This window comes from Oryctolagus cuniculus, chromosome 18, assembly GCF_964237555.1.
Source record: "Oryctolagus cuniculus chromosome 18, mOryCun1.1, whole genome shotgun sequence".
NCBI lineage: Eukaryota > Metazoa > Chordata > Mammalia > Lagomorpha > Leporidae > Oryctolagus > Oryctolagus cuniculus.
In genome coordinates this window covers 50,329,134-50,467,882 of record NC_091449.1, presented here as the reverse complement: position 1 = coordinate 50,467,882, position 138,749 = coordinate 50,329,134, and the positions used below count along the sequence as shown (strand labels likewise).

Below are 138,749 nucleotides of genomic sequence, written 5' to 3'. Positions count from 1 at the left end.
CTAGCAAGGCCCTGGGCACTTAAGAGGCCAAGAGGTCAGCCTCGGCCGGCTCCCTGCCTCAGCCCATCCCTCTGCCTTGGCTCTGCTCATGCAGCAACGCCCCTGGTATCATGTCTTCCCTTGGTGACCCTCATCTGCTGCGGGCTCCATGAGGCTGGGCATCCTCTGGGAGAGGGGATTTAGTCCTCGCCCTCGTCCTGCCTCTCCTGGTGTGCGCTCACACTCTCCCGGCCTCCTGCCCCCACTCCCACGTGTGAGGGTCAGCTCTTGCCACCAAGTGAGCAGGCACCAGAACTACCCCCTGCCTCTCCCTGCCTGCCACATCTGTGACAGATTCTGCCCCGTGTCTCAGCCTCCCTCAGCTCCTGCCAGTGGAGCTCATCTGTAATGCCCCGCCCCCTCCATCCCACCACCCACACAACACAGTGACTGACAACCCTCTGGGGGAGGGCTTATTGTCCCAGCTTAGAGAGAGACTGTGTGGAGGACTAGAATGTATCGCTTCAGCCTGCACAATAGTGAGATCGCTTGGTGCCAGCTGCCCACCACAGAGAACCCAGGCTACCTGCTCTGGCTACTGTAGCCACCTCCCTCAGCCCTGACGGCCAGGTCCTTCCTCATTTCCCTTCACCATTCGGCCAGGCAGAGTGGTGTCACTATGTCCCGGGCACCTCTGAGCCTTTGCTGATGCTGTTCCCCAAGCCTGGCGTGCCCTTCCCCTCCCTCCACTTCTCCCAAGACTCAAATATTCCCTTGTCCACTCCAATGCCAGAGTGTCCCAAGGTAGTTCCTTCTTCCGGGTATCCCAGTGAGCAAGGCATACCCGCACTCCTGACCTTAACTAACATCCCTGCGCTGCGAAAACGCGGCTTTCGGACGGTCGGCCAACGGCGGGCACCGGGAGGGAGAGCGGAGCGGCACTTATTCTGGGTAACACGGAGGGGTGCGCAGATTGCGTCGCCCAGTCCTCCTGTCTCCCTCCTCTCTAACTTGCTTCATGTTAACCTCATTTCCCCGAGACCAGCCCTGTGCGTGCAAGGCGTGCGGAGCGGAGAGCCAGCAGCGCTCACAGCTCTAAGGTGAACCCCGAAGTTAAGGCAGGGGTCAGAGGCCAGATGCTTCCCAAGGCACCAGGCGGCGAGACGTGAAGCTGGCTCCCGCCCTCCCCCCACTCCCCATCCCCACCTGCTGCACCCTCCGGCTCTTCTGCTAGGCAGCCGGAGGTCGTGGGAAACAGCGGGCGCCTTTGCGCATGTGCGACCGCCCAGCTGCCCTTACCTCCCCAGCGCCCAGCGCCCAGCGCCGGAGCCGCCGAGTCCTGCGGCGGGGCGGGGCGGGGCTCACAGACCACCTTCGTGGCGGCTGCGGGTGGTGAGGCTGGTTCCGCCCAATCTGTTTCCCTTCCCGCCCCCAGCCGGGAGGAGCGGGGCTCCGAGTCGGGTCCGCTACGGGCGGCCCCGCTCACGGGTCGGGCCTCGGCGGGGCGGGAGATGACGGTGCAGAAAGGGCCGGGCGGGGTGGGGGTGGGAGCAACAGCTGCGACGGGGGCGGGACGGCCGGGGCTGCCGGGAATGGCGGGGGGCGGGGGCGTCCTTGCCCAGCACCTGGAGCCGGGCTCCGCTTGCCCGCGGGGCTCCCCGGGAGATGAGCTGGGGAGGAGGCAGTTGGGCCCGCACCCCACGTAGCCAGCGCCCACGCTGGGCCTGCCAGTTGTCAGTGCGCTTCACAGCTCTCCTCTCATCGACCTCCCTCCTCTCTGCTTGTCCCAGACGAGGCTCAGAGAAGGGGACCGACCGACTCGTGGTCACAGAGCGCTGCATCGCTGGGCAGGGTGCGTCCCAGAGGTTGCAGGGGCCACGCGTGAGCCCTGGATCCCGGCCTAAGTAAGAGGGTTGGCCCCCTCCCCGCTTCCCAAGTACCATGACTCTCTGGAGATTCTTCCATTAAAGCCCTAGCACCTGGACGCTTTTACGAATGCAAAGTTCCCCTTCCATCACCAGGACACCTGTGCTCCCTCCCTGGTCGACGGAGAAAAGAGAGCAGAAACACAGAAAAAAATGCAATTTATGTGCAGGGCTCATCAGGGTGCTGGAGAGAGGCCGCGGAGTCAAGGAGAGGGGGTTCACTCACCCCCCGCCAGGGGGCGCCAGGAAGCCGAGAGGGGGTGTGCCGCTGTGGACTGGTCCCTCAGCCAGCCCGGCTTCATTTGCTTGCAGGTTTCAAGGGGAAGGACTGGCCCCGGGGCCCAGGTAGGAGGCCCTGCTCTCAGGGGTGCTGTAAATGGTTAAAGCCCCAGGCAAGCCGAGAGCTGGGCCTCCCAAGGCCGCCTGGACATCCAGCAGGAGCGGGGCCCCCAGCGTAGGGTCCTTCCCTAGGAAGAGTGGGTTTGTGCTCAGCAGCCAGGAAAGGTTGCCCTTCCCACCACTCAGTGAGGATGAAACATTCCTAACCTCCTCCTCTCCTGCCATGGTGAGGGGGTGGCTGGACCAAGCCGGGGGGCTTCCCTGCAGAACACCCCCCCCCCCCCATCATGGTAACTTGCTCAGTCATGGCCTCCCTCAGGTCCTGAGTCACCACATTACCTGGGCCTGGAGAACTTAATCCCTTTACTGCCAGCTCACTCTCACCCCTCTCTGGAACCAACGGCTGCATCTGCAAGAGAGAACCCCAGGAAGTAGCTGGGCAGGGAGCCAGTGGCTGAGGGGGAGAGCTGGGGACCCCCAGCCCCGGGCAGGCCTCTGCCAATATGGCTTTGGCCCACAAAAAAGCACGGACCAAAGGGTGAGAGTCCACAACCCCAGACCCCTACCATCCCCTCCCTCATCTTACCAGGGACAGCTCCATGTCTAAGTCCATCAAGGTCCATTCTCTGCCTTGGAGGCTGGGGCCCAGCACCTGGGGAGCACGCCAGGTTAGTGGTGCCCTCCCCGTACTGCCCAGACAGCTGGGCCCTGGGGGTTCTCCTGCCCGTGCCCCAGCCAAAGGGGTACTCACATCCAGGGGTCCTGCAGGCTCCACACCTTCAGGAGGGGCCCTGAGCAGCATTGGAGGCAGCAGACTCTCTGGGCTCCTGTCCCCCCTCTCCAGGCCCAGAGGCCCCCTGTGCACAGAGAATCGCTATTGCCCTGCAGTGCCCACCCCCTATTAGGTTCCTAAGGAATGAAATTCCCCAACATCTAGAAAATGCTACGCTGCCCCTCCCCCCACCAGAGGGCTTCCCACCTGGGACCTGAGGTTTGGGCTGTGGAGCTGGGGGCTTGGGAGGCATCTCCTCCCCACACCAGTGTCAGTACCAATGGTTCTTAAACTATCGTGTATTTTACAGTGATTTCAGTGAACTCGTTTACATGCAGATTTCTGGGTCCTACCACAGAGACGCTGAGTGACCTGCCTGGGAGTTCCTGCTGTGAACCCTGACGCTGGTGCTCCAGGGAGCACTCTGGGTGGAATCAGGTCAGTATCTGAGATCCCACTGCCCACTCTCCCCCTCCGCCATGAAGGGCCAGACCCAGCCGGGCAGCTGGGCCTGCCTGACTAGTGCTGCTCCACCTGCAGAGGTGGCCGCCAGTCAAGAATGGGCTCTGCTCACCTGTCGGGAACCTCCCTGGGACCCCTTGGTTCAGGCTGTTGGGCATTCCTGGGCCCTTCTGGGCTGAAGCTCCCTTTCCCTTCCAGGATGGCCTGCACCACAGCCACAGGCAGCGGTGGGGGGGCTGTCACGCAGAAGTCACACTCGTTTGGGGCCAGGGCCAGCCCGGCCTCGCCATCCCCCCCTGGACTGGCCGGCTCTTCTTTGAGCAGTGCCAGGCCCTTCTCCCTGCACGGAGAAAAGCTTCAACCAGACCCTGGCACTGACCTCTCCCCCACCCTCACAGCCACCTGGGCTGCCAGGCCCTCCCCTTCCAAGCTCCCCCCAGCCCAGGGCAGCCCCGAGCCCCTTACCTCGTGCCACCACTGGGGGGAGACAGCCTGGGCCCTTCAGGGGATGGGGAGTCTTCTGGGATGTCAGAGATGATGGGGCCCCTGGCCCTGTGAGTGCTGAGACCCAGGGTAGTCTCTGGGAGGGGCTGTAAGGAGAAGAATAGACCCAGCCCTTGACCTCCAGCCACAGGGAGAGCCAGAGGCTAACCAGAGCCCACCTGGACCATGTCTAAGGGAAAATGTTTGAGGAGGGCCGCTCAGGCCATGCTGGGGAGCCCAGGTCAGGTTGGGGGTGAAGCCTGGCCTCCATCTTCTCTTTTGGGAGTGGGGGGAAGGGAAAGGCTCTCCATCCACCCCACTGGGCCCTAGGGGAGGGGAGAAGAGAACCTACCGACTGGATAAAGTAGGGGTCCTGCAGGAGGGCACCAGCAAGGGGGCAGGTGTTGAACTTGGCGGGTGTCGGGCAGGAGCTCCCCTCATCCAGCATCAGGGACCTGTGCAGGGTGACCGGGCACAGGCAGGGGTGGGCAGGTCAGCTCCCCTGTGCCTCAGCCTGCACTTCCCTCCCTCCCTCCCTCAGGCCCCAGCAGCCAAGTCAGCAGAGCTGAGGCCTGTTGCCAGGGCATCAGTCACATGCTGGAGGTGGAAGGGGCTCCCCCCCAGAGATGGGGGCCCTTTGGGGGTGGAGAGGGGAGGGAGGGAGTGTGGTCTGAGCCCCTGGCCCTCTGCTGCTAGCATACTTCAAGGGGAGGGGAAGGGGCTGCCGGGGGGAGAATTTTGGGGATACCATCCTGGGCATCTGGGAGTGGGGGGCCTTGGTGGTGGAGCTGGGGGGAGTTTCGGTAGAAGGGGGTGTTCCAGCAGGGAGCCTGGGGGGGTCCTGAAGTAGGTGGTGTGTCCCAGCATCCCTGGCCCACTCACTCACAGCTTTCTCTTGGCTCCTGCATTGCTGGGCCCTGCCTGAAGTGGCCCAAAGAGGCACTGGATCAGCTGAAGAGAAAGCAAAGGGTTAATTCATACCTCACCCACCCCTACCCTAGCAAGAACTCAGGTGGGCTCGGGTGGGATAACTCAGGTACTGGGGTTCTGGCAGGAGGGGAGAGTGTCCAGGGGGCGGAGGGAGAAGCGAGATGGGGGCGGGGAGGAACACCTTGCCGATGACCCGGTGCTGCTGACCGTGGCTCTGCCGCAGTGTCACCACCTCCCGCCATAAGATCTCGTTCTGCCTGGGGAAGGGGTGCGAGAGTGCTGAGGCCTCTGCGAGTTCGCCAAGTCACCCCTCTCACCCCCCCCCCCAAATGGCGAGGCTAGCACCCGAGGGACCACCCAAGGTGATGGTTCATTCCACGGAGACCTGAGCTCCATAGTTCGGCCTTTCGTCAGGATGGAGACACCAACGCCCAAGAAAGTAAGGGGCTGTCCAGAAACCCCCGGCGACCAGGATCCTCTCACCCAGAACCCCCGCCCAGCCTTCGTGTCCCCCGCACTGCCTGAGCTCCCGCAGCCGCGCCTCCGTGCTCTCCTGCACTCCCCGCAAAGCCTGCACCTCGCCCAGCAGCCGGCCCAGGTCCTCGGGGCGCCAGCGGCTGTCGTCGCAGCGCAGCGCGGGCACCTGCGGGCAGAAGCACCAGTGTGTGTGTGGGGGGAGGGTGGCATTGAACAGGGTGGACGGCTCCAGATCCCCGCCTCGGGTCTGCAGGTTTCCACCGGCCGCCCCCACCTTGCGTCGTACGCGCTCCAGGAGCTGCTCGCGGCCGCGCATGAAACTCGGATGCTGGAACTCGACGTGGTCGCGCTCTGGCCTGAGCAGGCCACCCTGCTCGATGCTCACCACCTTGCGAAAACCGTCTGCGAAGTGGGGCGGGGGGGCGTGAGTCAGCCCATGTCCCGCACCGGGGCACCCACCCCGCCCCCGCCCCTGCCCCCGGCCCCTGCCCCGGCCCCTGCCCCTGCCCCTGCCCTAGGCACTCACACATGTTGAGTTGGCGCACAAAGCTCGCCATGTTGCTGTGCTTGAAATACTGGGGCAACACTTCCTTGGCGAAGCGGCTCTGGTCGCTTACAAGAAAACTGGTCCCGCTCTACCGAGAATGCCCCCCGCCCACCGTGCGGGTGAAGAGGCGCGGTGAGCTGGCGCCCTCCGGCCCCAGGCCCGCGCTCTGACCAGGGCGCCCACTCACAGTCACCCTAGGATCTGGGTTTGCAGCTCAGGGGACAGAGGATAGAGTCAGGCCAGAACCAGCTCTGAGGCCTAGGCTGGGGGACCCCAGTGAGTCCCGGCTCCCAGCCCGACCCAACCTCTGCTCAGCTCTCAGGAGGAGCAAAGGTGGACCCGGGTTCCCCCCCGACAAGTCTTCCACCCGCAATGTGATCCCGAGCCGAAAGCAGAGCCGGCCCTTCCCTTCTCCTGGCCTGTTTCCCGGTTTGTCGAATGGGGTGGGCTGAGAAACAAAGGATCTCCAAGAGGTCCTGACCCTTCCTAAACCCCAGAGGAAGCTGCCTCACCCCATCGCTCACACCCCCTTCTGGACGGCGGGATCGAGGGGCCCGCAGCCCAAGCCCAGGAGGGGGCTGGGTGGGCCTGGGTGTTCACTGACTTGGAGGGACCCCGGGGACCACTGGGGGAATCCAGGGGCCCCAGCCCTCACCGGGCTCCAGCGGATCAGGTGGTCGGTGCCGGGGTCGCCCACCAGCGCCCATAGCTTGCCGAGAAAGGCAGGCACGGGGCTGGGGCCTGGCTCCGTGGGCAGAGCGGCTGGCGCTTCCTGCATGGCGCAGTCTCGGCCCCGCTCAGCGCTGGGGCCGGCCGCTGCGGGCTTGTCAAAGCCGCGAAAGTGCTGCGTTTGCCTCCTGCCCCGCCCTACTCCGCCCCCAGGCGCCGGGTCAGGCGGGGGCCACGTGCGAACCCGCGGGGCGGGGCTCGGACAGCGGCTGTCACTCGCAGACAGAAGGGCTGGCGGGACCCCGAGGTGTGCCCCCGGGGAGGGAGACCTGGGTTCGAGTCTCACCCTTCACCTTCCCTCTGTGCCCCTCCTTAGTTCCTTGGGAGAAGTGGCCCGTGGGCGGCCCAGCCTGCGGGGGAACGTCCTAAAAGGCGATGTCCGTGGGCTCAAGGAAGCCCATGGCAGGGTGAGCAGATACGGTGCGGGACGGGGACTCCAGCCTCCCTTCTGGTCCCCGGGGCATTGCCATTCCAGAGATGCGTTTCCAGGGACCGACCGGGAGTCTCGACCCCTCCCACCTCTGCCGGGCCCTGCCCACCCCCCTCGGAGCTCGCCCGCCGGCCATTCACAGGACGCAGCGTGACTGCAGGATCTGTTTATTTCACTCTCAGCCTGGAGGCCCGGCCCCTGCCGAGGCCCTCCCTCCCCCCACGCCTGGGCGCAGAGGGATGGGATGGACGAGCCCAGTAGGAGCCCAGGACAGCGGCAATCGGCCAGGGTTGAGAGCGCGGAGTGGGCTCAGAGCACCAGGGACTGGGTGCCATCCCACAGGCCCCAATCCCCTGAGGGTCAGCAGGAAACAGAATTCCGAAGGAAAGGGTTAGCAACTGGGGTGCGCCCGGGCATCCCCAGCCGGCGTCCCTGAAGGCTTCTGTCTGCGGGCGCGCGCGGGGGGGGGGGTGCCCCATCACGCCACAAGCGTGGGCCGCCAGGGGTGTGGCTCGCGCTTCAGTTTGAGGGTGTAGCTGCGCAGGCGCGGGCAGTGCGCGCGGAAGGCATCCAGCACGGAGGGTCTCACCACGCAGAAGCAGTGCGCCTCGCACAGGTCCGCGCAGCGCGCCGCCAGCTCCTCCAGCGCTTCGTCCAGCGCCGCCGAGGCGGCGGCGCGCACCTCCAGCTCGCGCAGGGTTTTCGCGTAGTGGCGCGCGGCAAAGCGCACGGGGCCTGCGGTGTCGCCCGAGAGGTTGAGGCGCAGCGCGGCCACGGGCACTGATGGCTGCAGGATGCGCGTGACGCTCTCCTCAGGCAGCGCCGGCTCCAGCTCCAGCTCCACGGCCAGCCCGGGGTGGCGCCGGCGCACGGCAGCCCAGACTTCATCGGGCAGCGGGGATGCGCGTGCATCCTCAGGGCACTCGCATCGCAGGGCGAGGAGCACGAAAGGCGCGCGGTTGGGAGCAGCTAGCGCTTCGAGGGCGGCGCGTGACAGACTGGCCAGGTGCAGCCCGAGGGCGCGCAGGCGCGGGCAGGCCTCCAGCAGCTCCAGCACCGAGCTGGGCCCCACGCTGCCTACCAGTGTACGGTTGTCCAAGAAAAGGCTGCGGAGCTCGGGACAGCCGTGCGCCGCCTGCAGCACCAGCCCGTCGTCTAGCGTGAAGGGCAAGCCGCGCAGGTCGAGGTGGTGTAGCTCGCGGGCGGCCCCGCAGACGGCGTGCACGGCGCCCAGGACGTCGCGGCCAGCGTCGAAGAGCGGTTTCTCGCCGTGACACTTCAGGCACAAGCTTCTCAGTCCGGGGGCACGGCCCGCCAGCGCCGTCAGCAGCTCTATGGCTGCTGAGCGGCTCGGCTTCCTGGAGGGCTCGAAGTCCAGCCGCAGATCGTGAACGTGGTCCAGGCAGGCGAACACATAGGAGCGCAGCATGCCTTCCAGCTCCCAGTGGCAGCTTGGGTTAAAGCGGTGCAGAGGGGGAGTCGGTGACGTCCCCGCGATCAGGGGAGCAGCCTCTGTCTTACCCCTCAGCTGCCATCCCCGCGTCTACCCACTAATTGCACACACCTGCGTCTGACTGCACCCGGCCACCTGCCCCAAGACAGCCGCCGACGGTAGGAGGGAACTCCCATCCCATCCCTTTAGAAGACTTCGGGGACGTCTTCGGCAGGTTGAAACCCTAGCACGGAGAGCCAAGGATATTTTAGGAACCGGCTTTCTCGGCTGTCTCTAAGTAGGCGAGGCCTCCAGACTCCTGGGTTCAATTCCTGCCTCTGCCAGTTCCTCGCCTCCTGTTCTGGGGGAAGTGTCTGTCCATCTGCCTTAGAATTCTGTCTGGGCAGTGGAGAGCACGATACTGCCTAGCTAGCACACCAGGTTTCTGTAGGATTGAATGAGTTCGTATTAAGGCCCTGAGAACAAGGGTTGGTTCAGGACAGGAGTTCAAGACATGCTATCGTGTGCTTTAACATGGGCGACCACTGCATCCCTCCCCCCCACCGGCAGCTGCCGGAGGCTCACCTGATGTTTGTGTGGTGCCACATGGAGCTGCAGGTGGCGGCAGCGGCCCAGGCTCTGCAGACGTGGGCGGCAGCGGCACGGTCCCTTAGCGGCAGGTGGCGGAAGATGAGGGCCAGCACCTCCTCCGGCAGCTGTTCTTTGGGTTCGGCCATCCTGCACCTCGAGGTGTGTGTGGGTTCCTCTGCTCCCTGCGACAGCTCTGGGGGCCCGGAGAGAGGGGGGGCAGATGTCCCTGGGCTCAGGAAATCACAATGTTGAGGGAATACTGGAGCCTGGTGGAGTGCTTGTGGCCCAGGGGGCTGCTACAGGATAAAGACTTTCAAGACAGCAATGGCAGAGCCTGGGTATTAAGCCACGCCTGGGGTCCCACCTGACTGTACAGGACTCATGCTCCTGCAGTTGGGCTCTGAACGCCAGTCTCTGGTTCTCCTTTATTCCCTCACTTGTTGAACAAACCCATGACAATTATGACCTACGTGGGAAGTTGCACAAGTCTTTCCCTGGGAGGGTAGAGGGCATCTGCTGGGGCCCTGGCTCGGCTACACCACCCCATGCCCCTGCTCAGACTGATCCAGGAACGCTGCTTGGGCCAGGGAGTCACTGAGCTCGAGGCATCAGAATCACCTAGAGGTGGGCTCACAATGCAAACTCCACCGCTCCACCTCTGGGAGGGGGAAGGCCCAGGAACTTGAATTTCAACAAGCCCTGGGTGACATTACAGGTTCCCAGTTGAGAAACCCCTGTTCTGTCCCCGCTGGTTACTAGAGAGTGGCTACAGGGTTAATAAGGCGGGAGCATCAGCGAAGACCTTTTAATTGTCAGGGACCAGGAGCCAATCCGGAAGCGGGGTTGCAACAGCTGGATCCGCTCAGGGAGGGGAGGTTTCTGTCCCGCTCCGCCTCGCCGGGGAGGTGTCGGGGGTGCTTCCTCGGGCCGGCCCGGGGAGATGAGGCTCGAGCCCAGAGGGGCGCGGGAAGGTTTGCGTACACACCTGTCACACCGTTGGCCAGTTAATTTTCTCACCTCTTTGAAGCTAGCCTTCTCTCCTGAAATTTGTGCCACAGGCACCCTGGGGCTTCAGATTCCTGGGGCCGTGGCAGGGAGTAGCAGAAATGGGAAAGTATCAGGCCAGATCCCCCGTCGGATCCCCAGGGGGCGCCCTCTCGTCGATCCCTCTTTTTCCACGCGGAGGACAACTGACACTTTCCACGTTGGGCCCTCTGGACTGCCTCTGAGTCCCGCCACCCCCCAAAGTCCCCTCCCACGGGCGACTCTTGCTTCCTTCTAAGCTCGGGCTCCGGCGTCTTACCTGCTCAGCGGACCAGACGGGCTCTGCCCAGGGGTAGGGGACTGGCCGCAGAGGGCGGCGGGGCGGGAAGGAGCCGCAGGCAGCCGGGAGGGCGGGGCGCGCGGGCGGACGGGGCGGCCCGGCCTGGGGCACCGCCCCGGCGCCTCGGCGCACACCCGGAAGCGGCGCGAGTGGAGCCGAGCTTGGCTGGCGTGGGCGGTCGGGCCCCGCCGAGGCAGCCAGGTTAGTGCTGAGGGTGTGGGGGGCTCGCTGGTGCGGGAGGGGCGCAAGCAGAGCGTGGCGCGGTACGCGTGTGTCCCGCCGCTGCCACGGCAAGCTGCGCGGCCAGTCTCCGTGGGGGGCAGGGGAGGGGCACGGAACTTGACTCGGTTGGGTTCTTTGTCCCAACTAAGGGCTTTGGAGGGGCAGTCGGGCATATAGGTGGGAGGGTCGCGGGTGGCGGGCCTGGTTCTGAACAGTTCCGTGAGCCGAGACCCCCTTGCGGGAGAAACCCCCGCGGGAGGGTGACCTTGCGGGGCCGGGAGCGGAGCTGCGGGGGAGCGGGCGCGCGCACCAGGCAGCGGGCGTCGAGGCTTTTGGCGCCTGGACCGGTCTGCAGGCCGCTGCGGCCACGCAGCCAGAGGCGGGGCTGCCTATGGACCCCTAGGTGTTAGTGGGGCCCTGTGTGCCGCGCTGGTCCCTGATAGGGGCAGTGTTCCTGGTTGGCGTCCGCGTGTCCCATGGACCGTTCTCCGGACTCAGCTGGGAGCCTCAGCCCGGCCCCAAGAGGGGCGGAGCCCGCGTGGGTGGGGTGCGGGGCTTCCCGAGGAGGGCCTGGAGGCCAGGGCCTCCCGCCTCTCCTCCACTCCCTTAACTGACCCCACACATTCCCATCTGCCCAGTGCTGGTGCGCGGGAGGGAGCACACCCCCATCTCCAGGTTCCCAGCGGCTGCACCCCACCCCGCAGGCCTGATGGGCAGACTCTGGGCCCCCTCGGTCCCTGCCCCTATCCCGGGGGCTGTGTCCACAGGGTCTGGAGGGTGGCTCCAGCTCGGCCCCGCCTTCCCTCTCAACTCCTTGGCTGGCTTCCTTCCACCGTCCGCCCCGTTTGTGGTCTCCTGGTTGTTGGTTAGTTTAGAAAGACACTTTTATTTGCTGTGTTTAATACAAAGGAAACATGTCTATTTTCTATAAGGTAGAAAATTGCTAAATACAAAGAACATTTAACATCCAGCCCAACCCCACCCTTGCCCCAGTCCTGCTGCGATAAACACAGTGCTGGCTTCCTGTGAACTTCCAGACGTTTTTGGATGAATACATAGTGTTTTACGTGAGAAGGTTGGTGGTGGGGAGGGTCTCCCCAAGGTGTGCCCCCTACGTTAGACCCAGGGTAGGGCCTTCACCGGGCATCACTTCCTTTGCCAGGGTCTGGCCGAGGCAGAGGGGGCCCAGCCAGTGACGGCCCCAGCCTTGGCGCTCAGGATTCTAACTCCCTCTCAACAGTGTCCCGGGCGGGGGTCTTGGGGTCCTCCTGGCACCCCACCCCCAGGGGCCAGGTGGGGCCACCATCTGTCTGGTGCAGAGCCTCTCTTGGCCATATGCATATGTAAATATTGTAAAGCAGTGACTGAGAGGGCAACATGGGGGGTGTCTGTAGCTCCTGTGTCTTGGAAAAGTGATGGGGAGAGGAAGAGACCAGGCGTTCCCCCCTTGCTGCCTCCCGGGACGGCCACTGGAGGCCGCTGTGCGGAAGCTCAGTGGTTCCCTGGCTGGGCCCCTGTGCGCACCCTGGTCTAGGGCGAGGCTTTTGACAGGAGGTGGATGGGGGGGGGGGGATGCGGGGGCCCTGGTTCTCTGTGCACATGGAAGGAATCTCTACTGGAACCGTGTGAGTTGATGACACAGGAGCTTTATAGCAAAAAGGGATGATGGAGCTCGCGTAGCTGAGAAGCCGCGAGCGCAGTGGCTGCAGGGACAGCTGGCCCCGGAGCACAGTGAGGTGAGGAAAAGGCGCGCCCCTTTCCCCTGGGTTCCACGGGAGCTGCAGGATGCGTTCCAATTGGCCCAGCCTGAGCCCTGTTTCCAGCCCCGGCTCATCATTGCCGGAACCTGGAGCCAGCAGTCCCGTGGTGTGAAAGGGGCTGGGACGTCCTCCCGGCAGTCGGACGTGCGTGGATGCAGGTGGCCCCGCGAAGCGCAGCCTGAGGGGGGTTAAGTGCAGGTCTCGAGGGAAGGCCCCGGGGGCTCGCGTGCAAGCCGAACGCAAGGCCAGGCCGTGGGTCTGGTTCGCTTTGAGGCCTGGGCATTGTCCGGAGTGAAGATGTCTCCTGTCCATTATGGTGAGAGCCACACTGGCCAGTGGGGCAGTGAGAATGGCTCTGTGCTCGTGTCACCGTGGCCCTGGGTGCTTTCTCTGACAAGGCAGCGTAGGCACAGTCCCTGCTATGAGGCTGGGCTGGGCGTAGGGGGCTGTGGGCTGAGCCGGAGGCCCAGGCCTGGCAGGTGGTGAACTTCACCCCTCAAGTACACCAGCTGGCCAGGGCTGCTGTGGGGGCCAGCTGGACCACACGGGACAGGAGAGTTGTCTTCTGGGCTGGAGGTGATCTGGACTTTTGTCTACCTCTCCAGGGGGCAAGATGGCAGCAGGGCCAAATGGGTGCCAAGAGTGGGTGGGCAGCGCCTACCTGTTTGTGGAATCCTCGCTGGACACGGTGGTCCTGTCGGACATCTACGCACAGCCCCAGCAGAAGGTGGCGGTGTACAGGGCTCTGAGAACTGCCTTAGCAGGTGCGTGGGTGGGCAGGCACGCAGAAGGAAAGGGGGCCCGGGGTTGGGGCCCAGGCTAGGGTCCCACTGCCTCTCCTTGATGGGCCTGCGCTTATCCTTTTTAGGGAAAAGCTTTGATGATGATGATGGGGTGGGGGTGGGGGGCTACGACCCCTGGCTGCCTAGGCTTGGTCTTTTCTGTGTCTGGCATGTGTATCCTTGGGGTGCAGGCGCGTGCGTCTGAGCACCACCTACCTATTTGTAGGCTAACTTCCTGCTGTGTGATGCCTGCCCACGCCAGCCGGCTCACTCCTTTCTACTAATTGCCCCCCCCCTCTCTTTCTCTTTTCCTCTCACTGCAGCACTTCTTGCCCAAGACCCCTCCCAAGTGCCTACCGTTTCGAGTCCCCCTTTTCCATCTCAGAGCAGAGACCTGAGGTCAGTTGGGGGATCTGACCTGCAGCCCCAGAGTGGCAAGAGCCCCTCTTCCAGGCCAACAGGAGCCGCACGTGGTGGAGGCGGAAGAGCAGAAACTGTTTTCCGCCTCCAGATCTGCCCCTAAGTAGGCTTGGCCGCCCAGGGCACGCATGCCTGTGCTGTGGGGCCGAGCCCCTCTCTTCTTAGGTGGGGCGTTAGGCATAGGCGCTGCGTGACACCGCTCTGGCTTGGAGTGCTCTCTGCGATAGGTCCTGGCTTCTTTCTAAGCTGCTCTTTGCGTCTGTGTTTTGGTTGCCATTTGGGTACCCTGGGGTCATCCTGCACCCCAGCCAGGTCCCAGGATGGGGACGGGTGTCTGGCCATGGGTTTTGCCCTTCCTCCGGCCGTTTGGCGACCGCCATGCGCCTGACTGCCCGCCTCTGCAGAGAGCGGCGGGAGCCCAGACGTGGTGCAAATGCTCAAGATCCATCGCAGCGACCCGCAGCTGGTCGTGCAGCTGCGTTTCTGCGGGCGCCAACGCTGCGGCCGCTTCCTCCACGCCTACCGCGAGGGGGCGCTGCGCGTCGCTCTGCAGAAGCGCTTGGCGGCGGCGCTCCTGCGGCACTCGTTGCCCCTGCGGCTGGAGCTGCGCGCGGGCTCAGAGCTGCTGGACGCTTGGCTGACGGATGAGGAGCGCTGTTTGAGCTGCATCTTAGCTCAGAAGGTGCGGCCGGGCTGCGGTCAGGCTTGGGGGCGGTGGGAGCGGGCTTCGTCTTGAGACCACCACTGATGGCGCCCTCCCTCCCCTAGCCCGACCGGCTCCGGGATGAGGAGCTCGCGGAGCTGGAGGATGCGCTCCGGAACCTGACGTGCAGCCCCGAGGGTCAGGGTGGCGGCGTGGAGGTTGCGCTGGCCCCTTCGCAGCCTCTGGTTCCCTCTCCGTCGGAAGAGAAGCCGTCTCCGCCGGCACCTGTCCACACTTTTCTGTTCCAGGGTCAGCCCGTAGGTGAGGCGCGAGTGCAGAGGCAGGGTTGCCAAGGGCACGGAGCTGGGCGAGGGGCGAGGACTGGGCCGGGCGTCGCTGGGAGGGTACGGGGTTCCCGCTCGCATCTCCTTCCTCCTGCTCTCCGCAGTGAACCGGCCGCTGAGCCTGCAGGACCAGCAGACGTTCGCGCGTTCCGTGGGCCTCAAGTGGCGCAAGGTGGGGCGCTCGCTGCAGCGCGGCTGCCGGGCGCTGCGCGACCCCGTGCTGGACTCGCTGGCCTACGAGTACGAGCGCGACGGGCTGTACGAGCAGGCCTTCCAGCTGCTGCAGCGCTTCGTGCAGGCCGAGGGCCGCCGCGCCACGCTGCAGCGCCTGGTCGAGGCGCTGGAGGAGAACGAGCTCACCAGCCTGGCAGAGGACCTGCTGGGCCTGAATTAGGCCCAGCCCCGGAAGAAGGGGCGGCCGGCCGGCTGGCTTCCCGGCCGGGGTCTGGAGCCCCTGGATGACCGTCCGGGCCCTTCTGCTGCTACCGCTGACCCCCTGTCCATCCGCGGGACGCTGCGATCGGCTTAAACTGCTTTCCTCTCAGCTGCAGCTGCCGGGGCAGAGCTGACTGCCTTTCCCAGGAGCCAAGTTCGCTGGGGGCGCTCCTTTGGGGATCCTACCCCAGAGCTGGGATAGAGCTGGGGGTGCGCCTTTGGGGACCCTACCCCAGAGCTGGGGGGAGTGGCGCTGAGGTCGGCTTCTCCCTCTCCCACCCCGGAAGAGAGGCTCCCAGCACGAAGCACCTGGGTGTTGCAGAAGCACCGGTCTCGCCTGCCTGCAGCACACACTCAGGGTGGGACCTGGATGCTGAGCCACGGTAATAAAGTGTAAGGACAAAACCAGGCGTTGTGGAAACACCAAGGAGGGCGCTGGGCTTCCTGGAAGACACAAGTGTGCATAGGGGTGGCAGGGAGTGAGGGCAGGGCTCTGGTCTTGGCCAAGGTGAGAGGGAGGGACCAGGAGGTTTAGAATGGCTGGCTCAGGGGTGGGTGGACTTGCTGAGACCTGTCGGGCAGGTGGACAGCACGGGGTCTCGTGAGCCCTTTGATGGAGTTTGGGTTGTATAATGAGGCTGATGGGACGCCTCTGGGAGGCAGGGCCATGGGGGATGGTGGCCCAGGGTGGGGCACAGCAAGGATGCAGGAAAGCGGTCAGAAAGCAAGGGCTATTAGGAGGGAGAGCAGCAGGCCCTGGCCCTGGGTGCGCCGTGGGGTGACAGAGGACCTGGAGATTTCTGCCGCTAGCTGCTGGGCTGGAGGCTCGGGGGGGGGGGGGGGACGCTTGCTCTGTGTGGACCTGCTAGGCATGTGGCCCTGCAGGACTGCCGAGGAGGGCGTGGGAGGGCAGCTGGATGAGGGGTCAAGGGTAAAGACTGGGAGCGTGGGCGGGGTGGCCACAGGGACTAGGCATGGGATGGACATTTGGCAGAGCAGGTAAGATGCCTTCACTCCCCTGGAGTTCCTGGGTTTGGGTCCCAGCTCCCAATTTCAACTCCTCCCTCCCTCCCTCCCTCTCCCCCTCCCTCCCTCCCTCCCTCCCCCTTCCTTCCTTCCTTTTTCTGTCTGTCCTTTCTTTCAAGATTTATTTGAAAGGCAGAATGACAGCAAAGCAGAGAGGGCACAAGGGAAGTATCTTGATGTTCCATCCACTGGTTCACTCCCCAAATGGCTGCAGCGCTCTGGACTGGGCCAGGCCGAAGCCAGGATCCAGGAGTTCCATGAGTCTCCCAGCCGAGTGCAGGGGCCCCAGGACTTGGGCCATCTTCCACGGCTTTCCCAGGCGCGTTCACAGGGAGCTGGATTGGAAGTGGAGCAGCTGGGACTCACACTGGTGCTCATATGGGATGCCGGCGTCAGAGGCAGTGACTTAACCTGCTGTGCCTCAACCCAGCTTCTCACGCAGACCCTGGGAGGCAGCAGGTGATGGCTGAAGCAGCTGGGTCCTTGCCACACCCATGGGAGACCCAGATTGAGCTCCAGGCTCTTGGCTTCAGCCTGGCTCATCCCCCACTGTTGTATTTGGGGAGTCAGCCAGTGGGTGGCAGATAGAGATTTCTGTCTCTTTGCCTCTTAAATATTGAAAGAAAGGGACCAGCCCAGAGGAAGGAGGAGAACCAGGGGATCTGGAAGCCGGGGAAGTCCTCCACAGGGGCACCGGATGCTGCAGATCAGTCAAGGCTGAGGAGCAGCCACTGGGCTTGGTGACAGGGAGGTTACTGGGGGGAGGGTGGGGCAACCTGAAGCCCTAGCACTGGAGGGGGAGGGGGGCACAGGGGAAAGAGAGTGGATGGCTCTGGATGGGTTTGCTTCTCAAGGGAGAATTGTGTGGGAAGGAGTCATCAAGGGTGGTGCCGAGTAGCCTTGCTGGCCCCAGCAGCTTGACTCGGGGTGGTGGTGTTGGTGTCCTGGGCTCCAGCACATGGGCAGGGACCCAGAGACCCCGAGTTCCAGGGAGAGCTGTAGCAGAGCTAGGCAAGGACTCGGCTCTCAATCTCGGGGGCATCCTCTGGCCTTCTGGGGCCCTGAGCAAACCTCTGCTCCTCGGCCTACTCCAGAAGTTTGCCCAAGTTCTGCCACCCCTGCCGGCCCTATCGGGCATGCAAGAGTGCAGGCACGGCGCTTTCCACCCATGGGAGGCTATGCTGGGGACCAGGGCCTCCACGTACATTATTGGTTCGTAGTTCCTGGGAGACAGGCTCAAGCGCTTGCCTGTGAAATTGGAACAGACACAGTCGGCCCCCTGTTCAGGGTCCAGTGGGTGGATGAGGAGGCAGGGAAGGACAAAGGACAGACCCCTGCTCTGAATTCCGTAAGTCGTGGGGGCAGCACTTGTTCCTGCTGTGACCCTGGGCGCTGCGGGGAAGCCGTCCGTGTCTCCATCTGGAGGAGCAGTGAGAGCTGGAAAGCCCGGGCGCGTTTACGGGGTGCGGGACGGCAGAGCCAGGACTAGGGAGGCAGCCCTGGGTCCCAGAGGCCGTTGACGGGCCCATCCGGGTGGAACCAGGGCTGCAGAGGAGAGGCGCACGGACCGGCAGGGCAGGATGATGGGAGGGTGGATGGATGCCCAGGACCTGGCCCCCGACCCCGACCCCCTCCGCAGACTAGGAGACATTCCTGGCCAAGCCGCTGCCAGGCAGATCTGGGGGCTGAGCCAGCGGCGACACCCGCCTTCCCCGCGAGTCCCCCCTCGGAGACGGCGCTGGCGCCCGGGGCGGGGCTGAGCGGCAGATGTCCGGGCGCGCACCGCTGGAGGGTCACGTGGCACGGTCCCGGCCCCCTTTCCTGCCAACGCTGCATTTGGCCCAGGCCCCGTCCATGGCCGCCCTTGGGACCTTGTGCTGAGCCCCTGAGGCCCCGGCGTCCGCGCCGCTCCCGAGGGCCGAGCGTGAGTGCCGGGATCCTAGGAACCGACGTTGGGGGTCTGGGAGGTGGCAGGGAGTTCGGTCTCTGTGTGGGGGTAGTGGGAAGGGATGGAGACGAAGCCCATCTGCCCGGCCTTGGGACACCATCCCTGGCCGGAGCTGAGCAGGCTGGAGTTGGCCACAAGGGGTCACTTCTCGTCCCTTCAGGCTTCCCACCCCGGCGGGTGCGTCAGGGCCGGGAGGAGGAGGCGGCGGACGACCCGAGTGGAATGAACGGCCGGTAGCGAGACCCCCGGGGCGTGGCCTCCTGCGTCCCCCCCCCACCTCCCCCGAAGGCGGGGCTGGGGGCCCTGCCGGCAGCCACCGCCTCGCGGACATGCGGTGGCGGCGGCGGCTGCGCCTCCGCCGGGACGCGTTGCTCACGCTGCTGCTCGGCGCCACGCTGGGCCTCCTGCTCTACGCTCAGCAGGATGGCCCGGCCCTGACGACGACGACGAGCGCGCCGCGGGCGCCAGGCAGGGCGGCGTCAAGGGCCACTCTGGGGCCCCGCGCGTTCCAGGCGGCAGACCCAGACACGGACGCAGCCCCGCCGGCCTATGAGGGGGACACGCCGCCGCCACCCACGGCCACGGGACCCTTTGATTTCGGCCGCTACTTGCGCGCCAAGGACCAGCGGCGCTTTCCGCTGCTCATTAACCAGCCGCACAAGTGCCGGGGAGAGGGCGCCCCCGGGGGCCCACCCGACCTGCTCATAGCCGTCAAGTCCGTGGCGGCCGACTTCGAACGGCGTCAAGCCGTGCGCCAGACGTGGGGCGCTGAGGGGCGCGTGCGGGGGACGCTCGTGCGCCGTGTGTTCTTGCTGGGCGTACCCAGGGGCGCAGGCGCGGAGGGGGCGGGCACGCAGACGCACTGGCACGCTCTGCTCCACGCCGAGAGCCGGGCGTATGCGGACATCCTGCTCTGGGCCTTTGATGACACTTTCTTCAATCTAACGCTCAAGGAGATCCACTTTCTGTCCTGGGCCTCGGCCTTCTGCCCCGACGTGCGCTTTGTTTTTAAGGGTGACGCCGATGTGTTCGTGCACGTGGGGAACCTGCTGGAGTTCCTGGCGACACGGGATCCAGGGCAGGACCTGCTTGCGGGTGACGTGATTGTGCAAGCGCGGCCAATCCGCGTGCGGGCCAGCAAGTACTACATCCCTGAGGCGGTGTACGGCCTGGCCGCGTACCCGGCCTACGCAGGTGGCGGCGGCTTTGTGCTTTCGGGGGCCACTTTGCGTCGTCTAGCTGGCGCCTGCGCACAGGTTGAGCTCTTCCCCATCGACGACGTCTTCCTGGGCATGTGCCTGCAGCGTCTGCGGCTCACCCCCGAGCCGCACCCTGCTTTCCGCACCTTCGGCATCCCCCAGCCTTCGGCGGCGCCCCATCTCCGCACCTTCGACCCCTGCTTTTACCGCGAGCTGGTGGTAGTGCATGGGCTCTCCGCCGCCGATATCTGGCTTATGTGGCACCTGCTGCACGGGCCACACGGGCCGGCCTGCGCGCGCCCACAGCCTGCTGCTGCGGGCCCGTTCCAGTGGGACTCTTAGCAGGCCCAGGAGAGAGCGTGAAGGGATCTGCTGGGCAGACGACCGTGGTCCTTGTGCTTCCTCCACACAGCAGAAGGGAGTTTGGATTTGGCTCCTGCTGGCTCACACCAAAGAGAGCAGTCTAGAACCAGTGTTGAGACTCACTTCCCTGCGGTAGCCTGAGCTGAGGTGGCGGCGGTCTATCTTGTGCCCTACAGGTCCTAGAGCAGTGGGTGTTTGTGGCCCTCCTAGCAGCAGATGGGTGTGTGTCAGGTAGGGGCGGCAGGGCTCGCGGAATCCTGCACTCCCTGGCTTCGCACACAGGGGAATGCAGGCGCAGGCAGGCCTCCTTCCTCAAGCCAGCCCCCGTGGGAGGGTGAGGGCAACCTGGCAGGCCTTTCTGCTCCCCACCTGTCCCTCCAAATTGGGTTCCCAGCCCTGTCCAGCTCTTTGGGAGTTTCTGAACATAAGGTCTGGCTGTGACATGCAGGGTGGGGCCCCAGACAGGGACAACTGAGTGTTGGTTCCTCCTAAAGTCTCCCCAGCTCACACAGCCACACAACTGCACCAGCCTCTTACTGGAGCCCCCTGCCCCCCCATCCTCAGAAACAAACCAACCAGCCAACACCCCTGCTTATTTTGGTAGAAACATCCCAGCAACAGCACATGGCAGGCCGCTGCTGAGAGCACAGGTGCTTTATTGGAGAGGGGATGCGGGCAGGGATGAGGAAGGGTCCCCACTCCAGGACGGGCACAGTCCTGGCTGCTCCTGACAGTGGGGTATGCAGGAATCACTGGCCAGGCCACAGTCCAAATGGGAAGACACCAGTCATGGGAGCGCCACACAAGCTTGGCTGTAGGCCAAGGAACCACCTAGGAGCTTGGGGCAGGTCCCCTGCACATTCTTCACTGAACTATACAGGATGAGGCTGTACATGAGTTAATTACAAAAGTCATATTTACAAAAAAATCTGTACACACATTTGAAAAACTCACAAAATTGTCATCTATGTATCACAAGTTGCTAGACCAAAATATTAAAAATGGGATAAAATTATACATTTCTCTTCTCAATTCTTTTCAAAAGGATTAATATTTTTAAAGCACATCTATGCTGCTTTCTGTTAGCAAGATCCATGATGAGACCGAGCAGCCCAGCCTGCCGTGGGCGCCCAGAGCCCATGAGCCCTGGGCCTGGCTAGGGGACAGTGCCCACTGTCGGGGCAGGGGGCCGGCCCGCAGTGCAGAGCAGAATGCTGAGACAACAGAAGGAAGATGTCTTTGGCTAAAACTTTGGCATTAAATAAAAGAGGCAAACAGGATGGAAACATGCACCCCTGCCAGCCAGGCTGGGGCAGAGTGGAGGCATAGGCGACCTTGAGAGCTGGCTCAAGAGGAGTGAGAGCCAGGCCTGGGCACAGAGCTAGGCAGTAGAAAGCTGTGTTTCAACCAGTTGGCTGTGCCTACTGGGCCTGGCAGGGAGAGCGTGCAAGAAAGGAACAGGGAGGGGGGGTGGGCCACTTTGGCCACAACCAGCTCATCAAGTAACTAAAGTGGATGTAGTGCAAACGTTGCAACCGAGTACAATGGACACACACCACCTGCCTGACTTACGGGTCACGTGGCAATGTGGGGCCAAAGGCAGGACCCTGTCCTCAGCCACAGAAAGAGCCCCAAGTTTTCCCAATGTGTGTGGGACAGGTGTTGACACATCCTGCCTCCTTGCGCATTAGTCAAGAGCTCCTGGGTCCAGGTATCAAGGCTCAAAGTTTGTGCTTCTCTTTGCAGTCTGTGTCCCCTGCCGGTGCCAGCAGGCTGAGGACGCACAGAGGCAAATCTGGACTCCTCACCCCACGCAGAACACCCAGACCAAGCCCCCTCCCTTCAACACTGGCAAAGCGTCCAAGAAAACCCACAGTGTGGCACACAGAGGCCTGCTGAGCAGGATGCGATGCGCATTTCCACGGGGCAGAGAGGCATGGGGTTGACGTCCCTAGGGGAGCTCCGCTGTTCTCAGGTGGGCACCAGGCCTGGGGGGGCCATACAGGGTCACTGAGGCAATGTGGTTGTTCTGCATGACCTGGTTGAGAGAAGGCCAGTGAAGCAAGGGGCACAGGTAGAGGGACAGAGGCAGATCCCATGCACAGAGGTTGGAAGCTGTGTGAGCAGCCCACCTGCACACCGAGGCTGGGCTTCCTGACCCTTCCACCTAGGGGCCACTCTGCCCACGGACTTGCCTATTCCTCATGGGGTACACAGCCTTCGCCATAGGAAATGCAAAGGGCCCACTGAAGGTATGGCACCCAGAGGGAAAACACGGGCAGCCCACTTTCCCCATGTCTGCAGGGTCTTCCGAGCCGCCACCTCCCATCGTGACAGGGCTGGGCCTCGCTTGTCCCGCGGTTCCCTTCCCTGCTATGCTACACTAAAGGAATCCCTGTTGCCTCTTGTTGGACACAGGGTAGGCCACGTGCTCAGCAGACATGGTTGCTGGGGAAAGAGTAATCTGCCCAGCATAGCAAGTGGGTTCTCCTCCGCGTCCCTCAATTGCTTGTCTGCCTCTGCCTTGACCACCACCCCCAGCAGCTTATTTCCAGGCCTCTGGGCTTACCTCAAAGATCATACGCTGAAGGCCGAAGCAGAATGTGGAGCCAAATGGGTTGGTGTTGTTTGGAGAGGAGGACCTGAGGCCAGAAAAGCCAAAGTTAGAGGGGAAGATGGAGGCTGAGGCCAAGCAGGAAGGGCAACCAGTCCCTTTTGGTCAGAAGCAACTTCTCACTCACCTGTGCAGGACAACAGGCTTCTCCACAGGGTGACCCAGGAGCTCCTGGATGTTGTCCCACTACAGGAGAGACAAGAGGCACAGGGCGTTAGCCAGGACCTGAACATGCCTACAAGCATGGACTGACCCAGAGGACATGGCCTCAGACTGCCCACCTCATCCTCAGGCTGTGCCAGTAGGGAAACAGGTGCTCACCTTGCTGTAGGTTGTACACGTTTCTGTCTGATCATCTGCATTTTCTGAAAAGAGCACATAGGGTGAGTTGGTGACAGGCCCAACCCCAGGTCTGACCCCGGCCACCTGCTGCACAAGAGGTTGAGTATGTAGAGTACACACAGCCCATTTTGGAGCTCTAGGGTGGAAAGGCTGGATGGGTGAAGGGAAGTCATGTGTGAGCCACACCAACCGGCAGTGACCAAAATGCACTAGGTATGGGCAGCAAGCACTGCACAGTTCCCTTCAGAGGCCAGCAAGCCCATCCATGATCCTAGGAAAGGCCCTTGAGGGCCTCCAGATAATGCAATTTCCAGACAAGGAGGCCATCCCAGGAGCTGAGGCTATGACAGAAGCAGGTAGGTAAAGGCTCTGCAAACCGGACCACTGCCAGCCTCTCTGCATGGTTCCTTTCACTTCTGGAGTGGGAAACTGACTCAGAGGCCCCTTACCCTGAGGGCAATCACTACTCACCTTTCTTTATGGCTAGTGGGATCTTGAACTCACAGCGGTGATAGCTAGAGAAAAGGCAGAGAGGTAAAGGCAGGGCCTCCTGGGAGACCTGACCATTCCTGCATCCCAACCCAGTCCTGGCCCTGGGCTCCTGACAGTGGCAAGATTCAGGCACTGAAGTGAAACAGAAAAAGGTATAGCCCTGGAGTCTGAATCACTTTGGAAAAAGCATCAAGGTTTCCTTACCTATTTCCCCATTTGGAGAATGAGCAAAAATGGACAGACTGGACGTTATGCGAGGAACACAGAGAGCAGTCACTTCCATGCATTAGTGGGAATTCAGGTATAAACACCTTAGTAAGCACACAGAGCACAGGCTCCCTTTCAGATCAGTGTACTCACATGTTAAAATTATAATGTCCAGGGTAATTGGTGTGCAGGACAAACTTCTTCACTTTGTGTGTATTTGCATCAAACAGGATGTCCTGGGATAGAAAAGAAGGTGCTCAGGCAGGGAATGTTACTGAAGCAGGGCAGGGACCCAACCCTCTAGGCCTGGCAGGCACAGGGCCCACGACGGCCACTGCTTGGGATGGAAACATGTAAGGGAAAGCATTCCCGCCAGCCCCTCCTGTGGGAGTCAGCAAGCCCTGGAAATGGAATTCCAGCCTGACCTCTCTAAAGACTCTAACCTAGATTTGATGTTGTCCACTGAACACTTTCTCAGCTTCATATTCTGCCTGCTGTTCAGGCCTGTGAATCCAGGGTTACCTCTGACTCTGCCCTGGTACCAGCAGACAAATAAGGGCAAGAATCTGCCAGTTCTCTCCATCTTGCCTGCTGTCAGTTGTCACTGGCTCTTGAACTCAGGCCCACCTTTAACAGCACCATTCCCTACTGCCACCACCCTACCCCAGGAGTTTATGATCCCACAGTGGGTCCTCAACTACTCCTGGCTCGTGCTTGGTCTCTCCCACACAGGCAGACCCTGTCTCTCTCTGATCCACCCTTTGCTGCCTCAGGACTTTAGAACCTAGAAGGCTCAAAGGTTAGATGACCTATATTCTAGGCCAGCCCTGTGATATTTCCTGCTGGTGCTGACACAACCATTTCGCATACATGATTCTACCCACCAGCACTGAGAGTGACAGCCAGTTCCACCCAGCACCCTGGGTCCACAGTAATGCCCCTGGGCAGTCCTCTAAAAACAGCCTGGGCTTTTGCAGACTCCAATGCTTTACTAAAAGGGAAATCCTCACAACATCTTAACCTGAGTGATTTCTACAGCCTCCATATCTTCCCTCAGAAAAGAAATCGCAACAACAGGGAACCTGTGTTTCTCAGCAATGCGGGCAGCAGGAAAGGTTACTTCAGGGAACCAGAGCCAATGCAAAACACACTGGGCAAAGCCATCACTCTAGTTTCCCCGATGCCCCAGAACAGTTATAGCTGCATGTGTACACTCGGGTCTACAAAGATATCCCTTGTCCAGCAGAAATTAAAGCTCCAACTTACCACTCCGAGAGTGAAATAGTTAAAAAAGTAGTCATTGCACTTAGATGGAACTTGCTTATGAGGGGAAGGAGAATGAATTTTCATCTGTTGGGAAAAATAACAATAAATTAAAGTCCAACCCCTTAGTACAGTTCTTGACTCAGTAAGTTATCTGAGAACTTGAAGCTGCGAAAAAGAATGTGCACACCAGCTTCCATGGACTATAGACTGGGCCTGGTCTCCAAGCAAAGGCAGCCACAACAGATGGGGACAGAGGCCGGGCGATTTGACCAAGAGGGGTCAGAAAAGAATTCTCAATTACTTCACCATCAACTTTAAGAACAGATTTTAAGGGAAAATAGCAATGGTTTACATTTACTCAATGCTAAATTATTGTTGATTAGGAAAAACACACACACACAACCTATTTGTTCTGTAGACACATTTCCCCTACCTTGTCTTCAGATTTATAGAAAACCTTGTGTGGAGAGCCGAGCATGCTAAGAACATCTTGGCAGGAATCACCAAAATATACTGAACGTTCAAATACCCGCATCTTGGCATCTGCCAACAGGCCGGGCCCACAACCTGTGGAGAACAAGGGAGAGGTGGTTCTGCTCAGGGCTGGAGACCCTGCAGCCCAAGGCTTTGGGGACTGCAGAGAGGATACTGGTTGCTTGCTGTATTATCATTTCTTTTTCTTTTTTCTTTTTTTTTTTTTTTTTGTTAAAGATTTATTTATTTTATTTGAAAGTTAGAGTTACACAGAGAGAGGAGAGGCAGAGAGGGAGAGGGAGAGGTCTTCCATCAAATGGTTCACTCCCCAATTGGCAGCAACAGCTGGAGCTGTGCCGATCTGAAGCCAGGAGCCAGGAGCTTCTTCCAGGTCTCCCACATGGGTGCAGGGGCCCAAGGACTTGTGCCATCTTCTACTGCTTTCCCAGGCCACAGCAGAGAGCTGGATCAGAAGAGGAGCAGCTGAGACTAGAACCGGCACCCATGTAGGATGCTGGCACTTCAGGCCAGGGTGTTAACCTGCTATGCCACAGCGCCAGCCCCGCATTATCATTTCTGACTGAGGGACAAGACTGCATCAAGCAGAAATACCAGGTCACTAGGGCTTAAGCCTGCAGGAGATGACTACCTACTAAAAACTCTCAGACACACACTCAATCCCCACAAATGACATGGAGCTCTGGAGACTACACTCTCTCATTATGTCTTGTCTTATTGACTGTCATGGACTAGTGACATTGTGAGAGGTGGAGCAAAAATGTAGTTTAGTTTGGAGCTTATGGTGTGGCAGAGTAGACCCCAATTTGGTCATCACACCATGATAGGATCAGCAGTAACAGATGCTATGGAAGTTGTGTGGTAAGACAGAAAGACTTGTGTTAAGAGGTACTAACTGGAAACTGAACCTACAAGATCGCTCTACAATGGAGCCGAGAGTGAGACATGCCATCAGCTCACTCCCTAATTCTACACAAGCTCCTGGAAGAGCCTCTCAACTCAGGTGAGAGACAACCAGGAAAGAGAAGATGCAGAAAACCTTCCGACTTGCCAAAAGTTTATGCTTTGAGAAAAATCTTTAAGGCTTAACCTGCTATGCCACAATGCCTACCTCTTCCACACCACATTCTTAACAGTTAAGAATCAATGTTCAGAGGTGGCATTGTGGCACAGTGGGTTAAGCTGCCACCTACAACACCAACATCCTGTGTGATCAAGGGGTTCAGGCTGTAACTGCTCTACTTCCAATCCAGCTCCCTGCTAATGGCCTGGGAAGAGCAGTGGAAGATGGTCTAAGTTGTTGGGCCCCTAGACCCACGTGGGAGACCCAGATGAAGTTCCTGTCTCTGGTCTTCAGCCTGGCCCAGAGCTGGCCATTGCGGCCATCTGGGAAGTGAACCAGCAGATGGAAGATCTCCTTTGTAGTTCTGTCTTTTAAACAAATCAAATCTTTTGTTTTTGTTTGTTTTTTTATTTTTATTTGCAGGCAGAGTTAGTGTGAGAGAGAGACAGAGAGAAAGGTCTTCCATCCGTTGGTTCACCCTCCAGATGGCTGCTACAGCTGGCGTGCTGCGCCGATCCAAAGCCAGGAGCCAGGTGCTTCCTCCTGGTCTCCAATGGGGTGCAGGGCCCAAGCACTTGGGCCATCCTCCACTGCCTTCCCAGCCACAGCAGAGAGCTGGAATGGAAGAGGAACAACTGGAACAGAATCCGGCTCCCCAACAGGGACTAGAACCCAGAGTGCTGGCACTGTAGGCGGAGGCTTTCTTAGCCTAGTGAACCATGGTGCCGGCCTAACAAATCAAATCTTAAAAAACAAAAACCAAAACCAAAAAAATGGGACCAGGGCTGTGGTGTAGTAGGCTAAGCACCAATTCATGTCCTGGCTGCTCCTCTTCCAATCCAGTTCTCTGCTTATGGCCTGGAAAAGGAGTGGAAGATGGCCCAAGTGCTTGGGCCCCTGCACCCATATAGAAGACCAGGAAGAGGCTCCTGGCTTCAGATCAGCTCAGCCCCAGCCACTGTGGCCATTTGAGGAGTGATCCAGCAGATGGAAGACCTCTCTCTCTGTTTTTGCCTTTTTTTATCTGTAACTCTGCCTCTCAAATAAATAAATCTTAAAAAAAAAAAAAAAAAAAAAAAGACTTTAACCATAAATACTAGCATCACTTTTCTTTTACCAATGATCTGGCAATGGACTGAATGTTTATATTCATCTAAAATTCGCAAGTTTAAATCTTTTTTAAAAATAATTTGTTTGAAAGGCAGTGACACACAGGTGGTCTTTCCTCTGCTGTTAACTCCCCAATGCCTGCATCAGTTGAGGCTGAGCCAGGCTAAAGCCAAGACCAGGAACTCCACTCAGGTTTCCCACCTGGGTAGAAGGGAGCCAAATACTTGGGCCATCTTAAGCTGCCTTCCCAGGTGCATTAGCAGGAAGCCTGATCAGAAGTGGAGTAGCTGAGACTTGAACCAACATTCCAATATGGGATGTGGGTGTCCTTTAGTGGTAGTTTAATTTGCTGTACCAAATGTATTGAAATCTTAACCCCCAAGCTGATACTATTAGGAGGCAGGGCCATTGGAATGATCAGCTCAAGAAAAGGATCTTTGCCTTTTAAATAAAGAAATACTTTGGCGCTGGTGCTATGGCGTAGTGGGTTAAAGCCCCGGCCTGCAGCGCCGGCATCCCATATAGGCACTGGTTCGAGTCGTGGCTGCTCCACTTCTGATCCAGCTCTCTGCTGTGACCTGGGAAGGCAGTAGAAGATGGCCCAACTCCTTGGGCCCCTGCACCCGCATGGGAGACCCAGAAGAAGTTCCTGGCTCCTGGCTTCAGATCAGCTTAGCTCTGGCCATTGCAGCTATTTGGGGAGTGAACCAGTGGATGGAAGACTGACTTCTCTCTCTGGCTCTACGTCTCTATGTGACTCTTTCAAATAAATAAATCTTTAAAAATAAATAAATAAATAAATAATTTAAAAGAAATCAAAGCGAAGCTGGCGCTGCAGCTCAATAGGCTAATCCTCTGCCTGTGGCACCCGCACACCGGATTCTAGTCCCGATTAGGGCACTGGATTCTGTCCCGGTTGCTCTTCTTCCAGGCCAGCTCTCTGCTATGGCCTGGGAGTGCAGTGGAGGATGGCCCAAGTCCTTGGGCCCTGCACCCCATGGGAGACCAGGAGAAGCACCTGGCTCCTGGCTTCGGATCAGTGCGGTGCGCCAGCCATAGCGCGCCGACCGCGGCGGCCATTAGAGGGTGAACCAACGGCAAAAGGAAGACCTTTCTCGGCCGGCGCCGCGGCTCACTAGGCTAATCCTCCGCCTAGCGGCGCCGGCACACCGGGTTCTAGTCCCGGTAGGGGCGCCGGATTCTGTCCCGGTTGCCCCTCTTCCAGGCCGGCCCTCTGCTGTGGCCAGGGAGTGCAGTGGAGGATGGCCCAGGTGCTTGGGCCCTGCACCCTATGGGAGACCAGGAAAAGCACCTGGCTCCTGGCTCCTGCCATCGGATCAGCGCGGTGCACCGGCCGCAGCGCGCCAACCGCGGCGGCCATTGGAGGGTGAACCAACGGCAAGGGAGAACCTTTCTCTCTGTCTCTCTCTCTCACTGTCCACTCTGCCTGTCAAAAAAAAAAAATAAAAAATAAAAAAAAGAAAAGAAATCAAAGCAAAAAAAGAGCGGAGATTATGACTGGGATTAGTGATCTTAGAAAAGAGACCCCAGGAGCTAAGTAGCTCCTTTCACCAAATGAAGACAAATGAATTAAAAAGCAGACCCTTGGGGCTAGGGTTGTGGCATAGTGGGTAAAGCTGCCTCCTACTACGCCAGCATCTCATATGGGCACTGATTTGTACCACAACTGGTTTACTTCCAATCCAGCTGCCTGCTAGTGGTCTTGGAAAATCAGTGGAAGATGGGCCAAGTGTTTGGGTTCCCTGCACCCATCTGGGATACCTGGATGAAGCTCCCGGCTTTGGTCTGGCTCAGCCCTGGCCATTGAAACCACTTAGGGAGTGAACCAGCAGATGAAGATTTCTCTGCCTTTATCTCTCCTTCTCTCTCTGTAACTCTTTTTTCTTTCTTTCTTTCTTTTTTTTTTTAACAGGCAGAGTGGACAGGGAGAGAGAAAAGGTCTTCCTTTGCCGTTGGTTCACCCTCCAATGGCCGCCGCGTTTGGCGCGCTGCGGCCAGCGCACCGCGCTGATCCGAAGCCAGGAGCCAGGTGCTTCTCCTGGTCTCCCATGGGGTGCAGGGCCCAAGCACTTGGGCCATCCTCCACTGCACTCCCGGGCCACAGCAGAGAGCTGGCCTGGAAGAGGGGCAACCAGGACAGAATCCGGCGCCCCGACTGGGACTAGAACCTGGTGTGCCGGCACCGCAAGGCGGAGGATTAGCCTCTTGAGCCGCGGCGCCGCCCTTCTGTAACTCTTTTAAATAAATAAACCAATCTTAAAAAAAAAAAAAGGCCAGATATTGAATCTCTCAGTGTCTTAATCTTGGATTTTTTACTCTGTACAACTGCAGTAAATTTCTATTTATAAGTTACACAGTTTATGGTCTTCTGTTGTAGATGTTTGAATGGACTAAGATATATCTCTAAGCACACAGAATTTCATGAAGTCTCAAAATGGTTAAATGGGAATTTACCTACCTTAATGTCAGTAACTGACCTGCAGCAAGTAGACGAAGTCGTAAGCCTGAGGGTCCAGTTCCATCTCGAAGAACATCTACACTCTCAGCATAAACATTGCCCAGGAAACAGCTCAGGGGCATCACAGGAGCCCTGGGGTAGTAAACATACAATGAGCAGAAGCTTGGTTCTCCCTCCCAGGGAACCCATGGCTTCAGCAACAAACTCACGTTCCTTACACTTACTTGGTATCCTGTAGGCTGTTTCCACTGTAGATGTACATTCGTTTTACAGTTGCTCCATGGGGTATTTGGAGAGAAGCTAGACCATGGGCAAAATTGGGCTGTAAGCACAGACAAGAGGTATTTTGCAGGTCATGTGACTCAGGGCCTGGTCCTCCCTAGCCTCATGGTCTTGAAGAACCGGTCAGGTCAAAGCCACAGTCAGACCTGGCTCTGGTTCAATAAATTCACCCCAAACATCTTTAGCTCATCTTTAGTTTACTTAGTTTTTCTTTTCTTCATCAGTAGAAAATATAGGAATGCTTCCTTAGTGACACATAAGCCTTTAAAAAGCTATGTTGTTGCCTAGGGATGAACGAAATGTTTGCTAAAAGCTATAGGTAACTGAAAATCCAGCAGACAAAACTTCTAAATTCTTGGCCACTGAGAAGACCACAGTGATTAGGAGCTCTACAGTGAGACATGACTGGAGTTTCCTCTGAGAAATGAGCCCAGTAAGTGGGAAGAACTTTCTTCCTGAAAATGCCAGGTAGGCCCTGTTCTTCCTGTTGTGTCTACTCTACCACTTTTGGGCCCTTAAAGAGCTCAAATACAAGGAAACAAATAAACAAAGGCCTGCCTATCCCGTTCCTCTTCCCTTGCCATGGCACTGTCTTCTGACCCGCACCAGGAGACAGAAGGGCTGACCTCATACTTGGGAGCCTCAGTCCAGGAGTCTAACTGAAAAGAAAAAGACAGTCCTCTGAAGTTGAGGTGGAAGAGCTGCTCAGCGGAGTTGTACACTGTGGAGCAGGGGAGAAGAACACAATACAGCTGATGAGTTTCTGAAATCGCTAACATAAACCAGTCTGACAAATAGCAACATATTACTTGGGTCCACTAACTTACTAGGTCAAAAACCAGTAAGTTTTTACTTACTAACTAGTTCAGTTTTTACTGAACTAACTTACTAGGTCAAAAACAAGAAGCTTTCCTTCACTTCCTAGTACCAACACCAAGATCCTACAAGGGTCCAGCTGAAGGGAATGGAGTGGGATGCTGCCACCTGCTGAGTTTATTGCTATGGGCTGCTACTGGTATCCAGGGGAGCAAAGGAACTTGACTTACCTCCAGGATGGGTTGCGCCGAAAGACTGGTCAATCTGCTCAATGGTAGGAGCTATGGCCTGAGAATTGAAATGCACTCCACTGCAAAACAAAATATACAGAGAGGTCTCCCATCTGCTGGTTCACTCCCCAGAAGCCTGTAACAGCCTGGGTTGGGTGAGGCTAAAGCCAGGCAGGAATCAAGAACTCAATCTGGGTCTCTTGTGGTGGCAAGGATCCAAGTACCCAAGCCACCCATCATCTGCTGCCTCCCAGGATGCACATTTAACCAAGAAATTAGAATAGGGAGTGGAGCTAGGAATCAAAATCAGGCACTCCATATGGGATGCCTGTGTCCTGAGCAAGGTCTTACAGCTACGCCAGACGCCAGCCCCTAATTAAAGAACTTAAGAGAATAAGGTCAGATGAAGGGCAGTTACTGTGAAGCTGATACAGAGTCAGTCCTCTGGGGCTTCTAAAGACACTACTAACTCTGAACAAAAAGAGAGAGAAGAAAGCCAGACCTTGAGATGTGGTAGTGCCAGTATGACCAGAAGTAACTAGAGCCCACAGGAGCTACTACACATTTGCTTGTCCACCCATCTATCAACAAAAGCTGCTAAGTCTGCCTCAGAATCCAATCTTCTCCATAACCTCGTGAAATGAAAGGGATCTCTGTTAAGATTATTCTAGATGCTTGCATACTGTCTTACATTATTAGCAGGGGCTCAAAATTCCTGGATTATACAGGTCATTCCCATTTTCATTCTAAAGTAGATTTTGGTTCTAAAATGATGGTCTCTTTGTTATTCTCTTTAGCATAGGCTTTGGCGTCAGACTTAAGTGATCTGATCCTTTGTTGCTTTTAAACATTTTTGAAAAAAGCTGCCAGGGAAGCCATGCAAAAGAGGGTGCCTGACTCAGATGTCTGTGACATCACCTCTGAACTGAGGTCCTGCTGTGTTGAAGGTTAAATCAGAAGACACATATGTGAAGTATTTAACACACAGAGGTTCTTCATAAGTTTACTTCTCTTCCCCCAGGAAACTGAGCAGGCTTGGAGGTTGCCTCAGGAATTCATGGCTTTAATTCCTGCACTGCTGTACATGGGGATCCTTTACTAATTTAATGAAGGTGGTAGATAAGGTCTGTCTGTACCAAGCATATACCAGTGGGCGAAAAAACTCACCAATATTTTAATTTTACTTTCGTTAAGTCATATACTTCAATCACCTAAAAAAAAGTTTAAAAGTTGTTAATGATATGAGTTTGATGACTGAAAAAACTGAAAACATGTTTATGGCATAAACAGTACAAAGCACATTATCTTTTATTCTCATTTTAAAATTAAGGGGAAAACACATACCATAACTCCGCTCCCCTTCTCTCTTCCAGTGGATTGCTCATGGGTCAAGGTCCTTGTATCTAGTCCACAGCTGAGTCACACTGGGGCACACCCCACCCCACAGGACAGCAACATCTTCCACAGAAACAAATGTATGCAGCCTCTTAAGGCTATATGCATTGAACACTGAGCCCATTCCTTCTACTCCATACTTTGCTGCATTATAAAAACTCAAATCCAGTTATTCCAAAAACAGCTTATTTTGAAGTTTATTTTGTTTACAAAACAAAAAGTATTGGCTCAGGGCAAGCGTGAGTATTTGGTCATATCCCTAAGACAGATGAAATGGCTGAACAATCTGATGAGCCTCAAGACTCTTGTGAAGGTTTTTTTTTTTAAACAATTCTCTCCTCTCTTCCATTTCCTTTTCACCCCATCTACATCTTTCCCAGGCATATATATATCACCCAGATTTCTTAAAGATTTATTTATTTGAATGGCAGAGTTACAGAGACGTGGGGAGGGAGACAGATCGATTGATCTTCCATCCACTGGTTTATTCACAAAAGGCTGCAATGGCCAGGGCTGGGCCAAGCTGAAGCCAAGAGCCTAAACCCTTGGGCCATCTGCTGCTGCTTTCCTAGGCAAATAGCATGGAGCTGGATTGGAAGTGGAGCAGCCAAAACTTGAACCAGAGCTCATATGGGATGCTGGCATTGTAGGTGGCAGCTTAATCTACTATGCCACAATGCAGCCCTGAAGTTTTGCATTTTAGTATGTTCAGCCTCAGATGAAATATCAAGACACATATATACAACTCAATATTAGCTATAGAAAAGGATGAAATCTTGTCGTCTGCAACAATATGGATGCAACTGGAAGTCATTAGGCTAAGTGAAATAAGCCAATCACAGAAAAACAAGTACCACGTGATCTCACTCATATGTGGAGACTAAAAAAGGGTTACCATATAAAAGTTGAAACTATAATGGTGATTATCATTTTATAGAGGCTGGGGAGGAAAAAGGAAAAAGGTTGAGGCCGGTGCCACGGCTCACTAGGCTAATCCTCTGCCTGCAGTGCTGGCACACCGGGTTCTAGCCCCGGTCAAGCGCCAGATTCTGTCCCGGTTGCTCCTCTTCCAGGCCAGCTCTCTGCTGTGGGCCGGGAGTGCAGTGGAGGATGGCCCAAGTCTCTGGGCCCTGCACCCGCATGGGAGACCAGGAGAAGCACCTGGCTCCTGGCTTCGGATCAGCACAGTGTGCTGGCCGTAGCACACCGGCTGCAGCAGCCATTGGGGGGTGAACCAACGGAAAAAGGAAGACCTTTCTCTTTGTCCACTCTGCCTGTCAAAAAAAAAAAAAAAAAAAAAAAGGGAAAGGTTGATTAATGGTACTAAGTTATAGATAGGAGTAAAAAGTCCTGGGGTTCACTGTACAATAAGGTAACTGTACATACTGGGCTGGCACTGTGGCACAGTGGGTTAATGCCCTGGCCTGAAGCGCCAGCATCCCACATGGATGCTGGTTCTAGTCCTGGCTGCTCCACTTCCCATCCAGCTCTCTGCTATAGCCTAGGAAAGCAGGAGAAGATGGCCAAAGTCCTTGGGCCCCTGCACCCGTGTGGGAAACCCGGCAAAAGCTCCTGGCTTCGGATCAGCGCAGCTCCGTCCGTTGTGGTCATTTGGGGAGTGAACCAGCAGATGGAAGACCTCTCTCTTTCTCTCCTCTGTGTAACTCTTTCTTGTGTGTGTGTGTGTGTGTGTTTTTTGACAGGCAGAGTGGACAGTGAGAGAGAAAGACAGAGAGAGAAAGGTCTTCCTTTGCCGTTGGTTCACCCTCCAATGGCCGCCGCTGCAGCCAGCACACCGCGCTGATCCGATGGCAGGAGCCAGGATCCAGGTGCTTCCAGGTGCTTTTTCCTGGTCTCCCATGGGGTGCAGGGCCCAAGCACCTGGGCCATCCTCCACTGCACTCCCTGGCCATAGCAGAGAGCTGGCCTGGAAGAGGGGCAACCGGGACAGAATCCGGCGCCCCAACCGGGACTAGAACCCGGTATGCTGGCGCCACAAGGTGGAGGATTAGCCTATTGAGCCACGGCGCCGGCTCTTCTTTCAAATAAATAAATAAATCTTAAAAAAAATGTACATATTAATGTACTGTATATTTCTCTCAACTAGTGTTGTGGCACAGGGGGTTGAAAGGCAGCCTGCAATACTGGTACCACATGAGTGCTAATTTGAATTCCAGAAGCTCTACCTCCAATCTAACTCCCTGGGAATGTGCCTGGGAAAGCAGTGGGAGATGCTCCAAGTCCTTGAGCCCCAGTAACCCACATGGGAGATCTGGATGGAGTTCTAGGCTCCTGGCTTTGGCCAGGCCTACCCCCAGCCAATGTGGCCATTAAAGGAGTGAACCAGCAGATGGAGTAACTCTCTGTGTGTATATCTCTTCCCCTCTCTGTAGCTGTGCCTTTCAAATAAATAAATACACTCTGAAAAAAAAAATACAATAGAAAGTAAGATTTTGAAAGTGTTCTTCATAAAGAACTGTTAAATGTTTAAGGAAATACTTTTGGGTCAGAGACCCTGTGCCTAACTTTTTAGAAACCTAACACTGAACCAACTTGGAAACCTTTTGATTGTTATGCAACCATTTTAAGCCCACTTGCTGGAAATTACTGCTCCCTCTGCTGGGCTGGCACAGCACTTGAGTGAACCTTTTCTTCCATAGCTGTTTATACTCGCACTGGTCTAAGTTACACTCCTTGAGCTCTGACTCATCAGCTTGCATAGGGGAGGTACTCAACGAATGCCGGGCACATCTTCTTGGTCTGAGTCTAGTTAAGGGCAATATGAAGCTTGAAAGCACGAAAACAGGTAGAGGAGGAGCTGTGTAAGGAGGGGCAGAACAGCTCTTACTCCAGGGGACAATAAGTGTCCCCTTCAGAGTGCCTGAGTGCTGCAGTTTACTGTGCCAGGCTGGTGCATCATTTCACTGGCACAGAGCTTCTATCTTCAGCCAGAGTCCTACTTGTAGCAACTGTTTCCCTGACTGTTAATCCTACAGCTCACATTGGGCCAATGATCCCAGGAAAACTTTCTGCCACCCACCCTATGGGAGCAGGTCTCCAGGATGTTCTTCTTTATCACTGTCATCCACCAGTCAACAGTTTTTTACGTATATACATACATACATGTGTGTGTGTGTGTGTGTGTGTATATATATATATATATATATATTTCAACCTTGCCTGCCCAATAGGAAAAAAGTAGACCACAGCTAATCACAGGGTGTAGGGCATCACTTGTGGCAAGGGACTCAGAGTGCTGGCCATCTTGGAGCCCTTCGTGTCACTAGCAGAATCAACAAATGATTTTGGCCCTTGGAACTTGCTTTCCCACAAGCAGCTGAGAAGTCTAAAGCCTATGAATTTCCATCTCTGGGCGACAGAAACCCCTGATTTCCCCAGGAGAGGAGTCATGGAAAAGTCAGGTGATTATAAAGCTTCTGACTTGGAAAGCCTCATCCCATAGGCCTCTGAGGCTTGAGGCAGGGGGTGGAGAGCCAATTACAGGAGACAATATAAAAGAGAGATTCTGAAGCCGCTGAACAGAGGGCAGGCAGCCAGGTCAGGGCACCACTGGTGCTAAACAAGAACACCTGGGTGATTATTTTCTCACAGTTTCTAGAGGCTCAGGCAGGACCCAAGCCTTTCCTTCAGAGGGATTCCACCAAAGGTTCTATTTTTCCACTTTTCCCACCCAGAGGTATTTTCCTTTATATTTCTGCGTATTATTTTCTTTTTTAAATTTTATTTATTTATTTATTTATTGACAGGCAGAGTGGACAGTGAGAGAGAGAGAGAGACAGAGAGAAAGGTCTTTCTTTTTCTGTTGGTTCACCCCCCAATGGCTGCTGCGGCCGGCGCACCTTGCTGATCCGAAGCCAGGAGCCAGGTGCTTCTCCTGGTCTCCCCATGCAGGTGCAGGGCCCAAGCACTTGGGCCATCCTCCACTGCCTTCCCGGGCCACAGCAGAGAGCTGGACTGGAAGAGGAGCAACCGGGACAGAATCCGGTGCTCCGACCAGGACTAGAACCGGTGTGCCAGCGCTGCAGGCAGAGGATTAGCCTAGTGAGCCGTGGCACCGGCCCTGCATATCATTTTCTTCATCTTTTCTTATTTACTTACTAAAAAGCACATGTGAAACACTCAGCCTCATGCCTAGCAGATACTGAGAGCTCCCTAAACATATGCCATGATGCTGTCTTGCTATCTTTTTTTTTTTCCCCATTTAGGTTACTTCCAGCTTTTCATTACTATGAATTGCCTTGTTACAAACATTTGTCAATACCACCTTTCCCTCAATCTTTTTGAGTTATGTTTCTTAAAATAGACTTTCATCAAGTTAAAGGTAAAAGACTATTTGGGATTTTTAAAAAATTACGTTTATTTTCATTTATTTGAAAGGCAAAGAAAAAGACTGACAGACAGACAGATGGAGACAGAAATGTCCCATTAGCTGGTTTACTCCCCAAGCAGCTGCCATACTCCAGGCTGGACCAGATTGAAACCAGGAGCCAGGAACTAAATCCAGGTCTCCCATGTTGGTTGGCATGAGCCATGACTAGCTACTTCTGGGGTATAAATTAGCAGGAAATTGGAATGGAGCATGGAGCTAGGACTCGAGCCCAGGCACTCCAATACAGGCATCCCAAACAGTGGCGTAACTATTCACCAAAGCCTGCCCCTCAAATAACTATTTGTAAAGGTGTTACTATGTTAGTAGGGTAATTTTCCCCTAATCTATAATAGTCACATTGAAGTTCATCCTTTGCCCTTTGACAGTGTAAAATTTCTGGCCACTGGTGACAGGCTAGAAGAAGGAATTCTCATAGAGTATGCTGATTCTCTTTCCATGTGCTGTTTTACTCCTCTGCAGTTCACTTGTGGTAGGATGATGAGAATTGGGAAGTACCTAACTCTTTTGGAAATGCTATTCTACCCAACCAAAATAATGGCTCTGGTATGCTACTGCCTGGAGTGCACATTCAACCTTGTGACTCTGAGGCATGAATTGCTTGTCACATGAGTATCCTGTGATGCCTGCGCACATGTAAATAGTGTATTAAAAACATCCTGGGCTCAACAGGTGTTAGCAAATTGCATTTGAATGCCAATTAAGACAACCCTACATACCAGCATGCTTGTTTACAATTCTTCAAGTAGATTAAAATATCAACTCATTGCTAGGGATGTTAACCCCAAGACCCAGCATTCTTTTTTTTTTTTTTTTTTTTTTTGCAGGCAGAGTGGACAATGAGAGAGAGAGAGACCGAGAGAAAGGTCTTCCTTTGCCGTTGGTTCACCCTCCAATGGCTGCCGCGGCCGGTGCACTGCGGCCGGCGCAGCGCGCTGATCCGATAGCAGGAGCCAGGAGCCAGGTGCTTTTCCTGGTCTCCCATGGGGTGCAGGGCCCAAGCACCTGGGCCATCCTCCACTGCACTCCCTGGCCACAGCAGAGGGCTGGCCTGGAAGAGGGGCAACCGGGACAGAATTCGGCACCCCGACCAGGACTAGAACCCGGTGTGCCGGCACCGCTAGGCGGAGGATTAGCCTAGTGAGCCGCGGTGCCGGCCCAAGACCCAGCATTCTAAGAACAGTTTCCATTTTTATCCTCCAAGTCACACCAACACAAGAATGAAGTTAAAGAAAACAGATATATAAAACCTGACTATAGTTGTTTGGTCCAATTCTACAACTAGGTCCCACATTTTTAGTATGTTTTTAAATACAGCCTCAGGGCAAACTATGTCAAATACTGAACTCCTCTTAATTTTCCTATTCAACATAAAAGCATGTTTCCATAGCATGTTCCACATATCTTAACACTCTTTTCCTCCAGAGCCCAGAACAGCAGCCCTTCCTAGCCTCTTTTTAATTTTATTTTTAAAGATTTACTTATTTGAAAGGCAGAGTTACAGAGAGAGGGAGAGAGAGCGAGCTTCTATTTGATGGATCACTTCCTAGACGGCCTCTGTGGCCGGGACAGACCAGGCTGAAGCCAGGAGCTTCATTCAGGTCTCCCATGTGGGTGGCAAAATCCTAAGCACTTGGGCCATCTTTCACTGCTTTTCCCAGGCCATTAGCAGGTAGGTGGATCAAAGTGGAACAGCTGGGACCCGAACCAGTGCCCATACGGAATACTAGCATCACAGGCAGTGCCTTTACCCACTATGTCACAACACTGGCACTGTTTTCCTAGACTCTTTCCAACAACCCCAACCCACTTTTTAGAGGAACATGCAGATTTTCAGTCCCTTACATTGTGATGGTCTCCAAACCAAAGATGACCACATCTACTTACGAGTTTATGAAACATCTCACAATGACAGCACATAATAACCAGAAAAACTGGCTCAGCTGGAGATGAGACTTTAGTTGTCCTTTATAGTTACCTTAAGTCTTTGATTGAAAGCATCAAACAGTAGTTTGATCCCATCCTGAGTCAGGTTAAGAATGAGGTCGTGGCTTAAAGGAGACTGCAAAACAAAAATAAAACACAGAATGATCGACTGATTTATTCACCAGCATCTACTAAAAGCCTTACAGTACAAATGCAATGCACAGAGAATACCTAATGATGGGCAGTCCCTCTCTCCCCCAACAAATGAAGTTTGGAAGCCAAAAACAAAACAAAACAAAACAAAACAAAACAAAACAAAACAAAACAACTGCTGCAATGTGTCTTCTACTTCCAGCTTGCAGCTTCTGCTTCATGATACTGGCTAAAGAGGGCCTGTCTTTTCCAGGCTTCATTATAAATACCTGGGTAAAAGGGACAAAACTTATGAGTATATAGACCATTTTCTTTTGAGGCTCCAGGGTCCATATATTTAAGTTTGCTGCCATCAAAGATACAGAGCAGTCAGCAAGGAATACAGGTCATGTGAAAAGCCCATAATCTGAACTCAGCAGATACTGCTTACATATGTCAGCTGAACCTACATTGATTCACCTAAGTTCTTTGTATTATCTACAGGGAACACAATTTAGTCATTAAATGCTTTAGGCTCAATTCTAGAACAAAAAGAAATACTTTTTTGATATGATTATACATGAGATAGCACACTTATTCCTTTCTTCACTAGCTTCACCTCCTTACCCCCATTAGGGAATGTGCTTCTTTCTAAAAAGCCTAGCCTAAGACCTAAAGGGTCAGATTTCTACATTTTCTGCTTCTGAGTCCTGGGGAAACGGAATAGCAGCATAGAGCTGTGAACCCCTGGTAACTTTAGATGACTCTCAAAACGTCTCTGAGTAATTAAAAATGCATCTTAATGAAGAATGGGATGGGAGAGGGAGTAGGAGATGGGAGGGTTTGCGGGTGGGAGGCTGGTTATGGGGGGAGCTACTATAATCCAAAAGTTGTACTTTTGAAATTTATATATATTAAATAAAAGTTAAAAAAAAAAAACAAAACTTCTCCTAGCTCTAGTTTCTTCACAGGAATACCTTCATCCCTTTCCTTCAGGGTTCTCAGGACAGAGATAGTGGGTCAAAATGCACCAAGGACAATAGCAGGTACACAGCACTTGTGGCTGTCCCATCAGCAATCAGTTCAAGGGCTGAATGTCTGAAGACTCCACAGTGCTGACCCAGTCTGCCCAGTAGTAGGAAAAAAAAAAAAACCAAAAAGCAAAAAAAGGCTGGCGCCGCAGCTCAGCCGCAGCTCAATAGACTAATCCTCCGCCTTGCAGCGCCGGCACACCGGGTTCTAGTCCTGGTCGGGGTGCCAGATTCTGTCCTGGTTGCCCCTCTTCCAGTCCAGCTCTCTGCTGTGGCCTGGGAGTGCAGTGGAGGATGGCCCAAGTCCTTGGGCCCTGCACCCCATGGGAGACCAGGAGAAGCACCTGGTTCCTGGCTTCGGATCAGCACCGGCTGCGGCGGCCATTGGGGGGGTGAACCAATGGAAAAGGAAGACATTTATCTCTGTCTCTCTCTCTCACTGTCTACTCTGCCTGTCAAAACACACACACACACAAACCAAAAAATCAACATCCAAAACTCCACAGAGTTCCTCATAAGATTTAGAGAAGTTTCTTTATAGAGCTTCTTAAGGCAGACCAGTAAATGATGGAGGTATGGCTGTCAGAGACAGAGATCTGGGCTTTAATGCCAGATGCCATTGCTAGTATGGGCATCACTGGGGGAAATTCTCTCCAAAGAGCCTTCCAGGATTAGCTCAGAATGTCTGCCCCTTCTACACCATTATCTTCCCAAGGTAGCGAGAACAGGTTGTACCATCAAGATTGGTAAAAACTAGAAGGAAGTTAAAAATTTTCCAGTAGGTCTATAAGAATGTCTGAACCATTAGGTCTCAAGCAAGATAACAGAACAATGAACCCTCACACTGGGTTATTTATTCTCAACCTAGAACACAAAGTTCTACTTTGGAGAGGCTTATTCCATGGAAGCAAGCAAGATGAGGCAACATTTTAGTTCTTTCAGATTCTTGCTTAGAGGATGACTGCTGGAGGATCTCAATTTTTCTATACTCTCCCATGATCTGATCATGTTTTTTCTTAGTACTGTTATAATCCAGGATAAACTAAAAATTTTCAAAAGCAATCAAACCATTCTCCAATCAATTTGTTTTATACTTTACATCTCTAGAACCAAAGCACAGGTACACATGTATGATTTGATATTTAAGCAAGCCCCTTTGGTAACCCAGCCTGTCCTCCATAACAAACAGTTCGCTAACCCATCTGTTACTAGTTGAAGCAAACTGACCAATCAGAAAAGGAAGAAGCAGGCAGGCAGAAGCAGAAAGGATATCAGAGCTCTGAAAGACCACCTCCTTTAGATCCTTGCCAAAAAGATTATCCTATGTAGCAGGAAACTACATATTTTATAGAAGAATTAGACTGGTCAATAATTTGTAACAAGTTGTGCAACCAAGAAATGGGAAGAGTAGAGGTCTGGTGGCCCAGTGGGTTAAGTCACAGCTTGGGATGCCTGCATCCAGTATCAGAGTGCTGTTTCTAGTCCTAGCTAACCTGTGCTTCTGCTCCACCTTCTTGCTAATGAACCTGGGAGGCAGCGGATATTGGCCTCGTACGTGGGTTCCTGCTACACACGGGAGGGACCCCATGAAGTACCTGGTTCCTGGCTCAGTGTGACTCAGCCCCAGCTGTTGTGGATATTTGGGAAGTGAACTAGAAGACAGAAGATCTTCTCTGTCTCTCCCTCTCCATCACGCTGCCTTATAAATATATAAACATTTTTTTGGGCTGGCACTGTGGCTCAATAGGCTAATCCTCTGCCTGCAGCGCCGGCACACCGGGTTCTAGTCCCGGTCAGGGCGCCGGATTCTGTCCCGGTTGCCCCTCTTCCAGGCCAGCTCTCTGCTATGGCCCGGGAGTGCAGTGGAGGATGGCCCAAGTCCTTGGGCCCTGCACCTGCATGGGAGACCAGGAAAAGCACCTGGCTCCTGGCTTCGGATCAGTGCGATGCGCCGGCCGCAGCGTGCCGGCCGCGGCGGCCCTTGGAGGGTGAACCAACGGCAAAAAGAAGACCTTTCTCTCTGTCTCTCTCTCACTGTCCACTCTGCCTGTCAAAAAAAAAAAAAAAAAAATATATATATATATATATAAAAACATTTTTAAAAAGGATCTTCAAATAAATAAAATAAGTAGACTCAAAAAACAATGCATGTTAATTGATTATAGTTGCTTAGAAGATACTGGGGAAAATTAGCTTAATGCTCACACTATTTGGACCCAAATATCTAAATGACAGACAACAAATATAGTGATATAAGAAATAAATTTCAGTGTTACAAATTGGTTAAGAAAGTTTAAAGTCTATTTTTTTTTCTTAAAATTATTTAAGAGGCAGAGTGAGGGACAGAGAGATAGGTCTTCCATCCACTGGTTCACTCCCCAATGGTCACAATAGTGGAGCTGGGCCACACTGAAGCCAGGAGCTTCTTCTGGGTCTCCCATGTGAGTGTAGGGGCCCAAGAACTTGGGCCATCTTCCACTGCTTTCCCATGCCATTAGCTAGCAGGGAGCTGGATTGGAAGTGGGGCAGCTGGAACTCGAACCAGCACCCATATGGGATGCCAGCACTGTAGGCGGCAGCTTTACCCGCTACGCCATAGCACCAGCTCCATAAAGCTTATTTTCTAATTTATACATTCCTGGGGTATCTAAATCTGATTTACATGAAATGGATCGGACTAGCTCAAACTCAAGAAGCAAGCCTTTTTCCTCTGTGTGTTAAGGGAAAAAGCAACCATCCACCCTTCACTTTATAAATAAGAAACCACTTTGTACTGTGGTTCAAGGAACTCTGCACACTCCTTGCAGTCTCTTGTTCTGGGGTAAGCACCCCATGTGAACACCTAAGCACCTGCATGGAGACAAAGCATTCCCTTTCTCAGAAAGATCCCTCACTACACTGGCACAAGCATACAGTACTGCAAAATGTAATTTCTGAGTATAGTTAATGGGTCCAACTCTGACTCTGCTGTAAGCCAAATCTGGGAGCTTCACAGAAGGGTTACCCACCTGTAATCTGCAACATTCTTCTTGTCAAAAATAAACTGTCAGTTACTTTAGGATTGGAAATTAACTGGAACACATGGCACTGAAACCATCAACCCATTACTCAAAGAGCCTAAGTCCACTGGGGACATCCTTTAGCCTGTATAGGCTCAAAAGTATCCCTTGAGGTTTGTGAAACATAGGGGATCACAAAAGCTGCTCCACATGGCAACCAGTCTGTGTCCTTCAGTAGAGGGGAGACTGCTCTTTGGGAAACATACAGGGACAGGCTATATCTGCTTCCTTTCAAGTCTGGTATGCTCTGCTAGCTAGAAATCTGCACTACAGTGATCCTTATTAAAAAAAAAAAAAACAAAAACTGGCCGGCACCGTGGCTCACTAGGCTAATCCTCCGCCTTGCGGCGCCAGCACACTGGGTTCTAGTCCCGGTTGGGGTGCCGGATTCTGTCCCGGTTGCCCCTCTTCCAGGCCAGCTCTCTGCTGTGGCCAGGGAGTGCAGTGGAGGATGGCCCAAGTGCTTGGGCCCTGTACCCCATGGGAGACCAGGAGAAGTACCTGGCTCCTGCCTTCGGATCAGCGTGGTGCGCCGGCCGCAGCGCGCCAGCTGCGGCGGCCATTGGAGGGTGAACCAACGGCAAAGGAAGACCTTTCTCTCTGTCTCTCTCTTTCTCTGTCCACTCTGCTGTCAAAAAAACAAACAAACAAAACAAAACAAAACAAAAACAAACAAAAAAAACCAACAACTTATTTGAAAGACAGAATTGACACAAAGATCTCAACACTCAACAGATCTTCCATCTACTGGCTCACTCCCCAAATACCTGCACCAGCCAGGGTTGAGCCTAGGTGAAGCCAGGAACTCCATCTAGGTCTCCCATGTGGACAGCATGGGTCCATGTACTCAAGCCATCATCTGCTGCTTTCCCAGATACATCAGCAGAAAGGTGAATCAGACACAGAGCCCTTGTCACAAGACAATGCCTGCCCCTACAATAACCCTGAACACAAACTAACCAGCAAAGCAGAAAAGACCGTTTTAAACATGAAAGTGATGGCAAGCACTCTAGAAGACCAGGTGACTCCAGAAAAGTCTCTAAGGGCCAGTAGGTACATCAACCAGACAAAACAGGTTCCATTTTTACTATTTTTCCAAACCTAGCAGCACTAGATAATCAAGACCAAAAGTTACATCACCTTTGCAGACAACTTACTGATTAGGGATGTTACTTTAAGAAACTGCCACCACTCACCTGCTCACTGTAGAGAACCTGGACATTTTTGATGATGCGACAGTGCTTCTGAAGAATGGCTACTGCCTGAGCCAGAGGCATTCCTGAAATAAAGCAAGAATACCTGTGTGATTACTTAGACTACCCATTTACTGACATTTACCACTGTGCTGGGCATTAATCCCTAAAGGAAAGGAGGGTGCTACTAAACGTCTATAGACATATGAGTAAATAAAAGCTCAGTAAAGGGGCCAGTGCTGCCTCGTAGTAGGCTAAGCCTCTGCCTGTGGCGCCGGCATCCATATGGGCACCGGTTTGTGTCCTGGCTGCTCTTCTTCCAATCTAGCTCTCTGCTGTGGCCTGGGGAAGCAGTAGAAGATGGCCCAAGTCCTTGGGACCCTGCACCCATGTGGGAGACCCAAAGAAAGCTCCTGGCTCCTGGCTTCAGACCGGCACAGCTCCAGCTATTGTGGCCATTTGGGGAGTGAACCAGTGAATGGAAGACTTCTCTGTTTCTCTCTCTGTAACTCTATCATTCAAATAAATAAATAAATAAATAAATAAATAAAATTCTAAGAGCTAGAATGAAGTTAAGCAGCAAAGCACTAAGGGACTAGTCAGATTGCAAAGCAGAGGCAGTGAATTTATTAAAGATTCCTGGAAATAAGAACTTCCACACTGATCCCAGGACTGTGGACACCAAGGTTCTAGTCCTCACTCTGCCATAGATTACCTATGACCTGGGACCAGTCCTTTCTTTTCCTCTGCAGCATTATATGTCTCCATATCGCTCAAATGTGGGTCTGAGAGAGCACATGACTTGTACAGGGCCGTTTAAAAAACTTTAAAATTGAGATAGATAGCAGCTTAAACTGTTGCTTGGGATGCCTGCATCCCCTATCAGAATGCCTGGGACCAATTCCCACCTCTGCTTTCTGCTAATCCATTATCTGGGAGGCAGCTCATGATGGCTCAAGCACTTGGGGCCCTGTCACACACATGGGAGACCCTGGCTCCTGGCTTCAGCCTGACCCAGTCTTGGGTGTTGTGGGCAGCTGGGAGGTAAGCCAGTAGATGTAAAATACCCCCTCCTTTTCTCTCTCAGCCTTTAAAATAAATAAAAATCAAAGACTTTTAATTTTTAAAAAGTTTAAAATCAGACATCTACTGGAATCAACTTGTTTTACCAAGGATTTAAACAGGATTCCTACTTTAAATTCCACAGAAATTTAACCCTTAACACTGGGGTTTTCAACTCATGGCCCATTATAAGCAGATCTACATATGTCTCTAGTTTAATTTGGATCCCAATGACATCTCAAACATTAAAAAAAAAAAAGTTTGTTTACAGAGTCCATTATAAACAGGAAACATACACAGAAACAAGTCCCTGACAACCCAAAAACAAAGACTCACTGTTTCAAGAGTACAAGGAGGGTATCCGATCCATACCACTGTGTGGGTCCCCAACACCCTCTGTGCTGATTACTTAGTGGATGCTGAATAAATATTTATTCAATTGAACTGAAGGACTGTGGAGTGGATAAGAGAAAGGGAGAAGAGGAACCATCCTATCACCCCAGGGCAACATGGTCAACATCAGCCGACCTCCAGATCAAGAGGATAAGATGTGCAGAAAAGAGCTTAAAAACGAAGAATCAGAAAGTTAAAACTCATGGCCTATCCACATTTAAACAATCTAATCCCACCCTCATTTGAAAGACTATTCTTTAGTTTTAAAAATTTAGACTTAAAAATTTAGCCAGGAACTCCATCTGGGTCTCCCATGTGAGTAACAGAGGCCCAAATGAGCCCTCATCTGTTGCCTTGCAGGATGCATTGGCAGGAATGTGGATCAAAGCAGCTGGAAATGGAACTATGCAAATGGATACGCTATGTGACATCCCTGGTGGCGGCTTGACCCTCTGTGCCACAGCACCTGCCTTCCCATTTTCAGCTCGATAAAGTTTAAGGGAATCACAAGGCTGACTTATGATCTTAAATAAAGTCATTTATAGCACAAGGCCTGGCACAACAGTAAAGGTTAAAAAATGTTTCCTAAGAATATGAACTAGTGGGACTGGTGCTATGGCACAGTAGGTTAATCTTCTGCCTGCGGCGCCTGGCATCCCATATAGGTGCTGGTTCTAGTCCCGGCTGCTCCTCTTCCAATCCAGCTACCTGCTATAGCCTGGAAAGCAGTAGAAGATGGCCCATGTCCTTGGGTCCCTGCACCCATGTGGGAGATCCAGAAGAAACTCCTGGCTCCCAGCCTCGGATTGGCCCAGGTCCAGCCACAGCAGCCATTTGGGGAGAGACCCAGCAGATGGAAGATCTGTCTCTTCCTTTCTCTGTGTGTAACTCTACCTCTCAAATAAATAAATAAATAAAATATTTTTTTAAAAAAATGAACTAGTTGGATACATCACTCAGCCTTGTAATTCCTGAAATGGAGGAAAATCTAGGTGGTCTTTCTCAAGAGGAACAAACACATCCACCAGAAGACGGATAAGCTCAGTTAGTTATGTGCCATGAAAGGAAAGGCCACACAGTTTTTCTGATCCATGTGGTACAAACTAGTTTCTTCTTCTGAGAGGGTTCTTTCCCACTTAACCACATAAAAGTCCTGGTCTCAGCATCTTTAGATCCTGAGTCACCCAGAGAAAACACACTCAAGGGAGACAAAAAGCAGCCATAGTGACCACTCATCACACAGCTACTGGTAAAGGAAGGCTACAGAAGGCCTTTAAAGGGAATCAGCTTTCAGTGGCAAAGAAGGGGGAGCACTGTTCTCTGCTCCAACAGAATGATCAGCCTTCTTTTTTTTTTTTTTTTTTTTTTTTTGACAGGCAGAGTGGACAGTGAGAGAGAGAGACAGAGAGAAAGGTCTTCCTTTTGCCGTTGGTTCACCCTCCAATGGCCGCCGCGGCCGGCGCGCTGCAGCCGGCGCACCGCGCTGATCCGATGGCAGGAGCCAGGAGCCAGGTGCTTATCCTGGTCTCCCATGGGGTGCAGGGCCCAAGCACCTGGGCCATCCTCCACTGCACTCCCTGGCCACAGCAGAGGGCTGGCCTGGAAGAGGGGCAACCGGGACAGAATCCGGTGCCCTGACCGAGACTAGAACCCGGTGTGCCGGCGCCGCTAGGCGGAGGATTAGCCTAGTGAGCCGCGGCGCCGGCTATGATCAGCCTTCTAAATCGAACAAATTTATGCCCTACATACCTCATCATTCGCTGGCTTATAACCTTGAAATGGCTTCCATTGCAGGGGAATAAGACCCAAATACTGGGGCTGGTGCTCTGGCGGCTTAAGCCACCATCTGCTGCACTGGCATCCCATTTGGGTACCAGTTCGAGTCCTGGCTGCTCCACTTCTGATCTGGCTCCCTGCTAAAGTGCCTGGGAAAGCAGAGGAAGCTGGCCCAAGTCCTTGGGCCTGTGCACCCATGGATGAAACTCCTGGCTCCTGGCTTTGGCCTGGCTCAGCCCTGGCTGTTGTGGCATTTGGGGAGTGAACCAGCAGATGGAAGACTTTTCTAACTCTCCCTCTCCCTCTTTGTAACTCTTTCAAATAAATAAATCTTGGCTCCAAATATTCTCAACCATTTCCATTTCCATTTTTCTTTCCATATTTCATTCACCATGCCTCCCCTTTGTTACTTTGTCAAGCTCTTTCCCACTGTAGGTCTTTGCACTAACACTTGCTGCTGCTGCTGGAATGTTCTTCCCACAGATGGTTCGTTCTCATACTTCAGGTCATGGCTCACACCTCATTTCCGTGACTGCCTTGTCTACTACAGCCTCTCAGCCCATTTACTTAACTGTTAGTTTTCCCCGTACCCTGTAGAGGGCAGGGACCTTGTCTGTCTCATTCATCACTATACCCTCAGCACCCAATCACCATGCAAGGCATACTTGTAGGTAGTCTTGTAATCTGTGAATCAAAGCAATCAAGTAGAGCACACAGGTCCTGTATATCCCAGTGACCATCTTCTCCCTCCAAGGACTCCATCATCTCTCACCAATACTCTCTCCTACTGTTCCTCTAAGGGATAGGTCTCTACCATAAGCTGTATTTCTTCAGTTCATCCCTCATTAAACCAACCAGCCAATGTGTTTTCTGTAGACATCTAAGGGTAAATAAAAGTCCACAGATTAAACAGTGATCATCTTCTCTGCATTCTAGTTCTTACTTAATTCTTCCAATATCCACCAAGTCTCTCAGGCCAAAGACCTCTAGATTCCTCTTCCCCATCTCTCCAAATCTAGTCTCCAAACTCTTCCTCCTAAAACAATGTCCACAACAGACTTCACTATAGCATGCTCTTTCCCACTGAACCCAGACACTCCTTGACAGTGTACCATTCAGCTACAACCCAACAGAACTGGGACTCTGGGAAACTCATCCTTCTTCCACCAGTTCATCATGCTCTAATTATAATACCAAATGGTTTATAGTTCCCTGAATACACCATTTATCCTTCCCACTGGAAGATTTATGAGTCCAATGGGTTGAACAGAAAGTCTTCCCTGAACCCCCAACTCAGGTCCAGTCCCTTTCCCTCTTCACAACGCCCTATTCATCCCCTTATCCATTATAACAAAGAACTATTTCTTTAATCCCTCCCTATGACTAGTCTAAGTTCTTCAAGACCATTTCTTATTAAATTTCTAATGTTTGTGAGCAGAGTTCTTGGAGATAAATAAGACTTTTGACAGAGTGAGCCTTCAGTTTCTTAGACGGTAACCTCAGAAGAGTCTATTTTCCAATGTTTGGCCATTTTCAAGACTAATTTCAAAAACAAATTGAGAGCTACGCTTCCACATCAATTCATTCTGCAAGTCTCATTCCATAAATTATTTCAAATTTGCACTGCCTTCACTGCACCACTGGTCAAACCATGAGTGACATTCCCAGACACTCTGCTTAGTCTTGGTTTTCTTGTAGCTGGCAGTTCCCTAATCTCCCAACATTTCACAAAGGCCAGGAAGGCAGCCAAGAAGCTGGATGCAGCTTCCCATTGTGATGCCAGAAAGATGACTGCAAGGGCAGACACATCTGAGTTTGTACAGGTTCTAATAAGAAGCCTGGTGACAGCAGAGCATCTCCTCAAAAAACAAAGTGGGAAGCAGGAAATTCGTATTCAGCAACCTGTTCATCATCTCCATGTTTCTGAGCCTGTTCCTCACCTGCCAGATGGAGATAACAATACCTATCTTACAGGGTTGTGGTGACAAGAGGTGACAACAGTCTGGTTCTCTGGCTTAGGAATACAATTCTAAGGCACAGATTTACTTCCTAGCCTAGCCCTACCTAACTTACCCAAATGCAGTTTGGATATGTTGCGGGTGAGGGAAGAAACTTTTTTTTTTTTTTTAAGTCTGGGGAAGTTAAATGACCACTTCAGGTGAACATCATTTTAAAATGTACATTTTAAGAACCATAGGAATAAGCCCCCTTTACGAGCTTTCCCCAAAGTTCAATTCTGAACCTAATGTACAGAGATGCTCTTTTGTTTCTGGCTGCTACTTAAATTTTTTTGAGCTATTTCATATATATATATATATATATATATATATTTTTTTTTTTTTTTTGACAGGCAGAGTGGACAGTGAGAGAGAGAGAGAGAGAGAGAGAAAGGTCTTCCTTTGCCGTTGGTTCATTCTCCAATGGCCGCCACAGCCGGCACGCTGCGGCCAGCGCACCGCGCTGATCCGCTGGCAGGAGCCAGGTGCTTCTCCTGGTCTCCCATGGGGTGCAGGGCCCAAGCACCTGGGCCATCCTCCACTGCACTCCCTGGCCACAGCAGAGAGCTGGCCTGGAAGAGGGGCAACTGGGATAGAATCTGGCACCCTGACCGGGACTAGAACCCGGTGTGCCAGCGCCGCAAGGCAGAGGATTTGCCTAGTGAGCCGGGGCGCCGGCAATCATATATGTTTGAGAGAAAGCGCAAAAGACCTCCCATTCACTAGTTCACCCCTCAAAGGCCCACAGCGAATGTGGCCAAGACCTGGAAACTTGGGTGGGTAGGAGGCCAATTACTTGAGCCATCCATCATTCCTGCCTTCTAGGGTCTGCATTAGCAAGGAAGCTGGAGTCAGAAGCCAGAGCTGGGGCTGGCACTGTGGCACAGCAGATACAGCTTATGCCCGTGATGCCAGCATTCCATATGAGCTGCAGTTCAAGTCCCAGCTGCTCTACTTCTGATCCAATTTCTAGCTAATGGCCTAGAAGAAGTAGCAGAGAATGGCCCAAGTACTTGGTCCTCTGCCACCCACTCAGGAGACTTGGATGGGGAAACTCCTAGCTCCTGGTTTTGGCCTGGTCCAGTCTCAGCCGTTGCAGCCATTTGGAGAGTGAACCAGAGGATGGAAGATCACTCTCTCCTTCTCTATCTCTGCCTTTCAGATAAATAAGTAAGTCTTCAACTTGCGGTGTTTCTTGGAAAAAGATATTTATTAAAAAAAATAACAGTTGACAGAAGACTCAGTTTCCTGGAAATCCTGACCTCAACTGATAACCTTGTCACTTACTCCAGTTTTGTTTTGTTTGTTTGTTTGTTTTTTAAAGATTTATATATTTTATTTGAAAGGCAGAGTTACAGAGAGGCAGAGAGGTCTTTCGTCTCCTGGTTCACTCAACAAATGGCTGCAATGGCTGGAGCTGGGCCCATCTGAAGCCAGGAACCGGGAGCTTCTTCCAGCTCTCCCACGTGGGTGCAGGGGCCCAAGGACTTGGGCCATCTTCTGCTGCTTTCCCAGACCACAGCAGAGTTGGATTGGAAGTGGAACAACCAGGACATGAACAGGTGCCTACATGGGATGCCAGCACTGCAGGAGGTGGCTTTACCTGCTATGCCACAGCTCCAGTCCCCTTGCACTTACTTCTGACCAATGACTCTGAATGTCTGTATCACAAAGATCCATAATCTAGTCACAGTGATGCCGGTGAGTAAGGAAGAGATAAAGAGCTAAGGACTGCCAACAACCAAGCCATGCCCACCTCCTACATCACATCATCCTCCATGAAAATTAAACACGGCTAACAACTCAGCACACCCACTGCTCATCATACAGCTAAACCTCACTTTCCATCATACTTCAGACGCCATGACACCTTCCTGGAGACCACCTCTGTGCAACAGACTCACTCCAATTCCTGCCTCCTTTGGATCTCCTTTAATCAGGCCCTGCCCTGAGCACCACCCCTATCCTATAAGAGGATGACCCCAGCCTGGGTGGGGGCAATTTCCTCTCTTACAGTTGCCTGCACTCACACCTGGGTGTATGCTATCCCTTTGTCTTTCAATAAATCCTGCTTTTCTGCTCTATGACTCAGGGTTGTATTCTCACAAGAACCTGGACTAACTCTAGCTGGGGCAGGGGGTGGGGAGCAGGAGGAATCCCTCCGAGCCCAGCTAGGGCTCTTGATCTCCACAGCATAATTTGGGGACCCCATCCCCACAACAATAACAACTAAAATTCTGGGAAGAATTCTGCAATGAGTGATTTAAGTTATGAGAGAAGACAGCACCCCCGCCTCCCCCAGTAAGGAGGCTCATGGCCACAAAGCACCAGCAGGGCCTACCAGCGATCTATATTGCCTGGTTTCTCCAATATGCTATCTTTGCAGCCAGCTGTTTTCCAAAGATGTAAGAACAAGCTATAATTCAATGGAGCAGTGACTCAGTCCAGTAGCCCACACTAGAGTGACAAAAGTTCAGGCCTGCACAAACAAGCAGCGCCAGCGCCTGTTCCCCACCCCCTTTTCTTAGTGCTGCAACATCAAAGTAAACACACTGGGTTACTGAGTGCAATCTTCCTTGTACACACAAAGGTGGTGACGCTGGGAATGGCACGGGGTGGTGGGAGAAAGCCGTGCCAACAAACCCCAAAACAACCACATTTTCTAAGAACTCTACCTTACTCTCCCCTAAATGCAATTTCCTTCAACCTTTAACTCTCACAGCTGAGTTCTGGGTTTGGGATTACGCCACCCCACAGGCTACATTTCAAAAGAGAAGGAAACAAGTTAGAAGTTGCTTTAACACACACACACACACGCACACACACACTCAACTGCCTTGACCAGATGTCCAAGTCCGGATTTTTCCAAAAATAGGAAATCCCCCTCGCAGAAAAGGAGACAGATACAGACCATCGAGGTCACGAGGGGTCAGTCACTTCTTGGCTGTTACTTTAGCAAATGAGAATGGGAATGACATTAGTACCGATACACAGGCAGACACAGGCTTACTAGAGACGACTGCATTCAAAAGAGCAGGACTAACCTTAGGTTCAGGGCGTACGAGCTACTACTGTCATTATTATTACCACCGTCCCACCAACCCTGGAAGGGCCCCGCTGAGGCCAGAGGCCGGCGGAGCGACTGCCTGGCCGATCGGGTCGGCAGGAGCGGGTATCCAGCGCCCGGAGCACAAAAAAGCGGAGGGGACTACGGAGGCGAGGAGCCACGGGTGCAGGGGAGGGCAGGGTCCAGAGAGCAGCAAGGACCAGCGAATGACGTCCTGAGAGGACCCCACACTCACCCAGCGTGAATTCCCATTGCTCATTCCCCAGAGAGCGTTCAGGCACCACCTCCAGGTCCAGCATCGATTCGGCTCGCCGGGCCCGGGCGGCCTCCCCGCGGCGGCGCAGACGGGACTGGAGCTGAGGAGACAAAGCAGCAGCTGACGCGCCGCTCCCGCCGGCCCGAGGCTACCTTGCTCTCCTCCTTGTTCCTGTCCGGCGGCTGAGGCCCCTGCCCGGCACCACACCTCAACTTACCTCACTTCACCGGCAGCAGCCGCAGCGGCGGGAGCAGCGGCGGCCGGAGGAGCAACTGCAGCAAAAGTGGCGTGCTGGGCCGTAAAGTGCTGCGGGGGGCGGGGCGAGGGCGGGATTGCCATCACGGGGAGGAGCCTAAGGCGGAGTCGCATACGCGCCCACTCTGGATAAAGGCGGGTTTGACAGTCGCGGCAAAGGCTGCCACAGGACCGTATCATCCGACAGGGAGGGCGCTTTAGGAGCGAGGAGCCCCAGACTTCGTGAGTCCCCACACATGCACACCACCGTATGCACGTTTCACACGTCTACTCGAAGAAGGGTGCGCCACCCAACAACGCACACACATACCACGACTCTGCAACGCTGTCACTCGTGTCCCGCTTGCATGCCCTGCGTGAGGCCCAAGGCCCCACGGCCCGCAGTCGGGGCCGGGACGGGCGCTGCCTGCTGCTGGCTTCCTCGTCCAGCGGTGACTCCTTCCCCATCCAGTCGCCGCTGAAGCAGGAGCCAAGAAGAAAGCGAGTGGGGCGTGCTCTCGCGTGGTGTGAGTGTGGCGAGACTGGGAGGCACGGTCGAGGAGTCTGCACAGAATGTGGAAAGCCCGGAGCTGAAGCTTTGGCTTTTCTGCCAAGACCAAACCTCGGGTGCTCTCTGTGCCCTGTTTCTTTTCTTTTCCTTTCTTTTTTTTTTTTTTTTTTTTTTTTGACAGGCAGAGTGGACAGTGAGAGAGAGAGACAGAGAGAAAGGTCTTCCTTTTGCCATTGGTTCACCCTCCAATGGCCACCGCGGCCGGTGCGCTGCAGCCGGCACACCGCGCTGATCCGATGGCAGGAGCCAGGTGCTTCTCCTGGTCTCCAATGCGGGTGCAGGGCCATAGTACCTGGGCCATCCTCCACTGCACTCCCTGGCCACAGCAGAGAGCTGGCCTGGAAGAGGGGCAACCGGGATAGAATCTGGCACCCTGACCGGGACTAGAACCCGGTGTGCCGGCGCCGCAAGGTGGAGGATTAGCCTAGTGAGCCGCGGCGCCGGCCGTGTGCCCTGTTTCTAAGGCGATGGGCTTCACCAGCAAGTTCTGCCTGAGATTTGGCCCATGCTCTGGAGCACCCCAAAACTAAAAGGCAACCCAGGCCCCTTCCGATGCCAAGCCTCAGGGAGCAGTTTCTAGATCTTCACAGAAAACCTGAGACATGAGACTACACTTCACTCCTCAGGTCAAAGAGACCCAGAGAGATCAAAGACCTTGTCCTGTTGTGGGGATGGGAACCCCAAATTATGTTGTAGGCATCGACAGCCATTGGGAAGACCCCCCAGGTCTCTTCCAGGTTCTGGTCTTCCCGTGTGTAGGAATACAACCAGGGACATAGTACACAGATGGGCATGCAGGCAACCTGAAGAGAGAATTGCAACCATCCAGGGGGCGGCATCCTTTTATAGAGTAGAGGTTGTCCTCTGGGCAGGGCCTTGTCGAAGATCCAAAGGAGGCAGGATTTGGGGTGGAGCTTCGGTGCACAAGGCGGTCTCCAGGAAGGTGTCATGGTGTCTGGAGCATGATGGAAAAAAAAAAAAAAAAAAAAAGAGGCTTAGCTGCACGATGCAGAAGTGTGCACAGTGTGACACTTTTCTGTAAAACAAAAAGAAACGTTCACCATACCAAAAAGAGAGGACATTTCTGGAAAGACAAAATTGTCAATACCTAACACGGGCACAGGAATCAAGAGGACATTTATCCTTACCCTGGCAGGTGTTAACGATGTAACTTGAGGGCTACCAGTGCGACACAGCAAGGCAAGCCGCCTCCTGCAATGCCAGCATCCCGTGTGGGAGTGCCTGATTGAGTCCTGGCTGCACTGCTTCCCATCAAGCTGCTAGCATTAGCAGCTCGGGAAAGCATCAGAGGATGGCCCAAGTATTTGGGGCCCTGCTACCCATGTGGAAGACCTGGATGGATTGCATGGCTTCAGCCTGGCTCAGCTCTGGTCATTATGGACATTTGGGGAGTGGACCAGCAGATGGAAACTCTCTCTCCTCCTCTCTCTGTCACCCTCCCCTTCAAATAAATCAATCATGTAAAATGCACGTAGGTTGTGCAAAGATGAAGTCTTGAGTTACAACTCAAAGGCAAAACAGGAAAAGATGTGTCTAGGAAAGGTTAGGTGGGCAACTGGCCTAGACAAGTTTGGGAAGGCGCCTGGGGAAAAGTCCTAAGGATGGTGAGGAGTTATTTTAGTCAGTTAAGTGTCTGAATTGAATTGAAATCCAAGCAGACTGGGAATGGTTCTCCTGTCTAGAAAACATTTGGGAAGGTCTTATTTCAGGTGGAGAAAGGCATGGGACGTGTGTGTGTGTGTGTCCTGAAATGGGAGTGGGTAGGCCCATGGGGTTATGGGAGAGCCAAGACAAAGAAAAAGTAGCATCACTCTGGATGACAAAATTAAAAGACACTGCAGTTTGGATAACCTACAAATATGAAGAACAAGGTTGGGGAAGCCCCTAAGAAACTTCCTGCCAGGATAACAGGCAAATCGGTTTCTTTGAACACTGTCAACAACACAAGTTTATCTCACATAAGTGTGATCCACCCAAGTTTTTTGTCAGGGGTGAGGGCAGCTTTGAGAAGGTGGCACTAGGAGGTCATAACCTGGAGCCCAATACACTGGGTAGAAGCAGGAGGCACCTTGGGAGTGGGCCAAATTGGGAGATCCGTCAGCCACGGCCACCCCCAGAGGGGATGTTCAGAAATACTGAAGGGCTGCTTTCTCGAAGGACGTGTAGTTACGGCCCCAGTCCAAGCCTCGGATCAGGGAACAGAGGTTAGGCTCATGGACTGAGAATTAGTGCCCCCCCCCCCAAGATTTATTTATTTATTTGAAAGAGCTACACGGAGAGGGCAAGACTTTTTTTTTTTTTTTAAGATTTATAAATTTATTTTAAAGGCAGAGTTACAGAAAGGCAGAGAGACAGAAGTCTTCCATCCACTGGTTCACTCCCCAGTGGCTGCAATGGCCAGAGTTGGGCCAATCTGAAACTAGGAGCAGAAGCTTCTTCCAAGTCCCCCATGTGGGTGCAGGGGCCCAAGCACTTGAGCCATCTTCTACTGCCTTCCCAGGCCATAGCAGAGAGCTGGATTGGAACAGCTGGGCCTCAAACTGGCACCCACATGGGATGGCAGCAGCTTTACCTGCTACCCCACAGGGCTGGCCTCGACAGAGAGATCTTCCATCTGCTGGTTCACTCCCCAGATGGCCGCAAAAGCTGTCTGTGCCAGGCTGAAGCCAGGAACCAGGAGCTTCTTTCAGGACTCCCACGTGGGTGGCAGGTGCCCAAGGAATTGGGCCACCTTCTGCTGCTTTCCCATGTACATTAGCAGGGAGCTGGACTGGAAGTGCAGCAGCTGGGACTCAAACCAGCAACTTACATGGGATGCCAGTGTCACAAGCTATGCCACAGCACCAGAACCTGGGCTGAGAATCTGAATCCCAGTTCTGCCTCTTATTAGCTCTGTACTTTAGGCAAATTACTTAACTTCTTCATGTATTACTCTCTTCATCTTTAAAATCAGAGTCAAGAACACATAGAGGCCAGTGTTGTGTCAAAAGAGGGTGGTCACCACTTGCAACGCTTAGCATCCTATTTGGGAGTGCTGGTTTGAATCCTAGCTGTGTAGCTGCCCATCCAGGTTCCTGCTAACGTACCTGGGAAGAAAGTGGCCTGGCCCAGCCCTGGCTGTTGCAGCCATTTGGGGAATGAACCAGTGGACTGAAGCACTGTCTGTCAATCTGCCTTTAAAATAAATAGTAAAAAGGGAAAAGGAAAAAAAAAAAAAAAAAAAAAAAAAAAGGATTCCCTCCCCCCGCCCCCAAAGATGGTATGGGGCAGGCATGATCATGCAGTGGTTAAGACCCTACTTCTGGCCAGTGCCGCAGCTCAATAGGCTAATCCTCCGCCTGCAGCGCCGGCACACCGGGTTCTAGTCCCAGTCGGGGCGCCAGATTCTGTCCCAGTTGCCCCCCTTACAGGCCAGCTCTCTGCTGTGGCCCGGGAGTGCAGTGGAGGATGGCCCAAGTGCTTGGGCCCTGCACCCACATGGGAGACCAGAAGCACTTGGCTCCTGGCTTCGGATCAGCGCGATGCGCCGGCCGCAGCGTGCTGGCCATGGTGGCCATTGGAGGGTGAACCAACGGCAAAAAGAAGACCTTTCTCTCTCTCTCTCTGCCCACTCTGTCAAAAACAAAACAAAACAAAAAAACCCTACTTCTGGTGTCTGCATCCATATCTGAGTGCCTGGGCTGGAGTCCTACTAAGCTTCCAATTCAGCTTCTTGCTAATGTGTACCCTCAGAGGCAGCAAATGATGGCTCAAGTACTTGGATCCCTGCCACCCACATGGGAGACCTGGATAGAGTTCATGGCTCCTGGCTTTGGTCTTTCCCAGACTTGGTTGTTGTGAGCATTTGGGGAGTGAACCAGTGGGTGGAAGATCTCTGCCTTCCAAAAAATAAAAATAAAGAACTTTTGAAAAATAAATAGAAGCAGTTTTCAGGCTGGGGACCTGGATGGGTGCTGGTGTGGTCCAGTAAAGGGGATGAAGGAAACTTCGCTGAAGGTTGAGGTGTTACCTGAGGTGGCTATCCCAGAAGTCCGTGTCTCTTCATGCAAGAATTTCAGACTTGAGAGACTGGCAGCAGGCATGCTAGTGAAGTGTAATGAAGAGAATGCACCTGAGAGCCCAGTGTGGAGTTTTTATGATTGTGTGTCCACCATTTCTCTTCCCTGCTGCCTCTTCTGGGATATTGCTGGGTGGAGGACAATCTGGTCATGGAATTTCTGAAATTCTTCCTGGGACTTTCATCAGCACGGTGTTACTGGACCTAACAGCTCCCCTGGCATTAGAGCAAGAAAGATTCCCCTAAGCTGCACCTCCTCCCTCCCGTAGGAGAGGGCTGGGACCAACCTAACCAAGGTTATTGGATCTGGGCAAGACTTTTTTTTTTTTTTTTTTTTTTTTTTTAAGATTTTTTTGTTTATTTGAAAGAGTTACAGAGGTAGAGACAGAGGGAAAGAGAGGTCTTCTATCTGCTGGTTCACTCCCCAAATGGCTGCAACAGCTGGAGCTGAGCCAATCCAAAGCCAGGAGCCAGGAGCTTCTTCTGGGTCTCCCATGTGGATGCAGGGGTCCTAGCACTTGGGCCATCCGCCACTGCTTTCCCTAGGCGCATTAGCAGGGAGCTGGATCGAAGTAGAGCAGCCAGGACTTGAACCGGCACCCCTATGGGATGCTGGCGCTGCAGGCAGGGGCTTTAACTCACTGCACCACAGCGCCGGACCCTAGGAAAGACTTTTGGTACAAAAGTACTGGTCGGCTTCCAAGGTTTGCTGCTAAGTGTCTTCCCTTATTCAACCACAAAAATGCCCATTTCGGTTCCATAGCCTCTCTCACACACACTCAGGGTAACATCTACTTTGCTACCTAACAGAAGGAGGCCAAAACTCACACATGAGAACCTGGAAGGCAGGAAATGAAACAAGCCTGACATTATAGGTGAAGAACGTGGGAAAAAAGGGGGTCTAAATATCATAGTTACTGTTGATGGCTCTTGTCAAGACAGAAAAGCAGTTGGAAAGCAGAAAAAAAAAAAAAGTAAATGCATCTAGCACATCATTGGTCACATCATGTGGTCAAGTGTCATGGCAACAGTGGACTGGGAAACCCAATCATCTTGAAGGCCCTCAAACAGCCGCCCTGACATTTCTCGACTGCATTCAACCCTTCTCTGGATGAAGTGCTTCCTGTCCCGTTCTACCACTATAAATGGGTGATGGAGAGGGGACACAACCACAGGTCCCAGAAAACTAGCTCTGTATCTGACCAGCTGGGACTTTTAGGTTGTCTCTCACAATAAGTGTATTTTCTTCAGGGAAGGAGAATGAAATAAAATATTCATAATAGAAAGAGTGGCCTGTGGCAATCATTAAAGCTATGTACAAATATTCTCCCTCGTGGGCAAAAGGCAGGATTGCAGTTCCCAGCCCAGCTTGAGTTGGTAGTGGCTGTAACTTGACTGGTCCAATGAAAACAAGTTTTCCATGTCCATTTCAGTTTCCAAAGTCAGTGCCCCTTCATTAAGTATCTTCTCTCTTACTTATCACAACTACTGGCAATGTTCCAGGTCTGCTTTGCTAGTCTAGATCAACCTTGGATGGGTAGTCAGCATGCAATCAATAAATTTTTTGGAGTTTAAAACCAACACAACTAGCCTATCCTGACTGAAAAGGGAAAGTTGAAACTACATCTCCTGTACTTTTACTTTTTCCTCAACTCTGAAATGTTTCATGCCCAGGTGGCTACTCTTAATCTTCCTACTGGGTTATCTTGTGATGAAATTTCTGCTTCCAATCTCATTCTTTCCAATTAACCAAAAATAGGTTAATTGGAAAGAATTGGTTACTTGGTTGTTTCTTAAGCACCCTCTCCACCAAGCTCACAACCACTCAATAGCTTCCTGTCCATTCTTGGAAATGGCCCAAATGTTTTCTTTAAAAGACTTATTTTGTGGGGCTGGCACTGTGGCATAACAGGTAAAGCTGCCACCTGCTGGCATACCATATGGGTGCTGGTTCGAGTCCTGGCTGCTCCACTTCCAATCCAGCTCTCTGCTATGGCCTGAGAAAGCAACAGAAGATGGCCCAAGTCCTTGGGCCCCTGCACCTACGTGGGAGACCCGGAAGAAGCTCCTGGCTTCGGATTGGTGTGGCAGTTGCAGCCAACTGGGGAGTGAGATTTATTTTGGAAGAGTTTGAATGAATGAATGAGAATTACTATCTTCCATCTGCTGGGCCAGGCCAAAGTCAGGAGCTTCATCCAGGTCTCTGATGTGGGTGGTGGGGGACCAAACACTCGGATGCAATGGTCAGGGCTGGGCCAGGCTGAACCCAAGGAGCCTGGAACTTCGTCTGATTCTCTCGTGGAGGATTCAGGGGCGGGGCCCCAGCATTTGGGCCATTTTCCGCTGTTTTTTTTCCAGGCTATTAGCAGGGAGTTGGATCAGAAGTGAAGCAGCTGGGACACGAACCAGAACTCATATGGGATACCAGTGTCACAAGAGGCAGCATTACTATGCCTCAACACTGGACCCCTAAATGTTTACCATGGCTGGGAAAGCCATTCCAACACTGCGGACTCTCATTCGGGCCTTTTCCACATTCCAGTCATACTCAGCTGCCCTATTTCTCAAACTATGCCAACTAATACCTTTGTTGCCTTCTCTAGCTGGTATAACATCTCCTTACTGTGGTCACCCCAAGCAGGAGGTGGTGTAACAGCCAGTACTTCTAGTAGATCTTAAGATTTCTTACTAATTTTGGAAGGTTTTGGGCTACACTGTTGGTTCCCTGAGGTCAGGGACCATGTTTATTTTGGGCACTAGATATACAGCTCTTCTCCTAAACAACACTATGGCATAAATATCAAACATTTTTTTTGGACACGCAGAGTTAGACAGTGAGTGAGTGAGAGAGAGAGAGGGAGGGAGAGAGAGAGAGTATTCCTTCTGTTGGTTCACCCCCCAAATGGCCACTACAGCTGGCGCTGCGCCAATCTGAAGCCAGGAGCCAGGTGCTTCCTCCTGGTCTCCCATGCAGGTGCAGGGCCCAAGGACTTGGGCCATCCTCCACTGCCTTCCCGGACCACAGCAGAGAGCTGGACAGAAGAGGAGCAACTGGGACAGAATCCAGCGCCCCAACCGGGACTAGAACCCGGGGTGCTGGCGCCACAGGTGGAGAATTAGCCAAGTGAGCTATGGAGCCGGCCTAAATAATCAAACTTAAAAAAAATTTTTTTAACAGAAGATTGGGACAGGCATTTGATATAACAGTTATTTGATGTAAAAGATATGGCTTGTAATATGCCTAATGTACACACTGGGAGGCAGCAGGTGATGGCTAAAGTACTTGGGTCCCTGCCACCTATGTGAAACCAGACTGAGGTCCTGGCTGCTCATTTTGGCCTGGACCAGCCTTAGCTGTTCTGGGCATTTGGAGTGAACCAGTGGATGTGAAATCTGAATGGTTGTTTTTCAAACACATAAAATGAATAAATATAAATTAAAACAGCCTGAACATTTTCCATTTAAACATTATTTTTTGGGGCCACTGCCTGCAGTACTGGCATCCCATATAGGGGCTGGTTCGAGTCCCGTCTGCTCCACTTCCGCTCCAGCTATCTGCTATCTCTAAAGCAGTAGAGGATGGCCCAAGTCCTTGAGCCACTGCACCTAAGTGGGAAATCTGGAAGAAGCTCCTGGCTCCTGATCGACCTAGCTCTAGCTGTTGCGGCCGTTTGGGGAGTGAACCAGCAGATGGACAACTTCTTTGCCTCTGCCTCTCTGTAACTCTTTCATATAAATAAATAAATCTTTGAAAAAAAAAATCTGAAGTGAAATGTTGTCCTCCAGCATTTTTTTTTTTTAAGATTTATTTTATTTACTTGACAGGCAGAGTTACAGAGAGAGGTAGAGACAGATAGAGAGGTCTTCCATCTGCTGGTTCACTCCCCAGATGGCAGCAATAGCCAGAGCTGTGCTGATCCGAAGCCAGGAGCCAGAAGCTTCTCTCCGGTCTCCCACGCCAGTGCAGTGTTGCAAGGACTTGGGCCATCTTCCACTGCTATCCCAGGCCATAGCAGAGAGCTGGGTTGGAAGAAGAGCAGCCAGGACTAGAGCCGGCACCCATATGGGATGGGTTAACCCACTGTGCCACAGCTGCTGGCCCCATCCAGCAAGGTTTTAAGAGAAAGATAGGGGCTTGTTTTGTGGTGTAGGGGGTTAAACTGTAGCTTGTGACATCATCACCCCATATTAGAATGCTGGCTGCCTCACTTCCAATCCAAGCCAGTTTTTTCCAATGCACCTGGGACTGCAGAAGATGACCCAGACATTTGCGTGTTACACATGTGGGAGACCAAACGGAGTCCTGGTTGTTGTGGATAGCTGGAGAGTGAACCAGCTGATGTAACTTCTCTGTTGTTCTGCCTTTCAAAAAGATACATTTTTTTAAGAAATACATTTAAATAACTTCAATTTTAAAATTAAAATAAAAAAATTAGTTGCTAGGTTTTACTAGTCACATTTCCTGTGTTCAGTAGCCTCACAGCTATGTTGGACAGCATAGACGTAGGCTATCTTCTGTAATCAAAGATTTCCCTCTGCCTCTTGTTAAGGTCTATTATGACTTTAACTCTAGGTCGCTCTGTTGTAACCAAAGGCTGAGTTGACTAATAGAGTGACTTACCTGTTTTGGGTTATACCATATTTAAAAGGATTAAACTCATTTCCTAGACCCCATTCTGTACCTAGTTTTTTAGCTTTGGAACATTTTTGAAATGTCATACATGTATACAGATAGTGATGCAAAAAAAGACATGATGTAATCTAGGGGAAATCACGACTTGAAATTTGCCTAAACACATCTTACCTTTAAAGAATGTTTGGGGGGCTGGCGCTGTGGCATAGGTTAAGCCCCCGCCTCTGGTGCCAGCATCCCATATGGGTGCTGGTCCATGTCCTAGCTGCTTCTCTTCTGATCCAGCTCTCTGCTTATATCCTGGGAAAGCAGTGGAAGATGGCCCAAGTGCTTGGCCCCTGCACCTGTGTGGGAGACCTGGAAGCAGCTCCTGGCTCCTGGCTTTGGATTGGCTCAGCTCTGGCTGTTGCAGCCATTTGGGGAGTGAACCAGCGGACGGAAGACCTCTGTGTCTCTCCCTCTAACTCTACCTCTCAAATAAATCTTTAAAAAAATGTTTGGAAGATTAAAACATCAAAACTGTAAACGCTTGAGATTTTAAACACACACATATTATGGATTAAGCTTAAGGAATATATAAAGTAAATGGCTACTTTACTAGTGTTGAAAAAACATCAGAACAATTTATAAGAATGACTGATATTATCACCAGCACAATAAAAATAAGGAAAATATCTTCCTTGAAAGATATGAATTTGTGTGTATAATTTGAAAAAATTCTCCCTGCCCGAACCCCTCTCAAAGTCACTGGGAAATTACTAGACCTTGTGATGCCTGTTTAAAAGTGAAGGTATGGGGGGGGCCAGCACCGCGGCTCAATAGGTTAATCCTCCGCCTGCGGCGCCGGCACTCCGGGTTCTAGTCCTGGTCAGGGCGCCAGATTCTGTCCTGGTTGCTCCTCTTCCTGTCCAGCTCTCTGCTGTGGCCCAGGAATGCAGAGGAGGATGGCCCAAGTCCTTGGGTCCTGCACCCGCATGAGACCAGGAGAAGAACCTGGTTTCTGGCTTCGGATCAGCATGGTGCGCCGGCCGCATCGGCCATTGGGGGGTGAACCAAGGGAAAAGGAAGACCTTTCTCTCTGTCTCTCTCTCTCTCACTGTCCACTCTGTCAAACTAAACTAAACTAAACTAAACTAAAAAATAAAGTGAAGGTATGGGGGGTTGGTGCTGTGGTACAGCGGGTTGGCGTCCTGGCCTGAAGCACCGGCATCTCATATGGGTGCTGGTTTGAGACCCAGCTGCTTCACTTCCGATCCAGCTCTCTGCTATGGTCTGGGAAAGCAGTAGAAGATGGCCCAAGTCCTTGGGGCCCTGCACCTGCATGGGAGACCCGGAGGAAGCTCCTGGCTCCTGGCTTCGGGTTGGCACAGCTCCAGCCATTGCGGCCAACTGGGAAGTGAACCATCAGATGGAGGACCTCTCTCTCTCTGCCTCTCCTTCTCTCTCTGTGTAATTCTGACTTTAAAATAAAATAAATAAATCTTTAAAAAAAAGTGAAAGTGAAGGTGTGGGGTAGATCCCTGGTGCAGCAGTGAAGACCTGTTGGGATGCTCATGTCCCATATCAGAGTGCCTGGGTTTGAGTCTCAGATCTGCTCCTGATGCCAGTTTCCTGCCCATGTGTACCCTGGGAGGCAGATGATACCTCTGATAATTAGGTTTCTGCCATGCACATGGATTGAGTTCCTGGCTCCTGGGTTTCCCCCTGTGCTGTGTGCTGGCTATATGAGCATTTGGGGAGTGAGCCAGCAGATGAAGAGCTGTTTCAAATAAAATGAAAATAAAACTTTAAAATTTAAAGTAAAGGTATTTGGAATGAACAGAAATGACCACTAGATGCCACTGTTGTTGCTTTTCAAAAAAAAAAAAAAAAAAAAAAAAGTTCGTTTATTTATTTACTTGAGAACCACAGCCAGACAGAGCCAGAGTTCTCATCTGCTGATTCACTCTCCCAAATGCCCAGAATAGTGCTCTAGCCAGCTGGGGCTAAAGCCAGGAGCTGGGATTTCAATCCAGGTCTCCCAAATGGGTGGCAAGAACCCAATTATCTGAGCCATCACCACCAGTACACACACACACACACACACACACACCCCGCTCTACAACAGCAGGAAGCTACAAACAAGAGCCAGAGCACAGAGTTGAACCCAGGCACTCCAATATGGGCTGTAGGTATCATAACCACTAGGACAAAGGCCCACCACTGCTTTTTTTTTTTTTTTTTTTTAAATAAGGTAAAAAAACAAATCACACAGAAGTTCAGAAGCAACAAATTAACTTCCATCTCATAACTGACATTAGAACAGAAATTGTCGGATTATATCAATAAAGAGCCAAGACAATGTTTTCACTACACGGAAGTTTATTGTGAAAGTAAATTAGAACATACAAACACACAGTATGGCTAATGGTGGCAAAAGCAATCTGGTAGCTTAAGGCAAGTTTTTAATGGAGATGAATTTAGAAAAGATGATGCAATGGTGTAATTTTGTTTAAATATAGATTATGAGGCCGGCGCCGCGGCTCACTAGGCTAATCCTCCACCTAGCGGCGCCGGCACACCGGGTTCTAGTCCCGGTCGGGGCGCCGGATTCTGTCCCAGTTGCCCCTCTTCCAGGCCAGCCCTCTGCTGTGGCCAGGGAGTGCAGTGGAGGATGGCCCAGGTGCTTGGGCCCTGCACCCCATGGGAGACCAGGAAAAGCACCTGGCTCCTGGCTCCTGCCATCGGATCAGCGCGGTGCGCCGGCCGCAGCGCGCCGGCCGCGGCAGCCATTGGAGGGTGAACCAACGGCAAAGGAAGACCTTTCTCTCTGTCTCTCTCTCTCACTGTCCACTCTGCCTGTCAAAAAAAAAAAAAAAAAAAAAAAAAAAAAAAAAAATATAGATTATGAAAAAATATCAAATTGCATCAATAACTTAATAAAGTAGTTTCCAAAGCCTGCAGTATTGGGAGAAAAAGGGCTCATGATCTTAATGCCAGCATTAAGACAGACAGAAGCAGCACAGCACTACTAAATGACAGGAAAAATTCTGTATTTACAGAAGGATGGCAACAAGAACATTTAATAACATTTGATCGTATTTACTGGTGGACTAAAAGTCCTTGGCTAGAAGCAACAGAGAAAAATGTATCATCATGTTATTTAAAAAAATTAAGTGCAGAAGTCAAAAACCAAGGAGCTTTGTGATAAAGTAACCTTAAAACACCACTGTAAGGATCACTTAAAAAGGCGATTCCCTCAGGGGAAGTTAGGGCACTGAGTGTGTAAACATGTGAGCTGAACAACACCAAATACCAACCAAATTCATTCATAGTACTTACACAAAACCAGCATGGTCTTTTATGATGCATTATTGTTTATAACAATTTAAACACTCGTTACCATGCATGACTTCAAATATAAAACAAATATCTTTATTCTGAGATACAGGATATCTGTTAATGAATTATTAAGTACTATATACAATGAAAGCCACACCTCCCTCATTAATCAAGTATATTTATATGCTTCTTAAATGCAATGAATGACCTTACTCAGACTTCAGTTCATTTTCTGAATTCACTGTGTCAGCTTTTCACTCTTTAAAATAATGCCATTCTATTATGATAAAATACATTTTTGAAAAACTTCAGAAATGTAGTAACATTTAATGAATGTGACAAAGAAAAGTATTTGTAAGGAGGTACCAAATGACTTAGCACTTTTTTCCAGTCTTGCTTTTAAAATAAAAGTTGCACTCAATTTGACAGTGAGCCTATTTAAAAAATATTCTTAGACTAATTCATCTCAAAAGGTACTATTAATAGTCCTTTTGCAAAATACCATACATATAACTGAATGCTTTTTCCAGAATAATTATTGGAAGAAAATGTATCTTCTGCACAGATGAACATTTTCTCTCTAAGACTAATCTCTTATCACCCAGCATTGTTTTTACAAAAGCATGCAATATAAAATACACATAAAAGCAGCTATCTTAAACATTATTTTAATACAATATTACCTTTGTAGCTGATTCATCACTGTCTCCAGTTTAATATGCTGTTACATACATGAAGAAGCTCCAGTATCCCTTTTCTGATTGACTTTTTAAAAAAATCCCTGAATAAAACAGAAGTCAGCTGGTGACCTCTTTAGGCATTTCAGTAGGATATTATCATCTATAGAGAGTACCTCCATCCAAACTCATGAATACAGAACAGAATCTAAAACAGATCCAGGGCAGATTAGAGAGTAAAAACCAATTTAAAATTTTTTATGTTTAAAAAGGAAAAGAAACGGTGCTAATCATTAGCATTTAAAAGGATACTGCAACTTTAACCACTGTAAACTTCGTGTTAGAAGGCTGTGGCAGACAGCTCTATGCTACTAGGTTTTTAGCTTGTAAATAATGCAAACATATCAGCAGTTTAAAAATGCTATAGACTATAAAGTACAAAAGGAAATGGGAAAAACAAAATAAAAACCCCCAACAATGCCTATCTAAATGAAGCTGTATAACAAACACACCTAAAAGTACAAAAAAAAAAAAAAAAAAAAAAAAATTAGAGCAACTGATTAGGGAAGAAACCCCTCTGACATAACTTTTACTTTCTCGACTTGTTCTTAAATGACATAAACTTTTAAATTAAATGCAGGAAAACAGAGCTTCACAAATGTTCAGTTTCAATTCACTAAAGTAATGCCAACAAGATAAGCTTGCATAGAAAAAAATATCAAATTATTACTGGCTACATGCTTAAAAAACTAGAAATGCAGTTTTAATCATAGTGCAAAACCATGGCAGTTTGTGATGTCTGTTACTGCCTAAGGTTGAGAAACAGACCGTAGTACCTCCAGTTATCACAGTTTCTGGTCTTTTGATCAATTATTTCTACCAACTAGAAGCAATGTGTATGTAAAGATGGGCAGCATGTCCACCGTGCTACCATTAACGAAGTTTAAGGTCATCACCACCACCTAAATTGGAACCAGGACTAGGGTCTTGTTGTCTTCTTGCCTGCAATGACAAAATCGTAATTTGGGATCAGAAAGTGTCTTGAAAATCAAAACACTAAATATACATAAAACACGAAACACAGAGCAGCACACAAGAAAAGTTCACACTAAAATCATTTCCACCAGTATATTTGCATGTAACAGGCAACAGAAAATTAAAGTATGACATATTTTGCTAAAGTTTCCTTAAAAATAAAAAATTATTTTATACTTAAAACAGCATTATCATCAATATTTACTATGTAAAGAACTAAAAAGTTACATTTGCAGTTTTAGAACTAGAGAATTTAATACATTAGTTTATCACCTTAGGAGCAGCTTTTTGTAACAGTAAACTTAAAAAAAATCTTTTTAATGTATTTGAAATGCAGAGAAAAATAGAATGTGGGAAAAAAACCACATACACACAGAGAGAAAGAAAGACTGATCTTCTATCCTCTGGCTAACTTCCAATTTGTTCCAATAGCTGAGGCTAGGACAGGCTGAGTTGGGAGCGAGGAACTTGACCTAGGTCTTTTGGCATCATATGGGTGGCACCAACCCAAGCACTTGAGCCAGTTGTCTTCCAGGTGTGCACTGGCAGGCAGCTGGGATTCAAAGTGGAGTTGGGATTCAAATCTAGACACTGATACAGGATGTGGTATCCCAAGTGACATCTTTACTGGGTACCAACAAGATGCTATTCTTCGCACTTTCCATGAAAGAATTTATTTCATACCTTCCAACATGCCAAGTCATAGATGCCATTTTTTATCACTATTTCACAAATAAGAGAAATACATAGTCTACTAACTACATGACTGAAAAATACAGTAATGAATTCCATCTCTGCCAATTGTGTTCTAACTAGAAGTCTCTAACTCAAGAAATAAAATCAAGAATTACCATGGATAAATATTGTCTCATAAGTAAAAGCAGAAACACAGAACTTATGTATTTATAATATCCAGAAATATCTTTATAACAGTTAAGAGGTTTGACAATCTTGAACACTAAAGAATAAATATTCCTATTTAAACTATCTATGGTAAGTTAATTAATAGGGAACACCTACCAACTACATGTCATGCATGATACTTTGTGAATAGTTTTTTTAATAACAGTGCCCCCTTTTTTATAGAAAGCTTTTATTTAATAAATATAAATTTCAAAAGTACAACTTTTGGATTATAGCGGTTCTTTCCCCCATATCCACCCTCCCACCCCCAAACTATCCCACCTCCTACTCCCTCTCCCATCCCATTCTTCATTAAGACTCATTTTTAATTATCTTTATATATAGAAGATCAACTCTATACTAAGTAAAGATTTTAACAGTTTTCACCCACACAGACATACAAAGTATAAAGTACTGTTTGAAGACTAGTTTCACCATTAATTCTCATAGTACACACATTAAGAACAGAGCTACATGGGGAGCAAGTATGCAGTGACTCCTGTTGTTGATTTAACTGACACTCTTATTTATGTTGTCAGTGACACCCGAGGCTCTTGTCATGAGCTGCCAAGGCTATGGAAGCCTCTTGAGTTCACAAACTCTGACCTTATTTAGACAGGGCCAACAGTGCCCCTCTGGCTCAGGTACATCCTCCTTATGTCTCTTTACAAATTTTAGTGTGTTTTTTCTGTAAGTTTTCTTTGGTGTCTCCAAATGCTGAAGCATAAACATCTGTTTGCACCCAGAACATAGCTCCTCCAGCAACAGCTTTCCTATGTTAGACAATGATAATTTCATTTAACCAGTTATTTAGGTAAAAAGCCTTGAAGTCACCCTTTTAACATCTCTTTCTTCCACACCCAACAGCAAAGCAAATTGTAATGGCAGCCATTTAGGGAGTAATCAGTGGATGAGATTCTCTCTCTCTCTCTCTCCAACTCTGCCTTTCAAATAAATAGATTTTTTTTAAAAAAGATCTGAGGATGGGGTCGGTGCTGTGGTGTAGTGAGTAAAGCTGCCACCTGCAGTGCCAGCATCCCATGTGGCCATCAGTTCAAGTCCTGGCTGCTCCACTTCCGATCCACCTCTCTGCTATGGCCTGGGAAAGCAGCATAAGATGGCCCAAGTCCTTGGGCCCCTGCACTCACGTAGGAGACCTGGAAGAAGCTCCTGGCACCTGGCTTCGGATTGGCACAGCTCTGGCCGTTGCGGCCAATTGGGGAGTGATCCAGCGGATGGAAGACCTCTCTCTGCCTCTCCTTCTTTCTCTGTATATCTCTGCCTTTCAAATAAATAAATAAATCTTTTTTTTTTTTTTTTTTTTTTTTTGACAGGCAGAGTTAGAGAGAGAGAGACAGAGAAAGGTCTTCCTTCCATTGGTTCACCCCACAAGTAGGCTGCTACGGCCAGTGCGCTGCACCGATCTGAAGCCAGGAGCCAGGTGCTTCCTCCTAGTCTCCCATGTGGGTGCAGGGCCCAAGCACTTGGGCCATCCTCCACGGCCTTCCCGGGCCACAGCAGAGAGCTGGACTGGAAGAGGAGCAACTGGGACAGAATCCAGCACCCCAACCAGGACTAGAACCACGGTGCCGGCGTCGCAGGCGGAGAATGAACCTAGTGAGCCACAGCGCTGGCCTAAATAAATAAATCTTAAAAAAAAAAAAAAAATCTAAAGAAATTATTAGAGAAAGAGCATCCTTGACCTTCAAAAAACCCCTCAAGTTCTATGAAAGAAAGTTTGCCCAAAAGCTTCAACCTCGTCACCACTTCGTAAGTCAGTTGTATTAAACAAAAATGGTAGCTGCCTTACTTACTTTCAAACAAAATCCAACAATCTTTTTTATAAATTTTTAAGATATTTCTTTAGCAGAGTTTTTAAGTATTTGTGTTAGCAGGCAACACTCTGACTGCATTTTAGCATATTCCTTTACATTCAATAGTCAGGTTAAAGTTATGCTGCATGTCACAGACTGTAAGAGCTATGGAATGCATATACATCAGAAAGATAATTTATGTCTCACATACAATCAATGCTAAGTGTAGTGTAAGAACAGATCAATTCTGTAGAATCAGAGATAGGAATAAAAGCATCTGGTTTCAGTCAAGGAAGGTTAGAAAGGGGCTGAGCAATGAAGAAACCCTGAGAAAAATCAATCTTAATTATTTATTTATGAATCACTACTAACATACCAATAATACTTTGTGAAAAGAACATTTTGGTTTTCTTGGGAGAAGAGTACTTTTTAGGTTATCTTAAGAGCAATGGGACAAACAGGTGACAAAGTCACCAATAGCTAGGGTTCTCTCCCCAAGTCATGGCTATGCAGAAAAGCCATGGGTTTATTTATTTAAAATATTGTATGTTTTGTCAAAGCATGGAGAGCAGGAGTAAACTCATTTTGCTATTTGTGCCTTTAGTTTCTGTGTACATTGTAAAGGAGGACCCAGAAAGAAGTGAGGGAAGACGCTGGGAGAGAAGTCAAAAGTGGAACGAGAAACAAGGAGGGGATGAGGGATGTGTGGTGAGTACTGAATGACAGCAGAAGGGGCAGGATGAAAGACTGGAGACCGGCGGGACGCTTAATGCTAGAAATGAAGCTGTATCGGCTGTCATGGGAAGGAGGCAAACACAGACAAGGATTTAGGTTCAGTGAAAGAGCTTCCACAGCACAGGACTTCAACAGCTGGATGAGCTGCCCCGAGAAGCAGTGCTTCCTACTGTGGCGGTTTTCTAATGGAAGCTGGATGTTTTGGAAGGAATTCCTTAATGGCAATAAGCTAGACTAGGTAGTGGCAAATAAACTCCGAATTCCACCATCCTAAATGCATCAGATCTGTAATTTCTAGTTTCTTCCTCCTCAGTCAATCCACAAGTCCCTCGCCTTGATTCTAGCCTTTTATTAACAGCTATTCCAGAAAAGGGTTTTAATATAAAGCAGATGTCAGTGAGCCTGACTTCAGAACACAAATCTGTTTTTAATAATTATAATTAATTTAGACACTATTACAGGCCTCGTACTACCCGCTGCTCCTGCTTTCTTTCACTATAACACCATCCAGACATTTGGCAATTCCAGTTTCTAGAAGGCAGTTAGGAGATGACTCCAAATGAAAGCAAATAACGTTCACCAGTGACTGCAGTCTGTCAGCTTCTTCAGGGCTGGGCAGAAATGGAAGGACAGGGTATCTGAAAGAAGGAAACTTCTTGATTGAGCTCCATTTTTTTATTACCCAGATCATCAAAACAATTGCTGAAGACTCTTCATGGGAAAATGCCCCATTGATTAAGAATGGCTGGGGCCAGAGCTGTGGCATAGTGGGCTAAGCCTCTGCCTGTAGTGCCAGCATCCCATATGGGTGCCAGTTCTAGTCCTGACTCTCCTCTTCTGATCTAGCTCTCTGCTATGGCTTGGGAAAGCAATGGAAGATGGCCCAAATACTTGGGCCCCTGCACCTGTGTGGGAGGCCCAGAAGTTGTTCCTGGCTCCTGGCTTTGGATCGGCTCAGCTCTGGCCTCTGTAGTCATTTGGGGAGTAAATCAGTGAATGGAAGACCTTTCTCTCTGGCTGTAACTCTACCTCTCAAATAAATGAATTGGCGCCCATATGGGATGCCACTGCTTCAGACCAGGGTGTTAACCTGCTGCGCCACAGTGCCAACCTGAGAATTACAGAATTTTAAGAAGATTTATTTGCAGCTGGTGCAGTGTTGTAGTGAGTAAAGCTGCCTGAAGTGCCAGCATCCCATATGGGCACCAGTTCTAGTCCCAGCTGCTCACTTCCAACCCAGCTCCCTGTTAATGCACCTAGGAAAGCAGCAGAGGACGGCCCAAGTATTTGGGTCCCTGCACCCGGAAGAAGCTCTAGGCTCCTGGTTTCAGATTGGCCCAGCTGGCCATCTGGAGAGTGAACCAGCGGATGGAGACCTTTCTCTCTCTGCCTCTGTTAACTCTGCCTTTCAAATAATCAATCTCAAAAAAACTAAAATAATGTCAAGAAGATTGTAAAGAACAAAATTATGTCTTTTAAAAAAAAGATGTATTTATTTGAAAAGGACAGTGATTGCAGGGAGGAGAGAATGTGAAGGGAGAGAAGGAGAGAAAGAGATCTTCCATCAAGTGGTTCACTCCCCAAACGGCCACAGGAGCTGGAACTCCATCCTGGTCTCCCACGTGGGTGGCAGGGGCCCAAGGACTTGGGCCATCTTCTACTGCTTTCCCTGGCACATGAGCAGGGAGCTGGATTGGAAGTGAAGCAGGTGGGACTTGAACCTGCACTGACATGTGGTATCAACATCACAGGCAGTGGCTTAACTTGCTGTGCCACAATGCTGGCCCCAGATGACAGAATTTTAAAGTGAAGTACTTCAGAGATCTGGCTCAACTCTCACTGTACTGATGGGCCTGAGACTAAGAAGGTCACATGGTGCCTGGAGGCAGAGATCAGAATTCTGGGAAAGATGAACTTTTAACTTCCAATTCAAGTTAGCCTCCCTAATCATTGCTGTTTTTCCCTATAGTTAAGGTTGGAGGAGACACAAAACAGAAATTTCAAGTCCTGACATCAGAGAGGAAAGTACTTTTCTCAAAATCCTTACAAAGGTAAAAACAGGGTTGGCAGACAATTACACACACATGTCAGGTAAGCGAATTGCCAAGAGCTGGTCCAATGGGTACATGAAAAAATATGATTTATAATGGATGTAACTCTAAGGAAAACTTTAAAGATCAAATACCACTTCAAAATAAAAAAGGAATTGTGGAAATAACCTACATTTGTAGGCGTGGACACGGAAGGCTCTACCCCTGTATTATGTGGACCCTAGGATAAATTCTAACCCTCTCTTAGCCTCAGTTCCTCAAAAGAAGGCACCTTGTAAGAGCATTTAAGAATCAAGTATAAAGCAAAATTTATAACGCATGCTGCCTGGAACACAGTGCACACTCAGGCTTTATTATCAGTTCTCAATTTACCTACAGAAATGTTTTGAATGTTAAAAAAATTCACACTCTGCAGATAAATTTTAACAAATTAAAACAAGTTAAAACTAAATAAATATTAATATAAGTCCAAAGCTTCTATAAAAGAAAGCAAACTGGCCGGCGCCATGGCTCACTAGGCTAATCCTCTGCCTGAGGTGCCGGCACTCCAGGTTCTAGTCCCGGTTGGGGTGCTGTTCTGTCCTGGTTGCCCCTCTTCCAGTCCAGCTCTCTGCTGTGGCCCGGGAAGGCCGTGGAGGATGGCCCAAGTGCTTGGGCCCTGCACCTGCATGGGAGACCAGGAGGAAGCACCTGGCTCCTGGCTTCAGATCGGCGCAGTGCGCCAGCTGTAGCATCCATTTGGGGGTGAACCAGCGGAAGGAAGACCTCTCTCTCTCTCTCTCTCTCTCTCACACACACACACACACACACACACACAAAAGAAAGCAAACCAAGACTCTCTTCTTCCCTTAGTATGGGAGAAGTCAGCTTTAGAATCCTCTTCCTCCTTCATAAATCTTCCAATTCTCATTCTCAGTCTTAGTTCATCATTACTGCATGTACCCAGAACATGTCCCAGGAAGGCCCAGTATGCATTCTTATGTTGGTTTGTTCTTACATAAGAATGAGTATTGGTAGAGTTAAATGATTTGAAAACTGAAGACTTTGGAAACTTAAAATAAACAGAGGCTGAGATTTTTTCCTGGACCACACAGAATCAAAGGCTCCAAAAATATGCAAAACACAAATATAAAAACCACATAAGCCTTTTGCCTGTTTTTATTTCCAAATAGTTTCCACATAAAATTCTCCTACAATTGGTTAAACTGTATTAAAACTGCCTATAGTAGAGTAAGAATTATTTACCCATTCTCTGACATTAAAGGCAACCATTTATTTGCTAACACTTCCTAATCTAAATGAATGAAAACATCTCTAGATTATGATGTAGGAAATCTTTTTCAGCACTTTGTTACCTTGCAACTGAATTAACAGCTAACAGTGTTCTATTAACTTTAGGCCAAGAAGTCAATCACACTGCTGAGTCTCCAGAAGCAGAGGAAATGCGCAAGCTGCTCTCAGCAGATGAGAGCACCGTTCCCAACTCATCCATAAGCAGAGCACTACGTCCGGCCTTATTCACCTCCATCTTCCTTCACAAAAGCCAGAAGCCATTTGCATTATGGTTACAGAGACGTGTAACTTGAAGAGCAGTGCCACCAGAAGCGTGTCAACGGAGGACTCAGAAGAAAACGGCACCGGGCCACTTCTGTTCAGCAACAAACACCAACAGGGAGCACTTTATAGAAATAATGTCTGTGATTTTTTTTTTTTTTTTTTGCAAATGTCTTCATTAAAGTACAGAAAAGTACTCAAATTGTTAAGTATATAATTTGATGAATTTTCACAAAGTGAACACACTCATGTAACCAGCACCCAGACGAAAAGCCGTAATTTTATCAAAGGTAGGACCTTCTTTATGAACACCCCAGTCACCACTCAACTCCCAGCAACTGTGATCTCAGCCTCCAGCAGAGTCAACGGAAGTTCAAATTCCTTTATTGATTGCCTCAAAAAACCAAACAACCACAGTAACAACAGAATGTAAAAGAGCTTGGCAAAATGGTATCTTTGAGTTTCCATGTGAGTCAGGATATGCCCACTCTGACTGGCTTCCTGCCACTCCAGAAACATTGAGCCAAGTGCATGGACAGGGACAGGGTGGTGGTGGTAGACTCTGGCTTCCACCAAGCCCCCTCCCCAGTATCCGATACTGAGCTAGGCAGCAGTCTATGACACAGTTTTACAGATGAGGCGCAAAGAGAATAAGCACTTTCCTTCCCAACGTCACCCAGCAATGAGGAGAGAAGCCAGGATTCAAAACCAAGGCAATCTACTACAAACCTTGGAGCCATTCTACCACATCAAACTTCCTCAAGCTAAATTATGCCATTTACTGGGTTCCCTGACATCACCCCAGGGATCTCAGGCCCCAGAGGGAGACGAGAATAGTCACTACCCTTGCTTCACTCAAATTTTTACCCTTTTATCTAAATTATACACTGGGACTCTGTATAACATTTCAAGTGAAGAAAAGGGTTTTACATTTTAAAAACCAGCCTATATGCTAGAGAATTCAGATAGCAATTTCTAGAATCTTGTTACTATTCCATGGTAATACTAAGAGCAAATTTTCTTTCTTTCCTGAAGAGGTAGTGCAAAATTCATAAAAATATAAAAGACACACGGTGAAAAGTAACAACCCTCTCTTTTGCCCTCAAGACACCTGGTTCCCCTACTAGACAAGGACCGTGCACATTTAAACACAGACATCCCTTTAAAACACAATCTCAGGGTTAGATATCATACATAATATTTTGGGACACTTTACATTTAATTTATTGTACAACAGTGAGTTAACAGTATTTGGTCATTTACCAAAATAAACAATGTTTCTTTATTTGCTATAGTTTTTCATCTGCCAAATTAATGATAATTTGCTATTATTTCTGAAAGGTAAAGAAAACATTGTACTACTGAAAAAACTCTTCCAGAAAAATCAGAAAAAGAAAAATGCTAAATCCTGCCATGAGTGATGATGGATTGAAAACTTTACAAATGTCACAGAGGGTAAAACAAAAACATGCCCATGGAGTTTTTTGTTTGTTTAAACTGAATTCAGGTTAAAAGACACTGGTGAAAATCAAAACCTCTTGGACCACCAACCACTTGGAGCTGTGCTTCCACCATCAGTAACCTTAACCTTAGACACATACTGAAGGCTCCTGAGCGACACTGTTACAGATTTAGCACGGCAGGGCGAGAGGTCTCAGAGGTTATCCAAACAATGGCAGACGGCTCTAACTGGGCTGCCAGGCCCTTGGGCTTCCAAGGACCATTTACTGGGATACTGCCACCCACAACTTACCACCACTCCCTGGCCCTCCTCTCCAGTCAGGCATCAGGACCACCCACTGGAACCGTTATTATTCTTTTCTGCCTCAGCCTTTTCTATTCCAGGCAAAATTGGTTTCTAACTTCTGGCAGATTTTATGTTTCAGCTTAATCATCTTTACGGGTAGTGTGGAAATTAATTTCCCAGTGGAAGGCTGTATTTGTGGAGACCTCCTGGTTAGGAAACTATGGTTTGTCCTCACTTTTCCTTCCACTGACCAACTTATTTGAAGGACAGCAAGTCAATTTTTCTGAGTCTCAGTTTCATCAACTGTAAGAATGTTAGATAGATATTTGAATTGCTAAAGATGTTTAAATTACAGAGAACACAATATTTTTCTTTTAGGAAAAAGGTAAACTGCAATAAAATAATCTAACATTAGGACTTGGGGGAGGGGTGTTAAGAAAGAAAAAGGAAGCAAAATGTATTCAAAGTGCCAGAGTTCCCATGTGACGGCCAGTGCTGCTCTGGAGTCAGATTCCAGTCCACCTTTCTAGATGACAGTTCTCTACCAGAACTAACATTTTTAAATTGCTGCTATGAGGGACTGCAGGATCTTGAATCATTGATGAAAACTTAACTGTTTTCTCTAGGCTCTAGGTCATAATGCAGGAAAAGTGCTCTGATACATTTTAAAGAACTAAAAGGATGTTCTTGTTAGCCAGATAATTCAATTAACTGGAACCGGCACTGTGGTTGAGCTTTTAATGCTAAAGAAGTACTTTAGAGTATCATTTACTGTAAGCACACACATACCAGGCACCATACTAAGTGCTTTATGAGCATTTTCCCATTTAATTCTCCCAACAATTTCTGTGAGAAAATTGGAGCTTAAGGAAGACTAGCAAGTGATGGTACAGGAACCCCCACTAGGCCTGACCACAAAGCTCATGCTCTTACTCACGGAAAACAACAAACCCGACTGGAAGCAGTACTTGACACCTCAAAATCTGACACACTCTGTTTCGCTTATGCACACATATAAGCTCACACACCAAAATGACTTTTTGCAAGTAAAAGTATGTTAGAATATTCAAAACAGAATAGTCAAGTCTTAATCAAAATCTAGAATTTTGTTTACAGCAGGATATATACAGAAACTTCCTATCTGTTTCATTGTCAAATAGTCATTATTCAAATACAATTTAGCTAAAGAGCATTTAAAAAATTATTTGAAAGGCAGCACAACAGAGCGAGAAGGGAAGGGGGGGGGGGAGAGAGAGAGAGAGAGAGAGAGAGAGAGAGAGAGAGAGAACCCTTCATCTGCTGTTTCATTCTCCAAATGCCCACAATAGCTGGGGACGGGCCAAACTGAACCCAGGAGCCAGAAACTCCATCCAGGTACTTCAGCCATATCTGCCACCTCTCAAGGTGTATACCACTTGCAGGCTGGGTCTGAAGCAGAGGCTGAATTTGATACCATGAACCCCAACATGGAAAGTGATCATCACAAGCAATGGCTCCACCTGATGCACTACAATGCCTGCCCTGAAGAGTGCTTTTTAGGAAACAATCCTTATATTTTAAGGCCATGTTAACCTGCTCCAGAGATCGACCAAACATGTTCTTCAACTTGGCAAGCTCCCTTCTCCATTCCTTTGCATACAATACAATGTTCCTTCTGCCCACAATGTTTCCCCCAATTTGTTCAGCAGGCATACTCACTCTACCTTCAAGTTCCTTCAAGTGTACTCTCCTGGGAACTCCCTCGCAGAGGCTGACTTAAGTGCCCCTTCCTCTACATGGTCACTGCCTTGTTTTGAGCCCCCATGATTAGGTATGGTGGCTGCTAAAGGACATTGCATTTACCTGTTTATGTATTCATTTTCTTTCAAGACTGACAGATGCCCAAAGACAGACGCCGCGCATTAGTATGCATTATCTACTTTTTCCTACTGGCTATCCTATTAAGTCTGTATTTCAGACAGGCAGAGTGGGAGTTGTTTTCTGACGATTTCCATTTGACAACTAAGCGCAATGTACTAAACTAAACACTGTGGTGAATAATCTAAGGGATATAAAAACATTCTTAAGGAAATCTCAATAAAGTGAAAGACATAATCATTTCAACACACTGTCCAATAAGAACTGCTATGGAAACTACACAGTAGAAGGGTTGTGATTGAGATAGATTAGAGAATGGCTTGACAGTTAACATTAAAACTAGGCCTTGATGAATGACTAAAAAAGCACACTGTACGTTAGGAAACAAACAGCCTGAATTAAGATTCCGAAGTGTAAGCTAACACATGCATATTATACATAGAAACCTATACATTTTATAGACACAGAAAAGACAATGGTGTAGGAGTTCTATCTCAAGAATTACAGAAGCTTCACAGAAAACAAACATGTCATACACATCCCTCCTGTATTCTCCAAGCTAAAAAGCGTTTTTGGGAACATCCTCAGTTACTATCAGCCCATCAGATAAATTAACTCATTCAGGCCAGCGCCGTGGCTCAATAGGCTAATCCTCCGCCTAGCGGCACTGGCACACTGGGTTCTAGTCCCAGTCGGGGCGCCGGATTCTGTCCCGGTTGCCCCTCTTCCAGGCCAGCTCTCTGCTGTGGCCAGGGAGTGCAGTGGAGGATGGCCCAAGTGCTTGGGCCCTGCACCCCGTGGGAGACCAGGATAAGTACCTGGCTCCTGCCATCGGATCAGCGCGGTGTGCCGGCCGCGGCGGCCATTAGAGGGTGAACCAACGGCAAAGGAAGACCTTTCTCTCTGTCTCTCTCTCTCACTGTCCACTCTGCCTGTCAAAAAAAATAAAAATAAAAATAAATTAAAAAAAAAATTAACTCATTCACAAAGAGATCTATTAAAGAGACTGAATTTTAACTCATACACTGACCACTGAATAGGTTTGACTTCTAAATTCCTTCTTTAAATATACTTAACACACAACAAATATATAAATTGGAAATGACCACATTAGTGGCTGACACCAAGTCAGCACCACATACTATAGAAGTATTCCCATGTGCAGACATTTAATTTTGAAAATGACCCTTATGAGACAGACACAATCATTACCCTTATTTTATGGATGAGGGAATGTAGCCACAGAAAGATGCAGCAAGTTGTCTAAGGCAACGAACTGAGTGGCTGAGTCAGACTCAGAACTCTCAGTCTGGCTCTAGAGTCTGGGCTCTTTAAGTAACATCTTTGTACATACACACACTTAATTAACAGTGCACAAATAAATATATACAGCATAAAGCTTACCATCTCAACTATTTTTAAGTATGCAGTTCAGCAGTGTTAAGTACATTCACATTATTCAACTTATCTCTAGAACTTTTTATCTTGCAAAACTGAAACTCTATACTCACTGAACTCTTCATCTCCCCTGACAACTCCATTCTACTTTCTGTCTGTATGAATCTACCTTATGGACATAACATTGAATCAATGTTGGAAATTATTCTATTTAGTTGATATACTATAACTATAATTTAATGCTTTTTGATTATGAAACATGACTATGTTTTATTTTTTCTCATGGGAAATGTTCATATTATAAATTTGAAGTACATGATAGACATTAGTGTTTAATAGCATTCTTTTTTAGACATATTAGGGTTTTTTTTTTTTTAGAAGATATTTATTTATATGAAAGGCAGAGAGACAGAGAGGGAGACAGGAGACCTTCTGTCCACTGGTTCACTCTTCAAATGCCTGAAGCCAGAAGTTTGGAAATCAATCTGGCCTATGTGGGTGGCAGGGACCCAATGACCATCATCTGCTGCCTTCTCAGGCGTATTAGCAGGAAGCTGGATCAGAAGTGCAGGCAAGCCTACATGAAAGAACTCTGTGAGTGAGATCCTAGTGGAAAGAAGGGACCATCAAAGAAGGAGGTACCTTTCTTTGAAAGGAGGAGAGAACTTCCATTTTGATTATGGCCTTGTCTAAATAACATCAGAGTTTATGGACTCAAAATACTTACATAGCCTTATCAGCTCATGACAAGAGCCTCAGGTGATTACTGATGCCATAAATAAGACTGTCAATTGTTAAATCAATAACAGGAGTCACTGTGCACTTGCTCCCCATGTAGGATCTCTGTCCTTAATGCGTTATACTATGAGAATTAACGGTAAACTTGTCTTCAAACAGTACTTTATACTTTGTGTGTCTGTGTGGGTGCAAAGTGTTGAAATCTTTACTTAGTATAGAACTGATCTTCTGTATATAAAGATAATTAAAAATGAATCTTAATGAAGAATGGGATGGGAGAGGGAGTAGGAGGTGGGATGGTTTGGGAGTGGGGAGGTGGGAGGGTGGGTATGGGGGGAAGAATTGCTATATTCCAAAAGCTGTGCCTATGAAATTTATATTTATTAAAAAAAAAAAGAAGTGCAGGCAAGACTTGAACCTAGGCACTCTGACATGGGATGCACGTGTCATAAGTGGTGGCTTAACCTGCTGCATCACCATGCCTATACAAAGTATAGCTTTTAAAGAATTTTTATTTCTGAATACTCTATATTAAATATTAATTTTAACATTAATTTTTATATTTAATTTAATTTTATATTTAAGATCTGCTTAAAGCAAGATACAATTTTATGTAGAAAAAAATCAAACATCCACATTCATTAAAAGATGGCAAATTTAAAAATCAAGCAAGACCATCTTCTCATAGTCTAAGTCTGAATTCAGGGGTCAAAAAACTATAAAGAAACGCAAAGAAGTGATCACTTTAAAAATTGGGATAGGAGTAGGAGTTTAGCCTTGTGGTAACATGCTCATGTCTCACATCAGAGAGCCTGGGTCCAATTGTGACCCTGGCTACTGTCAATGCAGACCCTGGGAGGCAGCAGTGATGGCTCAAGTAACTGGGTTCCTGCCTCACACCTAGGAGACTTGGACTGAGTTTCTGGCTCCAACCCTGGTTGTTCCAAGTATTGGGGAGTAAACCAAAGGATGAGAAACCCCAACTTTTAAATAAATAAAAAATAATTAAAAACCAGGAGGATTATTTGAGCAATTTGAGGTCATGATTACATACACACAGGGTGGGGGAATGCTGGGGTGGCTGTCAGAGTTTACTTTATTTTAAAAGATTCATTCAGGCTGCCGCCGCGGCTCACTAGGCTAATCCTCCGCCTAGCGGCGCCGGCACACCGGGTTCTAGTCCCGGTGGGGGCGCCGGATTCTGTCCCGGTTGCCCCTCTTCCAGGCTAGCCCTCTGCTGTGGCCAGGGAGTGCAGTGGAGGATGGCCCAAGTGCTTGGGCCCTGCACCCGCATGGGAGACCAGGAAAAGCACCTGGCTCCTGGCTCCTGCCATCGGATCAGCGCGGTGCGCCGGCCGCAGCGCGCCGGCCGCGGCGGCCATTGGAGGGTGAACCAACGGCAAAAGGAAGACCTTTCTCTCTGTCTCTCTCTCTCACTGTCCACTCTGCCTGTCAAAAAAAAAAAAGATGCATTCATTTATTTGAAAGGCATAGATACACAGAGAGAAGGAGAGAGAGAATTATCTCCCATCTGTTGGTTTACTTTCCAAATGACCAAAATGGCCAGGGCTGAGCCAGGCGGAAGCCATGAGCCAGGAGCTTCTTCTAGGTCTCTCACGTGGGTGCATGGGCCCAAGCACTTAGGACATCTGCTGCTGCTTTCCCAGGCACGTTAACAGGAAGGTGGACTGGAAGTAGAGCAGCCAGGACTTGAACCAGTGCCCATAGGGGATGCTGGCACTGCAGGTGGAGGCTTAACTTTTCTATGCCACAGTGTCAGCCCCAAAGTTGTATTTTTGGACCTGTATTATAGGGGTGTTAGCCTTATAATAATTATTAATAATTAGTGTGTACTTCTGCATCAGTATTTTACTTTATTATGAAGTTACCCAAAAAAGGTTAAATGAAAACAATCTGTTAATTCCATTCTCTGTGAAAATATTTTCCTCTAGTAAAGAGATTACAGTGACTGAAGATTATACTGTTACAAAAAATCAAGACACATATTCATTAAAAATGAAAAATATTATTCCTGAAGAGTTTTAATAACATTCTAAAAGTGTTTTCTATAATAAATAAAGTAACTTTTACAAATAACCTCAAAAATAATTAAGAAAAAGAGGTAAGATATTTGGAAATCTGAACTAAGAGAAAATATATCATGTTATAGTAAATGATTTATTAAGACCATCAAATGAAGAATTCATGTACAAACCTTAAAATAAAGACTAAATCCATTTATAGCAATTACATTTTATAAAATACAGAAAGTAAGTACTGTTTTTTAAAAAATTAAACACAAAAATTAAACTATTTAAAAAACATTATACACAAACATCACAAACAGAGCCTGAGAGTTTTGGGGAAAGTACTAACCAGTTACTGCCAGCAGCTGTGAAACTCTCACCTCCATTTCCTCCCGATGAGACCTGTCTCTGTCTTCAAACTCACGTGTCCTTCTCCGAGCTTCCTCAAAGGCCTGTTGTGCTAATGCATCCTCCTGCTGTCAAAATACAGGAAGTATCTATTTTAACTCAGGTTTATAATAAAAATTTAAAAATCAGTGATGCTTTCTTTTTAGAAGGAAGTAACAGCAGAGAATTTCTCCAAATATCAACACCAGAAAAATTAACCTTAGAAGTACTTTTATAGAAGATTCAGTATAGTGTACTTTCTTTTTTTTTTTTTTTTTTTACTTGACAGAGTTAGTGAGAGAGAGAGAGAAGTCTTCCGTCCGTTGGGTTCACTTCCCAAACGGCCACTACGGCCAGCACTGCGCTGATCTGAAGCCAGGAGCCAGGTGCTTCCTCCTGGTCTCCCATGCAGGTGCAGGGCCCAAGCACTTGGACCATCCTCCACTGCCTTCCCGGGCCACAGCAGAGAGCTGGACTGGAAGAGGAGCAACCAGGACAGAATCCGGCACCCATATGGGATGCTGGCGCCACAGGCAGAGGATTATCCAAGTGAGCCACGGTGTCAGCCTCATGTAAGGGGCACTTTCAAGTTTCATATTACACCTTAGTAATAATGTCCAATCTCATTCTAACAATTGAAAACGCTCTTTTTTTCCTTACTTCATTTTCTACCAAAATAAAGGTTTGATTAATTCAACATTTAAGTCATAGAATAAAAAAAAATCTGATAAATATTTCTATCACTCAGGGATAATGAAGGCTCTCTCTGACACTAAAGCACAAACTGTAAAGGTAAAACCAACAGAACTGGCTATACAAGTGTTAGGAACTTTCAGACAAATAAAAACGCGATAAAATATTATCAAGAAAAAACCCCTGTAATACGCGGGTATAACAAATATATCATAATCCTTTCCCAATTCATGACCAAAGATCTGCTCATGAAGAAAACCTACATACCTCAGGCTCAGTATGTCTAAAAAGACCACCAATTTGAATTTTCTCCTTTATTCTTTTTTTTTTTTTTTTTTTTTAATTTTATTTTAGAGGACGGCAGTGTGGCGAAGCAGATAAAGCTGCTCCCTGCAGCACTGGTATCCCATACGGGCATCGGTTGAAGTTCTGGTTATTCCATTTCTGATTCAGCTCCCTGCTAATGTGCCTGGGAAAGCAGCAAATGGCCCAAGTGTTTGGATCCTCGTACCCAAATGGGAAGCCTGAAAGAAACTTCTGGCTTCAGATAGGCCCAGCTCCGGCCGTTGTGACCATTTGAGGAGTGAACCCATGCATGGAAGATTCTCTCTCTCTCTAAATCTAGTTATCTCTAACTCTGCCTTTCACATAATTTATTTTAAAAGTAGAAAGACAAGAGACAGAGAAAGATATAACCACTGTTTCACTCCCCCCAAATGCATGTACAATATAGATGGGGCTGGGCCAGGCAGAAGCCAGGATTCTGGAATTCAATTTGTAATTCAATTCAAAGCCTCCTGTATGATGGCAGGGATCCAACCAATTGAATCATCTCTTTTTGCCTCCCAGCGTACACACTTAGCAGGTAGCTAGAACTAGGAGCAGAAATGTAACCTGAACCCAGGCACTTCGATGCTAGCATCCCAAGAGGTGTCTTAACTGCTACGTCAAACACAAAACACCTCCCTTCCCTTACTCTTAAGTCTCTGCTGATGGCCTCATTAATTCATTTTACTACAACCCTGAGCCACCTTTGACTTGTCCCTCTTTGATCATCTCCACAGGCAACAAATCTCCATCTGTCCTTCTGTTTTTTGAGTTATTCTCCCTGTTCATTCCTATACACATTTTCTCAGTTTAGACCTCTAAGAGCTCGTACCTAGATTACTGCAATTCTCCTACAGTCTCTTTCTGCTTCCATGGGTCAACCATCCCCAACCACAAAGCCATCAGAGCACATCTTCTAGGATGGCTCATTCTGATGACGGTGCCTGCAAATTATAAAAGCTCTATGTCTCCAGCACTTCTGACATGTGCCAGGTTTTCTGATTGTACACTTGAAAAAACTGAAAGACCCAAACCAATGCAAGAAGTTATCAATATTCACTTTCCTAGATTCACTGAAGCACGAGGTGACCATATAATTCAGTTCTAGCCAACAGAAGTCCAAGTCACTCACTGAGCCTTAGACAGCTCACCATCCTTTCTGTGTGGGAAATGATGCAATGCCTGTTATAAATCCTTTCTCAGTTAGTAGGATTTTATAATGCTTATAATTTTCACTGATGCAATGTCTGTAACTTAGAATTGAAAGGTATGACAAAATTCCCATTGTGATGAAGCACTTACCAGCCTTATGACCCAGAGCAAATTATTTCATTTTTCTAAGCCTCAGTAAATTCACATGTAAAATGGGAATAGTAACACTTCATAAGATTGTTGTAATGATTAAATAATGCATTTAAAAATGCTTAAGCACACTACCTGAGAGCATTAAGTACCAGCTGTTATTTATAGGTATATATAAAATTCATAGTTGACTAAACAATTACACATACCTACTGTATTCTCAGAATTATACAAACCAGAGATACCTGCAAAAGAATGCGCTTCTCAATTCCCAAGGGCTTTCTATTATTTAGTTAGGTATCAACGGGACATATCTGCTGATGCCCCTTCTGTCCCATGCGTACATTCACTCTGTTTTTAAAAATATATACTTTCATTTATTTGAAAGGCAGAGTGAAAGAGACACAGAGAGAGAGAGACCTTCCATCTGATGGTTTACTCCACAAACTCCCTCAACGGCCAGGGCTGTTGCAGCGAAGAACTCCATCTGGGTCTCTTATGTGGGTAGCAGGGGCCCAAGCAGTGGAGCCATCATTTGCTGCCACCCAGGATGCATTAGCAGGAAGTTGGATTGGAAGTGGAGACGCCAGGACTTGAAATAGCAACTCCAACATGGGATGTAGGCATCATGAGCAGCAGCTTAATTCACTGTGCAAAAATGCTCACCCTCTCACTTTATCCCGTAAATACGTATCTGGCCCTTAGTAAGCTAGGTGCCACCAATACAATACGAGGGAAGAAATAGTGCTTTTCCCAATGGAACCTCTGGTCTAGCAGGACAGGTAGACAAAATAAAATTAACAAATCAATGTAAAATTCAGCTGTGACTAAGTGCTGCAGAGGATGACATGACACCATATAACGTGAGATGTGATCTAATTCCTTAAGGAAGGTAATTAGCCAGAATATGCAGTCTGGCAATAGTTATGGATGGGTTTTTCTTTCATTAATAGATTAAAAAGCACTATTACCGTAAAATAAGCCAGGAGAGATGGAGCCCTCTACTTTCTAGTTCCAACTTCTGTTTTTTCTACTAATGTGTGAGATATATGTGCTGTGAACAGAGTTTGTACTTCAACAAATGGGATAGACAAATGGTGACTACCAGTGTGATCCTGAACCTTTCCTGTTGCAACACAAGTAACACCTTTCTCTGCAGGACAGCATAAAGGCCACTCAACCATGAAGTGGGCTCAAATGGCTAAGGACAACAAACTCTACCCAGCCTTAGGTGAGGGTGGGAGATGTTTCCAACACTTGTCATCCTAGTATCTTATTCCACGGTCTATATCACAACCTGCACAAAGTAGCCAGGTTGGGTCCTCATAAAACATGGTCAGAGGGGCCGGCGCCATGGCTCATTTGGTTAACCCTCTGCCTGCAGCGCCGGCATCCCATGTGGGTGCTGGTTCTAGTCCCAGTTGCTCCTCTTCCAGTCCAGCTCTCTGCTGTGGCCCGGGAAGGCAGTGGAGGATGGCCTGAGTGCTTGGGCCCCTGCACCTGCATGGGACACCAGGAGGAAGCACCTAGCTCCTGGCTTCGGACTGGCACAGCACCAGCCGTAGTGGCCATTTGGGGAGTGAACCAACGGAAGGAAGACCTTTCTGTCTATAACTCTACCTGTTAAAAAACAAACAAACAAAAACAACCATGGTTGGATGTATGTGAAACACATGGGGAAATGAAGGCTTAACAGTTTGCTCACAGATTTACAGATGACCACTCCTGTTGCAGTGACTTTGTCTTAACTGTATCACCCAAAGCTACATGACTTTTATTTATTTTAGTTTGGTAACATCTTTCTACAGCAAAACGTTTGAAGTTCATAATTAATGAGAAATTAAGAATCAAATTCACTTCCAAGTATGCGGATGATGCATGTAATGTGCATAAAATGCAGGCATTTACTAGTCAGAGTGGGGACCAGGATATCGTCATTCACATGAACACCAAAACCAATCAATTCTGCTGAAGAAGCATCACCATTTCCAACACAACCTGACACATGCAGCTGCAAATGGTACATTTAACACATCACTAGGCAGAATACAACTCTGCATCTAAATAAAATGACTCTTCCCAATTAATTTCACCCATATTTGTGTGCACATACAGAAAGCAAAGCTGTTTACATGCTGGTTTCAATGACAGAAAAACGTTGCAAACAGCTGAAGAACACCAGTGACTTCAAATACTTCAAACAGAAAATCTATGAAGTCCAATTATGGTTTGATTTTTCTAATCTTCTGAAAGAATATTCCACTGAATATGAAACACCTTCTGTGATTGTCAAAGTCAAGTCATTTAGAAAAACAAAAATGGAGCCGGCGTTTAGCCTAGAGGTCAGGAGCCCCACATCCAATATCGGAGTGCCTGGTTCCAACTCCTAGTTGGGTTCCTGATTCCAGTTTCCTGCTAATGCAAACCCTGGGAGGCAGAGGTGATGGCTCAAACAGTCTTCCATATGGGAGACCTGGACTGAGTTCCTGGATTCCAGCTTTGGTCCCCTGGCCACTGCAGGCATTTGAGGGGGAGAACCAGCGGATGGGAGGTCTGTCTCTCAAAGAAATAAAAAAAATTTCAATAGAAGTACAATGAAGATAATATGATTGGCTCTTATACGGACCCACAGCAAAGCCAAGAACTTTTACAATGATGTTGTCTTTTTTGGTAAATCAGTTTTCATCATTACATTTTGTTCAAAATTAGTTGCTTGCCAACTGTACATTTTGAACTACATTTACTTGTTAATCAAATTTGTGGCCCTTTTTATCATCAAAATATTAAACTGCAAACTCTGATTAAAATATTCAGTTTTTCAAGCTTGTGGAGTACTACAATTACTGAAAACCAAGAGTGTAAAGAATGCATTGAAATGTATACTTACAAAGGAAAAAATAAAAAGATGAAAATACAACCAGTTAACAATTTGTTTCTATAATTGTACTCAGAAATATCTTTTGTTTGAAGAACTTTCAAAACTATTTATTGGGCCGGCCCTGTGGAATAACAGGTAAAGCCACTGCCTGCAGGGCTGGCATCCCATATGGGCGCTGGTTTGAGTCCCAGCTACTCCACTTCCCATCCAGCTCTCTGCTATGGCCTGGGAAAACACTAGAAGATAGCCCAAGTGCTTGGCTCCTGTATCCGTGTGGGAGACCCAGAAGAAGCCCTTGGCTCCTGGCTTTGGGTCAGCGCAGTTCTGGCCATTGCAGCCAGTTGGGGAGTGAACCAGCAGATGGAAGACTCTCTCTCTCTTTCTCTCTGCCTCTCCTTCTCTCTCTGTGCAACTCTTTCAAATAAATAAATCTTAAAAAAAAAAAAAAAAAAACCCTTTATTCATTACACATACAAAAAGTACTTCTTCCAGGTTTTTCATGCAGGTGCAAGGATCCAGGCACTTGGGCCATATTCTACTGCATTCCCAGGCCACAGTAGAGAGCTAGATCAGAAATAGAGCAGCTGGGACTCGAATTAGTGCCCATATGTGGTGTTGGCACTGCCAGCAGCAGCTTCATCTGCTATGCCACAGCGCTGGCCCCTAAAATCTTTCTTGCCAGGAGACATGTGCTTCTTCCTGGTCTCCCATGCGGGTGCAGGGCCCAAGCACTTGGGCCATCCTCCACTGCCTTCCCACGCCACAGCAGAGAGCTGGACTGGAAGAGGAGCAACCAGGACTAGAACTCGGCGCCACATGGGATGCCGGCACTGCAGGCAGAGGATTAACCAAGTGAGCCAAAGCGCCGGCCCTAGAATCTTTTTCAAGATTAATTAATTTGAAAAGTAAAATTAGACAGAGAGAGAGAGATCTTCCATCTGCTGGTTCACCCCCAAATGGCCGCAAAAATCAGGGCTAGGCCAGACCAAAGCCAGGAGTCAGGAGCTTCTTCTCACATGTAGGTGCAGGGGTCCAGAGACTGGAGCCATCTCCTCTGATTTCCTAGGCATATTAGCAGAGAATGGGATAGGAAGTGCAGCAGCCAGGACTGAAACCAGAGCCATATGGGATGCTAGCACTGCAGAGACCTTTCTCTCTTTCTAACTCTGTCAAAAAAAAAAAAAAAAAAAAAAAAAAAAAGTAAACCAGTGGATGGAAGATCTCTCTCTCTCTTCTCTTCTAACTCTGCTTTTCAAATAAATAAATAGATCTTTTATAAAAAGAATTTTTTATGTAAAGAAAAAATAAGAGCATATTGAAAAAATATACACAACCTTCAGAGAAATATAAGAAAAATAATAGATATAGATAGAAACTAATAAAGTACATGAATAAGCATCAAGACTAACTATTCTGCATATTACCTTAATGTTTAGATTAATATAAAGATGCATTTAATGTACACAAATGTTATTTTAAGTTTCTTAGAAAATCTTATTTTTGAATGAAACTATTCTTCTAGGACTAGCTATATAATAAAACCAATTTGTAAGTCAGTAACTGTGAAGGTCAAAATATTACATGATTTTAGTTTTTTCAACACCACCTTTTACTTAGAGATGTTTCAAGGCAATAATATGATCACTCAAATTCTACATCAAATTATAGCCAACTATTGGTATCCAAAGGAGACTGATTTTAGAACTCACCAGGGATGTCAGAATCTGTGGATACTCAAGTACCTTTTATAAAATGACACAATATTTGCATAACTCACACACATCCTCCTGTATACTTTAAATCACCTCTACATTACTTATAATATACAATAGAAACGCTATATAAATAGTTGTTTAGGAACAAGGAAAAAACTCTGTAGATGCTCAGCATATACAATTTTATTTCTAATATTTTCAATACATGGTTGGCTGAACCCACAGATGTAGAGGGACAACTATATACTCTGTTATCACTGATATAACATTAACTATGAGTTCAGGTAAATTTAAAAAACCCTTTGGTTCATTCAGCAGAGTTACTTCTGCCTGTGTGATCAGCAGAGACAGATGTGTTGGGACACAGAAGTGGGGACGCCAGCCAAGCTCACTCCCAGAGTGAGATGAGGCCCATTCCAGCACAAATATCTCCAATGAAAGCGGATTGATTCATGTTCTTCAAAATTATACATTACTACACGAGAAAGACATTAGTATCTCTTGAGAACAATAGAAACCATAAATATAAAATGCTCAAGTGCACACAGTAACAAAATCAAGAGTCTTCATTTCAGAACTGTACTGCATGCCAGGTACTATATGCTACCTCAATCACCCACAATTTTCTGGCTAACATTCTTTTGATTTTATTTTATTTTATTTTTTTATTTGACAGGTAGAGTTATAGACAGAGAGAAAGGTCTTCCTTCCATTGGTTTACCCCACAAATGGCCGCTATGGCCAGCGCTGCACCAATCCGAAGCCAGGAGCCAGGTGCCTCCTCCCGGTCTCCCATGCGGGTGCAGGGGCCCAAGCACTCGGGCCATCCTCCACTGCCCTCCTGGGCCACAGCAGAGAGAACTGGACTGGAAGAAGAGCAACCAGGACCAGAACCCAGCACCCACATGGGATGCTGGTACCGCAGGCAGAGGATTAACCACCATGGTGCCAGCCCGGCTAACATTCTTTTTTAAAAATTCTATTTAGAAGGCCCATGCTGTGGCATAGCAGGTTAAGCCATGGTCTGCAGCACTGGCAGCCCATATGGGAGCCAATTTGAGTCCTGGCTGCTCCACTTACAATGCTGCTCCCTGCTAATGCGCTGGGAAAGCCACGGAAGACGGCCCAAGTTTCTGGGCTCCTCCTCCCACGTGGGAGACCTAGAAGAGACGCACTGATTCACTCCTCAAATGTCCCCAACACCCAGGGCTGGGCCAGGCCAAAAATAGGTTTTTCAGGATCTTGGAATTCAATCTGAGTCTCCCACATAGGTGGCAGGGACTCAAGCATTTGAGCCATCATCTGTTGTCTCCCAGGGTATGCATTAACAGAAGCCGGACAGAAAGTAGAGCTGGGACTTAATCTCTGATGAGAGATGTGGGAGTCCCAAGTGGCATCTCAACTGCTGCACCGAATGCCCAGACCTGTGAGTAGGATTAACCCTGTTTTATGAAGGAGAAATCTGAGGCTCAGAGATGCAATAACTTGCCAGCATCAGACAGGTGGTTCCAGTCTGCTTAGGCTGCCATATAAAATACCACACACTGGGTGGCTTAAACAACAGAAATTTTCTCACAGTTCTGGAGGCTGGAAGTCCCAGATCAATAGGCCAGTTGGGTCCCTGCTGTGCCATAATGCTGGCCCCTTAATACTTTAGTTTTAGAAGTCAATCCAGGGGCTGGTGCTGTGTGGCGCAGCAGGTTAACACCTTGGCCTGAAGTGCCTGCAACACATATGGTTGCCAGTTCGAGTCCCAGGTACTCCACTTCTGATCCAGCTCTCTGCCATGGCCTGGGAAAGCAGAAGATGATCCAAGACCTTGGGCCCCTGCACCCACATGAGAGACCTGGAAGAAGTCCCTGGCTCCTGACTTCAGATAGGTCCAGCTCCAGCCCTTGCAGCCATCTGGGGATTGAACCAGCAGGTGGAAGACCTCTCTCTCTCTCTCTGCTTCCGCCTCTCTGTAGCTCTGCCTTTCAAATAAATAAATAAATCTTAAAAAAAAAAAAAAAAAAGAAGAAGTCATTCCAAGGACCAGTGATGTGGCACAGCGGGTAAAGCTACCACCTGAACACAAGCATCCCATATGGGCGCCAGTTCATGTTTCAGTTGCTCCACTTCCTATCCAGCTCCCTGGTAATGCCTTGGAAAAGGAGTGGAAAACAGCTCAAGCACTTGGGCCCGACACCCAGTGGGAGACCTGGATGAAGCTCCTGGCTCCTGGCTTTGGCCTGGCCCATTCCCCAGCCGTTATGGCCACCTGGTGATTGAATGAGCAAATGAAGATCTTTCTCCCCCCTCCTCTGTAACTCCTTCAAATAAAATAAAATATGGGGCTGGTGCTGTGGCACAGGTTAATCCATCACCTGCGGCACCGGCATCCCATATGGGCATCGGTTCTAGTCCCAGCTGCTCCTCTTCCAATCCAGCTCTCTGCTATGGCCTGGGAAAGCAGAAGATGGCCCAAGTCTTCGGGCCCCTGAACCCACATGGGAGACCAGGAAGAAGCACCTGGCTCCTGGCTTATGGACTGGCGAAGCTCCAACCGTTGCGGCCAGTTGGGGAGTGAACCAATGGAAGGAAGACCTTTCTTCTCTGTCTCTCCCTCTCACTGTCTGTAACTCTACTTCTCAAATAAATAAATAAAAATTAAAAAAATATATATATAGTAGTATGAATGCTGATATCCCACGATCTCCAAGAACTTGTTCATTTTATTCTGTCTATTCTTCAGATTGGTTATCTCTTCAAGTTTACAGATTCTTTCCTCTATCAGCTCACATCTGTTGCTATAAATTTTTCAATTATTGTACTTTTCAATTCTAAAATTTGTATTTGATTCTTTTTTTATCAATGAACTCTTCACTGATATTCTCTATTTGATGAGTGATATCATAATTTCCTTTGGTTTTATTTTCCCCCTTTGGTTTTTAAGCAAAGAATTTTCCTTCACTTCTTCCAGCATGTTTAGAGTAACTATTTGACGTGTCACAAATGCAAAGATAGTTTCCTTTTCCTTTGACAATTTTCCTCCATATAGGAGTCACACATTTTGATTTGTGTCTCATGACTGGAAGAACTCTGCATTCTGACCCCTGTTGGTGATACTTGTTTAGTTACTTTCCTAACTTATTCTGTAGTCTCTTTTCTCCAGCGGTGGATAGCCTCTGAATTCACTGCTTAATTTGTTTTCTAAGTCTTTTTGGGAGGCTACTTCTAGGTCAGCATAGCCTAGCTGTTAGCCAGTGATTTGTGAGAGATTTTGCTTAACACCTTGAGCCAGCAGGATTCCATTGCTTGCCATTCAATCTGTGTGTGTGATGCTTCAAAGTTCAGCAGGTTATCAGTCTGCCCTCAATCCAGTCAGGGATTAGTAGTGTGCAAGAGAATTCTGTGTCTTCTTCACAACAAGTGTAGTTTTGCACATGCACATGGCGTTCCAGACCACATGGATGTGATCTTAGTAGACCTCACTTTAGTTCTCTCTCCCTGGGGCTCCTTGATAAATCTCCATTTCATTAGCTTCCTGCACCAATAGTTTTGCCATCCTGTTTGCCAATGAGTCCTTAGCTGTTTTCAACGACATCCCTGGGCATGAATTTTTTCTAGGATCTGCTTTAAATAAATCAGCTGGCCGGTGCTGCAGCAAACTAGGCTAATTCTCTGCCTGTGGTGCCGGCACTCCGGGTTCTAGTCCCGGTTGGGGAGCCGGTTCTGCCCGGTTGCTCCTCTTCCAGCCCAGCTCTCTGCTGTGGTCCGAAAGGCAGTGGAGGACGGCTCAAGTGCTTGGGCCCTGCACCCACATGGGAGACCAGGAGGAAGTACCTGGCTCCTGGTTTCGGAGCGGTGCAGTGCGCCAGCCGTAGCAGCCATTTGGGGGGTGAACCAACGGAAAGAAGACCTTTCTCTCTGTCTCTAACTCTGCCTGTCAATAAATAAATAAATAAATAAATATCAATCAGCTCTCTCTGACAGCCAATCCTTACGGCTTGCCCTGTCTGCCCAGGGTAGAATTTAAGGATTACAGAGCTGGGGAGAGGTAAGAGCAGCTCCTGACTAAAATGCCATAAACTATCACTGGTCTTACTAAAATCTTTCTCTGAATAAATGCTTCTCAATTTATGTCTTCTGATTTCCAGAGACCTTAAATGGGTGTCTCGTCTGTTCCCAATTCAGTTTCATCCTTGCTTTTTGGGGAACGATTTGCTGAGCGCCACACTCAGGCATTCCAAAAAGTAATGCTCCTACCTTTTATTCTGACCCCCTCACATAATGTTATAAAAGCTAAAGAACAAATATTGGAAAGAACCATTTATGGGAATTTGAAGTCCCCCCTGAGCAGGGTACCAATGAAATTTAGAAACCACTTATAGGAAAAACTCAAAATCAGGCCCAGGATTTGCAGCTTAATGTCTTTAGGATTTTCAATATTATTTGAACATAATACTTTCTATACTTAACTCTTAAACAGATTCCTAGCAAAGGCAAGATTAAGGGGCAAAGGGACCATGTTCAAAAAAGCCTCAAGTTGCCCTACCTGGGCTCGCTCCTCATCAAACTCCAGGCAGCCCATCCCATCCAGTCTCTGAAGGTCAATCCAGCCTTTCCAGATGACACAGACTCCATTCAGAATCATAGGAGCCTTCAAGTATACCTAAGACAGAAAAAAGGATGAAAACCACCGAAAACACACCATACGCAAGAAAATCAAAGGATGACTTAAACCCTACATGTTTCTTAAAAAGAAAAATTAAGAATTACCAAAAAGTATATATAAACACTATAGCCTCTGACCATGCTCTAAAGATTGTTAATCTAGTTCTTAGTGTTTTATTTCTGGTTATGATTTTTTTTTCCAAATTATTTTCATTTAAAAAAAAAGTTTTATTTATTTATTTGAGTGTCAGAGAGTGAGAGACAGAGAGAGATTTTCCATCCACTGGTTCATTCCCTCAATGGCAACATCAGCAGGTCTGGGCCAGGCCAAAGCCAGGAATCCCATCTGGGTCTCCCATGCTGAGTGCAGCAACTCAATTACTGGGTCATCATCTGCTATCTTCCAGGATACACTAGCAGGAAGCTGGATTGGAAGCGGCAAGGACTGGAACTGGCACTCGGATCTGGAATGTGGGCATCCCAAGCAACAGCTTAACCCCTGCTACACCACAACACCCACCTATCCACCCCACCCCTCTTTTTAAAAAAAGATTTGTTTGAATGGCAGAGTTAGAGAGAGACAGAGAGAGATATTCCATCTGCTGGTTCAGTCTCCAAACGGCCACAACAGCAAGGGCTGGGCCAGGCAAAAAGCCAGGAGCCCTACCTGGACTTCCCACCCGGATGGCAGGGATTCGGGTACCTGAGCCATCATTCACTGCTTCCTAGGCACCATTAGCAAGGGACCTGTATCAGAAATGGAGTACCTGGGACTTGAATCAGCACTCCTGCTATACTTCATATAGATTTTAATTCAAGCTATTTCCCAGTCTTTTTAATATAACTTGAAAGTTTTAGGGGGCCATCGACATGGCGCAGCGGGTTAAACCACCACCTGAAACTCTGGTATCCCATTCAGGGGTTCCTATTCAAGTCCCAGGTGCTCTGCATCCCTGCTAATGTGCCAAGGAAGGCAGTGGAAGATAGTTCCAAGTACCCGTGCCACTCACGTGGGAGATCCAGATGGGAGTTCCAGGCTCCTGGCTTTGGCCTGGCCCTCCCTATTCAGGCCGTTATAGCTATCTGAGGAGTGAACCAGCAGATGGAAGACCTCTTTCTCTGTTATTCTATCTTTCAAATAAATAAAATAAATGTTAAAAAAAAGTTTTTGGATTACAGGATATGGCTGTAGTTAACAATCATATCTTTAGAAACTGATGCTAATTCAGGGGCTGGCGCTGTGGTGCAGTGGGTTAACGCCCTGGCCTGAAGCGCCGGCATCCCATATGGGCACCCATTCGAGACCTGGCTGCTCCACTTCCTGTCCAGCTCTCTGCTCTGGCTTGGGAAAGCACTGGAGGATGGTCCAAGTCCTTGGGCTCCTGCACCCAAATGGAGACCTGGAGGAAGCTCCTGGCTCCTGGCTTCAGATCGGCACAGCTCCGGCCGTTGCGGCCATTTGGGGAGTGAACCATCGGATGAAAGATCTCTCTCCCTCTCCCTCTCTCTCTCGCAGCCTCTCCTCTCTCTGTGTAACTCTGACTTTCATAAACCTTAAAAAAAAAAAGAACCTGATGTTAATTCAAAATAGTTACTTCCACTTACTGTTGAACTTAAGTACTACAGATTAAGAAAATCAATTAACATGTAATAAATATTTCAAAAGATATGAAAATTTTCTATGAAATTCTCTCTCATATAAAAGATAATTTAAATAGCTTGTACATTAGAGAAATATCTAAAACGAGTATCCTGGGGTGGGGGTTTGGTGGTTAAGATGCCATTTAAGACACCTGGTATCTCATAATGCAGTGCCTGGGCACAAGCCCCAGCTCTGTTCTAGCTTCCTGCTCATGGGCACCCTAGAAGGCAACAAGTGATGCTCAATAACTGGGTTCCTGCCACCCATGTGGGAAATCTGCACTGAGTTCCTAGCTCCTGGCTTCTGCCTGGCCCAACCCTAGTTTTTGCATGCATTTTGGGACTTAACCAAGGATTGAGAGCTCTCTCTGACTTTCAAGTAAATAAAAATTAAAAGGAGTATTACAGCATGCTGCAATATCTCAAGTTACTGAAAATTCAGTATGTTCACTGTATTTTATGCACTGAGGTTTAGAAAGTACCAATAAATTTTAGAAAGACTGTCAAAACTGCTGAAATGAAAGTATCGTTCTGGTAAACCATTAGCTGTATTAGAAAACTCCTATAGCCTTACTTTTTGGAATTTAAGTTTTACAATTGCATTAACTTTTCTTCTACCAAAAAACCCCACAATTTGCTTACCAATTCTTTCTTTTCTTTCAGAAACAGACACATAAACATTCACACAGAGTTCTTATCTACTGGTTTACTCTCCAAATACCTGTAACCGTAGAGGCTGGGCCAAAACTGTAGTGAGGAACTCAATCCAGGTCTCCACTTGGGTGGCAGGGACTCAACTACGTGAGCTACCTATCACTTGCTGACTCCCAGGAAGTGCACCAGCAGGAAGCTGGAAATGAAAGTGTAACTGGGACTTGAATACAGGTTCTCCGGAACTGCATGTGTCTTAACTGGCATGTGAACTGCCTGGTCAAACGCCCCTCCAATCTCCACCATTCTTTAAGTAAGTAACAACCCTAGAGTTGATCCCCAAACTAAGATGATTTTCAATTACTAAATTAGTCCTCAGATTGTGTCCAAAAGTAACTGTCCTCAGGAGTAACTAAAAATTTATCTAGGTAGGATGATGCTATGCTATCATCTTGAGGTGAATATTTTCTTGTAATACAGATAAAAAACATGAGAGATTAAAGATCGTAAAATCTCTGCCCTAACATGACACTAACTTAACAGTTACTTTTATTTTTTAAAAATTTTTTATTTATTTATTTATTTGAGAGGTAGAGTTACAGACAGTACGAAGGAGAGACAGAGAGAAAGGTCTTCCTTCCATTGGTTCACTCCTCAGATGGCCGCAATGGCTGGAGCTGTGCTGATCTAAACCCAGGAGCCAAGTGCTTCTTCCTGGTCTCCCATGCGGGTGCAGAGGCCCAAGCACTTGGGCCATCTTCTACTGCTTTCCCAGGCCACAGCATAGAAATGGATTGGAAGAGGAGCAGCCGGGACTAGAACTGGCATCCATGTGGATGCTGGCGTCCCAGGCAGAGGATTAACCCACTGCACCATGGGGCTGGCCGCTTAACAATTACTTTTTAAAACATTGTAGGTTTTCTCTACTTCAAGTATGAATTTCTGAATAAAAAATCAGCATACTTATTTTATCACCTGCTTTGAACAAGACTTTTAAAATGCAGAGGACACATGCAGTACATCAATGAGTTTTCAAAACACCATTATCAGATCCATCTTTATAAATAAATGAGGTTTTTCACTTATATATACCAAATATATTTTCTTTGGATAATCCTGGTGCTTTGTGAGTCGAAAACTGTCTTTATTACTTATATAATTATATAGAATCAGTAACAGTTTCTCATTTTGAGGAAAAAGCAGGAAGCCTCATTTTTTGGTTTATTCAATTCAGTAGTTTCTTCAAAAAGTGTCTAAGACCCTTGTTTTTAGGGATGCTGAATAAGTGACTGCTAATTATAAACATGCTAGAAAAATTATTACTGAGATGCTAATAAACCCAGAGGAGTGATGCCTTCCTAGTACACATTATGTCACTCTCCTTCGCTACTACACACAGTCATGTTTGCTAAGGGCTTCAATCAACCATGTTGAACAAATTTTTGCTAATATTGGAAAAAAACCCTAAACCCTAAGGTTCCATTTCTCCTCCCATTTGGACCAAGGGAAATAGGCTGCAATGAGAGCCGAAACCGTTTAACCACATTTCCTTCTGTTCTGATAAGTGCTCATTCCCTTCTACACTGCGAATTTAAAACTCCACCAATGTGCATCGACTCAAACAAGTGACCATATCAGCTCATCACCTCACAAAACCTAAAACAACACTCCTCTACACTTCACACCAGTACACACTGACGCACCACATCCCTAACAAAGATTTCTGCCCATCCCTTCTGTCCGTGACAGGGAGCAGAACACACTTAGGGCTGCAACGTTTCACTTATCAATGTGCCTCATTACTTTAAATTCTTACATTAGTCATGAAGACAATCCTCTTCATCTAATAGCAGAGAAAGGTCAGTTTCATCCAAGTTCAGATTTTATATTCTTCATCATCTTTTAGAACTGAAGATTCTATAATCTCTTAGCTTATTCACATTAATGTCAATAATGAAGAATATTTTCCCTCTGAAATTACTAAATTTTTTAGAAGTCCATTTATTACTTTGTTAAAAATGTTTCCTCTGGACAAAGAAAACCACTGATCTGTTCTGGGAAATCCCTAAATGGCTTCAAAAAACGGCTGCAGTACTTAATCAAGACTAATGTCTGAAATCATAATTAGAAATAGTATTTAGATGATCTTGATGATTTATTCAGATGTCCATATTCAAATAAATAGTTTTATGTGTAGATCTTCAAAGTAAATGTTTGATGCTTTTATGCATTCATGAACACCAAACCTCAAAACATGAAGAAAATAAAATTTTGTCTCTTAACAGTTTGGCATTTTATACTGTAATTCAATAATGTCATTTAAACACAAAGACATTTTTCACTGAAAATGATGCCTTATTTCAAACTTTGCAAAGAAAATTTATTAGAATATGACCTACAAATAAACTCATTGTCATAAAATAATGAAACATTTAAGAATGGTTTCTACAAAGCCTTTAAAACAAATACACAGATGCAGCTAATCAGACATAAAAACAAAAAAACTTACCTTTCCAAAAGTAAATGTCACAATGTGTCTGAGATGTTGCAGATTACAAGTGACTACAGGCTCACATTTTGTTTATGGAAAAGGTATAAATGGAACACAATTTTTTACCAACTCAAGTTCTAAATCCAAGTTACACGGGATTATCACTTTATTTTCATTTCCGTAGCTTTATATTCCCTATCGTTCAAGCAGTAGAGCTTTGGCAAAAACATGTTTACAATGGAATGTTATTTGTTCATAAAATAAATAAAGCCTTGATGCACACAACAACATGGATGAACCCTGAAAACATAATACTAAGAAAAAGGCCACCTATTAGATTAAATGGCAAGAATATGCAAATCAAGAGGGCCAAGGGCTGCAAGGGAAAGGCAAATGGAAGGAGGGAGTGGGTGCTGATAGATATGAGATTTCTTTTTGGAATGAAAAACAAAATGCTGTGGCATGGCCATCTGCCTGCAGTGCTGGCATCCCACATGGGCACCAGTTAGAGTCCCTACTGATGGCCTGGGAAAGCAGTAGAGGATGGCCCAAGTGCTTAGGCCCCTGCACCCACGTGGAAGACAAGACTCAGAAGAAGCTCCTGACTCCTGGCTTTGGATCGGCCCAGCTCCTGCCATTGTGGCCATCTGGGTAGTGAACCAGCAGATGGAAGACCTCTCTCTCTCTCTTCCCGTCTGTAACTCTGCCTCTCAAGTAAATAAATAAATCTTTAAAAAAAATGCTTTGGAATTACAAAGTGTGAGAGTTGGTACAACTCAGAATATATGGAAAATCACTGAAGGGTACCTTTTCAGAGTAAATTTTAAAGCATGTGAATTCTCAATGAAGCTGTCACAAAAAAATGGTTTTGCAACAATTTTTATCTGTTACATACATGAGACATTCAAAGGGAGATCCTGAGTAGCAAGCTGCATATAGGCATCCAGCATTCTGAAAAGACATCTAGCTTGACGCCATCAATCTAGCAGCAATATTCTGGTATTAAATCTGGTGGAAAAGGCGGCTTTTCAAGGAGTAAGTAGAAAAAAAGAGGGTATTCAGGAAGAACTTGGAAGTTCAACTTTTAGATGTTGGGCAGAAGAAAAGAACCTAACAGAGAAGGCTGTGAACAGCGAGTGAGGTAATAAGCAAGCCTGTGAAGCCTGTGACCAGCCCAGCAGCTAAAGCACAGGTTACAGGTTCCTGAGTAAAGTCTGCTTCTTCTCGTCAGCATTAAATAACCCAAGTATCCTGCAGGATCTGAGGTCACTTATCCTTTAGCATAGCTACTATATAGCAAGAGTACTCAATGTGGAGTACAGGAGACCTGGAGGGGTTTGGGTTTACAGATGAAGTTTCAAGAAGCGCAGAAACTTGCTGAAATACCATGTAAAAATGCTCTAAGTCTGAGGTCATATGCATTTTTCTAAGGAGGCCCACTGCTTTCATTAGATTCTCAAAGGGATATACAAAGCAAAATGGATTTAATTTTGACAGTACCTCTGTCCTTCCCCTTCCCTCATAGACAACAAGGTCTTTCCAGTACAGTTTAAGATATTATAAATAGGGGCCGGCACAGTGGCTCAGTAGGTTAATCCTTTGCCTGAGGCACTGGCATCCCATATGGGTGCTGGTTCTAGTCCCGGCTGCTCCTCTTCCAATCCAGCTCTCTGCTGTGGCCTGGGAAAGCAGAAGATGGCCCAAGTCTTTGGGCCCCTGCACCCGTGTGGAAGACCAAGAAGAAGCTCCTGATTGGCACAGCTCCAACCATTGCAGCCAATTAGGAAGTAAACCACGATGGAAGATCTTTCTGTCTCTCCCTTTCACTGTCTGTAACTCTACCTCTCAAATAAATAAATAAAATCTTAAAAAAGATATTACAAATACCCTACATTTGGAAAATGGTCTGGACTTCTTATGTAGCTAAAAATTAGAGCCCTGTGTTCTGAAATTTAAGCGTCAGAGGAAGGGTAAGAGAGAACCTATGCCCTTCTCATTTAACTTGTATAAACTGTTCTTTCTTTGATGGTCTGAAGACCACTTTTATAAGAACACCTAAATACGGAACGAGCAGCAACACCCTCCTCTGCCTTTTCCTTGTAATACTATACATTTTAGAAAAGACCAGGGTTCCTGCTCCTGGGTAACTGAGCTCAGACAGAAATCGAAGGTACAAAGGGAGAGCAGGAAGAGTCCCCTTTTTTGAATGATTCTAAAGATAAGTTCTAGGTAGCTAAGACATAGTTACTGTAGATTTGGGCAGGCAGTTAGGGTGCCCACATCCCCTAAAGGAATGTTTGAGTTCTGGTTCCCTCCAATTGGCTTCCTGCTGATGTGTACCCTAAGAGGCAGAAAGAGGTGATAATGCAAGTGGCTGGGTCCCTGCTACCCATATGGGAGACTAGGATTGAGCTGTCAGCTCCTGGCTTTGGCCTGGTCCAGCTCTGGCCCTTGTAGGCATGTAGGGAGTGAACCAGCAGATGGAAGCTCTGTCTCTCTCAAATAAACAAATACATTTTAAAAACACAAAGCTTTATACTTTTAGAAAAAGAACAGGGTTTCTAGCTCCCCTGTAGCCAAGTTTAGAGAAACCTCCCCCTGTGGCACCGGCATCCCATACGGGTTCTGGTTCATGTCCTGGTTGCTCCTCTAGTGCTCTGATTATGGCCTGGGAAAACAGTGGAGATGGCCCAAGTGCCTGGGTCCTTGCACTTGTATGGGAGCTTTCTCTGGGTCTATAGAGAAAGCTCCTGGCTCCTTGCTTTGGATCAGCTCAGCTCTGACTGTTGCGGCCACCTGAGACGTGAACCAGTGAATGGAAGACCTTTCTCTCTGTCTCTAGTTCTACCTTTCAAATTAAAAAACAAAACAACAACAAAAAATTAAAAATAAAAAAAGCTATTGATGGATGCTAGAAATAGACACTTTACCCTCAAAAAAATCTTTCAGTTGGAAAGGATAATGCATGTCTCATGGTAAACACATGTGCCTCTAGTTTATAAACTGAAGTATTAGGAAAATAGTCAGAGGGAATGATCATTAACTTCTAGGATCTCAATAAATATTTAAATACTGATTAAATGGCCGGCACCACGGCTCACTAGGCTAATCCTCCACCTTGCGGCGCTGGCACACCGGGTTCTAGTCCTGGTAGGGGTTCCGGATTCTGTCCCGGTTGCCCCTCTTCTGGGCCAGCTCTCTGCTGTGGCCAGGGAGTGCAGTGGAGGATGGCCCAAGTCCTTGGGCCCTGCACCTCATGGGAGACCAGGATAAGTGCCTGGCTCCTGCCATCGGATCAGCACAGTGCGCCAGCTGCGGCGGCCATTGGATGGTGAACCAATGGCAAAAGGAAGACCTTTCTCTCTGTCTCTCTCTCACTGTCCACTCTGCCTGTCAAACAAAAACAAAAACAAAAACAAAAACAAAACCAAAAAACAAAAAAACTGATTAATAGAAGAGCAGAAAACAGAATTTAGATTTTTTTCCCTTGTGGCTTCCCTATAATTTCCATTTGGAAACATCCACCTACTCAACAAATTAATTGTTTGCTATGTGCACAATATGATTATAAGGGAAGTAGGGAAATAAGATGAACTAAGAAAAATATTTATACCATCCACCTAAAACAAGACACAATAACATTGTTCATTAACTTAAGGTTCTTAGTAAAGAGTTGAATACATAAAAAAGAACTGGAAGGTATTTGGTGCAGTGGTTAAAACTCCACTTGGGATACCCATATTGTACATCCGGGTACCTGGATTCAAGTCTTGGCTTCACTTCTGATTCCAGCTTCCTACTAATGTACACCTGGAAGGCAGCAGGTGATGCGTCAAGTGCTTGAGTCCCTGCCACCCACATGGGAGACTGTGACTAGTTCCAGGGTTCTGGCTTCTGCCGGATACAGCCTTGGCTGTTGTGGGCATCTGAGGAGTAAACTAGTGAATGGGAGACCTCTCTTTCAAATAAATAAAAACTGATTTAAAAAATTTAAACTGTAAGAATTAAATGTAATCCACCAGTGACATTTAATTATTTTTTTAAAAATAATTTTATATATTTGAAAGACAGAGTTACAGAGAGAGGGAGAGACAGAGAGAAAGATCCTCCATCTGCTGGTTCACTGCTCAAATGGCCTCAACAGCTGGAGGTGGGCCAGGCTGAAGCCAGAAGCCTGGAACTCCATCTAGGTCTCCCACGTGGGTGGCAGGGGCCCAATCACTTGGGCCATTTTCTGCTGCTTACCCAGAGGCACCAGCAGGGAGCTGGACTGGAACCTGACAAGCTGGGCTTCCAATCAGTACCATATGGGATGCTGGGTGTTGCAGGTGGTGGCTTAAACTGCTACACTGCAACACTGCCCCACCAATTACTTTTTTTTTTTTAAGATTTATTTTAAAGGCAGAGTTAGAGAGAGGCGGGGGTGGGGGGGTGGGGGGGGAAGAGGTCTTCCATCCGCTGGTTCACTCCCCAGATGGCCCAACAGCCAGAGCTGCGCTGATCTGAAGCCAGGAGACAGGAGCTTCCTCCAGTCTCCCACATGAATGCAGGGGCCCAAGCACTTGGGCCATCTTTCACTGCTCTCCCAGGTCATAGAAGAGAGCTGGATCAGAAGTGGAGCAGCCGGGACTTGAACCAGCGTTCATGTGGGACGCCAGCACTGCAGGTGGCATCCTTGCCCGCTACTCCACAGCGCTGGCCCCACACCACCAATTAAATTTAAGTAGAACTCAATCTTTAAAGTTAGGGAGAGTATCATTGAACATAAAATTTGAGGAAGCTGGATTTAACAGTTTTGCAACCACCTTGCAATGATCACAGGGTCTACAAAGTTGCACATAAATATGACAAGAAAACATCTGGGGTGCCAATGTTGCAGCATGCGGGGTAAGCCAAGCCTGTGACGCCGACATTCCACACAGGCACTGATTCAAGTCCTAGCCGCTCCACTTTGTATCCAGCTCCCTGCTAATATGCCTATGGAATCAGCAGTGAAAGATGGCCCAAGCGCTTGGGCCCCTGCATTCATGTGGGAGACTGGAGGAAGCTCCTGTTTCCTGGCTTAGACTTGGTAAGACCTGGCCATTGTGGAGTTAAACAGAGGATGAAGATCTCTCTCTATATATACGGGGAAAACTTTTTTTTGAAGATTTGTTTATTTATTTGAAAGAGTGAGAGACAGAGAGAGATATCTTCCATTGGCCAGAGTTGGGCCAAGCTGAAGCCAGGGGTTTCATCTGGGTCCCCCACATGAATGGCAGGGGTACTTGGACCATCTTCCCTGCTTTTCTTAGGACATTAACAAGGAGCAGCTGGACTGAAAGTGGAGCAGCTGGGACATGAACAAGCACCCAAATGGGATGCCAGCAAGCCGGGATGGCAGGTGGAAACTTTACCTGCTTTGCCACAACACCAGTCCTGAAAAACCTAAACATAAAAGTACCAACTATTAAATATAGCTTTAAAAAAAAAAGATTTACTTATTTGAAACAGATACAGGGAGAGAGAAGGAGAAACACAGAGAGATCTTCCATCCACTGGTTCACTCCCCAAATGGATGCAGCAACCAGAGATAGGCTGAAGCCAGGTGCCAGGAATTTCATAGAAGTCTCCCACCTGGGTACAGGGGCCCAGGGACTTGGGCCATCTTCTGCTGCTTTCCCAGGCACATTAGCAAAGAGCTGGATTGGAGGTGGAGCAGCCAGGACTTGAACTGGCACCCATGAGGGATGCTAGCACTGCAAGCTGCAGCTTAACCCACTGTGCCACAGTGCCAGTCTTTAAATATAAATCTGGGGTCTACATGAAGGAAATACCAAATTTCTGAAAGAGAAAAAAGTTTGAATAACTAGCTAAGATGTTATGTCCTTGAATGAGAAGACCACACAGGACAAGTTATTCCAAAGTAAACCACATTTTTATCAAATTCCAATGCAATCTCAAAGCAATGTTTCTTGGAATTTGAGTAAGTTTACAGTCCATTTGAAAGAATCAGAGCATCCAAGAAAACACTAAAGAAAGAGTATGTTTTTGCTTTCTCAAACACTGAGACATAACAATCACAACACAATCAGCAGTGCAACAGTGCTGTGGCAGTCCCTAATAACTTAATGAAAAAGAACGAAAGAAAAATCTAAACATGAAACCAAGTACACAAATACTTAGTATATAAAAAAGGACAGGGCTGTCGCTGTGGTGTAGCAGGTAAAGCTGCTGTCTGCAGTGCTAGCATCCCATATGGGCGCCAGTTCAAGTCCTGGGTGCTTCACTTTTCTTTTTTTTTTTTTTTAAGATTTATTTATTTATTTGAAAGTCAGAGATACACAGAGAGAGAAAGAGATAAAGAGAGAGAGAAAGCGATAAAGAGAGAGAGAAAGAGAGAGAGAGAGGTCTTCCATCTGCTGGTTCACTCCCCAATTGGCCGCCACAGCTGGAGCTCAGCTGATCTGAAGCCAGGAGCCAGGTCTTCCCATGCAGGTGCAGGGACCCAAGGACTTGGGCCATCTTCTACTGCTTTTCCAGGCCACAGCAGAGAGCTGGATCAGAAGTAGAGCAGCCGTGACTCGAACTAGCACCCACAGGGGACGCTCCTCTTCCAGTCCAGCTCTCTGCTGTGGCGCAAGAAGGCAGTGGAGGATGGCCCAAGTTCTTGGGCCCTGCCACTCGCATGGGAGAGCAGGAGGGAGCACCTAGCTCCTGGCTTCAGATCAGCGCAGTGCCGGCTGTGGCGGCCATGGTGGGGGGGGGGGGGCGTGAAGCAACCGAAGGAAGACGTTTCTGTCTCTAACTCTGTTAAATTAAAAAAAAAAAAAAAAAGAAAGAAAGAAAAGAAAAGGCCATATAATAAAATACAAGGCAAGGTAAGTCATTAATCACCACCCCCACACAGATTCTATTCATTATATTATATTAAACCTCTGTGAACACTGAATTAGTAAATACTACACCATCATTTCTAGAGAAAATAGATAGGTTCCTTTCATCTCAACATCTTCTTCAAAAGTTTACAACCTTGTGCGTTTCTGTTCAGATACCTTCTTCAATATGTACTGTTAATTCATTAAGAATGAAATCAAAGTAAACAGACGGAGAACTCATGCCTAGAGTAGAGGGAGCGTCTGCAAATTATGTGCTTCTTACACAAGGCAATCCCTGCCTTCTTGCACACAGGAACTCTAGACAGTACTTCAACGCTACACTTGGGGGCAGGCATTGGGCGCAGAGGTTTAAGTTGCTACTTGGGACCCCACATTCCACCTCGGAAAGCCTAAGTCGAGTCCTGGCTTCACGTCTCATTCAGCTTCCTGCAAGGCAGCAGATGATGACCAGAGTCCCTGAGTCCCTGCCACCCACATGGGAGACTTAGATGGAGTTCCTGGCTGCTGGCTTTGACCTGTCCCAGTCCTGGCTGTTGTAGCCATCTGAGGAGTGAACCATGGGACACTATAAAATATAAAATGAAAATATAAAATGAAAAAAACAAAACAAATCTACTATACTTGGTGGCCATTTTAAACACAGAAATCACCAACAAAAAGCCCAAAAATGTAGAAAATGTGGCCTTAAACAGACCTCAAAAATGACATTTATTTATAGTTTGAGCGCTGAAACAACAAGGGTGAGCATTGCTTTGTTTAATCTCGATTGGAATATGCCAGTTAGCCCATGTGTGAAAACGACACAAAAATGATCCTCATTATTTGCAGATTGTGTCTATGAATTTACCTACTAACTAAAATTTATTCAAAACTTACAAAATTTATTTGTAACCCTAAAATCAATACTCGTGGTACCTTCACAATGATTTACAAACATGGCCACTCACGTAATTTATTTATTTATTTTTTTAACCAAAGGAACACCATCGCTATGCTTAACCTGGAGGCAACATGGGACATATTCTAGCTCCATCCAGTGTGTCTCAAATTACTTACTTTGCTTGTAAGCTTCAGATTCTTTGCATATTAAAACAAGGCTAAATAATACCTTCTTCACAGGTAACAGTAAAAAACTGACAAGTCAATGTAACAAAATTTATATAACAGAGTATCACAGAAACACTGACTGCCTAACCATACATTTCTGCCTATGTTTTATAATCTTTTTTCCATGGCAAGAGCCATTTTTCTCCTGACCAGGAACAATTGTTCCTAGTCACAGACCAATGAATCAACAAGCAAGCAGTAATACTAGATGGTCATGGGCACCCAAGAAAAGGATATTCCACTGAAGAAACATGTACCCTGCCGTTTAGCTGTAATCATTTCTGAAGTCTACTTAACAGATTCCTTTAGAAGACACTTGGTTCTGACTCATCCTCTGTTAGCCACACGCTCTTCTCTGTCCATAAATGCACAGTCAGCTGCCTGACTGCCAGATAATCACTACATTCAATCCTGTCTGCCTCTGAATCATAACTGGATTGCATGGAAGGGTAAAAATAGCTTCTTCTATAGTGACTTAATGTTATTCACCCCCTGATTCTCACAGTTTAAAAGAGAAATCGGAAAATAGAAAATGGAGCACACATATGGAAATTTATAGACTATATATATGTGGGTACATATAAACCCAGATTCAATAAATAGAGTGTTAAATAAACTCATTTTCATCAAAAATAAACAAGACCTTTTCTGTAAGTACATAAAAATAGGGGCTAGCACTGTGGCATAGGTGAGGCCTCCGCCTGCATACCGGCATCCCTTATAGGTGCTGGTTTGAATTCCAGCTGCTCCACTTCCAATCCAGCTCCCTGCTAACGGCCTGGGAAAGCAGTGGAAGAGGGCCCAAGTGCTAGAGCCCCTGCACAATGGAACCCGAAAGCAGCTCGTCTCCTATTCCTGGTTTCAGATAGGTCCAGCTCCAGCTGTTGCAGCCATTTAGGGAGTGAACCAGTGGATGGAAGACCTCTATCTCTGTAACTCTGCCTCTCAAATAAATAATCTTAAAAAAAAAAAAAGTCTGTTAGAAATAAATAAAATGTTACAATGTTGCTAATGTGATCTCTGCATACTTATTTAATTTGGCTTTATTGTATTTTTCTTTTCCTAAATAAAAAGCTGAGCCAAGATAAATTCTGACTTTTATACTTCACTTGCAGTTCCCTTGTTTGCTCTGTAGCTATGTAAGGGGTTATACTCTCAGATAAAAAGCCTAAATCCTATAAACAAGAAAAGAATTCTATCAAAGAAGAAACATTTTAGGAACAAAAAAAAAAGGGCTCTAGTTTAAACTAAATCTGTAACAGCAGAAATGAAAACTCAATAAAAGGCTTTGACGATACAACAGAGGAAATCTTCAGGAAGGTAAACCAAAAGGCAGAGAAAGAAAATAAGATAACTAACAGAATTGTTCTTAGAAGCTCAACATCCAAATATTACCTGTTCCAGAAACACAATAGTGAAAATATAGAAAGAGAAGCAATGAATTAAATATAAGGATGTTGCCTTATGAAGGACATAAGCTGCCATACTGAAAAGAACCATAAAGTACCCAGCATGAATCAATGTGGACCTACACTAAATTACATTATAAATACCAAAACGTGGTGACGATCATGACTTACAACAGTGCAGAAACTGGTCATAAACAATGGATCAAGATATAGAATAATTTCAAATTCAACAGCAACAGTGAAAGCAATGCAATAAAATAAGATCTTTTACTGAAAATAATCTACAACTTCAAACTCTAAACAAAGCCAAACTTAGAATAAAGTATAAGGGTAAAGACATTAAGAAAAACAATTTTTTTTTTTTAATTTTAAAGTTTATTTGAGGGGCTGGTACTGTGGCGCAGTGGGTTAAAGCCCTGGACTGAAGCGCCGGCATCCCATATGAATTCTGGTTCTAGTCCCAGCTGCTCCTCTTCTGATCCAGCTCTCTGCTATGGCTTGAGAAAGCAGCAGCAGATGGCCCAAGTCCTTGGGCCCCTACACTCACATGGGAGACCCAGAAGAAGCTCCTGGTTACTGGCTTCAGATCAGCTCAGCTCCAGCTATTGCAGTCATTTGGGGAGTGAAACAGAGGATGGAAGACCTCTCTTTCTCTGTCTTTACCTCTCTCTCTTAACTCTATTTTTCAAATAAATAAAATAAAATATAAAAAAAAAGTTTGAGAGAGAGAACTTCTATCACTGGTTCATTCCCCAAATGCCTACAGTGGCCAGTGCTGGGTTGAGGCTGCAGCCAGTGAGCCAGCAACACAACCCAGATCTTCCATGTGAAAGGTAGGAATTCAATTACTTGAGCCATCACCACTGTCTCCCAGAGTCCACATGGGCAGGAAGCTGGAGTCAGGAACCAGAGCCAGGAAGTCAATCCAGGCACTTGATGTGGGACATGGGTGTCATAATTACTAAGTTAAATGTCCACTCCCTAAAGAAATATTCAAACATGCAAAGACTCAACAACTTATATTTCATATACTCTTTTTCCAAAAAGCAACTGTCATCCACAAAATGGGACCATATACCAAAAAAAGGGAAAGATAAAATTTAAAAGGGAACAGGGGCCAGAATTGTGGTACAGTGGGTTAAGCTGCCAGTTGTGAGCCGGCAGCCTATATCAGAGAACTGGTTTGAGTCCTGAGTCCCAAGCTGCTCTGCTTCCAATCCAGCTGCCTACAAATATGCTTGGGAAAGCAGCCAAAGAGGCCCATGTACCTGGGCTTCTGCCAAACACACGAGAGACCCGTATGAAGTGTCAGGCTCCTAGCTTTGGCTTGGCCCAGCTCTGACTGTTTTGGACATTTGGGGAATGAATTAGCGGCTGGAAAATCTCTCTCCCCTTCTGTCACTCAGCCTTTCAAACGAATATATATATTTTTTTAAAGGAACAGCGGCCGTAGTGTAGGAACACTACGGCGTAGTAGGCTAAGTCTCTACCTATGGCACCAACAATCCATATGGGCACCAGTTAAGAGTCCTGGCTGTTCTTCTTCTGATCCCACTCTCTGCTTATGGCCTGGGAAAGCAGTGGAAGATGGCCCAAGTACCTGGGCCCCAGCCACCCACGTGGGAGACCTGGAGAAGCTCCAGGCTCCTGACTTCAAATCTGCTCAGCTCTGGCCATTATGGCCATTTGAGGAGTGAACCAGCAGATGGAAGACCTTTCTCTTTGTTCTCCCTCTCTCTGTAACTCTACCTCTCAAATAAATAAATAAAATCTTTAAAAGAAAAAAAGGAGCAAAAACAAAAAGCACGAGACACCCATCACAAGCAAAGGATAAATATGTGACAGCAGTACACTGGATGCAGGAGACATTCTGTTTATAGATACAGGAGACAGACATTCTGAGGTTAGTCATCACTAAGATTCTTTGTAAACTTGAGTGAAGAATGCCCACATAAGCCTATCCCACTGCTGGGCAGCTAAGGCCACTCATTTCAGCTAACAGAGGTGACCTGCTTTGATTTTACACCTATGAAAAGGAGGTAGGAGACCAGCATTGTTGTACAACAGTATGCTGAAATATTATACTGGTTTCATCGTAGAGAACTACACAGGTCCTCACAAAGTAAATACCGAACGTTGTTAAGTTGAACTGTTTATACTACACATCATGGTTCAAAAGAATGCTCCACCTAGAAACACTCCTGGTCCACTGTCTGGAAGAGCCATGACTTCTGTGAGCCACATGAGAAGATGCTTACACACAAATTACACACAAACCAGAGATCTATGGCTTTGTTAAGTAAAAAACATTTTTACTCACACCAAAACTTTGGTAATCTGCAGTATGATTTATAATCTTACATAAAATTTTGCTTCATGAAAGACAGATGTAAAATACTTCCTGGCTTTCTCACAGTATGTAAAAGTAATGTGACGTCAGTCTAAACATCACAAACCATCACACTGTCATTGTACACTGTTGAGACTGTGAATGCTACTTTTGGTTCTCTCCATATCTTTATTTTGAGCTCACTCTGCTTAAAGAAGCCCCTCCCCTTATCCACCACCCACCCCTAAACAGCTCCCTTCAAATTTTACTTTTCACTGTATATGAAAGTCAGATAGAGACAAAATACAGAGAAATCTTCCATCCAATGGCTCACTCCCCCAAAGCCCACAACAACCAGAGATGGACCAGGCGGAAGCCAGGAGCCTGGAACTCCATCTGGGTGTTCCATGGGAATGGCAGCGACTCAAGTACTCAAGCCATCTTCTGCTGCCTCCCAGATGTACATATTGGTAGGAAACTGGATTGGAGGTGGAGTAGTCAGGACTTGAGCCAGGCACTCACATATGGGTTGTGGGAGTCCCAAGCAGTGACTTAACCCCGCAAACAACCGCGCCTTCCTTTGTTTCTTTTTCTCTTCTAAGATTTATTTATTTGAAAGGCAGAGCAACAAAAGGAGAGATTTCATTGACTGGTTCACTCCCCAAATGGCCACAGATGCCAGATCTGAGCCAGGCTGAAACCAAGATCCAGAAATTCCAATCTGATCTCCCAAGTGGTGGGGGCTGAAGTACCTGAGCCATCTTTCAGAGTCCCAACTGTTCTGCTTCTGATCCAGCTGCCTGCTAATGTACATGAGAAAGCAGAAGACGACCCAAGTACTTGGGCCCATCACCCACATGGGAGACCCATGAGGAGTTCCAAGTTCCTGGCTTCAGCCTGGCCCAGCCCTGTTGGCCACCTGAGGAGTGAACCAGTAGATGGAAGATCTCTTTCTCTGTCTCTCCCTTTAAATCTTAGAGAAGAAAAAGAAAGATTTTTTATTTATTTCAGAGTTGCAGGGAAGAGACAGATCTTCCATCCACTGGTTTATTCCCCAGATGGCCATAACTGCCAGGGCTAGGCCAAAGCCAGGAGCCAGGGGCTTCATCCAGGTCTCCCACGTGGGTGGCAGCCATCTTGAGCTGCTTTTCGCAGGCCACGAGCAGGAAGCTGGATCAGAAGTGGAGCACCTGGGATTCAAACCAGCAGCACCCACGTGGGATGCTGGCATCCCAGGCAGTGACTTTACCTACTACCCCCCTTCCTTCAAATCATAAAAGAAAAAAAAAAAAAAAAGGTGAAAACAGCACCCAGAAATCCTAATATTTCCAATCCAGCTCCCTGTTGTTGCACATGGGAAAGCAGGAGAAGATGGTCCAAGTGCTGGGTTCCTGCCACCCACGTGGGAGATCTGGATGGAGTTCAAGCTTCTGGCTTTGGCCTGGCCCAGCCCTAACTACTGCAGCCATTTAGGGGATTGAACCAACAAATGGAAGATCTCTTTCTTTCTGTCTCTGTCACTCTGCCTTTCAAATAAATATTTTTCTAAAAAGTAAAACCAGATGCTATTTACTATAGCTCATTTCTGAACCAACTTTAAATTTAGAAAATTTGGATCGGCGTGGCGCGCTGGCCGCAACACGCCAGCCGTAGTGGCCATTTGGGGGGTAAACCAACAGAAGGAAGACCTTTCCCTCTGTCTCTTTCTCTCACTAACTGTGCCTGTCAAAAAAAAAAAAAATATATATATATATATATATACGTATTTAAAAACAATACAGCTGACTTTACCAAATTAGCAAAAAATCAACACACTTATGTAGTTTCCAGGCAACCTGATTATAATCACAAATATAATTCACTCTCATGTTAGGAAAACAATTCAAGTAAAGTTAAAGGTTAAAAGGAAAAAGATGAAGGTTAAACGCTGCTTTTAAGACATCAAAATGAAATAAAAGACCATACAAATATTAGTGGTTATCCAAAATAACTTTATACAAGGCTTTGGAAGGTGGTATATGGAGTTTGTGGCAATTTACATAATAATTATTGGCAGCAGCATGATGTACTACACAGAACATAGACTGAGGTAAAAAAAGGCCTAGGCCTGGATCTTGGCTTCCCATAGGAAGCAGGTTACATGGCTGTGAATATTTACTTGGCCTCTCTGACCTCAGCTGCAAAATCAAGCTATTACCAGATGTGTTCTACAATAAAAGATGTAGGTATAAAGTTCAAGTTAAGACAATCAGTGATCATGTAAACAATCTAGCAGTGACAGGTGGTGGTCAACACCATGAAAACTGGGTTGTAGTTGTCAAATATTCACTCAAATAGGCCAGAGTTCTGAAAATGTTCTGGAGCTAGATAACAGTTAAGGCTGCACACATAATTGGTTAAATTAAGACGGTGAATTTTATTTCATTTTTGAAAAATGGCCCAGACAGCACTATGCATAGCGAGTAAAGCCACCACCTGCAGTGCTGGCATCCCAGATGGGTGCTGGTTCAAGTCCCAGCTGCTCCACTTCTGATTCAGCTCTCTGTACAAGATCACCCAAGTCCTTGGGCCCCTGCACCCACCTAGGAGACCCAGGAGTTTTTCCTGGCTTCAGATTGGCACAGCTCCAGTCACTGCAGCCATCTGGGGAGTGAACCAGCGGATGGAAGGCCTCTCTCTCTCTGCCTCTGCTTCTCGGTAATTCTGCCTCTCAAATATATAAATAAATGAATGAATAAAAATAAATCTTCAAAAAAATGGCCCAGAAATGTTCTGAATAGTAAAAGGATGGCAAGCCAGTACTGAAAGCTGCCATGAATAAGTAATACCCACAAAAAATCTAGTTTTCCTAGAGGTCTCAATATCTAAACAATGTTTTGGCAGTGAGCCCAAACACTTATTAGAAATGATTATTTTGGGGCTGGCGCTATGGTGTCGTGGCAGGTTAAGCCTCCACCTGCAGTGCCAGCATCCTATACGGGCGCCAGTTTGAGACCCGGATGTTCTACTTTCAGTACAGCTCCCTACTAGTGTGCCCAGGAAGGCAGCAGAGGATGGCCCAAGTCCTTGGGCCCCTTCTCCCATGTTGGAGACCAGGAGGAGGCTCCTGGTTTGCATCTGGCCCAGCCGCACCGTTGCAGCCATTTGGGGAATGAGCCAGCAGGTGGAAGCTCTCTCTCTGTAACTCTGCCTTTCAAGTAGATAAATCTTAAAAAAAAGTGTTTTTTTTTTTTTTTTGTTTCTCAAAAAAAAAAAAAAAAAAAAAAAAACTGAACTTCTATAATGTGAGTAGAGTATTTGTTTAAAAACATCTAAATTCTCCTAACAGAAATGTTGAAGTCACACACTTCTTTTTAAGCTATCATTCTGTTTTAATCTGAAAACTAACACACCTTTACACCTGAAGTTTTGAGATTCAAAAGGGCTCAGTACTGACTGCATACATGGAAAAAGGTTTCGCCCATAAAAACACCCTGCCAACCATTCCCAGACTCAGAACACATAGCATAGTGCTGCATCAGTCTTGAAAGTACAATGATACTGCCAAGAGGCATATTTAAATGTTACATAAAATTTCTGGTTCCTAAAAACACACAGATTTAAGAAGGCTCAGCTTAACCCACAAAGCTCACGATGAATAGTCTCCAACTGTTTGAATTATACATTTTCACAGAAGAAAGTAACAAAGTAACAATAATAAAATCCCCCACCACACTGCTATCTATCACATGTTAGCTTGTCGGTGGCCTCCAATGCTCTGTAGAAAACTAGGCATCAAAGAAGTGATTTCAAAAAACGGCAAAGAAAATTCTAAGTCTGCTCAAGCTAAGAAGCATTAAAATCTACAAATATTTTCTTACCTGTCAAAATGGGGATTATAACAGCATCAGTGTATATATGTAATACTGAGAACAGTGCCTGTAAAGGGGCATAAGGGTATTTATTTGGGGCTGGCGCTGTGGTGTAGTGGGTAAAGCTGCCGCCCACAGCGCCAGCATCCCATGTGGGTACCTGTTTAAGTCCCGGCTGCTCCACTTCCAGTCCAGTTTCCTGCTAATGTGCCTGGGAAGGCAGCGGAGGACAGCCCAGGTTTTTGGGCCCCTGTATCCATGTGGAGGAAGCTCCTGGCTTTGGCCCAGCCCTGGGTGTTGTGGCCATCTGGAGAGTAAACCAGCAGATGGAAGACTTCTGTCTCTAAACTCTGCCTTTCAAATAAGCAAATCTTTTTTTTTTTTTTCTAAGGCAGAGTTACAGAGTGAGAGGGACAGACAGAAGTCTTCCATCCACTGGTTCACTCTCCAAATGGCCACAACTCCAGGGCTGGGCCAGGCTAAAGCCAGGAGCTTCATCTGGGTCTCCCACATGGGTGGCAAAGGCCTAAGTACTTGTGCCATCTGCTGCTGCTTTCTTGGGTGTATTAGCAGGGAGCTGGATCAGAAGTGGAACAGCCAGCATATACAGTGCCAGCATTGCAGGCAGCAGCTTAATCAGCTGCACCATGCCCCAAGGTATCTTTTAATGTCATGGAAATTCTCTGTATCTTGAAATGTGGAAGTCTGGCGCCGCGGCTCACTAGGCTAATCCTCTGCCTTGTGGCGCCAGCACACAGGGTACTAGTCCCAGTCGGGGCGCCGGATTCTGTCCCGGTTGCCCCTCTTCCAGGCCAGCTCTCTGCTGTGGCCAGGGAGTGCAGTGGAGGAATGCCCAAGTGCTTGGGCCCTGCACCCCATGGGAGACCAGCAGAAGCACCTGGCTCCTGCCTTCGGATCAGCGCGGTGCGCTGGCTGCAGTGTGCCAGCCGCAGCAGCCATTGGAGGGTGAACCAACGGCAAAGGAAGACCTTTCTCTCTGTCTCTCTCTCTCACTGTCCACTCTGCCTGTCAAAAAAAAAAAAAAAAAGAAAAAGAAAATGTGGAGGTGGTGGTTACACAAATGATAACACAAATTTATCACTGAATTGTACACTTAAAATAGGTTAATTTTATCATATGTCAATTATACCTCAATAGTGCTGATGTAAAAATTATAAGAGATTATGAAAAGCGGTAAAACTAGCATACAGCAGTCCTACTTGGAAAGTAATTACTTCAGTTGATAATATTTCAACAGTCTTTATCCTTGTAGTGTTTGAATTAATCATTAAAATAATATTGGGGTAGAAATAGAAACAAAGAGGGAACAAGTTAAGGATGTTTCTCCCAGACTCATTAACTCTGCCTTAGCTCCAATTGGAATATATAATTCAGCTAAAGCCAAGATTAAAAAATTTTTTAAAGATTTATTTATTTATTTGAAAGACAGAGTTACAGATAGAGGTAGAGACAGAGAGAGAGGTCTTCCATCCACTGGTTCACTCCCCAGATGGCCGCAATGGCGAGAGCTGTGCCCATCTGAAGTCAGGAGCCAGGAGCCACCTCCAGGTCTCCCACATGGGTGCAGGGGCCCAAGCACTTGGGCCATCTTTTACTGCTATCCCAGGCCACAGCAGAGTGCTAGATCAGAAGAGGAGCAGCCGGGACTAGAACTGGCACCCATATGGGATGCGGGCATTTCAGGCCAGGGCTTCAACCCACTGCACCACAGCGCCGGCCCCATGATTAAAATTTACACTAAAATATAAATAATGCAATTCAAAAGGAAAAAGACTAGAATATCATCAAGTGTTTCAGAGATACATTTACCATATATACAAATTCATTTAACTGGAAGGTGCTATGACATATTAATTTTAATTTTTAAGTATATATTTATTTGAAAGGCAGAGCAACAACAACAAAGACACAGAGATAAAGATCTTCCATCTGCTTGTTCACTCCCTAAATGGCCACAACAGCCCAAGTCCTTGGGCCCCTGCACCCACATGGGATACAAAGAAGCCCCTGGCTTGTGGCTTCAGATCAGCGCAGCTTTGGTTGCTGCAGCCAACTGGGAAGTAAACCAGTGGATCAAAGACCTCTCTCTCTCTGCCTCTCCTTCTCTAGGTAACTCTGACTTTCAAATAAATAAATCTTTAAAAATTATTTTTTCAGGAAGTTAGTCAATTCCCTCTTCTAAGTAATTATAAAACCTTTTCTTTATAAAGATAAAAGCCTACACTTCTAGCTCTAAATTTTATGATATAATTATTAAAGTATTTTGAGAGACAGAGAAACAGAGTGTTTCCATCTGCTTGGTTCAATTCCTAAATCCTGTCAACAGCTCAGGGGCCAAAGTCAGGAGCCAGGAACTCAACCCAGTTCTCCCACCTGAGTGCAGGAACCCAATTTTTTTTTCACTTGAGCCATCACCACTGCCTTCTAGGATTTGCATTAGCAGGAAGCTGGAATCAGGAATAAGAGTTGGGCATTGAACCCAAAATGAATTCCAATATGAGACATGTGCATCCTAACCAGCATCTCAACCAACAGACTAAATATTTGCCCCTTCAAATATATTTTTTAAAATCAGGCTGGCGCCATGGCTCAATAGGCTAATCCTCCACCTAGTGGCACCAGCACACTGGGTTCTAGTCCTGGTCGGGGCGCCGGATTCTGTCCCGGTTGCCCCTCTTCCAGGCCAGCTCTCTGCTGTGGCCGGGGAGTGCAGTGGAGGATTCTCCAAGTGCTTGGGCCCTGCACCCCATGGGAGACCAGAAGAAGCACCTGGCTCCTCCCTTCGGATCAGGGCAGCGGCCTTTGGATGGTGAACCAATGGCAAAGGAAGACCTTTCTCTCTGTCTCTCTCTCTCACTGTCCACTCTGCCTGTCAAAATAAATAAATAAATCAGATTACTGGGGCCAGCCCTGTGGCACAGGGGCTCAGCCACAACCTGCAATGCCAGCATACCTTATGGGCACCGGTTCAAGTCCTGGCTGTTCCACTTTCAATCCAGTGCCCTGCTGGTGCACCTGGGAAAGCAGTGGAGGACGGCCCAAGTGCTTGGGCCTCTGCGCCCACATGAGAGATCTAGAGGAAGCTCCTGATTCCTGTCTTTGGCCTAGCATGATGCTGGCCACTGCAACCATTTGGGAAGTGAACCAGCAGATGGAAGATCTGTCTCTTCTCTCTACCTTTCAAACAAATCAATCAATCTTACTTATATCAGTACTATGAACTCTCAGGAAATAAGTACTGGAAAATGTACTTCATATTTTAGTTGAACCAAAATAATTAAAATCGAGTGGTACCTGTATAGCTGCCTGAATTTCTCTAAGGGAAAAAAAAATCACATTCCAAAACTTTACCAAAGATACCTTTTACTTGGAATGACTGACATATCTAAAAAGGAGAAGGAACTTGTTGAGCTTGAAAAGGAATTTCTCAAAACTAACATCAAGGAGTCCTATAAACCCTGCCAAACTGTGGATGGTATATAAACACAGACACAATATTTATTTTGGGACAAAGATTCTGCAGGCAGGAAAGCAAAACTCCAGTAGAAGCAGAGCCACAGGTTTTGGAGGAGGCCATTTAAAATAAGATTCTCTCTTTATTCATTACATGAAATGTGGTTAAGTTGTGCCTTATTATTTTATGCTCATGAAAATGAATGACTAAAGATTTTTGTGTTGGGGCCTGTGTGGGTTAAGCCACTGCTTGAGAGGCAGGCATCCCATACTGGAATGCCAACTGAGTCCCAATTGCTCTGCTTCCAATCCAGCTCCCTGCTAATGTGCCTTGAAAGGTAGTGGAAGACAGCCCAAGAGCTTGGGTCCTGCCACCCATGCAGGAGACCTGGATGGAGTTCCTGGCTGCTGTGGCCATTTGGGGAGTGAACCAATGGAGTAGCAGATCTCTTTCTCTGTCTTTCCCTCCCTTTCTGTCATTCTGTTTCAAATAAACAAATAAGCAAAATCTTGAAGTTTTTTTTTGTTTGTTTCAAGTATAAAATATCCAGAAAGGAAAAATGAGTACCATTTTAACAAAAATTTAAAAGTACCTAATCTAACAAGACAGTTAATAATTATTTCTCAATATCTGCTATTAGTGTTACATGACCATCAGAAGCCAAAAAGTTATAAATAGGAATTTAAAAAAAAGTTTAGCCAGTCTCTTTCTAAATCCAATGTTGTAAAAGTAGACGATTCAATTTCCACAGAAAAAAGTGGTCAACAGTAGCACTAAAATTCATGTTTTCAGTTCATAAAGTGTTTTTTATAACTTTTATTATCTTCATATTCACAAACTGGAATCACACAGGAAGCATACACAATCATTAATTCAAAATCCCAATGAAGTTTTATGAAACACAGGACGCATGGAAAAAAACATTCATCTAACCAATGAAGACCAATAATTTATGGTCAACTATAATCATTTGCATTCATTTGAAATTAAAAATAACTGGAAATAGGTCCTAAGAGGAAAGAATTGCTCAGTCTACAAAATTTTAACTTAAGAGTAATCAGTTGCATTTTCCTTGTCTTTTGACAGCTAAATTAAAGGAAAGCAGTTTAAAGAACTAAAAACATTTTGGCTGCTAACATTTATTAACACACCAAGACGGATCATTTGGGGAAGATGTGGCGTTCCAACATGGTATGGCTACCTGAAGTGTAGTGCTACAGCACTAAAAACCCCTTGACTGTTAACGATAATCTCACCCTACAACACCATCAAACAGCAAAACTCTGCACAGGAGTTTACAATTTAAAAGATGTTTTCACACATTCTAGTATCTCATTTAATTCTTATATGAGGTAAATAAATACAGCAAATATTCAGATTTCAATTACAGATAAGGCAAGTGGTTGTGATTGTCTTTTGACTCTAGCCTACAGCTCTTTCTACTATACCATATTCTTTTAAAATCTGAGACAGATTTTTTTAGGAGCCAATATAGACAGTTCACTAGACAAATGTGTAAATGTTCCAAATTTTTTGAAAGACAAATTATAAAACTTTGGGACCGGCACTGTGGCACAGCAGGTTAAGCCACTGCCTGTGACACCAGGATCCCAGATGGGTGCCAGATTGAGACCCAGCTGGTCCACTGTGGATCCAACTCCCTGCTAATGTGCCTGGGAAAGCAGTGGAAGACAGCTCAAGTGCTTGGGCGTCTGCACCCACATGAGACCGGGAAGAAGTTCCTGGTTTTGGCCTGGCACAGCCCTGGTCGTTGCAGCTATTTGGGGAGTGAACCAGCAGACGGAAGATCCCTGTCTCTCCTCCTCTCTCTGTAACTCTGCCTTTCTAAATAAAAAATCTTAAATATATATATATTCTGACCTAATCTTATATAAAGTACCTATTTACAGTCAACCATCCATTAATAAACCTTCCTTATTGAAGCCCCTTGGTTTTAAAATATTCCTACAACCACATAAGCAAAAGAATTAGTAAAAGGACTGGCTTTTATAAGTCCATTTTATCACACAAAATTATATCTCAAATAGTTTTTTTTGTTTCCCCTCTATAAGCATTCTAAGTTTTTCCAAATTCACTCAACTTAAGTGAACATTATTACAGCTTGCCTCCAAGAAGGCCCCATCTATCCCAGGCTCCCTGGATTCAAATCCATGTTTCAAGCCCCTCCCATTGAGTGTGGCTAGACTTGGTGACTAGCTTTTCACGGACAGCATGTTAAGAAACAAGTGACTTGGAGAGCAGATCATAAAAAACATGGTAACTTCATTCTTCTTCTCCCTGTAAGAGCACACGTAACTAGGGACTGAAGCTGCCTAGCAGTCATTCACGGCACTGAGTGAGCTCAGAAGCGACTCTTTCAGCTTTAGCCGAGTCTGCAGAGACTGCACAGCTTTGGCCAACAGCTTACCGCAACCTCATGAGACCCTGAGCCAACCTCCAAACCACTCCAGATTCCTATAAAGGGGCATACAGGAACTTCTGAGGGATGATTGAAATATTATCTTGAATTGTTAAAATTCCACTTATACAATTAAAGTGAGTGGATGCTATAATATATAAATTATACTTCAATTGCCATCGAACTGTTGAGATAAACAGATGAAGGGTTACATACAAAAAAAGTGTCATTCTTTAAGGAGCGAAGGGTCACTGGTGATGAAGCAGAGGCTACAGTGACAAACGACTACTATGAACTGACATGCCCTACACATTGTCCTAACTCTCTCTTTGCTCTGTCTGTCCATAGTCTTTTGCCTTTCAGGTGACGGCAATCCCATATTCCCAGTTGCTCTAGCCAAAAAGCTGGAGTCACTCTGAACTCCTCTCTCACTCACCACATCCATTCCATAAGCAAATCCGATTGCCTCTATCTCAAAATACATCCACCAGTAACTACTTACTCTACAGCTACCCGTCCTAGTCTCTCACCAAGATTACTGCAATAGCCAAACTGGGTCTCTCTGGTTCACCCTTGCTCTTATGGTTTATTAACCCAGCAGTTACTTAGTGATCCTGTCCAAACCTAATGGAGATCATTCATCTATCCAAATTCTGAAACCGCCTCCCATTTTATTCAGAATAAAAGTCCATGTCATTCCAATGGCTTATCCTGGTCACATAAAGTAGTTCCCACTTACCCCATGATCTCATCAACTACCTGCTCCTTTCCAGTCTACCCAGCCAAACTGCCCTGCTTGCTGTTCACCAAAGACAAGGTGCATGCTCCCACCATGGGGCCCTTACACTGGCTGTTCCTTTGTGTCATTGTTAACCTCCTTAAAGTCTCAGCTGAGACATTCTCTGCCCAGACCAGCCTATTTAAAAATCGCAAACATTCCTGCTCATTGATCACCCTCTATTTTACTCTAGTTTCCCTTTTTTTCATAGCTATTATCATTCTGTAACATACTGTATAACTTATTACCTGTATTGTCTTTTAGAAAAATCCTTTCCCCCCATAAAACAATCTGTAAGGCAGGACCTTTATTTTGTTCACAGATTATCTCAAGTGCTTATTAGGACAATGCTCAGTACACAATAATAGATGTTTAATAAGACTTTCTGGATGAATGAATCTTTTGAGTAACTCCCAGTACTGGGCTAAGCACTTTACATGCAGTATTTCAGTTAACCACTAGGGTACATCCTGAGAAGTATGCATTAACTTTATTTTACAACTGAGGACCTTAATCGTTAAACAACTCGCTCAAAATTACAGAGTAATAAATGAAGGACTTCACTCAATTACGCCTAATTCCAAAATCTTAACTTCTACAATTTTCTCAAAGTTGGGTATGAATAGGAAGAGAATGAAGCTGTTTCAGCAAGTAACTAGACTGAGAGAATACTGACGATGACACTGACTTGGAATCCAGTATAAGCAGAGTTAAATAACATTTGGAGAAGCTCCTTCAATTTTTTTTTTTCTAGTCCTAGTCCTGTGGCGATGGAACAAAAATCTAACGGTTGTTAAGAAACAGAACATAAAAAAGGAAGAAGAGAAATGAGACCCCATGGTCTGAGCCTCTTGGGTAAGAAAACACAGAGTATCAGCTTTTCTCTAAATTCGATGGAGTACTTTATGCCAGTTATCCCAGTGTAACGCAGAAATATACCAGGAGTTTTTTGCCTTAATATCCTTTTTTCCCCTTCTTTATCCTGATACATCACAGGTATTGGCAAAATTATATTTGAGAAATATATGATCTATACATGAATAATTACAAATTTACATCTAAGGAAAAGATACTGCTTTCTATCAGTGTTACCATTCTTGGAACACAGCCACATTCATTTGTTTACATACTGTCCACAGCTCCTTTCACACTACACAGCAGAGTTCAGCAAGGCTTAGGACTGCGAAACTAAAAATACTTGTCCCTTTACAGAAAAAAAACTTTTAAAATCAATATTAACAAAACAAACTTTTATCATTTTTTCTGAGATCTGAAAATATGAGAGTAAAAGCCATCTAACATTTTCATTACTGTTGGTCATACAAGCATAATCAAAAATATCTCAATGGCTTATGTCTAGGAATAATGTAGTCATCAAACTAATGAACCCTAGCTTCTAACAGGGTTAACAAGACCTTTATTAGTTTTTAAATACTAGAAGGCTTCAGTAACATTGAAATGTCAATTATGAAGTCTTAAAATTGAGGGGAAAACAAATTTTTTTGGTTTATGTGTTTAGTATCTGAGCTACCACATTAAACAAACTTTAAGAAAGTGCTTAAACAAGGAAAATTTCTTTATTTAGTTACATATATGCATGAGACAAAAAACAACTCTACAATGATTTCTCAAGTTATTTTATATAAGAATTACCAAATAGTAAAATCTAGAACATTTGCTTTAATTTTCCAAGCAAACAAGCTAATACATGGAAAGCAAATTATTTATTAGTCATTTTTTAAAATCATGTAATCTATTTCCCCTCTCCCAATCCAAAGATTAGTTCATTACTTATAAAAAAATCAAGCCTAATTTCATTTTTAAAAACTTCTTTATATATATTTATATATATCATTAGACATTCTTTTACTAACACAAAAATCTATTTTTTTCAAAATATTTAGACATTTCTTATGTTTTGCGAATAAAGTAATAGGTTATAGGCTATTCATGACAACATTCAGAAAATTTAGGAAGTTGAGAGAAAGAAGTATGGAAACCAACCAAGGAAATAGGAGAAATACTGAATATAAAACTGAATCCAAAACAATTATTTTTTTCATTAAAAGTTTTATTTCAAGAAGCCAACTCCTTGACTTATTGATTAAGGATCAACTGATCAAAGATATTATTCATTAAAGTTCCACCAAAATAATGATACATTTAACTTAGATTTTAATATGGCTTAAACATTTCATCGACACTTTTCTTACATTTAACCTAAACCTGCTAACAAAGTTTGTAAAGCATCTTTCTGTTTTTGCAGAAACTTTTGCTCAAAAAAAATTTCCAAATTAAAGTTTTCATATTTTCTCAAAATTAAATTTGCTTTATTAACAGAATTAGAAAATCACCCATGGCTATTTCTAAATACTATTAATTGTTAAGCCTACAGAGCCATTTCCTATTTTTCTCTTAATTTCCTTTTTTTATAGAAGTATAATGACATATATTTTAGTAAACACAAAAAATTTCCTGTCACCATTCTTAAAAGAATTAAGTATTGAATATTAAATGTAGAAAAGCACATGTTAAGGATTAGAACTTTGTATGACAAATATTACACACATTAAATTAATAAGTGATATAAAAGTTTAACTGATTTTTAAAAACTGTATTACATCCTTACAACATGGAATGAAAACAAATCTGATCATGTATCTGTATTCAGACCTGTGATCTCTTTATTAAACTGGAAATCATTGGATAATCTCCAATAAAACAATCCACAGTATTTTCAATTGCAAAGAAACGTTTCCTACCTTGCCTGCTTCTCTTTCTAAGTCGACATACTCCCGGCTAGGTGTTTGTCGCTGTTCTCCCTGCCAGCTGGCCGGAAAAAACTGGAGAGACAGATTGGTTCCTGTGGCCACAAAAGCCTTTTAGAAAAATCAATACAAACAGGATCAGGAGCAGGACATTACATAAATTATGCAGGCAGTCATTTATTTTTACATCAGTTTATGTCTTAAGCCAGGCAGCACTGAGAATACTTAAAAGTAAAAAAACATGCACTCATCATTTTTCTTAAGTATTAAGTTACAAACATCTGATTCCATTTTGAGGACATTCTCCATTGGCTGCTTAAATATAAAATCAGACATAGAATCAATACTTTCTTTCAGGTCATTTTTTGCTGACGTTAGGATCTCACATTGCTAATGTCTAGCCAGAAGCTACTATCCTTGCATTTAAAAACTTACTTTTTTTTAAAGACTTATTTTTTATTTATTAGAAAGGCAGAGTTACAGAGAGAGGAGGAGAGACAGAGATCTATCTGCTGGTTCACTCCCAAAATGACCACAATGGCCTGGCCTGGGGCAGGCTGAAGCCAGGAGCCAGGAGTTTCTTCCAGGTCTCCCATGTGAATGCAGGGGCCCAAGCACTTGGGCCAACCTCTACTGCTTTCCCAGGAGCATTGCAGGGAGCTGGATAGAAGTGGAGCAGCCAGGTCTAGAATCGCGCCCATATGGGATGCCCCTATGGCTCAACCTGCTTTGCCACAACGGCCCCTAAAAATCTACATTTTTAAATATGAAAATCACTGAAGATCTAATGATTTTGAATTGTTAAAATGTATCACGACTTAATGTTTTATAAATGAGACATTTAATTTTTCTTGCTTTCCCTTGCTCAAAGAATCACTATATGGCGTGCGGTACATAAAAAAAAAGTAATGCAAAAGTGCATTATAGGTTTAGGCTTTAAAGCCCATGCTTAAAAAAAAAAAAAAAGACAATTGGGATTGTATCTCCCATGATAAACCACACATTAGCAAGTGATGTGACAGCACTTCTCTCTAAAACCTTCCATGATTTAAAAAAAAATGCATGTTTTAAAATTTTACTTTAGGAGAACTGGATCTGACTACAACAAAGAGAAGACTATTTATCTGATATTTTTAAGATTCTGATGGTTCAGTTCAACAGACAGAACAATCTAAAACCATTTCAATAAAGTGTCATTCTATGTAGCCCCTGAGCAATTTAACTCCGTATTCCTCTAAGTGGAAAAAAAAATAACATTACTCATCTTCCCAAAGGAAAAACAGAAAGAAGTTAAAAGCATTCTTGGAAAAATATACTTTCCATCATCTAAACTCTTCTTTTCTGAAACTAGAGAAAGTTTTGTTTGGTATGTTACTAATTAAGTTACCATAATTTTGTTTCTAAGCAGTCTTCACCTAAAAGCAAGAGGCTCATACTTTGGGAAAAGTGCTTAAAGCCATCCGCTGATTCAGCTGTCCACTAGTTCCCCTGATGGTTAACAGCTTACTCTTTAGAGGTAAAACTTAAAACTTCCTATTTCTATTATTGGTGCTCTAGGTACATTTGTCAACCTTACTGCTAACCCTCTAGATTCCTCTGATGGCATTTCCCTCATCAACTGGGATACCCTTTCCTTGGTGGTGGCAGATAAGAGACCAGCCCAGGAATGACCCTGTGTCGACAGAGGCATGGCTCTTCAGCCTGGCATTCACCTAGCAGCAGATGCTTCCACCTCCATCTGCCCCAAGTCAGCTCTGGGCTAAGACACTCTGCAGATCCTATTACCTCACCTCCTGTTTGAACACCAACCTCAGAAGAGATTTCCTGCTTCATCACTTTATGCCCATTATCTCATCAAGATCCCTCTCTGAGACAGAAGTGATAAAAACAGATCATTCTAGAAAAGCATTTTCCAAATTTACTTGACTGTACAACTTTTTTTTAAAGCAATACCTACACATGTAAGAGTTGGGAAAATTTCTTTTCTACAACAAAACTGCTACGTTGATATTATAACTATATGTAAGATTTCCAGGTTGTCCTGAATATATTTTATACGTTTCACAAATTATAAAATGGCACACTTTGCCAAACTAATTCTTTTTACCATCCCATATATTCAGAATAAAAAACATACTCACAATATTAGTTTTCAATTCTCACACTGGAGTCACTATTTAGTATTGAAGACACACCTACCACTCTTACTATGACAAGAATTCCTAAGAGAAACACACCAGATTTGACCAAGCAGATTCTACCTGCCATTATAATCATTTTTTCTCATGTTAGGATAAAGAATTTGAGTTTTATAGGAGAGGTGACCACTGCAGCTCTAAAACCCTTCCGTAACCAAATGAGAAATAATGTTCTCATTAATCTCACTGACGTATGCACGTTAAAGAGATGTTCAAAATAAAAAGAGGATGGAAGGGCAACTGGGGCCACAGAAGTTAGGAATAGTTTTGAGAACTATGTATAATTCTTACCATTTATGGCTGCTGTCAAAATAGAGGCAAAATATTGTCTTTCCCACAACCAAATAGGTAGAAACCAAAGCATTTAAAAGTCATCAGATAAATTTCAGTCACTACATTAAATGATCTCTAAATTCAAATAATCAAGTACCTATAAGGCAAAGCACCTATTCCTAGAAAGGTATAGGCATAGTTAACGTGGTTTCCACCTTCTACAAGCTGAGGATCCTGTAACTTAAGGGGGGGGGGGGACGACAGTGAATTAAAGAGAAAAAACTAGAGATAGTTATATTATTCAATAAAAGGATGCATACGCAAATCATATGAAGAATTCAAATGTATCGCTTTCACCATTAGTACTCATAGGAAACTAAAAACATATTAAAATTTATGAGATCAGGTATTTGGAAAGTGTCTAATTCACCCTGAAAGGGAATTTATGACAAACACAAGTGACCTTTAACACTGGTACACATTACAGCAATATACATAATACAGCAATCCACATATACAACGGGAGGAATTAAAGCCCCAATTCATAATTACATGCAGCCAAGTGTGATATGACAGAAAACACTCCAGTAGCTATGCTTTACTAAGTTTCAAAAAAAAAAAAAAAAACCTCGGTAACGGTGGTACCTAGTCTCTCATCCATGACACTTCTATCAGTTACCTGCAGCAAATCCTTGGGGCTGATTGATAAATTGATAAATCCACCTTTGCAAAAAAGAAACCCAGGCAAAGGACAGAAGTCACTGGATCAACTAACAAATGACTTCTTTTTTCTGCCATTCCAGTATTTGTCACATATTTTAAGTATATAACTATCAGAGCTCCTCAAGAAACTTGGAACTGGGGCCGGCGCCGCGGCTCACTAGGCTAATCCTCCGCCTAGCGGCGCCGGCACACCGGGTTCTAGTCCCGGTTGGGGCGCCGGATTCTGTCCCGGTTGCCCCTCTTCCAGGTCAGCTCTCTGCTGTGGCCCGGGAGTGCAGTGGAGGATGGCCCAGGTGCTTGGGCCCTGCACCCCATGGGAGACCAGGAAAAGCACCTGGCTCCTGGCTCCTGCCATCGGATCAGCGCGGTGCGCCGGCTGCAGCGCGCCGACCGCGGCGGCCATTGGAGGGTGAACCAACGGCAAAGGAAGACCTTTCTCTCTGTCTCTCTCTCACTGTCCACTCTGCCTGTCAAAAAAAAAAAAAAAAAAAAAAAAGAAACTTGGAACTGAGCTAAAAGCTGGAGATTTGCTTTCATAACATGCAGTACCAACGAAATATTCTAGAGCTCGGATGAAATTAACCGAATAACTTCCATCCGAACATAATTCTAAAACACCTCCAAATATCAAAATATTCTTTAAAAATAAATTTGACTCTGGTGGTAAAAAAGAAAGATTTTATGGCAGGCGAATTACACCTCAATAAAAATAAGCAACTAGATTACCCAGGGGGCGGGAGCAAATTTCCTAGTGTGTCTTCCTATTAACCCAAGTCCAACTGCACTGCGGCTTCGGGTCCGAAAGGAGCAACCGGACTCCACTCTCCAGAGCTTCAACTTTCTAAAAAAAAATGCCCCCCACCTTTTTTTCTTCAGTTTCTTCCTACCGTTTCCTCATTAGCCCCTCTGAAAGGACCAACAGAAAAGCGATGACAGGAAGTAGGACACTTGGATTTTTTTTTTTTCTACTCAAGGTTTGATGGAGGCGAGGCACCTAATCTACCACCTGGGGGTTCCGCACGGCGACCCACTCACTTCCTTAGGAACTGCGGCACCCACGGGACGGGAGGGCTTCTCACTCCCCCGAGAGCAAAACGGCAGGACCCTTAGGGTCCCCCCACCCCACCCCCAAGCTCCCAATCGATCAGAACAATAGCTCCCACGGGAACAGATTCCTCCTCGGCTGCCCTGCCAGTGAGGCAGCCTCACCTCGGCGACAAGCCCCGCCGCTGAGACACGAACCGCCGCCGCCGGGAAGGAAGCCCCGCGCCCCCGGCCGCACCCCTGCCCGCTCAACCACCTCGCCCCGGCTCCGTGCGGCTCGCGGCGGGCCACGGGGCCGGCGGTCGCCGCGAGCCCCGGCCCGCCAGCGTCTGCTTTCGCATTTTGAATCCCGAGTAGGAAGTGAGACGGCGCCCGCTCAGTTCCGGGAGCCGCGGCGGCCGCGGCGCCGTCCGGAACCCGCCCGGGCCGCGCGGCCCCCGCGCAACAAGTGCCCCGCGCGCGCCTCGGGGCCGGCGCCCGCCCCCGCGCGCCCCGGCCCCGCCGACTTACGATCTCCGAGCGGCCGTCGCGGCAGGCGTTCTGGAAGCGCGCCTGGCGCTCCTCGTGCGGCCGGTCCCTGAAGCCCGTGTACTTGATCTGCAAGGCAGAGACGGCCCGAAATCAGGAGCCAAATCCGCGGAGCCCGCCCGCCCCGCGCGGCGCCGATAAGGCCAAGCACAGTCTGCGGGCAGACGGCCGCCCGGCGAGATTGCCCGTCCGCGGGCGCGCTGGCCCGAGCTGCCCGGGACCGCGCCGCCCAAACTTTTCTCCGCCCGGGCCCACTCGGGGCGCGCCGAGGCCTCCGCAGCGCGCGCCCCCGCCAGCCCTCCCTCCTCACCTCACATTCGCGGCTTAGCTTCCTGAAGAACTCCTCGTTCTCGAACTTGCTTCTCTGGTCGGGCACGACTCGCGGCATCTTCCCGCCCTGAGGCCGTGCCGGCCGGCCGGGCTCGGGGCTTGCGCGGACACCCGCTGGCCGGCTGCGCGCTGACCGACTGACCGCCCACCCGCGGCGCCCGGACTCCCGCTTCTCTTTGTTTCAGGCGCCCGCCCGCGTGGGCTCCCGCTCCGGGGAGTCTGGGTGCCGCCGCCCGCTGGAGCCCAGCCCACGCCGCCGCCGCCGCCGCCGCCGCCGCCTCAGCCGTTGCCTACCGCCCGCGCAGACCCAGCTCTCGCCGCCCCCGGCCGCCGCCGCCGCCACTTCCTCTCGCCGCCCACCTCGCTCTCTCGGCTGCCCGCCCCGCCCCCGCCGGCCCCACCCCTCCTCCTCGCGCGCCCGCCCGCCTCAAACTCCAGCAAACAAGACGCACCATTCACAACTCCGCGGCCCACGCCGCGCATGCGCCGCCAGCCAGCCTGCGGGGTGGATGGGCTGCGGCTAGCCCAGGTCCCTCCCGCAGCGCCGCGCTGTTCCACCTGGGTGTCCGCTGGCCGCTCAGTGTGAACTGCCCTGTGGGGGTCTGCCTGGCCCTCCCGGGTGCGGCCTTAGCCGGCCTTTTTGTCCGCCCTCTCCTCAGCCATCTGGAACTTCTGGGCTCACCCGCCGCGGAGAGTAACCCTAGGCTGTCTACTGAATCCGAAGAAACCCAAGTCCTTGGGGACTTTGTGTCCCCGGATCGATGGCGAGGGGTTTAGGTTGTGTACCTTGAAGGCCAAAGGGGAAAACAAACCAAAGAAACCAACTGAATCATTGTGGGAAGGTCGTGGCGGTTGGAGTAAGATGGATCCCATTCAGTCTCCCCCGCCTGCTCCTTGCCTTCCAAACTGGCCAGCTAAGCCTCAGTTCCCTTACTTCCAAAATGCAGACACGAATTAGTTCGCAGTGTTAGTGTGAGAGCCTTTGTTTGGGTCTAGCATGTAACGGGTGCTCAATTTAAGTTTCTTAAGATAAGCTGGGTGATAGTTATAACTCATTGCCAGTCCTCATATTTACCCAAATGTACACTCAAGTCCTAAAAAATAAGATCCATAAATTCTAGGGAAGTTATGTATCCAAACTGGAGAAAAGTTCCACAGGAGGTTTATGGCAGAGCTTGACTCAGAGTTGGTCCTTAATAATCCTCATTCTTGAAACTCCAGCTTGACAAGAACACAGTTCACGGATGACAAAAACGTACTGTGAGGATCCACCTGAACCCAGCGATGAGTGCCAAGATCAGCTGGTAATGTCTGCTTGAATGCAGGATTTGGCAGAATTTTCCATCCCTGTCCAGTCAAATCTCGTTTTTACAGATAGTGGGACTGAGCGAGGATGACTAGCTGTCTTGGTTTACCAGAGACCGTTTGGTTTTAGCAATGAAAGTCTGCCATCCTGGGAAGCCATTCATTCATTCCCCTGCAAACCAGAATGGTTGGTCATCCAAAGAATGATTGCCTAAGGTTGGGGAGGGGGGAGATTTAGGCAACTTCAAACTTGTAGGGAGGTGGCTAGGACAGGCACACTGTTTCTGAGTAGCAAACACAGAATCAGCTCCATTCTAGGGCCTGTTCCCCTGTCCCACACCTAGCCTGTTTCAATGTACCTGTGTGTACAAACACGAAGGATGTAGGCATTACTGTTACCAACTATAGCTTTAAGATTTAGTTGTTGGTCGGTGCCGCGGCTCACTAGGCTAATCCTCCGCCTGCGGCACCAGTACCCCGGGTTCTAGTCCTGGTCAGGGCGCCGGATTCTGTCCTGGTTGCTCCTCTTCCAGGCCAGCTCTCTGCTGTGGCCCGGGAGTGCAGTGGAGGATGGCCCAAGTCCTTGGGCCCTGCACCTGCGTGGGAGACCAGGAGAAGCACCTGGCTCCTGCCTTCGGATCAATGTAGTGCGCCGGCTGCAGTGGCCATTGGGGAGTGAACCAACGGAAAAAAGGAAGACCTTTCTCTCTGTCTCTCTCTCTCACTGTCCACTCTGCCTGTCCAAAAAAAAAAAAAAAAAAAAAAAAAAGAAAAAAAAGAAAAAAAAAAGATTTAGTTTATTTGAAGGGCAGCATGACAGAGAGAGGGATCTTCCATCTTGCTGGTTTACCCAAAATTTCCACAATGCCTTGGGCTGGGCCAACCTGAAGCCAGGGCCTGGAACTCCATCCAGGCACTCGGGCCATCCTCTGCTGCGTTTCCAGGTGCATCAGCAGGAAGCTGGATCTGAAGTGGAGCAGCTGGGGCTGGAACTGGTGTTCACGTGGGATGTTGGTGTCGCAGGCAGCGGCTTTACCCGCTGTACCGTAATGCGGGCCCCAACTCAGAATCTTCCCCTTCAGGTCTCTTTCAGTTGAAAATGACAGAAACCCAATTCTTACAAACTGAAAACTTAAAAGAGGTGTGCTTTATTTTAAGTAAACAAATTAGAGGGGCAGATAAACACATCTGGTTTGTACTCTCTTTCATTTCTCCATTTCTTCTCGCTGCTTAATTATCTCAGGCTCGCTTGAATTGCATTCATTTCCTGGCAAAGGACCGGAGCAGCCACTCCTCCATCTTCAAATCTTTACTTAAAAAATTTTATTTATTTGCAGGGCAGATTTACAGACAGATGAGGGGGAGAGGGATTTGGTTCACTCCCCAAATGGCTGCAATGGCCAGGACTGGGCCAGGATGAAGTCAGAAGCCAGGAATTCCATCTGGGCTTTTCTACTTGGGTGGCAGGGACCCCAGCATTTGGTCCACCTTCTCATTAGCAGGGGCCTGAATTGGAAGTGGAGCAGCTGGGACTCAAAGCTGTGCTCATATGGGATGCTGGCAGTGCAGTTGGTAGTCTAACCCAGTGTGCCACAATGCTCACCCCTCAAGTCTTAAAATTACTAGGAAAGGCTATCCCAGGTCACATAGAATTCTGTCTGCCAGATCACTATGTCTAGGGAGATATGGTGATAGGATTGGTCAACTTAGGTCATATGCCCTCCCACCAGGCAGTAGGAGCCTATGAGTGGCATCCTTAGATGGAGTCTGATGGTTGGAAGAGCAGTTTCTCCAAAAGGAGGGAGTAAATGAGAATACACTGTGGGACCACTGTAGCACCTACATCTGCAAAGGATGCCAATTTAATTTTGCTACATAACATTTCTGATCAAACTGGTGGGAAAACTCCATATCAACATAGGCAAAGAGCAGACAAAACCAGCCTTAAATAATTGCAATTTATGCAGGAGGTAAATGAGGGAGCTTCTACCCCAAGATACTAAGGCAGAATTAAGTCAGTCAAGGAAGTATAAACCTTCAGGCATCTGCTGCCTCTCCCTCAAGTTTTCTCATCCAGCTAAGGAGACCTCTGGACACTAGGACAATACGGTCATTGTCTCGATGAGAAAAAGATAATGACTTTGCTCCTGGTCAGACAAGAGCTGTTTGAAGATCCCTGGTCAAGAGAACAGAGTTCCCTCCTGGAACTTCTGTTGCTGGCCCTTAGGATAGGAAAAAAGTGTAACACATATTCCAAGAGTATCCCATATGATATGGTTTAGTAGCACCACATTCTGTTAAGACACTTGAATGTATCTTTTCATTTCTGTCTTACAAAATAACCCCAGGGAAGCACTCTTACTCCACAATGTGTCTAGGTAGGGCTCACAGACCTGCAGCTGATCTCTAGGGATAACTGTTCCTGCCTTGGGAAGCCTAGGATAAATGAACGTCAAAATATCTCTAGCACAGCTTAGATGGCAAGACAGACACCATGCGCTTTGGTAAGGAAAATGTCAGATTCAAGAACTGGACCTGGAGGGGTAGGAACGCAGAGCAGGCCAGGGTGCTCCAGTGGTCAGCCACATGGCGGTGGAAAATTATGTCCCGAGAGAGAGGGATCGCAAAGCCTGCCAAGCAGACCCACAGGCCACAGGGTAACCCACACTCAGCGTTGTCTGGCATCCAACTGACCAGGACAGCCGGGAAGCCAACCACAGGCTGAAGGAGGTCTCCTCGGCTGACCTCTGCATGCCATTTTGCTGTTGCTGTTTGAATTTTTTCACTTATTTCTAAAATGGGATTCAAGAAAATATATAAAGAAATTTTTCATCCATGTCAGTTAGGTTTAGGTCCACGCTCCGAACAGCATTGGCAGTTGTCTGGTTGGATATAGGTTGATCCAGATTCCACCACTATACACAGATTTGCCATGATCCAGCTCTACTAAGGCTCACAGCTGGAAGCCTGGTGTCTCTTCACTGCCTACAAACACTTTCTCCCCGCCGCCCCAAAACCTCGCTGAATCCTGAATAGTCCCACAACCTGGAGCCTCCCTTTCCCAGGGATTCCGCCTGTCCCGGACCTTCTCTGAGCAACTCCTCACCTTCCTGGGTGGCAGCTGAGCCTGCAGGACCTGCAGACTGGTCTCGAGTGGGAGTGGGGAGAAGGCACAGTGATGCTGAGCAGGGGCTGGGGAGCCCTCGGTCGTCAAGCCCAGCTATGAAACTCTGAGCTCAGTGCTTTCTTGTTTCTCAGTTAACTCACTCAACCACCTTCTAAGTCCCCATCTGATAGGTCAGGGAAAAACAGATTCAAAAAGGTAAGACAGTGAGCGTGGGACAGGGACAAGACCATGGCCCATTAGTGATAACAAGGCGGCTAAGCACTGAGCATACAGCATCTTGGTTCACGTCTCACCACAATCCTGCAGGTTTATAATCAGCCCTCCCCTACAGATGAGGAAACGGAGGCTCAGAGGGGCTGAGTAACCTCAAGGTTGTGGTCTCAACTGTTCTAGTCTCAGGTCTCAACTGAGCTGAGAAGCCAGAAGTCCTGCCTGTCTCGCTGATGACTGAGCTGTGGCCTCATGAGAGCTGTGGCTGGGGTCTTCTCTCCTGAGTGCCCCGCCATGTTCCAGACAGCTCCCAGCAGGTTCATGAAGGAGTTCTACCGTGTGCCCTGTGGGAGCACATGGCTGTTGCCCCTGGGCCCAGCTGTTTGCCCCGCCTTGACTTGGAAGAGCAAGGCCTGGATGTCCTGCCTCCCTGCTTCCAGCAGAAAGGATGGCTGGATCCAGGTCTGGTGTCCGTGGATGGAGTGGGACCCCACCCCCCCCAGGCCTCTGAGCCTCTAGTCATTTTTTTTTCCCCTAAGGAAATGGTTTCCCTTCAATTACTGAGGGAATATTGTACCATCTCAAAGCTGAAATAGGATCTGGGGCCACAGATGAGACTTGAGGGGAGTGGGAGAGGAGGAAATTAGTGGCTGGCACTGTGCCGAAAGCCCTGACTCCACTCAGCTCCTGGTTTTAGGAAGGAGATGGACCTAAATCCAGGGTAAGGTGTCATCTCTCTGCTCATGGCAATTTCTTGAGCCCTAAAGATTTCTTTTTTCTTTTTGAGATAATAACTCATTTACCATAAAACTAGATGCTAAAGTATTTTCCCTCCCTTCCAGGCACTCCTCCCCCCTCGAAGCTTCCCTGCCACCCGCTGCTCTCAGCACCTCAGCCGGGCTGTGGGGAAAAGAAAGCAGAGAGGAGCGAGTTTCCTCAGAATAGCATTTCTTCAATGTTGGGATCAATAAACCCGCTTGCTTAAAAAGAACCAGATGATTTCATCCTTGTAATTACAAGTTTGACGTTTGCAAATCTTGCCCAGGCTCCAAAGGAGCCTCTTTGTCATGGGGGGAAAGGTGGGGGTGGGGGTGCCCAGGAATGGGGATGGAGCCTGGCGTGGTGGGAAGGGGCCCAGACTGGGGTCAGGAGGCCTGGCTGACTGTCCAGAGGCTGCTCTGGACTGCACCCCCTCCTACCCCGCCTCGCCTGGTTTCTGATGAATGATGTGAAACAGACTGGACTGGGGCCTAGGGAATGACAGCTGCAGATCCCCCGACAGCACCCCAGGCTGAAGACTCCTCCCCAAGCCTCCCATTTGCCTGCGGCAGAGACACAAAGGCTGTCCGCCTAGCACCCATGACCCCTGACAACCGTTACTTTCCTTTCCAATTCATCTCCATCGTTTCTCCCCAAGGTTCCTGCGTGCGTTTCTCACATGCCTCTGACGTGACTTCCTCCCCTTTCTCTGCTGGGAAAATTCATACTTCTTTTTTTTTTTTTTTTTTTTAATGTGAGTCAAAGGGCTGCTGATTATCATCAGCCACAGCATCACTTATTCTACATTTAACTCCGTGTTCTGAGCCAAGTCCATGGTCAGCCTACCTGGGACACAACCACACACTGGGTCTTGGAGGATTTGGGTCCTTAGTGATTTGTGTTTATCCTGATCAGTGCCACTTTCATATGAGGGTCCCTCCTCCCAAACTCCACTTAAGAGTTTTAAAAATTATGTAAATCTTGCACATCATTTTTATAGAAAATTAATGAGATATAGGGAAAGATAAAGGATTCCCACCATCTCAAAACAATCATTGCTAATATATTTTCAAGATTTTTAATTTATTTTTTATTTATTCAAAAGGCAGAGAGTGATCTTGTATCCACTGGTTCACTATCTAGATGGTTGCAGCAGCCTGGGCTGGACCAGGCCCAAACCAGGAGCCAGAAACCCCACCCACATCTCCCAAGTTGGTGGCAGGAACCCAAGTACTTGGGCCATCACCTGCTGCCTCCCAGAGTATGCCTAAGCAGGAAGCTGGAATTGGAAATGGATGACTTAAAGCCAGGTACTCTGTTATGGCACACAGGGATCCCATTCAACATCTTTAAAAAAAGATTTATTTTTATTTATTTGAAAGGTAGTTAGAAAGAAAGCGAGAGAGAGAAAGAGAGAGAGAGAGAGATCTTCCATCTGCTGGTTCATTCTCCAAATGTCCCACAACTGCCCAGGCAGGGCCAGGACAAAGCCAGGAGCCCTGAGCTTCCTCCTTGCCTCCCACATGGGTGCAGAGGCCCAGGCACTTGGTCCATCTATTGCTGCTTTCCTGGGCACATTAGTAGGGAGCTAGATCAGAAGTGGAACAACTGGGACTTGAACTGGCACCCATATGGAATGCCTGTGTCACAGATGAGGGCTTTACCCACTACACCACAACACTGGCCCTCATGTAGCATCTTAATTGCTATGCCAAATGCCATTTTAGTGTATTTCCTTTTTCCTTGTTCCATCCACATTTTTCTATATATTATGACATTCTATATGTACAAGTCTGATTGCTCCGTTAGAGTTTTTATGCTACTATATGTCATAGATCTATTCTCATGTTATCATTTGAAGTTCTTAATGGCATCTTGTAGCTCCAATGGTGCTCTGCCAATCACCTGCTGTTCGACATTTAGGTTGTCTCCTGTTATCCACTGCTATAAAAAGGCTGCTGTGAACATTAGCACTTAAAGCTTTTTCTTAAAGATTCTGGATAGTGTTTCTAGTATCCATTTCCAGAAGGGGAACCACTAAGTCAAAAGAGATGGGCATTCTAAGATTCCTGATACATATTGCCAAATTCTCCTTGGCTCAGCCTCAGCTCTCTTCTCCAGTCTTAAAAATCTGTTTCTTTGTCCTCCTATTTCTCTTCTCAGTGTCTCAGACACAGGAAATACCGACCAAGAATAAACCAAGACCTGCAGATAGAGATCAATCAATCAATAAAGGAGGTTGAATAATTTAAGACTCACTTCTGCATGATCATCGACTCCTGAATCTAAACATATTCTCTTTTACCTTCTCTCCTTTTGTGTCCCTGCTGATGGCACCTTGACACTATGTTCTTGGATTCTTCCCTGATTTTCCAAGCTCTAAACCATCCAGGCAGGAAGGGTTACAATATTACCTTGCAAATAGGCAGGAAGTAGCCCACAGCTACTGCACCAGCCTGTCTCCCCTCTCGGAACACAAGAAGGGCAGTTAATAAAGCAGACAATATAGTCATGCATCGTTTAACAATGGGATAAATTCTGAGAAATGCATCTGCAGGCAATTTCATTGTGTGAACATCATACGGTATACTGATACCAGCTGACTGCTGTGACGTCACTAGGTGATACACTCTAACTGAATGGTGTTATATAGTATATGACTGTAGTTTTCTTCTGCAAGATGAATGGAGGACAAGTTCAGCTTTGGTCTATTCCAGCCCTGGCTTACTTCCTCTGTCTAACTTGCCTCTCTTCCCTTTCCTGAGTCTTCATTAAGCGTGGTTCAGAGACCTCTTAGAAGCATTTCTGAACTGTGCTGGGTAGAATGACCACTACCTGCCCTGGAGACTGGACTCAACCTCAAAGGCGTCTCACGGTCCTGCCAGCTTCACTGGCTTGTGCTTTATTCTGACTTCATTTGGCTCCCTCTTACCAAAGGGGAACTTCCAGCATGCCTTGCAGCTTAGGTAGCACTGGTGACTGAGATGCACGCAGAGCTGTCCGTCGCTGAAGGACTTGTTACTGCAGCAGCTGAGAACACTCTCAGCCCCTCCAGGGAGTCAGCTCCCACCCAGCCACTGATCAAGGTGGGAATACAGGGGCCGGCGCTGTGATGTAGCAGGTAAAGCCGCCACCTGCAGTGCTGGCATCCCTATGGATGTTGGTTCGAGTCCTAGCTGCTCCACTTCCGATCCAGGTCTCTGCTATGGCCTGGGAAAGCAGTGGAGGATGGCCCAGGTCCTTGGGCCCCTGCACCCCCGTGGGAGACCGAGAAGAATCTCCTGGCTCCTGGCTTTGGATTGGCACAGCTCCGGCTGTTGCAGCCATCTGGGAAGTGAACTAGTGGATGGAAGACGTCTCTCTCTCTCTCTCTCTCTCTCTCTCTCTCTCTCTCTGCCTCTCTGTAACTCTACCTTTCGTCCTTCCTTCCTTTTTTTTTTCCCCAAGATTTATTCATTTACTTGAAAGTCAGAGTTACACAGAGAGAAGAGAGGCAGAGAGAGAGAGAGAGAAAGTCTTCCATCTGCTGGTTCATTCCCCAATTGGCCGCAACAGTCAGAGCTGTGCAGATCCAAAGCCAGGAGCCAGGAGCTTCTTCCAGGTCTCCCACACGGGTGCAGGGACCCAAGGACCCGGACCATCCTCCACTACTTTCCCAGGCCATAGCAGAGAGCTGGACAGGAAGTGGAGCAGCCGGCACTCGAGCTGGTGTTCACATGGGATGCCGGCGCTTCAGGCCAGGGCGTTAACCCACTGTGCCACAGTGCCGGCCCCAACTCTACCTTTCAAATAAATAAAATAAATCTTTTTTTTAAAAATGGGAGTATAAGGGTCTGGTAGGGCATGCTGATAGACCATTAGCTCCAGAGTTCCCTGTGTGGGAAAAACAGAAGCTGTTGCTAGATACAAAGTTATCAGCTCTCAAAGAATGATGGTTATCACACTATTTAAGATCCCAATCCCATGTAGCTCTGACCTCATAGGATTTGTACAGCTCCATACCTGATACAAAATCAGTTGTAAAAGGCAGGTGTTTGGTGCAGTGGTAAAGATATCACTTGGGGCCGGCGCTGCGGCTCACTAGGCTAATCCTCCGCCTAGTGGCGCCGGCACACCGGGTTCTAGTCCCAGTCGGGGCGCCGGATTCTGTCCCGGTTGCCCCTCTTCCAGGCCAGCTCTCTGCTGTGGCCAGGGAGTGCAGTGGAGGATGGCCCAGGTGCTTGGGCCCTGCACCCCATGGGAGACCAGGAAAAGCACCTGGCTCCTGGCTCCTGCCATCGGATCAGCGCGGTGCGCGGGCCGCAGCGCGCCGGCCGCGGCGGCCATTGGAGGGTGAACCAGCGGCAAAGGAAGACCTTTCTCTCTCTGTCTCTCTCTCTCACTGTCCACTCTGCCTGTCAAAAAAAAAAAAAAAAAGATATCACTTAGGATACTCATATGCCATGTCAGAATGCCTCGGTTTGAGTCTTGGCTG

At 47.7% G+C, this 138,749-nt stretch overlaps 7 protein-coding genes and 1 long non-coding RNA gene across 22 annotated transcripts in view; 3 read left to right on the top strand and 5 right to left on the bottom strand.

Moving 5' to 3' along the window:
* Positions 1 to 1,562, bottom strand: part of NOL3 (nucleolar protein 3) — a 3,886-nt gene extending 2,324 nt beyond the window's left edge. Inside the window, exon 1 of one of the 2 annotated variants that reach the window (XM_008257436.4) lies at positions 1,279 to 1,562. The gene's annotated coding sequence lies outside the window, so the exon portion shown is untranslated. Of the gene's footprint in view, positions 1 to 1,185 lie in introns of both variants that reach the window. The other variant, XM_002711651.5, reaches the window with a different exon arrangement.
* A 206-nt stretch (positions 1,563 to 1,768) lies between these two features.
* TRADD (TNFRSF1A associated via death domain) lies at positions 1,769 to 15,431 on the top strand. 5 transcript variants are annotated; one of them, XM_008257434.4, is made up of 6 exons: positions 1,769 to 1,883; positions 3,354 to 3,453; positions 13,008 to 13,166; positions 14,009 to 14,286; positions 14,373 to 14,568; positions 14,696 to 15,431. In XM_008257434.4, the coding sequence occupies exons 3-6, from the start codon at positions 13,016 to 13,018 to the stop codon at positions 14,983 to 14,985; spliced, it is 915 nt and encodes a 304-aa protein (XP_008255656.2). In that variant the 5' UTR covers positions 1,769 to 1,883; positions 3,354 to 3,453; positions 13,008 to 13,015; the 3' UTR covers positions 14,986 to 15,431. The 5 variants fall into 5 exon arrangements, with proteins under 5 accessions (XP_008255656.2, XP_051703148.2, XP_008255657.2 ...); XM_051847188.2 differs by lacking the exons at positions 1,769 to 1,883; positions 3,354 to 3,453 and adding an exon at positions 9,286 to 10,432; XM_008257435.4 differs by lacking the exons at positions 1,769 to 1,883; positions 3,354 to 3,453 and adding an exon at positions 10,483 to 10,621.
* On the bottom strand, positions 2,047 to 7,085 carry HSF4 (heat shock transcription factor 4). 5 transcript variants are annotated; one of them, XM_070062600.1, is made up of 13 exons: positions 6,570 to 7,085; positions 5,894 to 6,002; positions 5,642 to 5,769; positions 5,374 to 5,533; positions 5,072 to 5,147; positions 4,847 to 4,911; positions 4,313 to 4,415; positions 3,943 to 4,067; positions 3,590 to 3,817; positions 2,995 to 3,100; positions 2,830 to 2,895; positions 2,583 to 2,652; positions 2,047 to 2,371 (listed from the first exon to the last, which is right to left on the bottom strand). In XM_070062600.1, exons 1-13 carry the CDS (start codon positions 6,619 to 6,621, stop codon positions 2,220 to 2,222), a joined length of 1,440 nt encoding a protein of 479 aa, XP_069918701.1. In that variant the 5' UTR covers positions 6,622 to 7,085; the 3' UTR covers positions 2,047 to 2,219. The 5 variants fall into 5 exon arrangements, with proteins under 5 accessions (XP_069918701.1, XP_002711687.2, XP_002711686.1 ...); XM_002711641.5 differs by having other exon boundaries at positions 3,590 to 3,713; positions 3,943 to 4,093; positions 5,409 to 5,533; XM_002711640.5 differs by having other exon boundaries at positions 5,409 to 5,533.
* On the bottom strand, positions 7,225 to 9,242 carry FBXL8 (F-box and leucine rich repeat protein 8). 2 transcript variants are annotated; one of them, XM_008257431.4, is made up of 3 exons: positions 9,091 to 9,228; positions 8,638 to 8,749; positions 7,225 to 8,524 (listed from the first exon to the last, which is right to left on the bottom strand). In XM_008257431.4, the coding sequence occupies exons 2-3, from the start codon at positions 8,700 to 8,702 to the stop codon at positions 7,552 to 7,554; spliced, it is 1,038 nt and encodes a 345-aa protein (XP_008255653.2). In that variant the 5' UTR covers positions 8,703 to 8,749; positions 9,091 to 9,228; the 3' UTR covers positions 7,225 to 7,551. The 2 variants fall into 2 exon arrangements, with proteins under 2 accessions (XP_008255653.2, XP_002711675.2); XM_002711629.5 differs by lacking the exon at positions 8,638 to 8,749 and having other exon boundaries at positions 9,091 to 9,242.
* A 141-nt stretch (positions 15,432 to 15,572) lies between the features above and the next one.
* Positions 15,573 to 20,577, top strand: B3GNT9 (UDP-GlcNAc:betaGal beta-1,3-N-acetylglucosaminyltransferase 9). The gene is made up of 2 exons (XM_008257428.4): positions 15,573 to 17,976; positions 18,161 to 20,577. The coding sequence occupies exon 2, from the start codon at positions 18,330 to 18,332 to the stop codon at positions 19,539 to 19,541; it is 1,212 nt and encodes a 403-aa protein (XP_008255650.4). The 5' UTR covers positions 15,573 to 17,976; positions 18,161 to 18,329; the 3' UTR covers positions 19,542 to 20,577.
* PHAF1 (phagophore assembly factor 1) lies at positions 20,155 to 53,034 on the bottom strand. Of its 3 annotated transcripts, XM_002711619.5 has the most exons (17): positions 52,868 to 52,988; positions 52,630 to 52,750; positions 44,103 to 44,185; positions 38,737 to 38,820; positions 32,123 to 32,166; positions 30,956 to 31,035; positions 30,536 to 30,630; positions 29,852 to 29,949; positions 29,647 to 29,759; positions 24,917 to 25,050; positions 24,484 to 24,567; positions 23,371 to 23,453; positions 22,990 to 23,033; positions 22,498 to 22,541; positions 22,304 to 22,362; positions 22,132 to 22,204; positions 20,155 to 21,600 (listed from the first exon to the last, which is right to left on the bottom strand). In XM_002711619.5, the coding sequence occupies exons 2-17, from the start codon at positions 52,691 to 52,693 to the stop codon at positions 21,514 to 21,516; spliced, it is 1,269 nt and encodes a 422-aa protein (XP_002711665.1). In that variant the 5' UTR covers positions 52,694 to 52,750; positions 52,868 to 52,988; the 3' UTR covers positions 20,155 to 21,513. The 3 variants fall into 3 exon arrangements, with proteins under 3 accessions (XP_002711665.1, XP_017197774.1, XP_051703143.1); XM_017342285.3 differs by lacking the exon at positions 44,103 to 44,185 and having other exon boundaries at positions 52,868 to 53,034; XM_051847183.2 differs by lacking the exons at positions 38,737 to 38,820; positions 44,103 to 44,185; positions 52,630 to 52,750; positions 52,868 to 52,988 and adding an exon at positions 32,300 to 33,376.
* An 11,475-nt stretch (positions 53,035 to 64,509) lies between these two features.
* On the bottom strand, positions 64,510 to 129,102 carry CBFB (core-binding factor subunit beta). Of its 3 annotated transcripts, none has more exons than XM_070062591.1 (6): positions 128,855 to 129,102; positions 128,527 to 128,613; positions 123,773 to 123,889; positions 93,863 to 93,979; positions 82,373 to 82,499; positions 64,510 to 67,166 (listed from the first exon to the last, which is right to left on the bottom strand). In XM_070062591.1, exons 1-6 carry the CDS (start codon positions 128,930 to 128,932, stop codon positions 67,144 to 67,146), a joined length of 549 nt encoding a protein of 182 aa, XP_069918692.1. In that variant the 5' UTR covers positions 128,933 to 129,102; the 3' UTR covers positions 64,510 to 67,143. The 3 variants fall into 3 exon arrangements, with proteins under 3 accessions (XP_069918692.1, XP_051703151.2, XP_069918693.1); XM_051847191.2 differs by having other exon boundaries at positions 82,404 to 82,499; positions 128,855 to 129,086; XM_070062592.1 differs by lacking the exon at positions 123,773 to 123,889 and having other exon boundaries at positions 65,559 to 67,166; positions 82,404 to 82,499; positions 128,855 to 129,072.
* A 193-nt stretch (positions 129,103 to 129,295) lies between these two features.
* On the top strand, positions 129,296 to 134,490 carry LOC127491358 (uncharacterized). The gene is made up of 3 exons (XR_007920016.2): positions 129,296 to 129,731; positions 130,096 to 130,178; positions 134,359 to 134,490. It is a non-coding gene; the product is annotated as an uncharacterized lncRNA (long non-coding RNA).
* Positions 134,491 to 138,749: the final 4,259 nt, after the last annotated feature.

Excerpts from the sequence above, each read along its gene's own strand:
- HSF4 (XM_002711640.5), bottom strand. The coding sequence starts at position 6,692 with ATGCAGGAAGCGCCAGCCGCTCTGCCCACGGAGCCAGGCCCCAGCCCC. Across the intron at positions 3,818-3,942 it reads CCCCCCAGTGGTGGCACGAG|GGAGAAGGGCCTGGCACTGC; the intron begins GTAAGGGGCTCG and ends TTCTCCGTGCAG. Across the intron at positions 2,372-2,582 it reads ATTAAGTTCTCCAGGCCCAG|GGAAGGACCCTACGCTGGGG; the intron begins GTAATGTGGTGA and ends CACTCTTCCTAG.
- PHAF1 (XM_017342285.3), bottom strand. The coding sequence starts at position 53,019 with ATGCGACTCCGCCTTAGGCTCCTCCCCGTGATGGCAATCCCGCCCTCG. Across the intron at positions 52,751-52,867 it reads GCTGCTGCCGGTGAAGTGAG|CTCCAGTCCCGTCTGCGCCG; the intron begins GTAAGTTGAGGT and ends TTGTCTCCTCAG. Across the intron at positions 22,205-22,303 it reads AAGCCTGTTGTCCTGCACAG|GTCCTCCTCTCCAAACAACA; the intron begins GTGAGTGAGAAG and ends TTCTGGCCTCAG.
- FBXL8 (XM_002711629.5), bottom strand. The coding sequence starts at position 9,242 with ATGGCCGAACCCAAAGAACAGCTGCCGGAGGAGGTGCTGGCCCTCATC. Across the intron at positions 8,525-9,090 it reads TGGCACCACACAAACATCAG|CTGCCACTGGGAGCTGGAAG; the intron begins GTGAGCCTCCGG and ends CTTTAACCCAAG.
- B3GNT9 (XM_008257428.4), top strand. The coding sequence starts at position 18,330 with ATGCGGTGGCGGCGGCGGCTGCGCCTCCGCCGGGACGCGTTGCTCACG.
- CBFB (XM_051847191.2), bottom strand. The coding sequence starts at position 128,932 with ATGCCGCGAGTCGTGCCCGACCAGAGAAGCAAGTTCGAGAACGAGGAG. Across the intron at positions 128,614-128,854 it reads AGCTAAGCCGCGAATGTGAG|ATCAAGTACACGGGCTTCAG; the intron begins GTGAGGAGGGAG and ends TCTGCCTTGCAG. Across the intron at positions 82,500-93,862 it reads TTGATGAGGAGCGAGCCCAG|CAGGAGGATGCATTAGCACA; the intron begins GTAGGGCAACTT and ends GTATTTTGACAG.
- TRADD (XM_008257434.4), top strand. The coding sequence starts at position 13,016 with ATGGCAGCAGGGCCAAATGGGTGCCAAGAGTGGGTGGGCAGCGCCTAC. Across the intron at positions 13,167-14,008 it reads TCTGAGAACTGCCTTAGCAG|AGAGCGGCGGGAGCCCAGAC; the intron begins GTGCGTGGGTGG and ends CCGCCTCTGCAG. Across the intron at positions 14,569-14,695 it reads GTTCCAGGGTCAGCCCGTAG|TGAACCGGCCGCTGAGCCTG; the intron begins GTGAGGCGCGAG and ends TGCTCTCCGCAG.